General features: G+C 43.0%; 1 protein-coding gene across 1 annotated transcript; it reads right to left on the bottom strand.

Annotated features, from left to right (window-relative positions):
• Positions 1-31,727: 31,727 nt before the first annotated feature.
• Positions 31,728-128,307, bottom strand: TNS3 (tensin 3). The gene is made up of 26 exons (XM_054384690.1): positions 128,143-128,307; positions 125,082-125,132; positions 123,948-124,070; positions 122,439-122,503; positions 122,060-122,143; positions 119,627-119,739; positions 118,476-118,536; positions 118,246-118,321; positions 116,721-116,850; positions 115,250-115,315; positions 112,477-112,581; positions 89,611-90,867; positions 72,901-73,073; positions 72,437-72,554; positions 72,260-72,343; positions 52,094-52,265; positions 48,001-48,644; positions 47,291-47,377; positions 45,083-45,214; positions 42,349-42,444; positions 40,362-40,439; positions 38,576-38,653; positions 34,304-34,472; positions 33,286-33,354; positions 33,110-33,136; positions 31,728-32,178 (listed from the first exon to the last, which is right to left on the bottom strand). Exons 1-26 carry the CDS (start codon positions 128,290-128,292, stop codon positions 32,034-32,036), a joined length of 4,353 nt encoding a protein of 1,450 aa, XP_054240665.1. The 5' UTR covers positions 128,293-128,307; the 3' UTR covers positions 31,728-32,033.
• Between the last annotated feature and the right edge of the window lie 15,872 nt (positions 128,308-144,179).

Below are 144,179 nucleotides of genomic sequence, written 5' to 3'. Positions count from 1 at the left end.
GAAAACAAGGCAACAATAAAACAAGAGTTCAGCATAAAAGCAGCCTGTATGGGATGTGTTGGTAGTAGAGATGTGAATCACCAGCAATAAAAAAACCTCTCTGTGATGCCTATTCTACTTCAGGTCACAGGCAAGGCAGCAGAGAGCTTCACTGTAGAGCTCAGCTGCAAAAATAATTTGCTGAACAATTGGAAAGGAAGAATAAAACTCAACAGCTAAAATGCTTTAATTTCCTAGCATTTGGTAGGGAAACAATATGCATCCCCTCAGTTGAGACTTTTATATCAAGACACTTCATATACTTAGAAAAGAAATGTGATTCATTTTTCACTGGCAACATGGTAGATGGGAAGCCACACAGCAATTTATATTGACTGTATTTTCACTTTTTTTCACATTCAGGTTGGAAAAGACCCTCAGAATCACCAAGTCCAACCCATAACCCTACTGTACAAGGTTCACCCCTGAACCATATCCCCAAGCACCACGTCCAAACGACCTTGAAGCACATCCAGGGTTGGTGACTCAACCACCTCCCTGAGCAGCACATTCCAACCCCTGACCACTCTTGCTGGGAAACTTTTTTTCCTAATGTCCAGTCTAAACCTACCCAGGTGCAGCTTGAAGCCATAGGATGAAAATGATGACCACTATTTATACATTTATTCTCTTCCACTAGTGGTTTTTGGGTTACTATCTTACTGGAGGAACTACAAATTGAAGATGGAAAATGCATTCTTCTCTGCACACAGTCTAAGAAGTTTTCTTCGTGCTTTCCAAAACAGCACAAACTTACTCACAGTTACTTCTAATCACTCAGAATGATTTGGTCATGACTTCACCAGTGCTTCTTGGCACTTGCTGTTTTAATCACTCTAAACAAAGTCATCAGGGTTCTAGCCCAGAGAACATTAGCCTTTATGTGTGCAGCTACTGACCCTTCAGTGTGAGGTCGTCTCAGGCTCATGTATCAAGGAGAAGCCACTGTTGGCCTAGTCTCACCCTCACTTTTGCAACAAGAGATCACTGACTTCTGACTCATTTATCAGCTGCTGAAGATTTGTTTGTTTGTTTTTCTTTTTATTGTACCAAATGTTTCTTAGATGTCTGCAAACTTTGTTTTCATTTTGTTTCTATTTTGTTTGGGTGTTTTGGGGCTGGGTTTTTTGTTTTGTTTTTTTTTTTCTTCTGCAAAAGTGTCTTCCTGCAGAGTTTTCTGAAGCAGTCATCACCTCTTCTTTCTCAGATCTTTGTGTTTTGGGACACTAAAGTCAAGGAGTGACCTATCTACTGACAGATGTAAGATATCATATTATTTGTAGCACAGGGGAAAAATATGCCCAGAACCAGAGATTTCTAAGAAATTCAGTCTCTTATTCCAGGAATAATATTCCTGATGTACACCATTCTGAAGCCATGACCGCTGGGTGCTCTATTTGCTCACATATGCTCACAGCATGGGCAGCAGTTTCACAAGCTATATGTTACTAGATCCAGCCAGCTTGCCCACATACTAAGCTGTATTTTATGGTTTGCATCTAGCATAACCACACCTTGAAGAGCCATTGCCCCACGTTTCTTTCACACCTGAAATCAGTCAGACCTGGGGACAGTTCTCTCACTGTGACATCCTGTTATGCCAATCGGTACTCGCTAGCAAAAGCTGAAGGTATTTCACCAAACTTCTACAAGAGAAAAAAAAAAAAGGTAGTTCATTGACGACAACAACAAAGCAGAAGTAGATTAAAACAATCAGTTATTTGCATGCTTAGTGTTACAAAAACAGTGGGTAAAAACCAGTTCACTAACTCATGAGTCCATAGTATCACCGTGCAAGCCTGATGGATTCACTCAGACTGAGCCCAATCCTAGAGATGAGGAAAGATGGAATATCTTCTCTCTTCTCAGTGATTTCCATTCCTCCCAACTGCACCTTATAGTCTGTACAATGTACCTGTGTTTTCTGAAGGGCTAAATAGTATACTATCAACTCTATCTGTCTTAGGCTGAGCCCTGAAATGAATCATTTCAAACCAATGAGGTTTGCCTACTGTATCTAATAACAAAGACATTTTAATAATACACTGATCTTATTTTCTTGATGTTCTTTTAAAATAAACAAATTGGATTATTTCTTACCTCCACAGTCAGGGAAAAGAAAGCCCAAGAAAGCACTATTTTGCACAGGAAGTTTACAGCAGAGTTTAAAGCTTAAGCCTGGCTTTCTGCCAAGCCACTCTTCTGAGTCTGAAACTCATAGGCATCCTTTCAACTTCCCATTTATAGTGAAAATTATAGTCTATTTACATACTTAGCATTTATAACAACTGAACTTGATCCTAGCCACAATTCTCTCTCCTATTCTGCTGTGACCACACAAACAGGGACAAAATGTTTCTGTTTGATTAAATCACATTAAGGAACACTCGAGCGTAAGTGTTCCTGACTTGCTCCAGTGGACTCTGTCTATGTGTAAAGGTGAAACCACATCTGATCTAATTTGCTTTGCCATTAAAACCCCTCATCTCACCTCTTCTGAAGGAGCAACTCTGGAAAAGCTGACATGATTCTTCTCCTGTCCCACCCATTTATTTACACAGGACCATAGATGATTCGTGCAGTAAATTGTTCTTCGAACACTAACTTAAAACAGCAGCAGCTAGTTCTGTCCACCTACCTGAAGCGTAAGTAGGAAAAAAAAAAAAACTATGGCTTAGTATTTACTGAAGAAAATGTGGCCAAAAAAGGACAAGTGGTTCAAGGCTGGAATTTACCCAGCTAGAGCAAGGCACTTCAGCAGTCACACTGTGTCTGTAGCAACCTGCCTCCAAGAACAGAGAACAGTAAGACCACGTGGCAGTTAAAACTATGCATCACCATGCAGTAGATTGGGAGTACCTCACTGACAAATAGATGAAGATTTCTACTTGTTTGCACTTTCAGAATATCCCCATAAATAAAATCAAACATAACCCTTGGTGTGAAGAAATAGACTCATAGAATGGTAGGGGTCGGAAGGGACCTCTGTACGCCATCGAGTCCCTGCCAAAGCAGGGTCAGTTAGGGCAGGTCACACAAGGGACATGTACAGGTGGGTCTGGAAAGTCTCTAGAGAAGGAAACTCCACAAGCTCTCCAGGCAGCCTGCTCCAGGGCTCCAGCACCCTCACATCCTGGGCTGGATCAAGAGAAGCATAGCCAGCAGGTGGAGGGAGGTGATTCTCCCCATCTGCTCCACTCTGGTGAGACCCCACCTGGAGTACTGCATCCAGTTCTGGAGCCCCTATTACAAGAAGGACCTGGAGGTGCTGGAACATGTCCAGAGAAGGGCCATGAGGATGAGCAGAGGGCTGGAGCACCTCTCCTATGAGGACAGACTGAAAGAGTTGGGGCTGTTCAGTCTGGAGAAGAGAAGGCTCTGAGGGGACCTTATTATGGTCTTTCAATATCTGAAGGGGGCCTACAAGAAAGCTGGGGAGGGACTTTTTAGGATGTCAGGTAGCGATAGGACTAGGGGGAATGGAGCAAAACTAGAAGTGGGTAGATTCAGATTGGATGTTAGGAAGAAGTTTTACACCATGAGGGTGGTGAGACACTGGAACAGGTTGCCCAGGGAGGTGGTGGAAGCCTCACCCCTGGAGGTTTTTAAGGCCACGTTGGATGTGGCTGTGAGCAACCTGCTCTAGTGTGAGGTGTCCCTGCCCATGGCAGGTGGGTTGGAACTGAGTGATCCTTGAGGTTCCTTCCAACCCTAACAATTCTATGAAGAAGTTTTTCCTTATGCTGAAGTGGAACTTTCTGTGTTCCCATTTGTGTCTGTAGTCCCTCATCCTATCACACCACCGAAAAGAGACTGGTCCCTTCTTCTTGACACCCGCCCTTGGGCTATTCATAAACATTCATAATATCTCCTCTTCTCCTCTGTCACTTTCCTCTTTGAAACTGACAGCTTACCTTCTGCACCGTAGGAATGAATTTGAAAGGAAAAGGTGGACCATAAGAAAGCTTTCTGATAACGGGGATAAAAAATCCCTCATTTGCAAATTGCCTTTTCCCTGTAATCAAATTCCACATGAGGGCTGTCATCAGAATAACATGACAGCCAATATCTCACAAGAGAGAACTCTTTGTAAGAGTTTTGCCTAGACTCAAAACTCCAACGTCTCTCATCTACTGCCATCACTTTGATTAGCTGTTTCTTTTCATCTCAGCCTCTGATGCTATCGAAGTCATGGCAGCAGGTAGTAAGAAAGGTAGGGGGGCTTATGAGGAGGGGGTTGTCTGCTTGGTTTTGTTTAAAATATTCTTTGTTGTCGTCAAAACATTTTTATCAGGGTAACTTGTGAGGGAATTGTCTGTTGAAAATCCACTGCTGCTCTCCAAAGCATCTCAAACCACTGAATGCCAGAAAGTGGGGGTGGAATGGCAGGAGTTCAGCTGGCAAAAATATGTGCCATGGAAAAAAAATATTTTCAGTAAAACACTAAGCTTTTTTTTTTTTTCCCCAATTTAATTTGCTTTTTCTTGTATGGAAAAGTAGCCAATGCTATTTTTCATTCTCTGACCCATTTGTAATGTCCTGAAGAACTCTCTTCTCTGTGCTGAACTACACTCTTTGGCACAGTGAAGAAGTTGGTCTCTCGAATATATATCCCCAGTTGAGATTGTTTGTATTATAATAAAAGACTGGGGATGTTTTCAGCCCACATTGGCTCATGTCCAATGGATGTAACAGGAGGAGAAGTGTGGAGGACAGAGTTCTGCACACACATTCAAAGGGCAAGAAGTTTGTTTACACTGAAACACTACAAAGTAACACTGAGAACTAATTCGGGAGTCATTAGCTGCTTGGCTGTGGTGCTGTATGTGGATATTCACAGGCCTTTCACAGACTTCAGGCAAAGAGCTGGCTAGACCTGTTGCTGGTGGCAGGGACCTGTCAGGCCCCTGCCTGTTTTCAAACCCTGACAATAAGAAAAAAATCTCCAGAAATTCAACCAGCAGCTAAGAGATTAAGTTGATATGGCAACCTCCCCCAGTTCAGGACCTAGGCTGTGACAGGGTTGGGTGGCTGTGACTTTGGAGCAGCAAACACTAGTGGAAGCAGGGGTGTGAGGCAGGTTGTGAACAGGAGCAACTTCAAGGCAATGGCTAACATGCTCTTAATTCATACTCTGCCTTTCTGAAGTAACTTCCCAGAAATTAAAGTCCAGATTCCACCTGTGAAAGAACTGAATTTGCTTTGTGCCTCAGCTATGTGGCCAATAAAAAGGGGTAATATTATACTCACTTACTGGGATACTCTAAGGATAATTCCAGCAACGTTTGGGAAAACCACAATAAGTGATGAAGAATCACTGGATAAACCTGGAAGGGACCTCAAGAGGTCATGGAGATCAAGTGAAGTGGTGAGACAGATAATCTTAGTGCAAAGTTACTCAACGACCTCATTTCAGAAGCATACATCTGGGACCCCGAGCTGACAATATGGCAGATAGCTGTCCTCTAAATGCTGACACAGTCATTAAAAGCTTCTCAAAACTCAGATGTGTGTATTGGCTTCTAGTTTCAAACTTGCTTTCTTCAGCTGACAAAAAGTGGAGTGGAACACAGGCTACACTGGCAAGTGGGAAACTCTTCTATTAACATCATAGTCAGCATTAGGAAATCATCCACAGCAAACTTGATTTTTCTTGACCTGTCACAAAAAGAGGGAGAGAGAGGGGGGGTGAGAGGAGAGGCAGGAGAAAGGAGAGAGGAGAGAGGGGAGAGGGGAGAGGGGAGAAGGGAGAAGGGAGAAGGGAGAGGGAGAAGGGAGAAGGGAGAAGGGAGAAGGGAGAAGGGAGAAGGGAGAAGGGAGAAGGGAGAAGGGAGAAGGGAGAAGGGAGAAGGGAGAAGGGAGAAGGGAGAAGGAGAAGGGAGAAGGGAGAAGGGAGAAGGGAGAGGGGAGAGGGGAGAGGGGAGAGTTTTCATCTCAAATGCTGCATGTATGGACTTCTGAAAAGTAAAATATGGCCTTCTTAATTATTTTTTTTAAAGGAAAGAAAAAGAAAACTAAAGAAAAATGCATTAGGAGGAATTAAACCCTCACTTGGAGAAGCCAATGAAACCTTCCTTGAAGCTTAACTTCAATGCAGCTTACTCTGCACCATGAGGGTTTTTTTTCCTGGGCAAAGAAGCTGCATATGAAAAATAGGTGATCTTTTTTGGTAGAAAATTATACTTTATTAAAAAAAAACACTATAAAATATTACGTTCTGAAAAAAAGCCCAATCATTCCCTTTGCCATTATGCCTCAAAAAAAAAGCCTACAGCTAACCTTCAACACAAAACGTGAACCAGTTGTCTAGATCTCACAGTCTGTTATGCTGTCTACAGTTTTTCTCATTTGCTTAGTGCTTTGCACTACCCAGCTCCTTTAAATCTGCTCTCACATACTGTTGGACAATTCTTTTGCAGAGTGCAAAGCCTGGATAACAGGTTCCAAATCCACAGCTCAAATTTACTGGCACCAGAGGCCAGATCCACAGCTCAAATTTACTGGCACCAGAGGCCAAATCCACAAGGATACTCACAAAGGTAATTTTTCAGTGACATCAGATGGAAAAAAAAAAGACAATTAAGTTGTTGATGGTCAGAGCTCACTGAAATAACACTTAGTAAGATGCATTTTTCAATTTGTGCATCACCCAAGCACTTTCAGGCCTGTTTAATTCAAATTCAGTTTCACAGAATTGTTTAGGTTAGAAAATTCCTTTGAGATCATCAAGTGCCAGGCTGAAGGAGGAATCGAGGAGTTTGCATATCAAAGCACTGCTTGTTTGTATTGTTTGTCAGTATGCAGCAAGATACACAAAGCTTCACTTATAATCTGCAGGTTTGGCTGTCAACCAGCTGAGGAACCTTAGCTAGGAACATCCACAACATCTCAGCTCTGTGTTCTGCCAAATATACATTTGAATTATACAAAGCATCAATATGCAAACCAGCTGAAACATCTGAAGAGAGTTCAAAGTGCTCCAAAGGACCCCTATTGCCTTCCATCAGTCTCAGAACCCTGCTGGTTAGAAACATTAAATGCTTGGATTCTTTCTAATGTTTTGTTTCAAAGATTTTTATCTGTTTGACTCACTGACAGTACCTAGTTAGTGCTGTCATCCTCAGTCACAAGGGCCTTAGGCTGAAGAAGAATTGCAAGTCTTTTAACAGCTGTCTTGGGGTTTTCATGGATTTTTGTGTCTAGGCCTGAAGTTTCAAGTCTGCTCTTTGCATGACTTGAAAAGTCTGTCTAGTCAGTCGCCTTTGTTAAACTTCCTTGCTGTGTTCTGTCCTGCACATAACACAGAAGTGTCCCTTGTCACCTCTACTATGTTTTGCTGAATGACATCAGAGGTCATGAATTCAAATACCTGCATTGTTTGGAACTTTTTGAAGACAAAAAATGTCTTCTTCTAAGCCACTTGTTCAAATTCAGAATCTCAGAATCACAGAATCTGTGCTGTTGGAAAAGATCTCCAAGATCGTTGAGTCCAACCACTATCTAGTTCCACCTAAACCACGTCACTCAGGCGCCACATCTCTGTGTCTTTGAAACACCTCCAGGGGTGGGGATTCAACCACCTCCCTGAGAAGCTTGTTTCAGTCTATGAGAATGCTTCCAGTGAAGAAGCTTCTTCTAATCTCTGACCTAAGCCTCCCCTGGTGCAACTTGAGGCCATTTCCTCTCCTTCTATCACTTGTTCCTTGGGAGAAGATACCAGCCCCCATGTGGTGGTTTGAAACTGTCTTTTTAATTTTTCCTTGCAAAGTTCAGAGCAGAGAAAGTGAAAGAATGTAAATAAGTCACTATTGGGTGTAAGAAAGCAAAATACTGATTGTTCTAAACACTTCCATTGGATAGATAGAAATGTTTAAGAACTATTACCCAAAACAAAGTAGGCATTCTGCACATTCTGCGTTCTGCAGTGGGGGCAGTTGCTGGGCTGTCTGGCTGCTGTTTCTTCTTCTCTTCTGGCTGAAGATAACACACTGACCTTGGCAGCTAAGTTAACAACTTTCTGCTTAACTAACTCTGCTTCTCTGTCCAGGGGGGTCTGGGGGGAAGCTCCTGGGAGAGAGAGAGGCCCCTTTGGGAGGGTCCCCTTGGGGGGAAGCAAAGGGAGATCGGTTGTGCTTTTCCATTGATTGTATATATTTGTGAATGTTGTGAATTTTGTATATTTGTACATATTCATTGCATTTCATTGTAGATTTTAGACTTTGCTTGTAAACACAGCTTTTCATTTGCTTCCAGACTGAGCTATCCTGGTTATTGTTGGTGGGGGGGGGTGAATTTCAGCTCACACCGACACACCCCACCTCCCTTTCAGGGAGTTATAGAGAGCCAGAAGGTCTCCCCTCAGCCTCCTTTTCTCCAGGCTAAACACCCTCACTTCCCCCAGCTGCTCCTCACAAGACCTGCTCTCCAGACATTTGCTGTATTTCCTGTCTACTGCCCTTTTCAGAGGTTATTTCATTGTTTATTATTAACTCTAGATCTACAATTTCCTCTTGAACTCACATATTTGGACAGCATGCCAGAGGGGAAGTATGGGTAGTAGTTTATAAGTATGGATAGCAACAGTACAGACAGTAACTTACAAGTTGTCTTAGCTGACATCAGAAGTATCTTCCCTTACTGAGGGCACTTTGCACTCCATAAGCAACCAATTGTAAGCTGCTTTTCTTCTGTTAGTAAGTATTGTCACTAGTATATTGCTATGGTTCATACTTCATCACTAAGTAGCCACACACGCAACCAATTTTTCACAACAGTTTTCTTCCTTGGAGGAAGCTCACTTTTGAAAGACTGTCTTTTCAGTATCTCAGGTTTAGCCAGAAACATGTATCAGAACTGGTTTCTGTCTTTGCTATGCTATATTTAGGTGTTTCTGTCATTGTCCTGCTGACCCTGCTTATAAAACACAACTTCATTCTTTGGTTGCTTACTTTGAAATGCATATATTAGGGAAAAAAAAAAAAGGTAAAACTGACCCGAGCTTCTTCATAAACCCAGTGGAAAGGTGAGTAGCTGAACTCCAGGGATAAAGCAGATAATATTGTGCTGTACACCCTAGGCACTGACCAGCCTGATCAGGACACACTATAAGCAGTAGGTTTTGTGACACAGCTGTATGGATGCACCTGGCTCATAGCTCTAAACAAGCCTCAGTAATGTCTAGCGCATGCAGGCATCTCATGGGGGGTGTAAAAGTGACCCAGCCTTGGATTGCCTTGAGGTCCTGTCTATGCAGAAATGGCCCCTGGGGAGCTGTGTGAATAGCTGTCCATAAGCCACAAACCAAACAGGGCAGTGCTGCAGCGTTCAGAGAACCTGAGCTGAACCTTGAAGTCCCTCAACAAATACCATGCCCTGAGTATCAATCCAAGCCACCACTCAGCTGCCTGAGAAGGTGAGGTCAAGAGAAGCTGGGGGTTTGTTCAGTGTCAGTTTCAGCTGACAGCCCTGTGCATCCAGACAATCACAAACCAGCAAGAGAGAAGGAAAAGGCAGAGCACATCAAACCAAACTCCATTCATGGATGGCATAAAGAATGGTAAGGGGAAACTCCATTACACTGCATCTGACAGGGTATAACCCACCCAGGCATGGCCCTGCCTACAGTCACATATATCAGGGGATGAAAGCCCTAAGATTTGGGTACTGGGAGTCACCTCTCCAGTGCTGCATCTTACCTCTTTGAAAACCCTTCCCCTTCCGTCAGGACATGGGACAAGGACACATTCTTAGGATTAAGAGCCCTTCCCTGGAGCAGCAAGAGAATATTTAGCATGCTGTGAGTTTGTAACCCCAGGTGATTAACTAGCACAACAGTCAATGTTTAGCACACTCTTTAGGTTGCTATACTATATTCTTGATTTTTAAGTTGTTGACATGCATTCTGCCACTGGATCCATGAAAACCTCAGATGATGGCATATTAGAGCTGTGAGTGAAGTTCAGATTGTTGTTTGCTTGAGCCTTGCAGTTAAACCTGTGAGTGAAGCTCAAATAAACTGATTCCTTGAACCCTGCAGTCTAGTTCTGACATAAACAGCAAGAGAAAACAGAGGCAAAGACTTGGAAAAACTTCACCTTGTACTTGGCCTGCTTGGGACTGAGCTGGTACTGGCACAGTATCTCCTTGAGGCTGTGCACAAGCTTATTTCCTGCTCTGGGACATCAGAAGAATGTGTTTAATTTTCATAATTTTTCATATGTCTTTTTAATGAGTTACAGCTGGCTATGCTCAAAACACATAAATCTTTAAATATTGGCACCTCACTAGCTGTAAGCCAATCTGCAATTCACACAGTGCCTTCTATTGACATTTTTCATTGTTGTGTCCAAAACACAGGACCAATTGAAGGGTTTTTTTCCACAACATGCATGCTTGTTTCTCTCAGGCTAACTTAAAATATTAGCAGTGTCTGGGAGTAATAATCCTGAATTTAAGATTTATTTGTAAACAATCAGATGGCAAGCAGATCATTCCCCTTTCCAGTATATTCTCTACTGCCACCGTGATGTGATAAATCTTTCAGAGTATTTATTTATAATAACACAACCAGAAACTATTTTATTATAACACAACCAGAAACTACTTGTATTCAAATACTTAACAAGGAATGTGGCAAAACTTACACTAATGTTACCTCAGAGGAAAAAAAAAAAAAAAAAAAAGTACTTTGCTTTTGTGGTCTTGACCTTGAGAAGTATCAGGAAGTTTGTTGAAATCTGCTGAGCTCTCAGGAGAGCCAGAGCCTGTCTCAGCTCTCTCCTGTGGGGTGTTCTGCCAGCACCAGTCACAAGGTTCCCCTCTGTACACACAGGGCAAGGGTTATCACAGTGAAGTAGACTACACATTTTTTTTCCAAGTTCTCCTTCCCAGAAGCAGGAGTATAAAATAAGGTTCAAGAGAGAATCAGAGAATTTTTTGGGCTGGAAAAGACCTTTATGATCACAGAATCATAGAATCATAGAATCATCTAGGCTGAGAAGGACTTGTAAAAGTCATCTAGTCCAACCCCCCTGAAGTGAGCAAGGACATCCTCAACTAGATCAGGTTGCCCATCAGAGCCCCATCAACCCTCACCTTGAATATCTCCAGGCATGGGGCTTCAACCACCTCTCTGGGCAACCTGTTTGAGTGCTCAGCCACCCTAGTTGTAAAGAACTTTTTCCTAGCATCCCATCTATAATTCAAAATCATTGCCCCTCATCCTATCACTGCAGGCCTTCATAAAGAGTCCCTCTCCAGCCTTCTTGCAGGCCCCCTTCAGGTCTCCCCAGAGTCCTCTCTTCTTCAGGCTGATCACCAGTTGCACAGTATGAAAAGGTCACGTCAGTTAGCAGCACCACTGAACTAATTATTTTAAAGTATCTGTGGATAAGAATGATCCAGAAAAAGATCAAAATTTAAAGATACTTAGATGCCAAAAGATGTAGATATAGGCTCAAGGAATCCTATAGATACACTGAAAAAATATCTTTTTATACTTACATAACACTCCCAATTTGTCCCTGTTTCTCACTTTCTTACTCTTCCTCCTCTCCCCTCCTCATCACACACTTCCAGCCCCTCTGTCTTCATCCCTGTACAGTTGTATGATAAACACAAGACTATTTTTCACACTCTTCGAATCATAGAATGGCCTGGATTGGAAGGGACCTCCAAAGGTCACCTAGTCCAACGCCCCTGCAGTAAGCAGGGGCATCCTCAACTAGATCAGGCTGCCCACAGTTCTTGTCTGTACAAGCCTGGGATGAGATAGGTATCACTGCTTCTGATGGCACAGGAGACACCACTGGGCATTTACCAGGACAAATTAGCAGAGAGTGTAGAGCAAACATTGCAGCTGAGTGCTTTTTCTTGCCTGAGATGAGGTGCATGGGTAGGGTCTTCACGTGCTGGGGCATGGGGCAGAGAGTGCTGTGAGGACAGCTGTGCTGGAAGGGGAAGCATCAGCAGTCACCACAACTGTGACATGCATCCTTTCCCAAGGTTTTCCCACCACCACGACTTTCTAAACCTAGTCTCCTGGCAGAGAATGAACAGTCAGAAATAACCAACTTCTGGATGTTCCCTGGTACAGCTGCCAGCCACTTGTGGCAGCAGCCAGCACTGCCTGGGGCTGCAGGCAGCCCTCAGCACTGCGGTGTAGCTAAGCTGAGTCAGACTCTTCTCAGTGGTGTCCAGTGACAGGACAAGAGGTAGCAGGCACAACACTTGAACACAGGAAGTTCCACCTAAAGATGAAGAGGAACTTCTCTACTTTGAGGATGGCAGAGCACTGGGACAGGCTGCCCAGAGAGACTGTGGAGTCTCCATCTCTAGAGACATTCACAACCCACCTGGATGTGTTCCTGTGTGATTTACTCTGAGTGATCCTGCTCTGGCAGGGAGGATGGTCTAGATGATCTCCAGAGGCCCCTTCCAATTCACTGTCTCTCCCAGTATATCAGAGATTGGAAGGGACCTCAAGAGATCATCAGGTCCAACCCCCCCTGCCAGAGCAGGATCACCCCTTTTATTCTGTGATTCTGTGAGGAGGGACAAGAAAATATGAAGCAATGCAATAGGCTGCCCTGTGCTGCAGAGCCTTGCCTGCAGGGCTGCATCAAAAGAAATGTAGCCAGCAGATTGAGAGGTGATTCTGCCACTTTACTCTGCTCTGGTGAGACCCCACCTGGACTATTGCATCCAGGCCTGGAGCCCTCAATAGAGGAAGGACACTGACTGATGGAGCAGGTCCAGAAGAGGGACAGGAAAATAATCAGGGAGCCTACAGGAAGGCTGGAGAGGGACTATTGGCAAAGGCCTGTAATGACAGGCTGGGGGGCAAGGGCTTCAAACTAGAGAAGAGTAGATTGGATGTTAGGAACAAGTTCTTTACCAGGAGGGTAGCAGAACAGTGGAACAGGATGCCCAGGGAGGTAGTTGAGGCCCCATCTCTGGAAATATTCAAGGTGAGGCTTGACAGGGCTCCGAGCAACCTGAGCTAGTTGAGGATGCCCCTGCTGACTGCAGAGGGGGCTGGACTAGATGACCTTTGGAGGTCCTTTCCAACCCAGACTATGCTATGATTCTATGATTCCATGCATTCACCATGAGGAAAGGGAAGTTCAGTTGAACTCCCTGAACTGCACTCACCTCTAAAGAGGTACTTACACACCAGAATTCATCTTACCACAGCTGCTTTCAAGCAAACTTGGAAGGAGGAGGAGAGTCCTAGCACCACTCTGCATACAGCATCTGGGACACATCATTCTTGCAAAAGCATCATTGTTGCTCTGAAGAAATTATTGCAATGAATTTCTATTATGATGGCAAATATAATGAGCTGCAAGATTGTTAGAGCAGTAGAGAAGATTGGCATTGAAAAAGAATGCAAGAGGAAAAGAAGTGACCTGGTTTTGGGGGGGGGGGGGGGTGTTTGTTTATTTGTATTTGCAGTTATCACAAGGAGTTATCTGCTCTGGTCTCTGCTGAATTCCACCTCCCATGCAATCCTGGGAAGGGCACCATTGGAAGAATGCATTCAGCATCACCAAATGTTCTGGAGCAAATCTGCATACTGGCACCTCTTCAGTGGACCTCAGCCAGTTTAGATTCAGATGAGTATTTGACCCAGTTAAAAGTTTGATTAATACCATAGGCAGTGCTCTTGCCAAAGCACACTTGCACAGAACTATCACTTCTCCAGCAAAACAGCATTTCTGTGGAAAAGGGAGCACAAAACTGAACTTAAGAATCTTAAGAAGTTAGGAGGCATTATACCTTCTGTTTACAAGTAACCAGCAAGACCAACTCTGTTACTTAAAACCAGGAAACATTTGACAATAATTCTAATTGCCATAGACAACACTGACCCAGCTCATACTGATAGATGAAAACTGGTATCCCTCACAATTGCATTCTACTCACTCTTGCATAACTGAAAAAAAAAAAATCTGCTCACAGAAATATTAAAAGTTTCTGTAATGCTTCACTTTAGCACAGAGTTCTTTCCCCTACGTACAAAGGGATGTTCAAGAAAGAAAGGAAGAAGAAAAAAAAAAAAGAGGGGGAAAAAAAAGGTATCTTTTCTGCAATGTTTTATAAAAGAAAATAATTCATTTTCAAAACAGCTTCTTGAATCACAACAAAATCTCCCTATTTAATCATAGAATTGCTTTGGTTGGAAAAGACCTTTAAGATCATTGAGTCCAACCATCAATCTAAGACCACAGCATCACAGGATATTAGGGGTTGGAAGGGACCTCTGGAGACCTTTGAGTCCAACCCCCCTGCCAGAGCAGGGCCATAGAATCTAGCACAGGTCACACAGGACTGCACCCAGATGGGCCTTGAAAGTCTCCAGAGAAGGAGACTCCACAACCTCTCTGGGGAGTGGTAGAGCGACAACATCAGCCAGTTCTGTCGATGCTCTTGGGTCATCTCATCAGGGCTCATGGACTTGTGAGCATTCAGTTTATGTAACTGATCCCTTACCCAGTCTTTACTGACTAGTGGAGAGTCTTCCCTCCTCCAGGCTTTTGTTCCTTCATCCAGGGTCTGGAATTCAAAGAGGAGTTCAGTCTTAGGAGTAAAGACTGAAGCAAAGAATGTATTCAGCAACTCTGCCTTCTCTGCACCCTCAGTTCTCAGGGCTGCCTCCTCATTCAGCAGCAGGCCCACACCTTCCCCTTTCATCCTTTTCCTACTGATATATTTGAAGAAGCTCTTCTTGTTCTCTTTTACTACCATGGCCAGTTATAGTTCTCTGAAGGCTTTGGTCTTCCTTGTTGCCTTCCTACATGCAAAGACAACTTCTCCATAGCTCTCCCAAGTGACAAGTCCCTTCTTCCATGAACTGTAAGTTTCTTTCTTTCATGAGATGTTCTTCAAAAGTTCCTTGATCATCCATGCAGGTCTCCTGGCACATCTGCCTGATTTTTCACTCCAGGAAACACACCTATCTTGGGCTTGGAGGAAGGGGCTTTTAAAAACTGGCCAACTTTCTTGGGCTCCTTTATCCTCCAGAGTCTTAGCCCATGGGATTCCTGCAAGTAGATCTTTGAAGAGTACAAAGTTAGACTTTCTTGGTTTGGTGGTCTGTAGTAGACACCCACAACACTTTCACCTCCCTTTTCCTGTCCCTTAATTCCTACCCACAAGCTTTCAACCTGTTCTACCTCCCCCCCTGGATAGAACTCAATACATTTCAGTTGCTCTCACACATGGAGAGCAACATCACCACAATGGCCATTAAACCATGTCCCAAACTGCCATGTCCCAAACTGCCATGTCCACACATTTCACAGAATCACAGAATATTAGGGGCTGGGAAGGACCCAGCTAAGGAAGAAAAGTGTCTATGCTAGCCACAAGCAGTTTTTTACATTTGTGAATTCCATACATGTTAGAAAGCAGCTCACGATATCAAAATATTTACTCTGACCCACGTTGATGACAACTACAAACACTAGCAGAGAGTAATCCAACCTCAAAAGCCTTTGAGTCTGAGAGAGGATCTTAATGCTATCAATATCTAGAGGGTGGGGGTCAAGAGGATAGGACTGGGCTCTTTTCAGTGGTACCCAGAGATAGGATAAGGGGCAATGGACACAAACTGGAATGCTGGAGATTCCATCTGAACAGAAGGAAAAAATATTTGCTGTGAGAGTGGCAGAGCCCTGGAGCAGGTTGCCCAAAGAGGTTGTGGAGTCTCCTTCTCTGGAGAGATTCCAAGCTCACAGGGACATTGTGATCCTGAGCAACTCACTGCTGTCTACAACTACCTGAGGGGAGGTTGTAGCCAGGTGGGGGTTGGTCTCTTCTCCCAGGCCACCAGCAGCAGAACAAGAGGACACAGTCTCAAGTTGTGCCAGGGGAGGTGTAGGCTGGATGTCAGGAGGAAGTTCTTCACAGAGAGGGTGATTGCCCATGGGAATGGGCTGCCCAGGGAGGTGGTGGAGTCACCATCCCTGGAGATGTTCAAGAGAATACTGGGTGAGGCACTTGGTGCCATGGTCTGGTTGATTGCTTAGGGCTGGGTGATCGGTTGGACTGGATGATCTTGGAGGTCTCTTCCAACCTGGTTGATTCTGTGAACTTGCTGTGGGTGTCCCTGCTTTAGCATGGAAGCTAGAATAGATGATCTCCATAGGCCCCTTCCAACACCTACCAGTCTGTGATTCTGTGAGCAAATGCCAGCTTCTCAATTTCCCACAAATCTCTCCAATTGTCAGGTTTTGGTGCCAACATTGTAAACCCACTGGAAGTGGTAACTGAAAGCAGAAAGAAGTTGTATCCAAGAAGTTGTATCCAACCATATTCAGAGCTTCCAGATGGAAGTGCAGGAAGAGACAGCTCTAATACACGAGAGTTCAAAGAGGGGGTTACAAAAAACTGCTTGCACAACTGGGAGGAGGCATTTCAGCTTCATCATTTCAGCCTCAATGAAAGACCTAAGAATGCCTTCTATTTTTCCCTCATAATCACATTTTATCATTTCTGGATGTTCTCACAGCAAAGAGATAAAGTAAAAAAAAAAAAAAAAAAAAAAAAACCAAACAAAGCAAACAAAAAAGACCCTAAACAAATCATGCCACAAATCCCATAAAGGGACCATTAAAAATGTCTGGCTAGGGAGCTGTGCTTAATAGCAGATTTCACTTCATTTCATCTAATCCTTAGGATCCTTTAGCTTCAGTCCTCCAATCAGTGTTGGAAAAAAAATTATGTTTTTACAGTTTTAACTACACAGGGAACATGCAATTGCATAATTGGCCTCTAAGTGCACAACAGAATACATGTTTTTTTTTTTTCCAGACAGGAAATTTCAGAATGACACTCTGCACAAATGCTTCTAGGAATTAACTGACAAGGGGTTATTTATTAAACAACTGTAAAACTCATTCTGAAATGAACTACAGCCATGTCTTCAAGGAAACAAACCTCTGTATGGTAAGGGTGTGCTGGTGAAGAATCAGATGCAGTCCAGGGCAGAGCTTAGTGATACAGCAGGTGTGGGGTGGAAGGGACCTCTGGAGATCATCCAGTCCAGCCCCCTGCAATCACCCTCAGCTGGTTGTCCAGGATCACAATGTCCAGGTGGATTTTGAATCTCTCCAGACAAGGAGATTCCACTTCTCTGGAAAGGTTGCTCCAGGGCTCCAACACCCACACAGGAAAGCTTTTCCTTGTGTTTAGATGGAACTTACTGGGTTTTAGTTTGTGCCTGTTGCCCCTTGTCCTATCATTGGGTACAACTGAAGAGTCTGGCCCCATCTTCTCGACCTCCATCCTTAAGACGTTGATAAGCATTAAGAAGATCTCCTCTCAGTCTGCTCTTCTCCAGGCCAGACAGCCTCAGGTCTTTCAGACTCATCTCACAGAAGTGCTCCAGTACCTTCATTCTCTTTGTAGCCCAATTCTTTCAGTCTTTCCTTCAATCCCCTAATCATCTTTCTAGCCCTTTACTGTACCTTCTCAAGCAGTTCCTTGTCCCTCTTGAACTGGGAGCCCAGAACTGTAACCAGGACTCCAAATGTGGCCTTACTAATGCAGAGTAGAGGCGCAGGAGAACCTCCCTCCACCTGCTGGTCACACTCTTCTTGACGTACCCCAGGAGTGCACTGAATCCAACAGAGAGCCACAAGGATGATTGGGAGACCTGAGCATCTCCCCTGTGAAGAGAGTCTGAGAGCCCTGGGGCTGTTTAGTCTGGAGAAGAGAAGACTGAGAGGGGATCTGATCAATGTCTATCAATATCTGAGGGTGGGTGTCAAGTGGAGGGGGCCAGGCTCTTTTCAGTGGTTCACACTGATAAGACAAGGAACAATGGGTTCAAACTTGAACAGAGAAGATTTCACCTCAACATGAGGAGAAACTTCTTCACAGTGAGGGTGACAGAGCACTGGAACAGGCTGCCCAGGGGGGTTGTGGAGTCTCCTTCTCTGGAGACTTTCCAAACCCACCTGGATGCATTCCTGTGCAGACTACCCTAAGTGATCCTGCTCTGGCAGGGGGGTTGGTCCTGATGATCTCTGGAGGTCCCTTCCAACTTCTGATATACTGTGAGACTGTGATACTGCGACCTTCTCGCCCATAAAAGCACACTGCTGGCTCATGGGGAACTTGTCCACCATCACTTCCAGGTCCCTCTCCTCAGAGCAACTTTCCAGTTGGTAGCTTCTCACCTGTACTGCTGCAGGGAGTTATTCCTCCCCAGGTGCAGGACCCCACACTTGAGCCTTTCTCTAATTCCTCATATTCCCCTCTGGGAACTTATGGGTTTGACTATGAGCAGCTGGAAGGATGTGCAGTGAGCCAGCAGAGAGGTCACAGCAGGGGTACAGGGATACAGCTCTGCTGAGTTCTTGGTGCCCCCACTCCTGATACTCCCCAACAGGTTTTTAGATCACATTCAGAGCACCACTCTTCATTGCTCACATCCACCAAAATCACCTCCATCATTTCCTGCATTGTAGAAACCAAGTGGTACCATAAATTTAAACACCACAGCTTCAACTTCAGAATAGAACAAAGCTGAATGAATTACACTGATCAAAAGGACCATTTCCACCAAGGACACTGACAGACACCATAAGCCTTGTTTTCTGTGGAACAACAAGTGTGCACATCTCTGTTGAGTTACTCTATGTAACCTTAACTAGCTGAACTGCATCCAGAAAAGTCCAGTTGTCAAGGGTCAGGGCTGGGCCAGCCATTAAGGCAGTGCCAGATGTTCTCTGTGACCCCCTCTGCTTCCCAAAAGGAAGAGGAGGGGAATAAGGGGAGAGATACTGATGGTCCGGGAAAGAAACGAAACCAGCTTTAGTGAAAATGATAACAACAGAATGAAGCAGATACAAATAGAAACAAACCAATACTAACCCCAACCCCTGATGATGATAGTCACTCTCCCCCTCTGATGCTGTGGGCAGGCACTGTGGAAGTCCCAGACTGGACTCAAGCAGCAGATGAGAACCAAGTTCAGCAGCTGGAATCTGAACCTGGATTCAGGAACTCATGGATTGAGATTGAAGGCAGAAGGGACAGAGTCCTCCTTGGACACCAGCCACTGAAAAGAAACCTTGACCCTGGTGATCACTCAGCTTGACCCTGAAGATCACAGAATCACAGAATCAATAAGGTTGGAAAAGACCTCAAGGATCATCAAGTCCAACCTGTCACCCAAGACCTCATGACTACTAAACCATGGCACGAAGTGCCACGTCCAATCCCCTCTTGAACACCTCCAGGGATGGTGACTCCACCACCTCCCTGGGCAGCACATTCCAACATCTAACAACTCTCTCCATGAAGAACTTTCTCCTCACCTCCAGCCTAAACCTCCCCTGGCGCAGCTTGAGACTGTGTCCTCTTGTTCTGGTGCTGGTTGCCTGGGAGAAGAGACCAAACCCCTCCTGGCTACAACCTCCCTTCAGGTAGTTGTAGACAGCAATGAGGTCTCCCCTGAGCCTTCTCTTCTCCAGGCTAAACAGTCCCAGCTCCCTCAGCCTCTCCTCATAGGGCTTGTGCTCAAGGCCTCTCCCCTGCCTCGTTGCCCTTCTCTGGACACGTTCCAGTATCTTGTACTGGTTTGAGGCCAGACAGATCGTCTCTTGCCCCGAGAAGGACAAAAGAATGACATTCACAGAAACAGACTGAAGAGTGATGGAAAGTTTAAATGGAAAAGCAATTGGTGAAACTACAGAAACTACAAAGCATAGTGGCAAGAACAACCCAAAGCATACAGAGTCCCTTACACAACATCCAAAGACCTCACAGCTCTTCCCTTCTCCCCACCTGAGGGTACACCCAAACCCCCAGGGCTCTTTTTTCCCTCCCCACTGCTAGGCTAGTCTCAGGCTGGCCAGGTCTGAGACTGCCCCTCCCTTTCTCCTCCTGGCATTAGGTCTAGACAAGCTTAAGAGGTCTTGAGGTACGCCCCCACTGTTACCTGATAGGGAAGCATCTCCCATGGGAGCAGGGAGGGAAGAAAGAGGAAGAGAATGACTCTGCAGATGGATGGATAGGGGGCAGGATTTATGAGTAGCAACACACTGCTTCATGTGTCCACCTCATCGGGTTGGACACTCAGGACACCAGAGGTGTAGCTGATGTGGCAGTAACAGGAGGCACCCAGCCTACACTGCCACACACCTCAATGTCCTTCTCAAATTGAGGGCCCAGAACTGGACACAGCACTCGAGGTGCAGCCTAACCAGAGCTGAGCACAGGGCACAATGACTTCCCTGCTCCTGCTGGCCACACTATTCCTGATGCAGGCCTGGATGCCATTGGCCTTCTTGGCCTCCTGAGCACACTGCTGGCTCATGTTCAGCTGCTGTCAGTCAGTACCCTGCCTGGCTGCTCTCCATCCACTCTGACCCCAGCCTGTAGCTCTGCATGGGGTTGTTGTGGCCAAAGTGGAGCACCTGGCACTTGGATTTGTTGAATGCCATCCTGTTGGACTCTGCCCACCCGTCCAGCCAGTCAAGGTCCCTTGATGTCCATGGGATGGAATGGAATCCCTTGCTGGTCAGTTTAGGGTCACCTGTCTACCCCAGTCCTCCCAGCAGCTGCAGCCTTTCCCTTGCTGCAGCCCAAGGAGGCACACAAGACATAGCAGCGCCCTGGGTCTGCGCCCAACCCTTGGTGCTAACTCTCCCCATCAGCATTGCCACTGCTAGCAGCAGCCACTGCCTGTGCAGACCTGCCCTGAGCTGCGGCCTGAGTAGAGCCTGAGCTGGGAACTCCCAGCGCTGAGCAGAATCAGCGCTGCTCTGGCTCTCAGCAGGACACCATTGTAAGAGAAGAGTTTCACACTCCCGAGCGGGTCTCAGGCACTGTCCAACCATGCCACCTGCTGGGCAGAAATTTTCAGCTAGGATCCTGGCGAAATTAAAAACGAAATAAAACAAACGAAAACAACAGTGGGGAGAGGGGAAATGTCAACATTAATTTCCCAGCACTGCAGTATGCTTTTCAAAGATATTGCAAAAATAGTCCAAGGTTTTGCTAGAGTCGTCTAGAATTCTCTTTCCGTGTCAGCAAAGCCCTGAATCAGAAGCATTGCCAGTCCACCCACATACCTTACTATGAAATAGGTTGTGGAAGAGCTGGATTTTGATTTAAAGCCCAGCTGCTGGAGCCACGTCTTTACAAAAAACCCAACATATTTCCAGACTTCATACTTAGAGAAGTAGTAACATTCAGAAGATGACTGTTTTTTTCAAGTGTGAATGTGTGATCTTAAGGAAAAAATCAAACACACCACAATAATTGTTCTAAGAAAATATTCCTTTTCTTTTGAAACATTAATAGAGATAGCTATGCATAACACATGTTCTCATGGTATATATTCTTGTTTAGATCCAGTCTTTAACTCTGCCAAGTCTGATATGAAAGCATGTCCCTCAGCACCCCATCTCAGACTCTTTGCAACACCTCTAGGGATGGGGATTCAACCACTTCCCTGGGGAGCCTGTTCCAGTGTTTGAGAGCCCACAGTATGAAAAGGCCACGTCAATTAGCAGCACCACTGAACTAATTATTTGAAAGTATCTGTGGATAAGAATGATCCAGAAAAAGATCAAAATTTAAAGATACTTAGATGCCAAAAGATGTGGATACAGGCTCAAGGAACCCTATAGATACACTGAAAAAATATATTTTTATACTTACATAACACTCCCAATTTGTCCCTGTTTCTCAGTTTCTTATACTTCCTCTTTTCCCCTCCTCATCACACACTTCCAGCCCCTCTGTCTTCATCCCTGTACAGTTGTATGATAAACACAAGACTATTTTTCACACTCTTCGAATCATAGAGTGGTCTGGATGGGAAGGGACCTCCAAAGGTCACCTAGTACAACCCTCTCAGTGTTGGAGAGCCCTTTCAGACTGACACTTTGGGTTTGGAAGGGGTGGCATGGGTGGCAGGGCAGGGTCCTTTTTTGTTGGTGAGTTATGTTACTGTCATGAAACTGTGCAGCTTGCCATGGGACAAGCTGACTGAGCAGCTTCGGGGCCAAGGTCACTCACCATCAGGTAGGTGTTTGTGTTAAATGAAGATCCACCAAGCTGTTGCCAAAGAGCTGAAGGAGGGAGTCTTATGAAGATCAGATAGCCCTGGTTTGGCTGGAACTGGTGAAGTCCAAGTAACAGAAACACCCAACTTGAAAGCAGCTTTTGAGGGCCAAGGTGCCTCAATATGCTAATGAGGAAAGTTAAGTACATGCTAAACAGACATGACTGTGCTTCTCAGCATTCCTCCTAAATCATGCTAGACATCACCTAGAAGGCAAGGGCAGCCTGGCCTCAGCTATAAAACCCATAAAAGGGACATCTCAGGGTGCTGCCTCTGGCATCAAGGAGCGTGTGTGCTGCTGGAACTAGTACCAGGGTCAGCAACCAGGTGCAGAGTGGGTCAGCACCACCACCAGCTGCAGCAGCAGCTGAGACCAGGGGAGAAGAGAGAGACAAGGCCTCTCACTGGGCTGTGCACCTTTTCCTCCACCCAAGACAGGGACACCCTTCTGGGTGAGAACTGCACCTTCAACACATGGCTGAACTTTTGCTGCACTTCTGTTCTCTCAGAACAGCAGCAAAGATTTGCATCTCTGACCGTGCCAGGTGTGATCCAGGATTTATTACCCTGAGAGCACCTTGCAGTCAGTGCCTTTATCACCAGCAGACCCCAAGCTGTTGTGTCTGTCCTGTCACTGTGAACAAAAAAAAATTTGTTTGTTTTAACTTTCTGAGCTGTGTCACACCAAGTCCTTATTGATGCACTGAAAAGTGCAGGCAAAAGTTAATTTTGCCCAATAGTTCCAGCAAGAGCCCTGGGCTCTGCCACAAGCAGACTTCAAGGGTCTTACCCACAACATGACAGCTAGGAAAAATCAACCAGGTTACTGGATAGTGACATGATAGCTGTGGCATTCCAACTACAGGAACTCCTGAAGTGTACCACAACTCAGCAACCAGCTGCATGCTCTATTGTAGGTTCTCCAGCAGATGGAAGTGAAGTTCATCTTTTGGATCATTCAAAGCAAATGGAAGGTCCTCTATGCTGTTCTGACACAGGTGGAGGGGAACAAAAAAGAGATCCTTCCCATCATCATGAGAAATGCTGTGAAGGAGAACATTTTACTTCTGTGAAAATGTGTATAAATGTGAACTGTGAGGTCATCAAAACACTTCAAGTTCTAGTGACAATCATTAGGAGGACCAATAAGGCACTACTTAATCCTGAGAATGCAAAATCTAATCATCTTCTGATTCCTTATTTGCATGTCTCATACACATATAGGAAAAAATAGAATACCTCCTTTATGAGAAAAGGCTGAGGGAGCTGGGTCTCTTCAGCTTGCAGAAGAGAAGACTGAGAAGTGACCTCATTCATGTTTATAAATGCGTGATGGGTGAGTGTCAGGAGGATGGAGCCAGACTCATCTCAGTGATGTCCAATGATAGGACAAGGGGCAACTGGTGCAAGCTGGTGCATAGGAGGTTCCATGTGAACATAAGGAAAAACTTTTTCACTGTGAGGGTGACAGAGCACTGGAACAGGCTGCTCAGAGAGATTCATAATCCACCTGGATGCATTCCTATATGCCCTACTGTGGGTGATCCTACTCTGGCAGGGGGGTTGGACTAGATGACCTTTGGAGGTCCCTTCCAACCCCCAACATTCTGTGATTCTGTGATTTCTGTTGGAAGTGGCCTACATCAATCAGCTGCTAGTCTAGTCCAGCTGCCTAATGACTTCAGGGCTGACCAAAAGCTACAGGATGTTATAAAAGGCATTCTCTAAATGCCTCTTCAACATTGGCAGCTAGGGAGCATTGACCAGTTCTCCATGAAGTCTGTTCCAGTGTTTGACCACCCTCTCAGTACAGAAACGTTTCCTCATACCAGTTCTGAACCTCCACTGTTGTATGTTGCTTTGAGCCACTCCTGTGTGACCCAGCACTTGGTGCCAGGGAGAAGAGATCAGCATCTCCCTCTCTACTTGACCTCCTCAGGAAGCTAGAGTGCAGTGAAGTCACCTCTGAGCCTCCTTCTTTCCAAACTAGATAAGCCCAAAGTCCTTAACTTATCCTCAAAGGACATTCTTTCCAGCCCTTTCTCCAGGAGAAGGACTTTCACGTCTTCTTCTAAATTGTGGGCCCCAGAATTGCTCACAGTACTCAAGGTGAGGCCTTGCTAATGCTAAACAGCAGAATGATCACCTCTTTGAACCAGCTGGTCATGCTGTGTTTGAAGCATCCCAGGATGCAGATAGCCTTCTTGGCTGCCAGGACACACACTGCTGACTGTCAAGCCCCCTTTCTTGCAGAGCTGCTCTCCAGCCACTCCTCCCCTGATTTATATTGGTGACTGGCACTACTCCATCCCAGGTGCAAATTCTGTTCTTGTTGTTTCATCGATGATTGCCCAATGCTGCAATCCATCCAGATCCCTCCACGAGGCCTCTCGTGCCCCGAGAGAGTCAACCCTCCCTCACATGTAGTGCAACACCTCCACCTCACCTGCTCTGCTTATCCCTCCTGAACAGCCTGTAGCCCTTCATCCCAGCACTGCAATCATGGGACTCATTCACAGCCTGGTATCACAGCTCTGGGAACTACCCAGCAGTTCCAGTTCATCCTCCTTCTTTCTCATACAGCACCTGCTAGTGTACCAGCATTTCAGATATGCTCCTGAGCCCCCTGTGCTGCCCCCAGCAACACCACCCTCAAGAAACACCATGTCAACCCTTGCCTTACCAACTGAAATCCTCTTGGTATCTCCTTCCCCAGCACTTCTAGCTTGAAGCTCTCTTGATCAGTCTTGCCACCCTATGCCCAAAGGCACCTTTCCCCCACAGGGATAGGTAGATCCCACCAGGATCCAGCATATCTTGTGTCTTGAAGGCTCTGCTATGGCTTAAAAGCCTCAAGTTTTGGCAGAGGCATCAGTGCTGGAGCCAGATCTTGGTATCCTGGGCTTGACTTATTTCTTCCAAAGTCTTCCCCCAACACTGGGAGGATTGAGGCAAACATTACCTGTGCTCCCCAATTTTTTATTATTTTTCCCAGTGTTCTGAAATGCCTTTTGATTAAGCTCAGACTTTTTGCTGTGACCTCATTAACACCTTTGCGAAAGAGCAGGAATGGACAGTAATTTGAGGGTTTTACTAGGCTCCTCAGTCTTGTGGTGACATCCCTAATTTGGCCCCAGGGAGACAGAAAGCCCCCATGAAGAGAGAGTGCCATCTCCAGATGGGCATTTCTCTTCTGTACAGGAGGAAGTTGTCACTAACCATAACTCACCATTGCTTCTTCTCCACACTGGTCTCAATACAGGTTTTGTTGTGAGGTGTTGGTCTGCTGACCTTGGCAAGACAACTTGTGCAGGTTTCTCCCTGTTCTCATTAGGCACTTCCTCTGCCATTCCCAAGCCATCATATGTGCTCTGTAAGGGTATCTTAGAGGGTAAGGAGGGGATTCTTTCAGCGATTTTTGCTGTGACCTCCTTTCCCCACCTCCTAGTGCCTTATGATGCTGCCTTCCTCTGGCACAAAGCAGGTCCAGAACTTGCTTCTATAGTGGCCACACCAAGTTGACTTGCACACACCACAGGTAGCAGAGTACAGCTCCACTGACCAACCTCCTGCTCAGAGTCAAATACTGCTCAGTCTGCCCACCTCCTCCTGCAGCTCAGCCACCAAGCAGAGCAGTTCAACTCGGTCACACCTCCCGCTGCAACGATTGCAATCATTTCCCTCCTTTGGGAATAGCCCTTCACACATCCCACCCAGAAACCCAGCTGGCCACTTGCTGTCTGTGGGGTGGCATTGGTTCTGCCAGGTGCTAGAAGCTCAGGTGAAGCATCTCTTTCTGCTGGGGGGTCACCATGCTGCTGCCTGCCTGCTCATGCTGCTAGGAAACAGCTCGTCTGGTGCTCGTCAGCTGGTCTGTGTAGGCTCTGTCTAGCCCAGTGAGAGGGCCAGGGGCGAGCTGCTTGGGGAATACCCCCTGTTCAGGAAACCCCTGACTTACCCACCTGTGTCCTGATGGTGTCCTGCCCCTGCTCACTGTTGTGAGGACTCACCAATGCAGAGGCAGAAACCCAGGAAAACAGCTCCCTCAGGCTGCTCAGCCATCCTCTTCCGACGGCTGTGCCACCGGGAGCTGCACCACTGCTCTTGGCCTACATTACAGCTGCCAGGAGGTCAGAGCAGAAGACAGTAAAGCAAAAGAATCAGCACCTCCTCTGCTCAGCTTTTTTGGTTGCAAATATTTGACAGCAGAGCCTGCAGCCAGGACTTGCCCTCTGCAGGTGACCAGAAATCCCAGGGATGGATGGAAACCCAGAGCCACCCCTCTGTAGCTCCTCTGGCACATCCAGCTCCAGGGCATAGCTGACAGCGACGTGATGTGGAAAGTGAAGCCAAGTCCCACTGCACAGTGTAGGCACCCTGTAAACAGCCCCACAGACAATGCTACTGACACACACAGTCTTATCACAGGCCCCGTGGCACTTTGCTTTGTGTTCCCAAAAGCGTCTGGAGTTGGCTAAAGACACCAGAACCCCAGCTATCAGTTTTAAAAATGAGCATGTTTCCAACCCTGAGGAACTCCTGAAGATCTAAAGCCAACATAAAGCAACTTTTGGGACATCCTCCTGATTTCTTGAGGCTTTGTAATTTTCCAGTTCTCAAGGTCAGCATTTTTTTTGTCAGTAATGCAATTGTTTTGTATTTTCCTCAATGGCCTATTTATATTTACTTTCCGCTGTATTTTCCAAAGTATTTTCAATTTTTTTTGCCTGTATTACTGCTATTATGTCAACCTAAACGTAAGGCAAATGAAGTCTTAAGCTACCCAGGCTTTTACTAGAGTAGAAATAAGAAGAAACATTGATGGTATTGGAGGAAAAAAACCCACCAACAACAAAACAACAAAGAGGTTACCTCCCCATATTCTCCCTTTTCACCACAGCCCACTTCCCATATCTCTTTCTGCATGTGTGGATAGTGGCCAAGTTTCTGTAGTGGTTTGAGGGCACAAAGCCTCAAACTCACACACTTCACAAAAATCACAAATGGGGTTGGAAGTGATCTCTGGACATCATCCACTCCACCCTACCTGCTAAAGCAGGGTCACCTGGAGCAGGTTACCTAGGAACACACCCAGGCAGGTTTTGAAAGTCTCCAGAGGAGGCTCCACGACCTCTCCGGGCAGCCTCACAGGAAAGAATTTGTTCATGTTAGGTGGAACCTCCTGGGTTCCACTTTGTGCCCTTTGCCCCTTGTCCAGTCCCATCCTCTCATCTCTGAGAGATGGTCCAGCCCCTTAATATTCTTGTTGCCCTCTGTTGGACTCTGTCCTTAAAGGAAGGCAGCAGTCCTTGCCTGATAATCCCTTCCAGCCACATGCAATGCAAATCCCTTTGCAGTTACTCATCAAGATCTTTGCATTCCCCAGTAGCTCCCATTTGGCCTCTTGGCAGCCTGCCAGACTTGTTAAGTCTCCTGCAAACCTCCTGTTTCTGACCTCATGATCCTGAGAACTTCTCTAGCCATTTGCCCAGTTTCCTCTGTGCACACTGCCTGAGGCAGTTCATGCTTATTGTAACCCTTGTGCTAGGTATCAACAGCAGGAGAAGAGGAAGGGTTTACTCTGCCTATCTGGTGGGCCAAGGCCTCCCTGTTCCAAGTTTTCTAATACAAATAGTCAAGGAAAAAAAAAGATAATTAAAAAAGATCAGAAGGCATCAGCTTGTGCCCCTTCTAACGAGTGTGGCTGTTCACTTCAGGGCCCTTCCAAAGAAATAACTGACAGAGTAAAAAACAAGCCTCTGCACTCTTACAAAGATAAAAACGTAAGGGCTGAGTACTGACTTGATCAGCTCTGCCAAAGGAAGACTGAGGGACACAAGGGGGGGTCAGATCTCTTGCTATAAATACCTCTGGGAAGAAAACAGTTATTCATGCTAAGGGACAATGCTGGCATAAGCACAACTGCATATAAACTAGCTGTGAATACACTTAGGATGCAGACTGAAAGCAGATTTTCAGCTACAGGAGCAAAGAAACCCCTGAGTGGCCTCCAAATAGGAGCACACGTGCAAGAACGGCATCCAAATTTCAGAACAAGAGTTGAAGAGGGGACTGGACTCTGACACAGAAGATCTATTTGACTGCTACATCCTTGTTATCTGTTCCACACTATCGCTCATTCCAATAAAAGATGAATACTTCCAGTCAGTAACTCTTGCATGTTACACCCATGCTTAAGCCTCAGGATGGCCTGTGGTGCTGAATTCCAGCCAAGCACACTGAATACAAGCTTCCTGCCTCTAGAAAAGGCATCACCATGCCATGCCACAGTCTATCAGTCTCAGACATCATCTTGATCAAGCATGCATAAGTCAACCTCCTCTGTGTGACTGACACACAGATTTTGTCCTCAGAGAGCTATTTCAGCCAGGAGTTAGGTTTCTCACCCCATCACTCCGCTCTTGAAGTTTTTTTAACGTAGTCATTGCAGAGGCACAGTTCAGTGGATACAGACATCTCAGAAAGTGGTATCTAGCATTCTTTTTTCATACACTGAAATATGCAATGCAGGCCAAGGGTGCTTTTACACCACTACAACCACAAATGAACTAGGAAACTCCTGGGCTTTAACTAGGCCTGACCCATTAACACTGATCCCTCCGAAGTCCACCCCTTGAATCACTACGACAGACCCCCTGCTTCAGCACCCCAGTTATTCTTACCTCATCTAGGTGGTTTTGCTCACTGGCTGGTGGTCTCCTCTCTGAACAGACTGTCCTGTAACACTGCACCGTGGAATTTCACATTGATAATTTTATTATAATCTGAATTAGAGGCCGTATCTGAAGAGCAGAGAAAATGACTATACAAAGAATTTATAGAACATTCATTTACATACCGGAGATCATTTGATGCTTCTTTACAGTTTCAAGAAGAAGGCAAAAATCTTCACTAGTAGGTCAATCCAAGAAGGAAACATTGAATTTTTAATTATACTGCTGGATACAGGGAAACCATTTAATTAACAACATGGCTTGTAGCATTTTTGTAGTTTAACACTGTATGATTATAGTAGTACATTTACTAAGCAGGTTAATAGGAGTCTGGCTAAATACACGTGTCACCTTGCTGCCCTCAGTTACAAAACTGCATATACACATCTACCAACAACCGTGAAAAGAAAGTGCTGTATTAACTATTTAGTCTCATATTTGCCATGAACATCAGTTTGGTGGGTATCTTTCTACACACTACAAGATGGTACATACTGAACTATTTTGCTTTGGGTGTTTGGTTTTTTTGTTAAAAAGCAAAAGCGTGTGGCAATATAACATCCAGAAGGAATGCACAATAGTAAAACCTCCCTTAGAAACAGGACAACTTCTTTTTTCCCCGCATTTACCAAGTAGAATTGAACTCCCAAGAAACACTGGGAATGTCAGCATCCAATTCCTTATGCCCTTGACTTCAGCAGGCCTTGAGAAAGCACAAGGAATAAATGCAAGGCCCTGAATGGAAATGATAATACATGGGAAAAGAAAAGACTATCTTCAGCCCAAAGGCCAACACTTGGTGTCTAACAAAGAGACACTAAAATTTAAGGATCATCTATAGAAGTGAAAAAATACAGTAAAAACCCCTTCCTCATTTCAATGCTCACATCAGATTTAAATCATCTAACCGAGATTTAAACCTAATTGAAATGTCAGCTGAAGCAATTCAATGGGCTCCAACTGGCTGACTAGATCAGGCAACTTCTAGATTAGGAAACTTCTCCTCTCACATTTCCAAAGGATCAAAGCTCCTAGCAGGAAGAACTGCACTCCTTTTTGGATGGTACTTGAACACCCTTTAAGTAGTATACCTCTGTGTCAGAAGAACAGAATTATTTGGTACAAACCAGAGGCACTTGCCTTCATTGCTTCAACGGTAGCTAGCACACTTTGGATTGCTTCACCCTTCCACACACATCCAATGCCCACTGCTACTAACACACCACTTCCTGGTCCAAATACATTGAACTTCAAATCTTTCTTCTCTCTCCTTTTCTCCCCATCCCCATGACCCCCCTCCCCTTTTTAAAAAGCATAAAGTTGTTTACATAAAATTCAGTGATAAAAAAGTAATTCAGCCTATGGTCATTGAATAAAGTTTCCATGATCCTGGTATGTTAGGAAATAGGAAGAGCTGCTGATAAAAAACAGATAATAGTTTATAATAGACAAATGTAGTTCAAATTGATGAAGCCTTCTTAACATACAGCCCAACTAGAGTTTCCCATTCCATTTAACCATTATTTAATAGAAGTGGATAAAAAGGATTAAATCCTCCAAGTGCCTACAGTTCCTAGTCAATCCAGTGCCTCATTCACTGGCATGCTGAATTCAGCATGTTGTTTTGTTCCTCAGATTATTAACATCATATTGACAGACACACATCAGAAAGAGAGAGGCAAAGAAAACTGTTCAGATCTGTCAAACTGAAACTGCTTTGTTACCATCAACTCTGGTATGGGGGTCTAGTACTGATTGGTTTGGAGCAAGTAGGAATTACACAGCAGTTTACTCGTGAAGGTTTCCACTGTCACTTCCTGCATCAGGGTCCTGTAAAGCTAACTAGTACTTTGTCAGGTGTTAAAAACAACTATGTGTTCAGAAAGGTACAGACATATATGCACAATTGGAAGGGTTGGAGAAATCACCCCATAAATGCCTGCAAGAAATGGGACAGAGTAACAAAGTCAATTCCATTCCCTTTTGATTCCTGTTTGGATCTCCTGATTCAAGGCATAATTAAAAAGACATTATAAATCAAAAATACAGATTAAAAAATAAAACAATTTTAAAAAGCTCCCATAGAAAGGAGGCCAAAAGAATGCACAAATGTAATAGTGTCTTAGGTGGGGGAACAAATGTTACTGGCAAAATAGTATGACAGACAGGAGATGGGAAGCACCTTGTCACTGTAAGACAAAAGCCAAAATATGAGACTACTGTCTGTAACAAGGCACAGGCTACACACACTTTTACTTATGCAAAATAGTGCTCAACCTAGCTTGAGAATATCTGGAAGACATACCAACATCTCAGAACTCCTATAAATAATCTGACACAGGTAAAAATATATAAGTTATAAAATTGTCTTCTTTGCTTTTCCCTCATTTTTTATCTTTCAATTATTAAAATACAGAATCTTCCCTCCTTATTTCTCTGTATAAAACAAAAATGATACAAAAACCCCCAACTACAGGCTAGATTTCCACACAACCTTTTTTTTTTTTGTTCTGCCACCTCTTCCTTATTTTTCAAACTAAACCAGCCCAGCCTTCTAAACACTAAATACAAAGCAATGTCCCTGAAAATTCCACATTGCCACTTCTTTCCTACAAGAAGTCAACTTGCACAAACCTCCTCTTCACATACACCTCCCCCTTTCTCCATTCAGTTCCCAAAAGGAAGAGCAAATAGTCTTCCTCACACCATTATTTTCTTCAGAGCATGTTGGCAAGGCCTATAGCTACCATTGATGCAATTAAGGCAAGCGTCTTTGTGAAGGTTATGCAAAACATTTTCTGCACAAAGAAAGTTGCACAGCCTAGTGAGTAGTTCTGCTCCAATAAATGATGAGAAACAGCACGTGAAAAGACATCAGAAGCCCTTCAGGAGAAAGTTTTCAATTTATGCTTCATTCAGGTGTGGGCTACATGGGTCTGGGTGGCACCCAGCTTCTTTTGTCTTCTGATATAAAGTCAAAGAAATGCTTTGTTAAGTCAGAGGCATCTTCAAGGGAAAGGCTGAACTCTTGCAAACACAATGCAGATGACTGTCCTCTGCTTTCCTTCTTGGGAATGACAAGGTTCAGACGCTGCTGCTGAAAAGGCTTTCTCCCTCTCAAAGTGCTTCCCTTCAGTTACACCACTGAAGAGTGCTGAGACAAGGGTGGAAAGGCATCAGATCTTCTTCTGAGATCCAATCATGACCTTTGATACAAAGTTCACGATAGCGCTGGCGGGTTGCTCCGGATCATGCTCTGCAAAGAGGTGGCACACGTTGTCTGTGGCACTGCCTTGCTTCCTGGCAACGAACCCAAACACTCTGCAAGGACAACAGCAGCACTGTGTCAGAGAACAGACATTGCCTTATTTCATACAGCAAAGAATACACAGCTGAAACCAAAAGCACAGGCCAGACCTCAACTGTGGCACTGCTAAACACAGTAGTCCAGATGCCCCAGCCAACTCAGGAGCTTCCGAGTGGCTCAGTATGGACAGAATCTGGGAAGCAGACCCTTCCTTCTACTCTGTCTGTATTACATCCCATACTGCTCCCTTTCAGAGACATACTGCTGACCCTAGGGACATATTCAATCTGACTGAAAAAAAGGCTTTGAGGGCCACACATCTTAATGGAGAGAGTACTCAAAACAGGACTTAAACCATCTATTTCTGTTTCTTTTAGAAAGTAGTGCCTGATCTCTCTCTGGTTAGGCTTTTTTCTTTTGGTGAAGTGGCACCAAAAGTGACATTTGCCTTCAAAAGAAACCACTTTATAATGCACCAGTTAATGACAGATTTACATCACACACCTGTACTACTACAGAGTATTTACACCCATGTGCCCTGTGGGGGATTTATAAAATTATCAGTCTAAGTGACACAAGTGACACAAGCTATCAGTCCACATTACACAAGCAACCTTGTGTCAGTGTTGCTGTACAAGTGGAACACAAAACTGAGTAGCAAATGGCTCAGTTTTCATTTCTGAAACCTCAGCCAAATCACTGACCTGTAGTCCAAATAAACCAGGCTAGCTCTGGCTCTGCACATCATATAATTAGGCCCTGACTTGAAGAGGTGTGGAAGAAGTAACTCAAGTCTGATTATAGTGAGCAAAGAGACTTTTGCCTCTGAACAGCTGCTTTGCCTTCCATACCTCTGACCAAGGTAATTCAGAACACTAAGAAACAGATCACTGTAATGATACCCTTAAAACATTCAGTTAAGAGATGCAGACAGGTGCCACTTACTTTGCAGAAAGGCCATCTTTCATCCATCTTGTTGTCCATCAAGCAAGCAGTAAAAAAACAAAACCAAAACAAAACAAGGAATGAAGAAATAAAAATGAAATCTACATTAGTTTTGTGTGTTTTCCTTAGATCAACAATACAAACAACATATTAGAAACACTGTTTGTCTTCCTTACTTTCTATCCTGTGGATCCAAAGCACAGAAAATAACAGTGTTGACCGGATAATGTCGCCGAAAAAAGAGTCTGCAAAGGAAGAAATAAAACTACTTTTAGGAATAGTTAAGATGCTTGGACTTTTAAACAACAAACAGTCCTGAAATAGAAATCACAGTTGCTCTAAATTTAATAACAACAATGTATTCTTTTTGCTTTTGAAAGCCACCTGAAATCCATACTTAGAATGGTAATGTTGAGTTTTTGAATCACAAAACCCCCTGGCCCTCAAGCTAAGAAAAAGATCCAGAAGTATGAAATGTGTGTTTCCTAAAAGCTGTCCATTTAGATACACCAATGGAAATGTGACTTCATGGAACTCAAAGAATGTGATACAGTGCAAAAATACAAGCAGTCCTGAGCATTACAGATGAAGGTTTTGCCCTCGATCTGCTCTAAGTGCTTGCAGATCCCATGGCAATTAGTCTGGCACTTTTACTTTTTTAACCTATACTGAATTCCCGTTTTCCCTCTTTTGCTATTTTCAGTTTTCAAATCTAAAGACTTTGTAATAGCTGCAATAGCCATTTCTACAAAGTGATTAGAAATTAACATTTCACAGGCTATTCAAAGCACTATTACAAATACTGGAGAGAGTATCTGCTTAGGCCAGCTCCATTCAGTGATCCTGGTGAAAAGACGCCCTGAAGATTCATTACTTCACCCAATAGGTTGATTTTCAAATGCTGCCAAAGCCATTTCCTTTCCCTTTTTCATATGGGATGACACCTAAAAAAAAGGTGTAATGATAAAGTGACTTTACAGAGGTAAAAGCTGCCTGTGGGAGTAATGTCCACAGCTCAGAACATTCATTCTCCAGTACTGTAGAGAGCTGACAATGTCACCGTCATTCTTCAGACAATCCTGTCACCCTCTGAGACAGAAACTGCAGAAGGCAACTAGAACAATCAAATCAAGAGTAGCCAACACTTGTTAGAAACAAAGTGGAGTATTTCCTTCCCATCCCTCTTATGCTTACTTTCTTTGATTATCAGTCAACGTGATTCCCTGTGCAGACACCTTGAAATGGACAACAGTTGAGACGGGAGAAGGATCTTGCATCAGCGTCATGCTCAAGGCTTTCTGCACTGCCTGGTAGCCCGTGAGGGACTCCATCTCCACTGAATTCAGGTACCAAACGTTACACGCTGTAGTAAGAGAGGGCAAGGACTTTCAGAGGTCATCACCCAACAGCAAGACAACAGCTATCCTCCCAGCAAAACCAAACAAAAGGTACATTTGCCACCTTTGTAAAGCATAGAGGGAAGAATGACAGCAAACCACCGAACTTTCTACCTGTGCCTCACTTGGTCCCACTTTTGCTTGATAGTTTAAGGCTGTAGTTTTGGAGGTGCTAGGCCTTTGTTTTTAATACCTTTATATTTCAGCCAACAACTCTGTTCATCTGTTACCTACAGATCCTGGCATTTAAATAAATACAAGACAGCAGCCGAGAGGCCACTCGTAGCTATTACTGCAGCAATAGCATTCCTGAGGGGGCAGAATTGGGACAGTTTAAGTTCAATTACAGCAGCCAGTAGGAAAATACACATTTTTGAAGCATAGGTTCATGTATTTTACGCTTTCAAATGGTTATTTAAAAAAAAAAAAAAACATTCACTTGGTAGAACAAGACAAGAATGTTTTCACCTCATAAAGAACCAACTTACTGCAAAACTCACTGCTCATTAATTCCATGGTGGTTTCTACGTTTAGCAATTTTAGGGCAAACAAAACTTCCACACTGAGAAGAACTGCTGACTCACATACTTTTAGGTCTATTCTTTACCTCAGCACACACTTGTTTTTAAAAGCCCTAGTCATCTTCTGAAGGTATTAACAATTTCTGAAGCATCTCTATAAAACAGAAGCTCACTGGTTTCTAAGGCAGTTAATTTTTATAACTGGTCTCAAATAAAATCTGCAGTGAGCACTGAAAAAAGAAGCATTCTATAGCAGTACTACAGAACTGTACAGCACTACATGGTAGGAGTGTCATATAACATTATGCAATGTTAACCACTAACTATCATTAGATAGTACTACTAGAATTATTTGTAGAATCATAGAATCATTTTGGTTGGAAAAGACATTTAAGATCCTTGAGTCCAACCAATATCTAATTCTACCAAGTCTGGTGCTAAGCCATCTTCCTCAGCACCACATCTCTATGCCTCTGAATCACATCCAGAGATGGGGATTCAACCACCTCCCTGGGAAGCCTGTTCCAGTGTCTGAGAACCTTTTCAGTGAAGAACATTCTACTAATGCCCAACTTAAACCTCTTCTGGCACAACTTGTGGCCATTTCCTCTCATCCTGTTGCTTGTTACCAGGAAGAAGTGGTGTAAGTTATTTTTAATGGGCTTGCACATTTATTTTTGAAACTGAAAGCCCTTCTTAAGTGTAATCTGCAGCACAAGAAACAACTGCAGCTAAACACTGGTACCAACAGACCTTTTGTTTTGCTTTTTGGCTGGGAATGTGCTCTGTGCAGAAGGCTTAGTCCCTTGACTCTATTAGCGGTAACACATACAAAAACCTGGGAATTATTTGGGATAGAAAATGTTGCCATGAGGAAAGCTAATAAAGCAAGGTGTGTTCCAGAGAAAAGTCACTTCTCTGTGTAGTTTCTAGTCTTCAGCTGTTACTCTCTAAGAAGGAATGGATTTCTGGTCAGTTTCTGAATTTCGATAATTCTGGGACTGGGAATGCTCATTAGGTTTTTCAGACAGCTATTATTAAGCAATCATTCTAGGAATTTTTTTTTTTACTTGTGGAATAGGAGGAGGGTGGGGTAGAGCAATGCAGGGAAGAAGTGCATCTGCTTTGACTAAACTGCAGGTGCTCACACAAGCTCAGACAGTTGGAAGAGCAGCAATTTACACGTTTCAGGTCTGCACCTCAGTGTTGGAACCTCACAACTTGAACGTTGTTATGACTGGAGAGGGACCTCTGAAACAGAATCAGTGGGAAATGATGTATTAAGGCAAAAAATCCCTCTAAGAATCTCTCCCAGCTTATTTAAATATTCAGATTCCAAATCCTTCTTTAAAAACAACCAAGCAGGGATAAAAACAAAGTACTAAGGTTCCACAAATGACCCATGACATGACAGCCTCCATAGGGAGGTACCTGACTCCTGCCCCAACTGAAGTAAACAATTTTTTTTTTCTTTGAAAAGCACTGCCTGAGTGAGGATACACCAACACATGCCCCTTTTGCTGGGTTTTCAAGAGGGGAAGTTCTAAACCAAAATCCATTCTGCTTGCTTTGTTCCCCATTGGCCACAACAAACAGCACCAGTGCTGGCTGCCAGAGAGGCCAGCATGTGCTCACTGCTGGCACAGCCTCGCAAAGGCTTGCAGTTGCCTCAGCCACACATTCCTGCCTGATGACAGCACTCCAAGTGGTACTTCAATTTTTTTAAGTCAAAGCAGATTGCTGCACAAGCAAGGAGCAACATTCTCTCCAGAGATGCTAAGCTTGGCAGCTGCCCTAAAATGGGTGACTGCAATGAGGCACAGCGTTCACAGAAAGGCACGTCTAGCCACGACACTTCTGCTTGTGGCTCCAGGGGTGCCAAAAGAGAGGGGCAGATGTAGCATCTCTCAGGCCCCAACGTGACTAATCAGGGGGACAAATCATGAGAGAATTCACAGCAGCTTGACAACCAAGAACCATGGAAGGGCATGGACAGGATGCCTTGGACATGTGCACTGTACAGGGGAATTACACAGTGGCCAAGTTCTTACTACAGCCAGCTTTGAGACTATGAAGTGGCACTCAGAGCACCATGTCCAGAGTGCTAGAACACCACCACACATTCTCAGACAAGGCTACTCCACCAGTTGTCCTTGGCTCAAGCTGCACACAAAGAAAGCAGACAAGCAATTGGAGAGCAATACAAATGATACCAATGCAGAGCATCTGACTATTTGGAGGCAATTCTGTCAGGATTCTTCTGTCACAGAAATACAGTCATGGTAGAAAAGCTGGGGAGAAAAGCTGCCCAGCAGAAGACGACCTAGGAGTGTTCATTGACAGCCAGATGAAGATGAGTCAGTGTGTGCCCAGGTGGCCAAGAAGGCCAACAGCATCATGGCCTGGATCAGCAATAGTGTGGCCAGCAGAACCAAGGAAGTGATTTTCTTCCCTGGATCAGCACTGGTAAGGCCAGACCTTGAGTAGTGGGTTTAGTTTCAGGTCCCTCACTCCAAGAAGGACATTGAGGTGCTGGAGTGTGTCCAGAGAAGGGCAATGAAGCTGTTGAAGGATCTGGAGAACACATCTGGAGGATGCAGCTGAAGGACCTGGGGTTGTTTAGTCTGGAGAAAAGGCTGAGGGGAGACCTTGCTCTCCTGAAAGCAGGTTGGAGCCAGGTACCTGTTGGTCTACTCTCCCTAGGAACAACAGTGAGAAGAAATGGCCTCAAGTTGCACTGGGAGAGGTTTAGGTTGGATGTGAGAAAAAATTTCTTCTCTGAAAGGGTTCTCAAAGATTGGAACAGGCTCTTCAGGGAGGTGGTGAAATAGCCATCCTTGGAGGTTTTTCAAAGAGGCATAGATGTGGTGCTAAGGGATATGGATTTGCCCCAGACTTGGTAGAGTTAGGTATTGGTTGGACTTGATCATCTTAAAATTCTTTTCCAACCAAAACGATTCTACAAGTCTATGATTTTAAAACAATTTAACTTGCCACAATGGGTGCTGCAGTATGCATGAGAATCCATAAACCAAAACCCAATGCAAAAGACAGTGCACCTCTCTGAACAACACGAGCATCAAGTGAAGCAGAGGGCAATGTTTTAATTGTTTTTCAGACTGATGGGACGGAAAGCATTTGCCAGTGGTGCTGTTGATGCCTATGCTGAGAATTGACCCCTACTGAACACTTTCCTTAGTTCCTGTTTGCCGACTTTATCAACCTCTGCAGCCACAGCTTGAAAATACCTTCTGTAAGTTCATCAGTTATGAAAGCAATGTCACAGGTTAAAAATTGCTGTGCTTCAACCACCCCACATGTGCCTCATATCCTCATGACTGGAAGGCAAACAGTTGTAGAACTTAGGAGCTGGTTGCAGAAAGAAGAAAGAACCTGGTATGTACCCTCATGCTACAGGATATGTACACTTCTACACAGCACTTTGAATTTAAACTGCTCCTTTTCAACATCCTTCAGTCCAGCCTCTCCCACCCTTTCAACATACAACATCTGGCAAAAGTCAAATGCAAGGAAAAAGTTGAACAGACCTGCACCCTGCTTGAGAAGCTCCGCTGCTGAGTTTGCCGCAGTTTGCGGAGAGGTTTCTGCTATCTCCTCCAAGGGATCTGCAAACAGAACACTGTCCATGACTGTCCATGTCTTGCTGAGACTTCATTTGACAGATCAACACACACGGTCAAGCAGGAGTTTAGCATTTGTACTGTACAACTCTTTGCCAAAAACATGAAACAATCTTGTACCTGTAACTAGAATAATCAGTGTGGGGTTTGTGTTGCATCAGGATTTTTAGCCTCCAGTGCTGCTGCAGGGATGCTCAGCCTTTATTTCCTGACAGTGAAAGACCTAACTACATAGCTTATGCTGCAGGGACACACTGCATGTCATGTTAAAACCAACACAAGCAGCTGTGTTCCCTTCATCACAACCTCAACATTTTTTAAACAGCACAATTCAATTATCTCATTTAATTTGCATAATTCACACTAACTTAGGCACAAAGACTTTGTGTTTCTATGAATTTTGATTCTGAAGACGACAGCATAATCCTTCTTTCTTCATACCTGTGTAAAAAAACAAACCTCTGAACTATTCAGACAGCAGTGTACTGAGAGCAGCCAGCCTTCATCTCTCTTAAAAATCAGTGAGAATACTGCCCATCATGTTGTTTCAGTTATATAAATGCATGTAAAAGGAGCTCTCCTCCTGCTGCATTTAACATGATGTTTGCTGTCTTTGAATCATTCAAACAAGAAGAGCAGTAATGTGATGTGTGACACACTTCACATGTTCATCTACCCACATGCTACAAACCCTCCATGTGCTGCACCCAGAGGCATTAACCAAAGAAGATCTTAAAACGCATGATTCATCAGATTCAAAAAGAAACCCAAAATAAAATTTCATTGTGGTATGTTTATTGGGGTCAAGACAAATGTTTCAGATCTGCACCTCTGCCACAACAGAAGGAGCTTTCCATTTTAGGTGAGGAGGATAAGGATAACAAGCCCACCAAGCACACTGGTTTGCCATATAAAGAGATTTCTGGTCACATCCACCAGAACATCTTTTTGTGCTAAAATGGTTTCATTAATGTATTTACATAATTCAAATTGTATGTTTGAACACTGACATATGGCCTTTAACAAAAGTGTAAGGAGTTCAGTAGAAAACCACAGGCATGTTTAAGATTTCAAGAACACATCTGGTGTTAACTTAATTGTGGGAGAGTAAGAGAAGATCGAATTGTAGGGCAGGAACAGCTACATTTTGCTGGTTTCTTAGGGTGGTTTATGAAATCACCATAACCAAAATTAGAATTACAGTTCCATCATGCAACACAGCCTTTTTGACCTTTTACTTAAACTACACTGGGACCTGAGGAAGTTGCTATTTCCTTCCTGGCAGTGTCAGAGCACCTTCTATTCTCTGTTTTCCCTCTATTTTCACCTATTTTCCCTTCCCTAAGGCACTTTTGCCACTCAGACCTGAACGAGTGCTTACATCTAACCATACATGGGCATAATCTCATGTCTGAGAAGTACAATTCTCTTCCTCCACACTAGATTACTGCACAGCTTTCCACGAGGCATCACTATTTATGACTGGAATATCACAGTACTGGTCTGCTCACAACCACAGCTTGGGTAAGAGCCATCAGCAGTACTGAAGAACCATCTTGAATGAAAACACACTTCCTTCCCTGTCAGTTCTTGCTTAGATCTCAACTTGTGACACATTCACCAGCCTTCAGACACTGGCATTTTGAAGGAGCACTTGATTGAGTGTCTCTCTACTGTACTTTAACAAGCATACCTCTGTCTGGGATGAGAAGCTTGCAGGGCAATGCCAGTGGTGTGATGGAATGCTGGTACACCAGAGCTGTCAAACTACCTGTGATCAGAAGAGTAACAAGACATGCACAGTTAAGTTGGTGGACAAGAAGAATGCTTATCAGGTATGCTGACACTCAAGTATTTTATAGACCAAGTGGCCTCCCTGCTGCCCTTTAAAAAAACAAAACCTCTTGGCACTTAAGCCAAGATCTTCTGTTAGCTTTAGGGTATTTTTGTTTCCCAGCACTGTCCCAGTTGGATGTATTCAAACTCACTAATCACAATCGTATGCTCCTCTTCCCTGCTTAAATTCTAAATGGCTTAGCTTTAAATGATGAAAGCACAGAAATGACAAACCCAGTACGGAGGTCAGTGAATTCCTTCAATGTTTTTCAATTCTTCTACATTAAATGTAGTAAAATCTTACAAGTACAGTAAGAGCAGAAGTGGTCAATGCTATGTGATGAGGCAGAGAAAGAGCAAGGAGCTCTGCCTCTTAGCCATCTAATAGTCTCTATACAGCAGTGATGTATGTATCACTTTCTATTAAATTATTCTTTTCTATTCAGTCACTTTTGTGGTTTGGGCTTGGCTTAATTAAAATAATAACACATTATTCATCCTGGGTGTCAGCAAGCCTGACCATACTCTGAGAAGTGAGGACAGTGTAACCATCAGTCTGTACAAAATGCCATCTCTCAATGCTGTTTACTAACAAACACAGAACACTGCAACCAGGCACTTAGACAAAAATCACAGTTCAACCAAACACAGCCTCACTGCTGCTCACAACCCACCCCATGAATGCTCCAGGCATGGGACTGAGTGCCTAGAAACCTGCCTGGCGGAAAGGAGCTGGAAGTGCTGATTGACAGCAGCTGAAGATGAGCCAGCGTGTGCCCAGGTGGCCAGGTCTGGATCAGGAATAGTGTGGCCATCAGGACCAGGACAGGGATTATCCCTCAGCGCTCAGCACTGGTGAGGATGGCACCTCAAATACTGTGTTTAGTTTTGGGGCCCTCACTACAAAAAGGACATTGAAGGATTGACACGTCCACAGAAGGGCAACAAAGCTGATGAAGGGTCTGGTGAGGAGTGACTGAGGGAACTGGGGTTGTTTAGTCTGGAGAAAAAGAGGCTGAGGAAGACCTGCTCACTCTCTATAGCTCCCTGAAAGGAGGTCTCTTCTCCCAAGTAACAAGTGATAGGAGAAGAGGAAATGGCCTCAAGTTACACCAAGGGAGTTTAGTTTGGATATTAGGACAAAATTCTTTCCTGCAAGGGTGGTCAACCATTGGAACAGGCTGCCCAGGGAGGTAGAGTCACTGTTCCTGGAGGTGTTCAAGAAACATGTGGACATGGCACTTTTGGGACAGGGTTTAATGGCTATAGTGGTGTTAGGTTGACCGTTAGACTTGATCATCTTAGAGGTCTTTTCCAATTGAAACAATTCCATGATTCTAAGAAAGCTGGGGAGGGACCATTTACAAGGGTGTGTAGCAACAGGACAAGGGGCAATGCTTTTAAACTAGAGAAGGGCAGACTTAGATTAGTCATTAGGGAGAAATTCTTTACTGTAAGAGTGGTGGAACACTGGAGCAGGTTGCCCAAGGAGGTGGTTGAGGCCCCGTTCACCATGGTGAGACATCCATGGTGAGGCTTGATCACCCCAGAGGTCCTTTCCAACCCAGTGCACCGTGTCATTCAGTAACAGTCATCCAGCTCAGCTGTCTGAGCAGCATTGGTAGTGGTAGACAAGCTTGACCACTTCAAGCCTGGTCTATGCCAGAATGCCCTGCACACATACTTAAGGTATATAACCTATAACCTTAGAATGGGTTCTTACAGAAATCATCAGGACCTGAGCAAAGCATTCTCTCATTTGCACACCATCCAAGTCTACAAAAGAGCTCTGGCAAAAGCAAACTGTTTCTCTTTTCTGCCTCCCTGTGACTCAGAGCACTTACCAAAATACGGTTCGTTCGGGCATCCTTTCAAGCGTACCCCCTTGTGAGTGCACTCAATCAGAAAATGCCTTACAAGTTCATTTGACAAATCTCCAGCTGTGTTGGAAAAGAAAAAGAAAGCTCGTGAAGAAAAGCCACGAACAGACCAACAGGCTCACAAATTAGCAAGTCTTTATGAAGCAGTTTTCCACATTATCACCAAATGTTTTATAGACAGCCTGCAAAGGATACATTAGACCTGCTCTGCCCCAAGGTTACAAGCTGCAGCACAACACCAAATAAGCAAATAGCTCACTACAGGCACAGAGAGAGAAAGAGGTTATAATGACAAAAGACTGGCATTTGGGTGTCCAAAATGTCCAAGTGTGGTCCCAACTACAGATACGAAAAATAATTTGAAAAAAATGAATTCTTTGAAATTTTGATGAACTTAGAGAATCATTTGGGTTGGAAGGGACCTTTAAGAGTCATCTAGCCCACCCCCCTGCAGTCAGCAAGGACACCACCAGCTAGTTAGAATTTTTCTACAAATTAACAGAATTAAAAAGTAAGTTGTTTCAAATTAAAAATTCTAGCAAAACCTAGAAAAAAAAGACATTTGAACGACTTAAAATCTATACTAAAGTGAGAAGTGAAAACCTCACTTCAATAAACTGTAAAGTTTTGGTCCAAAAGCGTTCATCAGAAAATTCCCAGGCAAAACTTGCTTGTTAGAAAAACTTGTATCCATTGTGACAAAGGAGTACAAGTGTGATAAACCACTTCAATTTCTAGTGACAGTTCTGCTGAAAGAACTCTGCCTTCCAGACTAAAACAAGAGAAGACTTAGCTACACAAAGGTCTCTCAATACCAAGTCTCTCTGTGAACTTTAGACTAAAGCTGCAAGCATTTTAAAACTTTAGGTCTTTGTTCCTGAAAGCAAACAATTACATAAAAAAAAAAACAAACTAGTAAAATCTGAGTGTTTCAAGGCAGTTTTTTCTCTCTCAGGAATCTAGGACAAATTGAAGCTGTTAAGTGGGACGTAATGAGGAAGAGGAGATTGTAAGGCCAAGAGGCACATGAAAATTCCCTTGAGATTTGGGATTCTTTTCAATATATACATACACACATATGCACACATATAATTAAGACAACTTCATTACTCCTTGAAAGACTGTTCACAGTACTTCACACTTGCCTAGAAACTGGTTCTCTCTCCAAGTAAATAAAGGGTTACTTCATAGCAGAGAGACAAAGCTACCCAACCATTCAAACTTGAACAAAGGAGCCACAAACACAAAAGCTCCCTTTGACTCAGCCACAGTTCAGGAAACACCACATCAAGGGTTGACTTTCAAGCTAACACAGATGAACACATTAATTTGGACAGCAAAACTGCAAGCAAACACTGCAAAGATCACCTTTTCAAATAGCTTACTCTTCGCCATTATGATCTCATAATAAATTATTAGAAGTGTGTGTGGGATGGAGAAGCCTGGAACAAGAAACAGTGCAGAAGGCTGAACAACAGATTTGTGCCTTCTGGGATGAAACAATGGAAACCAAAACAAGCTACATATCAGAGTGAGAAGAGGAAGAATGCTAAAGTCTCAAGTGAAATTGTCTCTTGCTACTACTTGCCTGTGGTACAACTAACACAAACTGGCTCCTAAAGGCTAGTAGAGTTTAAACTTTCATGTCTTCTGGATTTTGTTGGTCTGATAAAAAAAAGATTAACTAAAAACATCTATAGCCACTCTCCATTCACCTCTCATGTTGCACCACCCTATTGGAGGACAACACGAACCTTGTTTTTATTGCAGCGATGCTGTTGACCTTTTTTGGCAATAAAAAGGATTACAAGGCAAAATTGTATTAGAAATTGTCTCAGGGTACCAGATTAAGCTGAATCATACAGAATTTGTCCAGAGTTATTCTGATAGAGGTGGATCACTAACCTTTCCCCAGGGTAACAATGAAATCTTAAAATAAAACAAACCAACAGCCAGCCAATCTACCAACCCCAGACGAAGCCACACTTCCACAACTACAACATGGAGAATCACTGCTTTCCTGGGATCTCAGCTGCCTATCTCACCAAGTACCATGCACTAATGAGACATAATAAACTTTGTCAAAGGAAAACAGCAGCAATGAAAGCCACCCAACTACCCTCGCAGCAGCAGCACAAATCAAGCTTAGAACACAACAGGAACTGGCAGCTGAGTTTCCATACACTGATTGATGCTTTCCCTATGTTTTTCTCATTTTACCTTTCACAGCTATCAGCCTCAAGTTATACATGGAAGCACTGGAGCTGAGAGATTCTTCTTTTAAGAGCACTTCTTTTAAACAACTATCATTTAATATCTAATGCAGAACTGCCTCAAAACCAAACCTCAGGGTCGAAAGTATTGGACTTTCTGGCCAAGCAAAAGCTGTACACAGTGGTATGTAGGTCCAGCGCAGACTTTTGGTTGCTAGGGAAGACCCTTTACTGAGATGACAATGGTTTTCTCTTTGGTTGATAAGGTACAACACATGCACAGCCACAGTAAACACACATTTCCAAGCTGTGGTGAAACTGTAAATACAAAAGACACCTTACCCAGTCTCCTTTAACAAGGTACCAATTGGAGCCTGTAAATTAAATTGCACTTACTGTAAGAGGGGATAATCCTCCAGATTATTATCCAGTAATAAGGACTTCCTACCATGTAAGGCTTGCAAATGACAGAAAGCATACAGTACCTTTCTTGTTTAACTGCAGCACAGAAGGAGGTGGTGTAGCAACCTTCATGGCCAGCCCATAAGCTCCCCGGAAGGAATGACTGTCTCTAACAATGAATGAGCCAGGCTCCTTGTCCTTGAGAACAGCAATGGCTGCAAAGGATTCCAGGAAGAGAGAGACAAACAGCTACAGAACCATGTACACATCCAAGAAGTGGAGAAGAGCAAACCCATCGTTAACAGGAGACTACAAGAAATAACCATCCTTTACTGTTTCCATACTGTAAGACTGAATACAATCAAGCATATGTGGTGGATCTGAGTGGTAACATCTTGTATCAGTGTGAGCTGGAATCCCCCCACACCATCACACATCTTGTGCAAATTTCACAGGTATTTATTTCAAGAAAAGCCTGAAAATACAGATCCCGACTGATTTTTAAACTGAGAAGAATCTGCAGGGCCCACCAAGATTCATACCATCAGGTGATTCCTGCTTACATTTTGCCAACTTGTTAGAAGCATGACAGAGCACAGCATAGCTCTAATTCCCAGGCTGACTAGACAGCACTGGTTTTCTTTTCCTGTGCAGCTCCAACAGGCAGAGCAGATCCATTTTCATCCACTGACACATTTCTGCCTCCAATTTTAAAGCAACGGAAGGGATGTAAATGAATATTTGCTCTTGACTGTCCAAGCACTAGAATATCTTACATCTGAACTCTGTGATACCTGCTGGAGGAGTGACATGAAGTCCTCCTCACAAGAAACCATTTGCAGGGAAACGGTTCTTGCATGAGTCTGCTGCAGACTTTGAAATCTAGTAGCCCAAAATCTTAAACTCACTTTGAAAAAAGACAAAAGGTTCATCTAGTGATTGACCTTACTTTGATCTTAATAAAATCTTAGTATTTTGGGGTTTTTCTTGTCCCTAAACTTTTAGGAAATACTTGGTTTTGTTTGCATAATTTCTAATTATCAGAAAGCCTTCAAAGAAACACTGGAAAAAACCCAAATTTGACCCTGGAGTCCTTATCTCTCTGTATAGATAAAACATGGAAATTATAAATATGGGGCATGATGCCGTATTTTACAAGGCCTGGGCAATGACTACATAAGAAACACACACTTTTTTTTTCCCCCCCCATAAAAAAAAAAAGTAATAACAAAAAAAAGAGGAGATTGAGGCATAATTTTGTCTCTTAAGTGAGTAAAGCACATATGTATAAATTCTGTAGGACTCATCTGTCAGATGGTGAAGAAAACAACGATTTTCGTAATAACCTGTGATGTGTGGAAAGGAGGAGTGTGAATATATAAATCCCTGCAGTATATAAAGTCAGCACTCAGTACTAACATTTCTAAATCCCTAAGGAAACAGTACTCATTTCTCACAGCAGCTGTCCAGGAAGCACAGGAAAAAGGAACAAGCAATAGAGGTTATAACACTTTTTTTAAAGGAATGGTTTTTAGCAGGGTACTATGCTAAAAGGTTTGGAAGATTTTCTGTTCATTAGTTCAAGCAGGTAGGTTTGAACTGCCTTTATGATCTACCTCCCTTACTGAACTACAATCAATCAGGAAATGTTCTTTGCACATTTAAAGACTCAATTCTCGTTATGGGTGGGGAGATGACAAGGGAAAGGGGACTGGAATGCAAGGAGCAGTAAAACATCATCCAAAGATGAATTAAGGATCTGTTTTCTATGCTCTTTATTCCCCTGAGCTCATATTTACCATTTGAGAACAATCTCAAGCAGACAGACACAGCAATTCGTCATTTGCCAGTAGCTGAAGTCTGTTTTGGTTTAGGAGGAACCAATTTGTCATTTTTCCTTTTTGACAAGCACATTTTTTTAAGGATCCCAATTTGAAATCCTGCCATAATTCACTAAATGCAATTCAGTACAGCTGATAAGGACACAAGGGCCACAAGCTCAGCTGCATCTGCAAAGCACCCAGAGTGTTGCACTGCTCAGCATGGACAAGACGTAACCTTGTGTGCAGATACTGCCACACAGGTACTAAGATTTTGCTTTCTCCATCTCAATACATCTCCATATCAATGCACTACATCTGTTTGGTACTGCACAAAGATGTTGCTCCATGGGAGTGTTATTTTGTGACTTTTAAAGAATAATGTATCACACATCATAAAATTCCTGGCAAATTCACCAACTAGCTTTTGTGCCAAAGGGTAAGCCAGAATATACATCAGGGCTGACATACCTTGTTCCCTTGAAATATCTGGCTTATACCAGAACTTGGATGTGTCCTGGACAAATTTCACAGTCACGTGTTTATCTGTTGTGTTTTCTGTAAAATAAAAGGGGGAGGGTGGAAGCCAAGAAATTTTGTAAATAAAAAAAAAAAAAAAATTTTACTGTTCTTTCCAATTCCTGATCACCTTAATTATTAAAAACCTTCAAGATTACAAAGGACAACATAGACAATCTCTGGACTGGTTTAGAACCAGCAAATATAACACTGTACACCAAGATTCCAAAAGCATTCTTGAAGTTTCACTTTACAAATCCAATAAAATATTAAAGCCCCTTACATTCACAAAGCTGCATTAAATACAAAGCTTCTCAATGGGAACCAGTGAGCACACTGTTCTTGGCACCAGCCTAGAAAGGGGCAGTGGGAAGCCAGCACTTATTAAGAGGAGCTGGACTCCACACTGCTCACTTGTGGTTTGGCAGTTCAAAAGGTAGGCTGCTGCTGGCTGACATCTAGGGAAGCAGAGACAGAATTCTGTTCTCCAAGTAACACATCCAAAGCCAAGGAATTGGTGCCACTTACTGCAACCATGCACGTATTCTTGGCCATTTTCATTGCACTGCCTTTTTTTTCCCCCTCCCCACTTTTATATCCCCTAAATGCTTTCTACCAACACCCATAAATGGAAGGTCTTTTTCGTCTGGTGCAGAGCCTACCTGGCACTGGGGAAATGCTCAACGTTTTTGAGAAATCTGGGAGGACATTTGGGAAAGGGATGCTGATTGTGCTTCCACTGTGGGGGCTGGAGAAGCCACTTGAAGAAGGTGATACAGAGGCAAAGGAACGGTCTCCTTCAGAGGACCGCTTTTTCTCTGGGAGAGGTGGTTGGGCATGTAGATTCCCTCCATGCTGCTGCTGAACCACACTGTTCTGGCTATTGTGTCCAGAGGCCACTGTAAGAAAGTTTTGTGTCAAAGAGCCATTGTCCTCAGCACTTGCCACTGATGAGCTCATTGTTTTAGGACAGATGCCAGTACTGGCTATCAAAGTAGCTTGTTTCTCCTCTCGGGGGGAGCTACTGCTCCTGCTGCCCCCACTGTAGCTCAGGTAGGACCGGGCACTGTTGCTGACAGCAGATTCTTGCTGTGGCTCTACTGGTGGATTCTCCAGGCTGTTCAGGGTGACAACTTGCAGTTCTGGAGTCTGGAAACGAGTCAAGAGAGAGCCATCTTGCACAGCATTTGAAAATTCAGAGGGCAGAAGGTAACCTCCTGGCTGCCTGCTGTTTCCCATTGAAAACTGTAGTGATGAGGAAGCTTTTGGGTTGCTTTCAAGCCAAGGAAGTTCTGGTACGGAAGAGCTGTCAAAAAAAAAAAAAAAAAACAACCACCCCAAGTTGAACATAAAAATAAAACAACAGTCACATCATTCCCTTAAAAAGTCACTATGCAAGTCATGATGAATTGAAAGCAGCAAATTACCTCAGTGAGGGCAACACCTGAGGGTGCTCTGACAATACACTGGACTTGGTGATGCAGCTAGATCACCCACCCTGCTCACTCACTTCTTTAGTGCAGGTCACTACTTTCTGCCTCATCTCACCTTCCAACTAGCCACGCTGACAGGACAGCTTGAGTTTGCACTATAAACCCAGCCATCAAATTAATCACAGCTAAACACTCCTTTACCCTTTTTGAGAGGGTTACTTTTAATATGAACCAATTCAGTGAGGCTGTTCACAGTACTGCTTCACCCAGTGGTCCTGGAGATCTGTACATGGTGAGCTGAAGTGCTCCCTGGAAAGAGCAGAAAGATGAAAGGATTTCTTAAGCTACAGCTGCCATCAAAGGCAGAGGTTTATGTAAGAAAGCTGCCACTGACACAGCTGCTCTTACATGCAGTCTCTTATATTCATTAAAAAAAAAAAAAGCCTAAAGTGGCAGTTGTACACCAGCACACAATAAATGAATAACTATGACAAGAACACAGTTCACAAGACCCAGTTCTTAGACCAGACCTTTTTAATACCATTTGTACATAAAAAAAGACGTAGGCCCAATGATTAATTAATTTAGTGACAGAGTTTTTTTGTTGGATAGAATTAAGCACTTCAACAGTAAACACTCAATTTTTCTACTGGGTAGTAATTCCATCTACTCAAGTAAAGAATAACAAATATCCTTCTACACAAGACAAACTAAGCTTCTGATGGAACCAGCTGATAGAATGTTACCTCGTCTCTTTGCTTGTAAAAGTGAAATGTCCCTTAGACTGTAGCTGGAAACATTACCAGCAATATCAGAGAGACGACACTCATTTTGAGATGAAAAAAAGAGCTGATATAAGATATATATTAAAAAAAAAAAAAACAAAAAAAAACCCACAAAAACCAAAACCAAGAGATTTTTAATTAAATGGGAACTGTGGAAACTGCTACCACTAGATTTGAACAGATCCAAGTGGAAGTGCCATAGAAAAATGGAAGGGAAGCAAACAGAAGAAGGCATTGTTGCAACAGGAAAAAACAACCCACAGCTGTAGTGATCTGCTAGACAACATGAAAAATGTCAGGAAAGATATGCTGAAAGAAGGGAACAGAGTTTTCTACATAAAGTTTGAAGTAGGAAAGTAAACTTGGTAATGATGGCACAGCTGATAAGCTTTCAATTCATATGCACTCCTAATGAAATGTTACATTGTCTCCTCCTCAGAAAATGCTAACATACTTCGTTCAGGCTTATGATTCACATTCATGATTACAAAAAGAAAACATTCTTTCCCAGTCACTGATTGAAAATGGAATCAATTAGGTGGGAAGGTAAATAAAAGATAAATACCAGCATACTTGAAGTGCCCACAGAGAGTCTGACACACCAACAGTATTCCAAATACTTACTGTGAGAAAGGAGGCAATTACCCAAGAACAAGAATAGGATAATTAGCCACGAAGGAATGTTGCTGCATAGAGAAGGAATCCTAATCAGTTGTAGCACACCACCTCATCTAATAAGTAAATATAGGGCACAGCTAATGAGTAGCACTTCATTGTCCTGCTCTTCTGAACCTTGTAACAGTCGGCTGGGTCTCCTCCTTTGTGTTTCTTGCTATTTCTCATTGAATCATTTCAGTTGGAATAGACCATTAAGATCATTGAGTCCAGGGATTCTCCACTCTGCCAAGTCTGTTGCTAAATCACATCCCTTAGCACCACATCCCTGGCATCCTAGGGTGTATTAGAAGGGATGTGGCTAGTAGGTCGAAAGAGGTTCTCCTCCCTCTCTCTACCCTGCACTGGTGAGGCCACATCTGGAATACTGTGTCCAGTTCTGGGCCCCTCAGTTCAAGAAGGACAGGGAATTGCTTGAAAGAGTCCAGCAAAGAGCCACAAAGATGGTAATGGAGTGGAACCTCTCCCTTATGAGGAAAGGCTGAGGGAGCTGGGGCTCTCCAGCTTGGAAAAGAGGAGGCTGAGGGGTGACCTCATTAATGTGTACAAATATGTGAAAGGTGAGTTTTGGCAGGACAGAGCTGGCTCTTCTCAAGACAAGGGGCAATGGGCAAGCTGGAGCATAAGGAAACATAAGGAAAAGCTTTTTCACTGCAGCAGGCTGCCCAGAGAGGTTGTAGAGTCTCCCTCTTTGGAGACATTCAAAACCAGCCTGGCGTGTTCCTGTGTGACCTAATCTTAGTGGTCATGTTCTGGTGGGGTGGTTGGACTAGATGGTATTTCAAGGTTCCTTCCAACCCCTGTTGTGCCATGATTCTGTTTGATTCTGCCTCCTTGGAACACCTTCAAGGTTTGGGTATTCAAAGACCTCCCTGGGGAGCCTATTCCACTGTTTTGAGAGCCTTATTAATCAAGAAGTGTCTTCTAATCTCCAACCTAAATATCCCCTGGGGCAATTTGAGGTCATTTGTTCTGTCACTTGTTACTAGGGTCCGCCCCCAGCCTCCTCTTCTCCAGGTTAAACAACTGCACTTCCCTCAGCTGCTCCTCACCAGACCTGTTCTCAATACCCTTCAACAGCTTCACTGGCCTTCTCTGGACACAGTCCAGCACCTCAGTGTCTTTCTTCTAGTGAGAGGCCCAAAACTGAACCCAGTGATCAAGGTGTGGCCTCACCAGTGCTGCAAACTCCCTGGAACAAGGACTATTTTGTAAATTTATTCTGTACAAGTAACTGTTCAAGCTCTGGTGTAGAACCCTACAATTATGAAATCATAACATCTCGCAGCCTCCTGAAAGGCATTGAAGAAGCATGTAGATGTGGTGCCTCAGGATATAGTTTAGTGGTCATGGTAACTGGGTGACGGTTGGACTCCATACTCTTAAAGGTCTCTTCCAACCTTAATGACTCTATGAGTAGTTGAAAAGCAGTCAGCTGTTCACTACCAAAACCAAATCCTCTGTCACCAGAAATGCAGGAACTGCAGTGAAAAGAGTACTCCCTCTCTCTCATATCCAACTTACTCCATGGGAAATTTCTTGAAATGCTTTTCAGTATACTACTAGAGAAGCTAGTAAGGTGCATAAAGTAAAATATGAATGAATTTGTGCTAGCAAAAAATCAAGTAAATGAGCTATAAATTCCTATTTATTTTTGTATTTCTATTTCTCCACAAAACTAATTGTGCCACTGACAGCTGTGTATGTGGTAAATTCCATCTACTGGACAACAACATCATTAAATGTCATGACCAAACCCAAAAGTCCTAGGATAAATGCTCTTCAATGAAGATTCAAGCAGAGTGTCTAGGCCATAAACTATAGTTAGAAGAACTAAACAACAAAGCAGCATCTTTTCCTACCTTTCTCCCCCTGGGACAGGACTGTTACTTGAAACAGTACACGAAGATGCAAAGCAGCGCTGAAAGGAGGGATCTGTCTGCATGTTGGCCTTCAGCAAAGCAGGGTTAGTGCCCACAGTGCTGTCAGACGTCACCAGAGCATGGCTAATGGCTTCTGTGTAACTTCGAGATTCTGCAGCAAAGGAAACAAAGTAAAAGGCACGTTAAAAAAAAAAAAATCCCTTACATTTTTATGGACTTTGAACTGAAAGAAATGTTTATAAAACCATCTGGTGTTGTCTTAACAGGACTGTAAAAAAGATTTTGTTTGTCTTGAGGAGTAACATGTTGTTTCACAGTATTACGTTGATGGCTGGAAACATCCAGCAGGACAAACAGCAGAGGTAATAAACACTGCAGAACTGCACCACTCATTGTGATGGTTTGAAACTGTCTTTTTAATTTTTCCTTGCAAAGTTCAAAACAGGGAAAGTGAAAGAGTGTAAATAAGTCACTACTGGGTGTAAGAAAGCAAAATACTGATTGTTCTAAACACTTCCATTGGATAGATAGAAATGTTTAAGAACTATTACCCAAAACAAAGTAGGCACTCTGCACATTCTGCGTTCGGCAGTGGGGGCAGTTGCTGGGCTGTCTGGCTGCTGTTTCTTCTTCTCTTCTGGCTGAAGATAACACACACTGACCTTGGCAGCTAAGTTAACAACTTTCTGCTTAACTAACTCTGCTTCTCTGTCCAGGGGGGTCTGGGGGGAAGCTCCTGGGAGAGAGAGAGGCCCCTTTGGGAGGGTCCCCTTGTGGGGAGGCAAAGGGAGATCGGTTGTGCTTTTTCTGTTGATTGTATATATTTGTAAATGTTGTGAATTTTGTATATTTGTATATATTCATTTCATTTCATCGTAGATCGTAGACTCTGCTTGTAAATACAGCCTTCATTTGCTTCCAGACTGGGCTAGCCTGGTTACTTGTTGGTGGGGGGGTGGAATTTCAGCTCACACCGACACACTCATACTTTTGGGTCGGCTCTCCAGGGTACATTCTCTAGCCCAAAAGATGAGAACAGTCCCGTCCCTTCCAAGCAATTTTGCATTCCACAGTCTCCACAGTGTGTCAGTCAGGTATGCCTATACAAGTGTCCTGTGCAACTCCACACACCAGCAGTGTGTGCTTACACAATGAAGTGACAGAAAACTGGAGCACTCATTAAGCCCACCCAGTCAGCTCACTGCTGAATGGGGCAGGGACCTGCTGGAAAGTGGCAACAGAAAACGCTGAGGTACTCAAAATCTTCCTCACCTCAGCCTTTACCAGTAAGTAAGTGTTCAGGAAACTCAGGTCCCCGAGACCACAGGAAAAAAAATGTTTCTTGGCAGCAGAGGACCAAGCAAAGAAACACTTAAACTGAACATACGTGAGCCCAATGGAGCCTGAAAGGTTCCCCAAGAGCTGAGGGAGCTGGCTGATACCACTGCAAGGCCACTCTTGGTGATTTTTAAAAGGTCACAGCAACTGAAGAGTAAGCATCAGTCCTATTTTCAAGAAGGGCATGAAGAATGATGCAGTGAACTGCAGGCTTGGGTAGCCTAACCTCACTCTTAGAGGAGGGGATGGAGCAACTAACCCTGGAAACCATTTCCAATCACATGAAGGAAAAGTCTGTGCCTGAGAGTTGTCAGCATAGATTTACAAACAGGAAATCGTATTATCCACCCTGATAACATTCTCCAGTGAAGTGACTAGCTCAGTGGCTAAGAGAAGTGGATGCTACTTATCTTGACGTCAGTAAGGCTTTTTTCATGATCTCCCACAATAATTTCATAAACAAGCTGACCAAGCATGGGTTAGACAAGCGGACAAGTGAGGTGGACTGAAAGCTGACCGAAGGGCTGGGCCCAGAGGCTTGTGCAAACAAGCTGCAGCAAGTCCACTGGCAGGCAAGTCATTAGCAATATACCCCAGGTGTTGACACTAGGGCCAGCGAAGTCATCCCATCATCAAGTTTGCAGACAACAGGAGAGTGTGAGGAGTGACTGATAAACCAGATGGTTGTGCTGTCATTTAAAAGCAGGGAAAATGGGCCAAAAAGAATCTCACAGAAGTTCAACAAGGGGAAATGCAAACTCCTGCACCCTGGGAAGGAATAATCCCAGGTACCAATACATGCCAACGACCAAGTGGCTGGAAGTCAGCTCTGCAGAGAAAGCTCTGGTGGACATCAAGCAAGCTGATCATGAGCCAGCAAGGCAACCTCATGGCAAAGGCGGTCAGCAGTATCCTGGGCTGCATCAGAAAAAGTGCTGCCAGCCGGTAAAAGGAGATGATCCTTCCTCTCTGGTTAGTACTAGTGAGGCCACATGTGGAGTTCTGTGCTCGTTTTTGGGCTTCCCAGAACAAGAGAGACACAGACGTGCTCGAGCAACTCCAGCAGAAGGCTACAAAGATGCCTGGAGCACTGCTTGGACTGGAGCATCTATCACAGGAACAGAGGCTGAGACAGCTGGAACTGCTCAGCCTGGTGAAAAGAAGGTTCAGGAGAATATTATCACTGTGTATAATAACCTGATGACAGAGAATGAAGATGATTGAGCCAGTCTTCTCTCACATGAGGAGGAAAGGCCAGAGCTGGGGCTGAGGGAGAGTTGGGCAGCACAGAGCAGCATGGGGTTTAGTCACCACTGCAGATCCAAATTTCAGGTGTGACTTCTTTCACATCAAAAGGGAAAAAAAAAAAGTAAAGCAACTATAAGCTTTTCTTTCCTAACAGCTTGCAAATAGCATCAGACCAATTGGCTTCTAAGCTGATTTAAGTCTGAATTAAGTCCAACTTAACTGTAATGGACATAAATATATGGGATATCCTTATGCATTTGGATGAGGAATCATTCAGATGCTCTTACTGGAGAGGTTTATACACTAACAGTTTAAATCCCTTCTTTACAGGTACATTTTAATAACCAGTCAAGCTTTAATGATTAATTTCATTAGTACTATCTAAAGCAACCCAACACCAGTTTACATAATCCCAGGTTCTACAGCACTGTTTTCTGCTACAGAAAAAGCCATCCACTAAGACACTGCAAATGCCTGTGCACTTGAACAGGTTCATACCATACACCTGAACAGTTCCAGTGACCTCAGCCACTGCAGGACTGGAACCCATTAAGATGGCCACATGCAAAACAATCTCTTAGTTACCGTCTCTTGAGTAGACACACTTCAGAAGATTGAGGGAGAAACAAAGGGAGAGGAAAGCTCTGGATCAGTTCCAGGCCTACAAGTTAAGATCACATTAATGCCTCTTTTCCATAAGGAAATCTTTCTAATGAGAAAAGCAGGAAGGTTCTCACTGTTTCCATGAGCGCTACTGAAACAAGTTTAAATAAAGCTCCTTTTCATTTCAATTCATGGCAGAGCCTGGCTCTGCTATGACATGAATGAGGAGGGTACAAGGTACTTGAAAGAAATGCTTCAGATAAGGAAATCTGCCAATCAGTGTCCTGACTGAAAACTACTGGAATTCCTCACATAGCATACATACTGTACAGAGCAAGCATTTAACTGCATGAGGGAAACACTGGAAAACTGTGGCTCTGTCTTTTAATCATATCCATTATTTCAGCTATACTCACACCTGCCAGAAAAGTATCTTTAAGGAAGATGTGTGGTGTGGGAGACTCTATCTGTAACAGATCAGCTATATTACAGTCATTCTCTTGCTGCTGCAAACACAGTCAGGAGAAGCTGGCTGCATAAACCCAGTCTAGGTCATACTCCTACTGAAATCAGTGGTGCTTGTTTACCCAAGTATTGACTGTTTACTCAAGTACTGTAAGGACTGATGTCAACCCTGGAGTAAGCATTTCAATACACAATAAAATATTACTTTGGCTTAACTATTATACAAGAAAAAGCTGATTAGTTGAAGGTGGATTAGCTGAGCTAACGTTGTAAGTCTGAAGACTCTCCAGAAACAAGATTCACCAGGCCAAAAGCAGATGAATTTACTGTTAGAGTCCGAAACAGGACCACAAGGATGATCCAAGGGCTGGAACACCTCTGCTATGAGGATAGGCTGAGGGACCTGGGATTGTTCAGCCTGGAAAAGAGAAGACTCTGGGAGGGGGGACCTTAGAACTGCCTTCCAATACCTGAAGGCTGCAGAGGGACTTTTCATAAGGGTGTCTAGCAACAGGACAAGGAGGAATGGTTTTTATCTGAGGGAGAGTAGGCTTAGACTGGATCTTAGGAAGAAGTTCTTCAGTACGAGGGTGGTGAGACTCTGGAATAGGTTGCCCACTGCAGTTGCGGATGCCCCCTCCCTGCAGGTGTTTGAAGCCAGATTGGATGAGGCCTTGGGCAACCAAGTCTACTTGAGACGAATCCCTGCCCATGGCAGGGGTGTTGGAGTAGATGATCTCTGAGGTCCCCTCCAAGCTAAGCCATTCTAGGATTCTATGACACTGAAAGCAGCATCTGTAAGACAAAATAGCATAAGTACAGCAGATAGCTCTCATCTCTGCACATGAAACTTCAGATGCTTCCCAATTATACAGCAGGTTGAGATGACCCTGCTACCCTATGAGAGAAGTTAACTTCCTCCCTGCAGGCACAGGAATGATGATGGCAAGCTTCAAGCTTGTTTTTCTGCCTCTCTTCTCTGGCTGGGAGTCACTGGATGCCAGTTACCAAGAGCCTGGGGGCAGGAAGGCGAGTGGCACTCCTTCTGAAATAGCTTAAAATCTTCTGGCACTCTAATGTGACCTCACCTTTGTGTATGAGAGTTAATCTTAAAACATTTACACAACAAAGTCCTCTCTTGCTCCCAACCATAAGGGCACTTGCACAGAGAAATGGATCAAGACTTGATTCTTCCCAGTTTCAGGCCCTGGAATGCTGCCATTAGCTTTGGAGTCCCAAAGGCTGTGTAAAGAAAGGACTGCTGGAAAGCTCAGGGATGCAGCATTTATTTTCACCCCCCCATTTGCATAGGTGTAAAATACTAACCCAGAAAGCCACTGGCATGCAGGCATGGAACCTGTAGAAAGAACACCAACTCTCTGCAACTGTAGCCTGGCTAGAAACAAGGCTATCTGAAAGGCACTTCCCATGAAAGCAGATTTGTTTATATTTCAATCAAAACCAAGCTTGCTGAATACTTCAGCTATGTCCTCTCCATTGTCTGAAGCACAGTCCACACATAAGGGTTAGCTGTTAACCCTTTAGCTCACAGAATCATTAACTAAGGACAATCTCAGAGCTTCTACAGGATTTCTGTATATGCATGGTATGAACTCCCCTGGCATCTTTGCTGTAAAGCACTGGTGCCTCTTGCAGGCCCCTACAAAAGCTACACCATTATACTTATGAGAACACTGACAATGTCAAAATTTAGGGCTCTAGTTGAAGAAGAGATGTGACAAAAACAGAATCATTCTTGTTCATGTCTCTTCATGCTCCTGAGTCAGACTTGCATACCCACATTTACCATCACTGATCGTCAACTTTACAGGCAGAAGTGAAGCGAGGATATGGACTCTGCATCATACACTGCTGAAAAGTGACACTGAGGGAGAAAACAAATCCTGTGGTGCCCACATGAAAGGCAGAAAAATACCCAGTTTCCTCTTCTCTCCCACTTGGCAGCAAAGGTTGCAAACTTCTCTCAGTTGTAAGCAGTTGTAAGCTCTAGATCAAGAGCCAAAAGACAGTCACTTCCCTTTCCCAATAGTAAATTTTATTATTTGGTAAGCAAGCTACTCCACCATTCACCTGACTGTCTTGCAGAAGAATGTCTTGCTGGACCTTGTCCTCACCAACAAGGAGGGGCTGGTGAGCAATGTGAAACTTAGAGGGAGCCTTGGCTGCAGTGACCATGAAATGATAGAGTTTAAGACCCTTGAGGCATCAAAGTGAGTGCAAATCAAGCTCACTGCTCTCAACTTCAACAGAGCAGACCTCATCCTCTTCAGGGATCTGCTTGGCAGAGTGTCATGAGAAACACCTGGAGGGAAGTGGTGCCCAAGATAGCTGGCCAATACTAAAGGACATCCCCTCCAAGCCCAAGAGCAGTGCATCTCATGAAGGAAGAACGCAGACTAGAGGACCAGGAGGCCAACATGGATGAACGAGGTGCTCCTGGGCTTACATGGGCACAAAAGGAGAGTCTATAAGCAACAGAAGCAAGTGGCTCCTTCATATATCCATTGGCACTGTAAGGTACTTACGGCATAATCATTTTCCTCTTCACTCCCTCTCCTGCTTTTCCAAAGGCTAAGGCTCCAAAATTAGTGAGAGACTGAGACAATGTTCAAACTTCCTTGCTTTCAGTCAATCTACAGACTGTTGGCTTTAATGAAACTTTGGCCTTTGATACTTGCTATATTCTTCTTTCAACTTCACAAAAATACTGTGAACAGGCAGAACAAGACCTTGCAACAAGACAGGCAGGCATCCAACTCTGCCGGAAAGGATCAGGAGCTGCAGTGGGTATCACGCTGAAAGAGAGTCTTTGCTTTGCCCTCCTCCCAGAAAAGGCATACTGAGCTATAGCAGGGGGAACACAGCCAGAAGATCGAAGAAAGCTGGTTATTACCCCTTCCTATTTCATGTTTGGAAAGATTAACCTGGAATACTAAAGTAAGTTTTAGGGCACTATTTCAGGAAGATGAGAAACTGGAAAGGATCCAGTGGAAGGCTACCAAGATGACATGGTTCACACAATCCATAACAACAGGATGATGGAATGGAGGTTGTTTAGGCTGGAGAAGAAAAGCAACTAGATGGATAATCTAAAAACTACTAGAAGAGGGTCTCTTCTCTACCAGAAGAAACAACAGAGCCACATTCTTCTCAGTAGCAACAGAAAAAAATTGTTTGAGGAAATTCTCACAGGAATTGGATACCCAAAGGCATAGTTCAGCACCAGACTCAGTAGAGTTAGGTAATGGTTGGACTCAATGATTTTAAAGGGCTTTTCCAGCCAAAATTAAACAATTCTATGAAATCAAAAGGAGCTTGCAACAGTGGAATGCAACTCAACAGCAGAAGAGGTTAACCAGGGTTGTGGTGGAACCTCCATTAGGAAGGGTTTTCCTGACTCCAACAAAGCAGGTTCCAATACTTGTGATGGTCCTGTTGTGAGTAACAAGACGAACTATGCATCCCCAGAGGTGCTTCCCAAACATAATTTCTATCTTTCTATGGCAACATTAATTTCCTCATGTAGAATAATTTAACACAATCATTTCCAAACCTTTTCAGTTGCATTATTTAATCACTAAGAAATTTTCTAAGACATCCCGAGAAGGATCTCGGTGGTGTACGTATTACATGTTTGGCTCCCACAGCAAACACAACCATGTGGTGGCTGACAACACAGGAAACAAAGCAGCGAATCTGAAGAGGCAGGAAAGTGTTTCTCAGAGGCATTTATTTGGTGGAAGAAAAGAACACACTCAACAGTTAGAACCCAAACTGCTAGCAATTAAAGTACTGAATGCAGTACTGAATGCTTCTAACTTCCTGCCATTATCTATTGCATGGGTTTAGAAAGCGTTCATCCCGTTTTGGGACCATTTCACACATATTTAGGATTTAAAAAAAACTATTCTTGCCTTATGCTTAGAAAGGGCTTTAAATTGCCCCTGCTGCCCTGTGAGGAAATTCCCTTGGCAAGGCAGCAACTCTCTCCAGCAAGCACTGGCTGAGCAAGGCTGGCACTTTGCCACCTCCACTGGAGACTCTGCCCTGCTGGCAAGATGTATGACAAGAGTGGCTGCACACTGGGACATTTCTGTGCCCCAGCAACTTCTAGCTACTGTAACAGCCCACAGAGGCTCCTGCCAGTAACAAACATAGCCTCTGAAGCTGTGCCAGGGGGCAGCTTATCTCCAGGCAACTCTAGGATCAAGGAAGGAACTGCATTTACTCTCTGCCCCTGGCTGCACAGGGTTAAATATCAAAAGGATGGTTTAGCAGACCTCACTTCCCCCCATTCACAGACCCTGCCCCGAAGATCTTAGAGGCCTGCTTCTTTTCTACTGAGGAAATAGCCATTCCATTGACAGACCCTTACACCCTTTCACAGACACTTGGGAGCATACATTCATTCACAAAACACCAAAATACACCTAACTCCGATTTGGTGAACAACATTTGAAATACAGCATCTCCAAGGCCATAAGACTCTTATCAAGCCTTTCTGAAGGGCTTTCTTACCCTAATTTTATTTTTCCCAAATAGTACCAGAAAAAAAGAAAACCAAACAAAACCCCCACTTCCCTGGGGACTAAAGCAATCAGTTGCACATGTCTTCTCATGTATTTTAAAAGACTTAGCAGATGCTCTGATATTGACTTTAAGCATAGCTTTGCTGTCCTAGGAATGCAAATCAGCTGTGGAGGCATCTCCTCAAGCCATCCGGGTCACAGGCAGACATCAAATGTGACATTTAGTAAAACATTCTTGAGGAGAGAGAGGCAGTCAGTCCATAAGGCATAAACAAGAGCACTACTGTTCTGCTTTTAAGGACAGCAGATCATTCAATGATGAACAAAACCAAACCCAATGAAACAGAATATAATCAACAGCAAATTGTTCCAGTGGCTTTAGAGGCAGGCGATTCCATTCTTATCGCGGTTTACCTCATAATGGAATTTCAGATATTCACACTGCTGGGTAGGATAGTTTTCATCAAACTGAAATAGTTTTAGAGGAGAAAAAAAACACTGGAAATCAGAAGTGCACAAACTGGCACCTTCAAAATGAACAGCAATGCTTTTTCAGGCAGAATGCCCTGGGAGACCAAGAACGTTCCAAGAAAAGAGTCCTGTGCTCTGAAGTTCATTAGCTATTAAAATTGCTTCAAATGTGGAAGGTGCAGGTCCAGGTTGCCTGTGCGCAACTGAAAAATCCAATTTGTGCCCACAGACAGATCCACTCCAAAGTCAGTACAAAGGTGGCAAGGGTGGGGATGGGGGTGGCACACATTGGAGCAAACCCTGAGAAAAGGAAGGGTCTGAGCTTGTGGCTGACTTACTGGTATTCCTGGAAAGCAAGCACCAAGACTCATCAGTGAAATTTTCCATTTCATAGTATGATCTTACTGACTCTTCCTAAGGAAAGGAAAAGGGGGGAGTTTAAACTTCCTCTTTTCCTGTCTTAGTCCAGTTCCCTGGAGCCAGCAAGAACCAGAGAGGTCCAAGCATGCAGTTTTTCCTGTATGAGGAATACTTACCTAGCAAGATTGGAATGGAAGCAATCAAAGTGATGTTCTGACCATCTACTAAAAGTCTCACCTTGGTCCCATTCTTCTGCCAACAGAAAAATTCCAAAATGTGACCCTCTTTTGACCTGTTCGCTCTTCCAGAGTCACTGCCCTCCTGAACAAATGGCTCAACCCAGCTCCCTGCAGCCTTAAAACCAAAAGCAAGAGCTGCTTTTGAGGCTTGAACAGCATACCTGAACTATTTTCATTTTAAAACGAAAAAAGGAACTGATTTTTCAGAAGCTGCTTTTAACAATCAGAAATTAAAACAGGCAAAACCAAACTCAGCCAAGTTTAATTTTAGTGTTGGTCAGTATCACATAAAGGACTGACAAGTGGATTAGGTGTTTTCTTGGTCTGCCCCTTAAAAATTGTGATTCAGTAACTCCCCTTCTAGGGCTGCAGTCCTTAACACAAGCATCTGCTGCTACTGACTTTAGAGAAGAGTTGTTTGCATTAAGGCCCTAGGAATCAGGATGTTTAAAGCATTCTAGTGCATCCTGTCCATCACACCACGCAGAGCTGGCTGCTCTGCTCTAAGCCTGTATTTGGATGGAAAATTCAGTTCTGGAGTAAGAAAGCAGTAATATTTCACATGTACTGGCTGAATGAGCAGAATCACTCTGCATGTGCTACTGCCACAATAGACTGCTTTTCTCATTAAGCAAGAGAATAGAAAAAATAGGAGATATTCCTCATTCAGGAAAGGCTTCTATTTACAAAGCCCGTTTATTTTTCATGCTTTTGAAAGGAAACTGAATGCTGCTCTAATTCCGCGGGGTGGGGGCGGGGAAGAATCAGTCTGGACAAAGTTTTTGCACACAGTCAGCAATTATAGATGTTCCAGGAATAGGGTTATTTTAGAGAAAGAGAGAGAGAAATAACACCCATCAAAACCAATCACAAAACAAAACCAAAAAAACCCTAACAAAAAACAAACGAACCAACCAAATCAAACAAACAAAATAACCCAACACCATACACAAAAAATTGAAGTCTTCCTCAGCAGAAAAACCACCTCACAAAGGTCATGAACCTCTGATCCCTTAGCAATCCAGAAAAAGTTCATACTGACAGAACTCCTGGTCTGCAAAGCTTTTCAGCGTCCCTGCGGACTCCAGACGCTGCTACACAAGGCATAATTCTTCCCCTGCTGCTTCTCCTCAAGAGTTTGCGACCGACCCCGGCACACCCGTATGCTCTTTAAGCCCCCCGGCCTGTACTGCCCGCCCGGCTGCGGCCAACTCCGACACCTCGTCGCCACAGTGGCTGGTTGTATGCCGGTTGCGCTTGCGGGCTGCGCTGCCCGGCTCCCGCCTGACCGCCGCTGCCGCCTGCACCGCCCGCCCCCCGCCCTTCCCGCTGATGCCGCCCTGGGCAGCCGCGCACGCAGGGCCCCGCGGATCGCTCCGGGGAAGGTGGCCAGTGAGACACAAGCCCAACAGAAAATGAGTTTTCAGGCCGAGGGGAATACACACATACAAAAGGAGAGCGAGAGCAGGAATCCAAGCACGTACCTGTGGAAGCCATCACGACAGAGCTCCTTCACGGAGCGCCGCCCAAGCAGAGCCTCCGTCCCGTCCCGCCGAGCCCGTCGCACCGCATGCTGCCCGCGGTCAGGGCAGCCCGGCCGCTGGGCCCGCTGGCACGCCGGGCAGGGGCTTCGGAAAAGCCATTTCCCAGCTCTGACACCATCCGCTCTGCTCTGCGCCTCACAGCTTCACAGCCAAGAGACTCCCGCTGCCTGCCTACGAAGAAGCCCGGGCTGCCGTTCTCGGTGCAGCCGCAGCCCGCTCCAGCCAGGCAGGAAACCATTCCCCGAGCGCTGCCGGGCTCGCTCCTCACCCAGCCCGCCAGTTCCGCGCACCCCTCTCTGCTGACTCCACCTCTCGCGGAGCGCATTCCCGCCCCAGTCCCGGCCCCGCCGCCTCCCGTCCGGCGCATCCTCCGCTCGACTCCGCTCAGCGCCACGAAGCACAGCGGAGACCAGCACCTCACTGCCCTTCTCAGCTTCCCCGCACACCATCCACAGCGGGCTTTGCTCGCCTCGGGGATTTGATTTTGTGCCATGCTGGTTTTGTTGGTTTAGAGCTGTTTTGATTTTAAATCAGCTGCCCAGTTCCCCCAGCAGAGCTCACAGCTTTGTTTCTCTCAGCCGCAGGACACACAGCTGAGAACCAAGAGATGAGTGTTTCTTCATGTGGTCCACGGTCCAGCTGCTCTACAATACCAAACTGGCTCAGCAACTCTGATAAATTTAGCAGTCAGAGCTCTGAACAAAGCCTGACTCACTTCCCAGGGCTCCATCACAAACCACTGTGTCCGACCCTCCGGGGCTGCATCACCATCTCCCCATCATTGTTCAGAGCAGGTTCCATTGATGGGGCAGGAAGAGCAGTGGGAATGCTGCAGCACCACAACAGGCAGCACACTTCCTCCTCAGATTGTTCCTCAGTGTCCCACGGCACCACCTTTTCTGAAAGGATGGCTATAGGAAACTACTTGATATGTACAGAAACAAATGTGACCATTTAAAGCTTTCCTGTGATGAATTACTCAATTGCTTTCCAATTTCTACCGGCAAATCCTTTTGATAGCTTTACAATACACAAATCAGCTTGATGATAGAGGTCAGTATTAGTAAACTAATTAGAATTTTGTTTTCTTCCACAGACCAAAAGGAAAATGAAAGAAAACTTTGTAAGAATATTCACTCACACCATAGCAGGTGCTCCTGTTAATTACATGATGGCTGCACCCAGCAGACACAACTATAGGAAAGACTAGAGTTGTGTAAGCAACAAACAGGCAAAAAATGAGGGACAATCCTTGCCACAGGGGCAGAACAGGTCCTTCATGCATCAGTCCAGAACCACCATCAGTTATTTCAATTAATTTATTATACAACTACACCTTATCTGTGTTTTCAATGCTTCCCAGCAGAGACAAATGCAGTCGAACACAGTCTTCAAAATTCTATAAACAAGAATTATTACAGAAAATTGCTCCCCCCAGAAAGCATTCCTGGCTTTGCTTGAAAAGCACCATAATCACGGGAAACTTTTGGCTTTCTGATTTTCAGGTCTTGGAAACTCTGCCTGTTTAGCTGTTTACACTTGTTCAATCAGAAGTTAACAAGGATAGCAACATTTAACCCCAGAAGGTAACAGTGGTCTGAGATACCCATGAAAGCTGGGTTAAGTAAGAAAAGTATTCATTTCCAAAGTAATATGTAAATGTAATGCAGGTAGAAAACTAGGTAATCAAAATCATTTATACAATTGATTTTATCAAACTCACCCCTCATTTAAGAGGTATTTTTGCATGGAGCTTTCTAACAGATTCAGACTTGGTTATACTCAAGGGCTGTTCATCAAGAAAACCTCTTCAGTGTAATCACTCTTAATAACAAAAGATGAAGACACAAAAAAATCATGTTTTGTCTTTCTGTCACAAGCACAAAGTTTCCACCAGCAGAGATGAGTTCCAGGGAAGAAAAAAAATAAATCTGAAACTCTAAACCAGGAGATACAAAGGGCCAGACTGAAATGCTATTGTATACAAAAGCAGAGAAGCAGGAGTTAGGAAGGGAAGGGGGTTGGTTAGATGTCTCAGGTGATGAACTGGCTGGGTTTAAGTAAGCACAGTTTGTGAGACAATGTCTTCCCAAAAGGAGAAAGAAAGTCTTTTACCCAGCCAGGAGAATTGGTTTCATGGCTGTGGCAGGCATGCCACAGAGGCAAGGATCAGGTCCTCCATCCTCAACAGAGCAAGGCCTGTGTACAGTTCTCCTAGGTAAAATGCACAAGATTCCCAGTTTCATCAGAACCACCACACTGCACAATCTATCCAAAGTAGTAGGGAGCATCAAAGTTTTCTCCAGACTAAGTAGGATTTGCATACCCCCTGGAGACCACAGGGAAAAGTAAAAAGGATGAATCAGATTCTTAAAAGACAAAACTGTGCCAGGAAACTCAGCTTAAATAGGTAGATGCTTTACCCACTGCCTTGATGAGAGTTAAAATAATTCCCCAAGTCAGAGATGGAGTAAGTCCTTGTAAAATACTGTATGGGAAAACACACACAGCCAAGAGCCTGGAAACTCAAGTTGGATGTCAAGGGCAAGGGAATGTTATTGTCTCTCCTGTGAGCTTTATTGTCCTTACACAGATACCTCAATCAATGAGCTCCTTTGCCCATGGATTCATCAGTACATAACTTTCAAGCTGGAGAATTGGTTTACCACTTAACACGGCCATGAAGGTGGAGGAAATCAGCTCTTGGATCCACTAAGCATAAGTCAAACCAGCCCTACTGCCACAAGCAAGAGTGAACAGCCATCCTGGTAGGGCCCTTAAGCACTATATGGTCACACAGTTGTGTCATAAAACAAAAGGCTGTAGGTTCTTTGTTAATTTTTTAGGATCATAGAGCCAACTATGGCTTTTTCCAACATGGGATTGATCACAAATATATAGGAGAGCTTACCCAGAAGTGTCATAAATATATATACACTTTTTTTGCTATCGGGGGAGTTTTCATAGAAGAAGTCTTCAACTCTCATTCAGTAGGAGCTCTTCCCAGCTTTTGAAGAACTATGCTGTACTACTATTTTGCTTCTAAGTTGCTGCATGATTCAGTGTTTACCAATATGGTCAGACCTCTGCCAACAAACAGTGAAAACTAGAAGACCCGAACAAATGACAAATGACTAGGACAGAAGACAACCTATTTAAAAATAAAATACACAAAGAAGAAACTCAATTTTCCTCAGTGGAAGCAAAAGGTGAAACTTAGGGTAAATGTGGTACATAGCCACAACTCTCAAAGTGGGGAATCTGATGCTGAGAAAAAGCTGCAATTTTTAAAACCAAGTAGCCACAGAATAAAGTCAGGTAACCATGAAAAGTCTGCTTTGAAATCAAGACACTGAGGATGAAAGGTCCCTGAGAACACAGCGCCTCAATTAATTTCTACAGTAACTATTGTTGGCATAAACCGCAGGCATTGTTCTTATGAGGTTTGGGTGAGAACTGTAACAGAATGTAAGAGTGATCCATGGACATACAGATATATGATGAAACCAAATGTACCCTTTAGTTGCCTTAAGCTGATTATACTATCTTTATAATGTGAAAAACCACACCTTCTAACTAGAGAAGCCCCCTACCAATAAAAGCCTGTTACCCTCTGAGCATCTGTAATGAAATTAAAAGGAGATGCATCTTTAACATGAAGCAAGAGAGAAACTAAGCAATGGCTGGTGAGTAAGGCACAGATAATACATTTTTTTGTATAAGTATCTGCTGCAGATTTCAATCAGGGAGCCATCTTTGTGGGATCACCACCCAGTGCCCTTTTCTGCACAGAATTAGAATCAAATCTCTCAACTCTGTGTGTTAATTGGGGTTTTTTTGCACACTGGGTAAAGAACCCAGATTTGGAACAACATCACCACACTGCAAGTTCTACCCAAAGTACCATGGTTTTTTGTTGATTTGAGCTTTTCCAGATAAAAAGACTACTCACCTCTCAAAAATGCACATTACCCACATGCACTGCTAACTAGCATGAACAGGTACATGTGGAAACAATCCACATCTGCCAGACTCATTCCATCCTGTACTCCTGTTAAACTGCTGATAAATTTCTGCCAGTGGCATATCTCTTGCCTCTTCAGAACAAGTAAGAATTAGTGGTGGATGACTGATATCTCAGTGTTTTATACCTGTGTAAGATACTATTCCTACGTGCTTCAGTAAGTACATAGAGAGTTATTGGTCAAATGACAGATTTGCGGGGCTGGAAACAACATGGCTTTTTCCCCACAGTAAGCAAGAAACAGAAATCAAACCAAAAGCCTTTCCAAATCAGTATGTGGTTCATTCACTAGCACAACTTTAACAGAGCAGGGTACAGCAGTCCCCAGGTTTTTATGTTCAGGTATGTATATTTGTATTCTTTCCTCCTCTGAATCAATAACATATTAAATTTTTGTATGAGCAGCTAAAAACCTTACAGCATTTGTAAGGTTTTCTGTAGAAACAGGTAATGTGGCTATAAACAAAACCAGTCCACATTTAGCTAACTAAATGGACTGATCCCTAAATCATTTCATTCTTATCTCTATGCCAAAGAATAACGCTTTGGTAAGTTAATCAGTATGCCCTGGAAAGGCACCTCTCATGAAAATTTTAGCCAAACCAAGTGAGGGGGAAAAAAAAGGTCAGTTAGTGCTGATTATCAAACAGTTGTAGACACTTAAAACTGGAAGTATTTTGGGTAATATTGCTCAGTAAAAGCAGGCATAGATCACAAGCATTTGAAACTATTTCGGTTTCAGTTTGATTCTGTAACAACATAACTTCCACCATTCAGACTGATGTGAATGAAGTGAAAGCATTAATCTAGTCAGCACACAGGAGGGAACATTCCTGCCTTTGTTGTGCATTTGGATTACCAGGCTGAACTCACTGACAGCAAGCACAGCTTCTTTCTCCCCAGGCCAGGTAAGAGACAATATTTCCATGTCTGTATTTTAAGGATATATTAAGACCTGTATTATTGTCAGTGGGGCAAAGGCAAGAAGGGCTGTGACAACAGTGTCTTGAAAACACAACAGGTCATCTCCAAACTGCATGCAATAAAAAGTTTGTATAAAGATCAGTTTTGCTGAGCTGAACACGTCATGTAGTAATCCAGGGAGGAAAAAGTGTGACACAGACCGGAGGACATGACAGTGACTTCAGTGTTTACAATGGTGGAGAAGTGGCCTCTGAACATTTATAACTGTGCCTTGCAGCATTCCATATGCTCTTTCTGGAAGACCAGATTAAGTTTACATTAGCAGAATCCAAAGAGGAGAACCAAGCCCTTTCCTATTTGCTCCTGCAGCCTAGGAAGGCTTCATATGCACTGGGAAATGGTGCATTTTATCATAACTAAGAAGCATTAGCTGTTTCGTTTACAAAAATATTGTGGAGAACTCTCTCCTGAGAGATTTATGAAATACTCCTCACCCTACTGGGTGAGGTACCAAAGTCAGCCCATGTTAATGGGGGGAATTTAGGATTGCAATGTCTCTGTCAGATGAAAACAGAATCTGCATGAGAAAAAACATGTAAATACAGCTGTGTCTGGTCTTGAAGACTTCCATGACAGTATGAGCTGGCAATTTGTAGGAAAGATGCAGCTTTGAGTATAGTACCTAGGCAAAACTCCATGGTGGGTCTGAAAAGACAAAGCCTTACACATGCTTGAAGGCTCTGGGATTCCTTGTACCAGCAGCAGTGCCATCGTTCCACCATATACACTGCTTGAACTATGCAGCTTTACTTGGGTTGTTCAGAAAAGATGGAAAAACATGACATCATGTCTTCTCTTTTTCAGTACATGGATAAAATATAACAGACAATCTCCCCTTGTTTTACAGATCCCTGCCTTCTGGTGCACCATAGTGCCTGTTTTCATCTGCAAAGCTCTGTCTGTGCTTTGGCCAGGGATGAAGAAGGGGTACCTCCTCTTCTCCATTGGAAGGGAGGGAGTGACAGGGGTGGCTAGCCAGAGTTCAGTCCTCTGGCAGCGAGCTTGATATGGTTTTGTTACTTCTATGTCAAAGAGACTTCAATTAGCTGTATGTGGCCTGAGACAAGAAAGCCTTTATAAGCTTCAAAATGGCCTACAAATAGTGCTTCTGTTCCTTCCCTGAAGCGTGGGACTCTCCTGCGGGACATAAACTGGCTATTGTGTTACTCAGACAGCTGTATCTGGGCTCTATCTGGAGCCTGCCTTTCCATGGGCCATTTACAAAACTAGCTAATTTACAGACTGCTGAAGTTTGTCTTAAGAAACAAGGTGTCTTTCAAATCAGAACGAACTCCCTGGGTGCAGTATTGCTTGCAAGCTATTCAAAGTGAGGAAAAGTGCAGTGAAATCATGGCAACAAGCAATCACTAGAGCAGCAGCACCGACACAAAAGGACTGCATGCATGACCACAGGCAGAGGGAGCTGAAACTTCCTCTTGTCTGAGAAAGAGCAGGGCTCTGGAAAGGAATCCTGCTCTATCCAGCTGGTGCAGGCAAGACATTTTAAAGAAATGTGTGGGGAGAAGGAAGAGGTAGAGCATCACTAAGGAAAGAGAAACAGATACAGAACACCACTCTCCTGACTTTTCCTTACAAAGTGGTTTCACCTAGAAAGAAAATAGGGCTAAGGCAGCAAGGTTTTGTCAGGCTTCAGTGAAGACAGTGCCCTTCATTTCAGCAAACAGTTTCAGAATCAGAATTAGATGTGTTCAATATAAAAAGTGCACAGTTTACAACAAGAATACTGTATCAAAGAAGAGAGAATTTTGTCATTATGTTTGCATGGATATGGATGTCATTGCAACTCTTGACTACACAATACACAAAACCATATACCATTCCTCTAAAATGCACACTTCTGTACTTTTCTAGACTCACAGTAGTTCTCCTTTGATATGAGAAATGCTAACTATACTCAAGCTTACCTTCTGCAAGGCAGTGGGGAGGAAATAAGATAGTAATACATACAGATAATTGGTAGTTAGAAGTTATAGCATCCTTACTACTAACTTGGAATGCAGATAAGCAGCAAAGCTGAGAAGCAGAACAAAACCATTCTGAATTCAAGGGTGATCTAAACTGAGAGAAAAGACACAGTACCTTAATAGCAGAAATTAAGATGCAAAAGTCCTTGACTCTAGAGGCCTCAAGCTATTGAAAATCTCTGGAGAAATCAGTATGTTTATCAAATTCTAACAGAATTAAAAGCCTGAAAACATTTAAAAGAGCAAAGCTGCAAAGTAATAAAAACTGTGAGGTGTTAGAATTCTTGCAAAGTGCATGCTGTTAGAGTCACCTTTGTCACATGTGCATTAGAGCAGTCTCAAGCACAGGAACAGCTATTTCTGTTCCTTGCAGTTTCTTGGCCTCATTCAACACATAAAACACTTGCTCTGGCCATGAATTAGGGATTGGTAGCAGAAGTAATGAGAAGACATCTGCACTTCTTGTCCAAGTCAGAATACATAAAAGCAAGTAAATAAGGTAAACAGATACTGTAGATACAGACAATACATAAAGTAGAATAATGAACAGACAAGAGAGGAAAGGAAAAACTGAAGTAGGATTCTAATATTGCCTCTAATTATCTCCTCTGTTGGAAATGCCACCCAACTAACATTTCTTAGAGGTGCTCACTAATGGTGTAGTGGATGTTTTTTTAGCTGAGCCACCTCATACACCTTTAACCTCAGTGCCAAAGTATATTGTGTTTGCAGATAAAAGCAAATTAACAGGCAACTGAGCACTTAACCTGTAGCATTCAGCATACCTTGCACACCATTTTTAAACAGGTATTCAAAGGAAAAGTTACTTGCTCTGGGCTACTTTAGAGTAATTCTTTTCAGTGCCTCATTAACTGAGCTCAAAACCAAGCATTTGAGAGATGACAGCATTTGGAATTATGTAGGAGAACCACCAATAAAATAAGAGGAATACACTGAAAGCCTCAAGATTTTCCAGGGCAATTCCTAACTTTGCAACAGTGATAGAAACCATTTAACACCAAAGTGTTCAGCAGATTAACTCAACAAAGCAAGCTGCAATCGATTTGCTGAAGTTGCCCACTGATCGTTTAAGAGCTGAGAGAATACAGAGCAAAGACAAAGCAAGTGAACCATAAGGAGATGTCTTGAACTAGGTAGCAGACTGCTTTATTACTAAAGATAATTGTATTCTCTGTTGATGTTATTTGCTTTTTGTAACTATTAAATGAGGCACATTAAACAAGAAGTTTTGTTTTCCGAAGTTAAAAACACAACACTTGAATTATTATGCCATCAAAATCCACCATCAAATATACTGAAAGCTCTACTATCAAGATCCTGCCTGAAAAGAGTCATTACCTATGCAATAAAACTACTGATACATGTGAATTACCCATCTGAGGATCTTCTAATGCATACAATTTAAATGAGTGTCTGTGATTTTTATTCAGGTTTTAAATCAATAACGTTGGCTTCCTTCTATATACAGCACTTTCTGATGTGTTCACAGGAAACAATATTAATTTTTAAAACTTACTGCTTTTAAAATAATGTCACAGAGAAAGGATGACAGCTGACAATAGCTTTGCTGCTACTTTTAGCAGAAAGGAGTTAAGCTCTCAAAGAGAAATCCTTTACTAAGGAAATTCTTCTCTAAATCACATTAACTCTTTAACCATGTAATTATCTATTACCAACTCCTTTTCCACCTTTCTGCATTTAGAAACTGCATCATGGCAAAAAAAAAAAAACCAAAAAACCAAACCAAACTCCAGAACATTCATTTTTTTGACTAAGGATCTTCTTGACTTGACCACAGCTACTGCCAAGCTTTACTGTCAGCTTCACTTCCCCAGAAAGATGGCAACACAGGTATCACCCCTCTTCCCTCAGATGGAGACAAAATGTACTAGAAGTCACAAGGAACTCAGGTCTCCTGACAGCACTATTTTGGTGTTATCAAGTACCAGCAGAGAGACTGTGGAACACTGAAGACACACAGCCAAGAGCGAGACAGCCTCAAACACTGAACTGCATTTCCTTTTATTGCCATAACACAACTGCCTAGTTGCTCCACACTGATTTTGGACAGTGACCATGAACACAGGACTCCCTGTCAGCAATTAACAGGATTAAGTATTTCTCAGATAATTCCTCATTGTTTACTACTTTTTGGAATGACTAAACCAGTACCACTGCATTCTACTCCTCCAACCTGCACACATCTAGATTAACCAGACACGTGTCCTGTCTACAAAAGAGTAACCACTGTTGTGTTAGTTGCCTTCACAGACAATTCTGTTTCAGATTCTGTAAGAGGTAGGGGTAACTTACCAGGACTGGTTCTGTACAGCTCAGACGGGCTGCTGACCTTTTGGCTGGAAGGAATCCGCTGATGGTACAGTGGAGGTGTTTTCACTAGGAGAGAATGAAAAGCAAACTTCCTCTTCAGTAAAAGCTAAAATGGGGATAGTGCTGTTGAAATAAATAAAAAGACAGACATTTCCTTACCATAGGGTGTCTCTGGTGACAGGGGAAAAGCTGGTGTGGATAGGACAGTTTCATTTCCACTTTTTGCTGGAGAGAAGACTCCCCCATCTATTTCATCGTGGTAACATGCAACAGCCATCTAGGAAGGGCACAAAAACCAAAATGACAGTGTGAAAATTCCCCCTTAAGCCTACAACACAGTAGGGCATTTTTCATCAGATCACAGACTGTTTCCTATAATCTGATCCCCTATTGCAGCAGAGAGATCCTGGAACACTGAAAACATGCAGACACACAGAGAGAACAAGAGCAGGACATCCATAAAAACTGAATTGCATCTCTGAGATAACTACAGTCATTTGTGTTATTGCCACAATGCAACTGCTCAGTTGCTTCACGGGGACCTTGGCTACTGAACATGAACTTGCTACTCCTGTTGGCCATTGCTTCAAGAAATAGGTCTTGACAAATTCTTCATCCTTTACCTCCTTGGTCTTCCCCACAGGAACCGGTGATCCTGGATTTACAGCCTGGTCTGCAGCAGGAGACTTCATCCATCCAAGCCTGTTATACAACGGCTGCCCAGGGACATCATTGTCATACTGCCCAACACTTAACTTTCTGATCCTCCCCTCTGCAGCACCAGCATCTTGCATACCTGGTGCTAAAAACAAAGAGGTAAATTGAGTAATAAACTTTTACTTTTTTTCTCCCCCCCAAATTAGAGCTGTTAAAGCAAACTTCACAGTTCTGCCTGCAGTGATTCCATTCAAGAATGTTCATTAAATAAGTGGTTTCACAGCTGTTTTACAAAACCAGGCATGTAGGGAAAAAACAAAACAAACAAACAAACAAAAAAAAATCAATAAACCAAACAAAACCCCAACCAACCAACCAAGAAAGAAACTAAACAAAACACACACAAACAAACAAAAACCCAAAACAAACAAACAAAACCAACCAAAACCAAACCAAACCAGAAAAAGTTGTAATTAACCTTGCTGAGACAAGAGTTGGAGCCTATCTGCAGTACAGCTGGTTCCGGAGGAGTCAAGCAGCACCTTCCTGCTGATGCTCAATTTTGAAGGGGTGACTACCAGCAGAGCTCGCCAGCAGGGGCCGCTGCGGGCAGCCAAACGGGAACCCTCCCTCCCTAACACATAGCAGCTCTCAGCTGCAAAACCGCTGCTGCTTTCCAGGACTGCAATTCACACACACTCCCCCCGCCTCCCAGGAAAAATAGCTCCTTCTTAGCTTACAGACACCCTGCCCTTATCAACCCAGCTCACTGTGCATCTTCTGTGACACACGTGGCAATCACGCTTCATCACAAACATGAGGCACTAGCTACAGACAGGAGCTGTAACCTTTTGGATTCTGAGGAGCACAAGAGTAAGCCTGAGCCAGCAGAACAAACCAGCATAGTCAAGGGCATAAAGCAGTATTTGCTTCCAAAGTCACTATTAAGAGCATCACTAGGCACAGCTGTATGATTAGCAGGGGCTTTAGACTCAGACATGCGCTCCCACCAACAGACTATTCCTGCAGCAATTGTTTTTTCCAACTTTTCCTTCTCAGAGCAAGCTGACAATGGGGATCTCACAGCAGTCCTTACTGTGTACACAGGACAGTCCAAAAATAACAGTATGTACAGCAATTTTGCAGATACTCCTCTGAGAGCTGTGACTGTCTATGTATGTAAAAAGACTTTTGAGAATCAGCTATTTCTCTTCAAATGACCAAGGATTTCTAAAAGAACTTATTTTCATTGTTTGGTGTCAATTCAGCTCTTAATAGGATTTCCAGCTCTAAGTATGTGTTGATTAAGCACACCCCCTACACACCCTGATAATCATAGAATTGTTAGGGTTGGAAGGGACCTCAAGGATCATCTAGTTACAACTCCCCTGCCATGGGCAGGGACACCTCACACTAGAGCAGGTTGCTCAGGGCCACATCCAGCCTGGCCTTAAACACCTTCAGGGATGGGGCCTCTACCACCTCCCTGGTCAGCTTGGCTCCACTGTCTCACCACCCTCATGGTGAAGAATTTCTTCCTAACTTCCAATCTGAATCTACCCATTTCTAGTTTTGCTCCATTCCCCCTAGTCCTATCACTCCCTAACATCCTAAAAAGTCCCTCACCAGCTATCTTGTAGGCCCCCTTCAGATATGGAAGGCTACAATAAGGTCTCCTAGGAGCCTTCCATAATGGGTACAATCAAGGCATATAGGATATGTGCTTATATTCAGGTCCAGAGAAGAGCAAAAAAACTGGTGAAGGGTCTGGAGAACAGGTCTTATGAGGAGTAGCTGAGGGAACTGGGGATGTTTAGCCTGGAGAAGAGGAGGGTGAGGGAAGACCTCATTGCTCTCTACAGCTCCCACAACCTCCCAGAAGGCTGGAGCCAGGTGGGGGTTGGTCTCTTCTTCCTAGTAACAAATGATAGGATGAGAGGAAATGGCCTCAAGTTGCACCTAGGGTTGGACATTAGAAGAAACTTCTTCACTGGAAGGGTTTTCAACCACTCAAACAGGCTGCCCAGGGCAGGAGTTGAACCCCGACCCCTAGAGGTGTTTCAAAGAGACAGAGATGTGGTGCTGAGGGACATGGTTTAGACCCAGACTTGATAGATTTAGGTAATGGACTTGATGATCTTAAAGGTCTGTTTCTGATTCTATGACTCTGTGGAACCATAGCAGCAGTGGTCCAAAGTGTGTTCATGCTCTAAAGCAGGAGGAGGGCTGAACCAGCCGCTTGGACAGAGGAGGACAGTGGTGTACACCTTCCACACATATTCGTTTCCTAATTGGAAGAAGCTGACAGAAGCCAAGGTATAAAATCCGGGATGCAGCGTAAGTGCCTTCTGCATGACAGACATTTCACCTTGGTTACAGAGCACAACTACAGAGCACCAGTGCACAAATACATTTCTGCACAGAAGGGCAGTTTTTATTCAAGATCAAAACATAGCCATGGATTTCAGCCTAAGGTCCATGGTATTTAAATGACTCTACAGTGCCATACAGATGTATCAACCCAAGTCATTTGCTGGCACATAAATAGATGTATAAATATAATACATCTAGCACATCTGGGAAAAGACATAACTCAGCATCTGGTTTTGTGGCATAACTTTGAAAACTAAAATACTTTTTGAACACCTCACTAGACCTGTTCTCCAGACCCTTCACCAGCTTCATTGCACTTCTTTGCACCTCAATGTCCTTCTTGGAGTGAGGGTCCCAAAACTGAACTCAGGACTTCAAGTGTGGCCTCACTGGTGCCAAGTCCAGGAGGACACTCACTTTCCTAGTCCTGCTGGTCACACTGTTGATGATGCAGGCCAGATGCATTCATACACTCATGTCATTAGCATTCACAAACTTGTCAAACTCGAGGTTTCTCCACCGTCAATATAATTCCCAGAAAGCTGCAAACAGGTACCTCAGGGAAAGGGCATTTTCCTGAAATAGACTGGAAGTGCTTTACATACCAAATTCCCAGCAGGTGTTGGACAACAGAGGGGTGAAGTTGCAATAAAGCTTAGAGCAAATAACTTCAAAATTAAGTAAAGAAGTCAGCAAAAAATTACTTTTACTTAGCTATTAGTTTTGCAAATGCACTTCAGAGTTGCCTCAGTGCAACAGATGTTTAGAGTTATTAATTTAAAAGGCATTCTTTCCAGTGTAAAGTGTCAGGAGCCAAGACTTCCTAGAAGTCACATCCTTCATTTTTGTTCTTGTAGTTGAGCTTAAAGTTTTGGCAGAGCTTCATAAATATCCCCAGGAGCACATATTTATTTCTCTGAAACCATTTTGTATACTCTCGTTTCTCTCTTTTCCCTGGTGATCTACAGAAATAATTTTATTTTCCCCAAAGAACAAATAATAACATTCCAACGGATCAACATCAGAACAGCATCAGGCATTTCTCTTGTCAGAGGATTCTCACCATGATAATGCTACAGCTGACAGAAGCATGGCCAGTCATTAAAGATTAATCTTTGTTTAGTTTCTCTGGTTTCTTTAGCTGCTTGGCTTTCCTGAAGCATTATTAGAACTATTAGAAAGAAAACAACACTAAGCTAAAAACCCATGTCTGCAGTGGCACATCAGTAACAGGGCTCTAGCTGCTGTATCAGCAGTTGTCTCAGCTCAACTTCAAAACCTATTAACTCTTCATGTGTTGCACACGTTTGTATTTCCTAAGTGCATGAGGCAGTAAGTGCTTTTTCTGCAAATTAGGCTAAGGTAATTGTGCATTATGTTATCTCTTTTATATTAAATTCTTTTGATCTCAACTCTTTGTCTCAACCCAGAGGCTTTTTTAGTGTGTGTGTGTCACTTTTCCCCTCAACTTGTGTGCTGGGAGGAAACAAGCAGGTTAAACTGTTAGGGCACATTAACCTCTTACAGGCATCTTGTTGCTCACTTCTCTGTAAGGGGCTTTAAATTGCATTATGACTGTGCATCAAAAGGTGAAAATCACCTTTAAAGAGCTGAATGTTTCTTCAGGCCACTCACCTGCCCTTCTATACCTCTGCAATGTTTCTCTTGCTAAAGAATTCTTTTGCTTTTTAAACAAAAGCAGTGTATTACAGGGGGGGGAAAATTATATAAACCCTACAAATAAACTTTGAGGGGGAGAAAAGAATATGACTCACAGGAGGATAAAAATGCTTTTGAGTCTCTAGATTCATGTTACCTTACAAATAAGTAAAACTGTATTTAGCAGTTATTTGTCCCTTAAATTATCTGCAGTCTCCATAATGCACTGAATAATTATCAAAATAACACTAATTTGTTCTCCTTAGCATTAAAGAATGAATAGAGTAGCTATTCATAGCATAAAGAATAGACTAGAGTAGCTGAACTGGAAGTGACCTACATCAAACTGGACTGGATGAGGCACTTGGTGCCATGGTCTAGTTGATTGATAGGGCTAGGTGATACGTTGGACTGGATGATCTTGGAGGTCTCTTCCAACCTGATTGATTCTGTGATTCTGTGAATCACCCAGTCCAGCTGCCTGACCACTTCAGGGCTGACCAAAAAACCAAAGCATGTTACCAAGGGCATTCTCCAAATACCTCTTCAACCTTGACAGCCATTGGGCATCGACCAGCTCTCCAGGAAGCCTCTTCCAGCATTAGACCACCCTCTCAAAAAAGCAACATTTCTTTATGTCAAGTCCCAACCCCCTTGATGGACACAGCCTAGAGACATTGCCATGTGTTCTGCCACTGAGTACTGGGGAGAAAAGATCAGCAGCTCCCTCTCCACATGCCCTAATCAGGAAACTGAAGAGTGCAGTGAGCATGGCCAGTCGTCAGCTTTCTCTCCCAACTCAACAAACCCAGCAGTCATCTGCTCCCCACTGGACATTCCTGCCAGCCCTTTCACAAGCTTTGTTGCCTTCCTCTGGACCTACTCAAGGACTTTTAACATGGTGGGGCCCAGAACCACACACAATACTCAAGGTGAGGCTGCACCAACACTAAATACAACAAGACAATGATCTCTTAAAGCAGTTTTGTTTGACAATACAGTTTTCAATCAAATGCAGAGAAGTTTAAACAGTTCTGGATGATATCAAGTCACCAGAATTTAACTTCAAATTGGAGCCATTAATTGCAGTATCTAACATCTAATGTAAGACCAAACACATTTTCACTGAGAGCATCTGGAACGTGTAACCAGAGAAGGGCCATGAGAATGATCAGAGGGCTGGAGCACCTCTCTTATGAGGAGAGACTGAAAGAATTGGGGCTGCTCAGTCTGGAGTGGAGAAGGCTCCAAGGTGACCTTCTTGTGACCTTCCAGTATCTGAAGGGGGCCTACAAGAAAGCTGGGGAGGGACTTTTTAGGATATCAGGGAGTGACAGGACTAGAGGGAACGGAACAAAGCTGGAAGTGGGGAGATTCAGGCTGGATGTGAGGAAGAAATTCTTCCCCATGAGAGTGGTGAGAGCCTGGAATGGGTTGTCCAGGGAGGTGGTTGAGGTCCCATCCCTGGAGGTGTTTAAGGCCAGGCTGGATGAGGCTCTGGCCAGCCTGATCTAGTGTGAGGTGTCCTTGCCCAAGGCAGGGGGGTTGGAACTGGCTGATCTTTGTGGTCCCTTCCAACCCTGACTGATTCTATGATTCTATCTTTTGAAAATCAGCAAAGATCTATATCAGCTTCAGTGCCTAATGAAAAAGTGTTCCCTTTTAGCTTTTATTTGTAGTTCTGTAGCTAAATGGGTATCAAAGCTTCTTTATAGACAACCCTTTCAAAATCAAAAGGTGGTATCAAGCTTTGAACCCAATCCTATTAACTGGAATTTCAGATCGGCGTTAACAAGCTTGAAAATCCTATCACGCTGAAAATCTGCAAAGTACGAATTGAGGACACCAAAAGGGGGGGGGGGGGGAAATGATTATTCAGTTTTTAGAAGATAGTAATCTTAAAAGTTCTGTGCTTAAATTAGCCCACAGGTTTGTGCTGGGTTACACCCACCCTGGATGGGGCTGGAAGAACACTGCCCCCCAGGTGGACAAAAGAAACTTAATCCAGGTGGGACTTGGTTCCTTCCCCCACAGGAGTAGGGGTCCCCTGGCTCAAAGGAGGTCTATTCACTCCCCCTTCCTGTCCAGCAAGCCTATAAAAAGGGCAGGCAGCTCGCTGCTGGCTCTCTTTCCTGCCTCGTCCGCTCCAAAGAACGTCGCTGCTGCCGCTGCCGCCCGTGCTGACCACACGGCCGGGGCCTACTTCTTCCAGCTGAATCCACTGGCATCCATGGGAATACAAGGCCATCCAGGCTTGGTTTTGTATATTTTCCCACTTACCCTCATTCCTTACCTTTGTGAACCCTCCCCGTTACTGCTATGTATTTTTTTTTCTTTTTTTAGGTAAAAAATTTACCTCTTCTACTTCCAAACCAATTCCAGACTATTTCTTTTCTGAATTTACTTCTCCTCTCCCCTACCCCTTTTTTTTTTTTTTCCTTTTTTCTCTATACCTTGCCAGGAAAAAAGGGAGGGGGGAGGAATCTCAACCTGTTATCATTTGAGCTTCTAAACTCCAGTCAGAGTTCAAACCAGCACACAGGTTGTAAACCTGGTGAGCTGCTGCGGCATTGAAATACAAAATGTCAGAACTTGTAAAACGAACTTGAACCACTTCCATCGTCAAGACCTGAGGTACAGCAAAGATCATCTTCTCTGGAGAGAGCTTAAGCAAAGTTAACTCTTATGTCACAGAGAGCTTCTCCTTTAGTTAACTGTGTTCATTCCCCAGCAGGCGTTTTGGAACTTTGAATTCATTTTAACACTCTCCCTTTCACAAAGGACAAAAAGTAATATAAAAAATAATAACAATCCAGAAAATCCACATGCAAGCACATACACAAGCCACGTGTGTATGGTTTCAGCAAACCTCACCTGGGCTTAAGGAAAGGAAAACTTACTAGGATGAATGCTTCAGCAATCAACCAACCAACACAATTTTACAGGTAACAACAGACTTTGCAGAGAGACAACTTGGAACCTGTTGCCCTGTAAAAGCATGTCATATACAGAGGAGCATAGGGAGGAACAGATCTACTCAGAACTGGTGAGGACACATCCTCAAATACTGGGTTCAGTTTTGGACTCCTCACTCTAAGAAGCATCTTGAAGTGCTGGAGCATATCTAAGGAAGAGCAACCAAGCTGGTGGAGGGCCTTGAACATAGCCCTTATGAGGAACAGCTGAGGGAACTGGGGTTCTTTAGTCTGGAGAAGAGGAGGCTGAGGGGAGACCTCACTGCCCTCTGTAACTCCCTCAAAGGAGGCTGAAGTCAGGTAGGAGTTGGTCTCTTCTCACATGTAACAAGTGACAGGACAAGAGGAAAAGGCCTCAAGTTGTGTCATGGGAGGTTTAGGTTGGATATTAGGAACAATTGCTTCACAGAAAGGCTTCTCAGGTGTTGGAGCAGGCTGCCCAGGAAGGTGGTGAAGTCACCATCCCTGGAGGAATTTAAAAGAGGCATGGATGTGGTGTTGAGGGATGCTGTTTAGTGGTAGTAGCTTAGCAGTAGAGGTGGGATTGTGAGCTCTAAGCAAACAGCTGATGATCTCAAAAGTCTCTTCCAACCTTGACAGCTCTATGATTCTATGATCAAGCAGATACACTTCAAGTGAGTTTATCATCACAGTTTCAACCTGTGTGAAAAGTCAGTGTGACCTAAAAAAGACTCTACCAGTTCAACCCACAGACTGATATAACTCTGGGCTCTCTTGAGAAAGATAAAGACTCCCACAAGGATGTTTTTTTCAGTGCCCCTTTACAGACCTCAGCAGATTCAGGAAGGCTGAACTAAGGCACTGGGGAGAATTACGTCAGCATTGCAGAAATTCCAGATGCCACTGCCTATGCAGCAGTTGAAAGAGACCTGTGTTAACACTGACTACCCATTACTGTGAACCACGGGGATTCAATCCAACAGGAGGCTTAACAATTCATCCAGGGAAAAAAAAAGTCTCTATGTCAGCTTCTAACAGAGGAGCCTTCAGGGACTGACCCATGTACTAAAAAATGTTACTACAACACTATCCAAATCCAAAATGATTTTTTTTTTCCTCTGGTACCATTTATCTGCTACAAAGTTTAAGTCTGCTGCAGGAGGTATTTATTAAACAATCAACCTTTCAAGGCAGCCTTATGCTTAAATCAAAGCAAATCTATTTTAAGAATTTACCAACCTTTTCCTGTGTGATAGGAACTACAACAGGGTTTGTAGTGTATTGTTAATGAATGCAAATAAGGCAGATGAGGTTTTGGACCAGCTTTGTTCTCCTATCATTTTACAGCTTATTTCAGATGTTCTGGGTTTGCTCTCCCACAGAATATCAGAGAGTGAACAGGAACATCTGGAAGAGTTCAATGCTTTTAAAAATTATTATTTAATGAACTATGCAAAAAGGGTTTTTCCTCTCTCCTTTGTCTGCAGATACACTATAGCATGATTTATGATACTGTAACTTGGACCATCTTCAAAGATATATTTTCAATAGAGGAAAGATCTCTGAAGATGTTCCAGACACTTCTAATCAGATGTTTAGCCACCTTATTTTTTTTTCATTTAGCATACTGGGGGGTTTTGGAGCGAGGGAAGATGGCTTTGTTTAACCTCTATTCTTCAACGAGCTGACCAACTACATTGCCACAAAATGGCTGTGTGAACCCCACCAGATTAGGTGACCTGAGAATATTTTAAGATGATATTTTCAAACAAAATATCTAGTGCATGAAGAAGACTTAGAATTAGCTGAGAGCAACAATATAATTTCAACCCTATGGAAAATAAAGGCATCTCTTCTCATGCTGGCCAATTTGGATAGACATAGAATAGAATCATTTTGGTTGGAAAAGACCTTTAGGATCATCAAGTCCAACCATTACCTAACTATACCAAGGCTGGTGCTAAACCATGTCCCTCAGCACCACATCTCTGCCTTTCTGCAACACTTCCAGCGGGTAGGGATTCAACCACCTCCTTGGTCAGCCTGTTCCAGTGTCTGAGAGCCCTTTCAGTGAAAAAGTTTCTTCTAATGTTCAACCTAAACCTCCCCTGATGCAACTTGAGGCCTTTTCCGATTGTCCTGTCACTTGTCACTAGAGAAAAGAGATGCATCTCTTGGACACATAAATGGGCACAGGCAAATGCTGACTGCACATGTTCATGTGCTTTGCCTTGATTTGATCACTTATTTCTTCAACTGCTTCTAACATTTTTCTGAAGAAGTTATAACATCTTAAGAGTGAAAATTTGGGGGATGGGGACAAAACATGGGTGACAGTAATGGTAGGTTTAACTGAAAAAGTGTCATCTCTATGTAACTCACTTCATGTAAAAGCAAAACATTAGACAATTTTCACTTGCAGTGCACTGATTCACCTTTGATTCTGTGATAAGTGATGCACATGGCACTGATGGAGAAAAGAGCTCTACGTGGTTCATAAAGACACGTTCTGGCAAAAAGAAACTCTGCTTCCACAGAGTCCACCTGCTTCTTCCTAGTCTCACAAACATTGAGCACTTAACCCAAGACATCATTTCAGAAAGAATGTGGAACCCTGCCATGTTAACCTATGTTAAGGGTACATAGACTGCTTTGGGTTGGAAAGAACCTTAGAGACCATCTAGTTCCAACCCCCCTGCCATTGGCAGGGACACTTTTCACTAGACCAGGTTGCTCAAAGCCCCATCCAGCCTGGCCTTCAACACACTTCCAAGGCTTGGAGCCTGCACAGCTTCTCTAGGCAAGCAGTTCCAATACCTCATCACCATCATGGGAAAGAATTTCTTCCTAATGTCTAATCTAAATCTAGCTTCTTCCAGCCTGAAGCCATTGCCCCTTGTCCTGTCACTGCATGCCTTTGCAAAAATGCCTTTTTTATACATGTGTACACAAAAATCAAGGAAGAGTCAGGAAAAGAGACGTAGCTGCCAAGCTATCAATCAGTGCAGAAACATGCAAGCAAAGAGAGGTATGAATGCACCACAATGTCCATCCCAGCTGACAGATATGTTTCTTTAAGCTCATTCTTCCAGCTTTGCAGGACACTGGAAACACACATACGCCTTCTTAAGGCAGACACTTCCTGCAGACTCCTGCAGGAAACCAGATAACCCCACCATGCCTTCGTAATTCAGTCCTCAAGTGAGGCACACACGCAGCGCATCACTTCAGCCCCATTCATCTCCAGTACTCCAGTTTGCTCCAGCTCACTGCATCATTCACCCATTCAGCTTCACTCAGCCAGTCAGGCCTGCTCTGCCAGCTCCCTCCATCACAGGCCACTTCATCCTTTTGACATACTTCTTAGGTCAAGGACTGTGCAAGTCACAGGGTACAGAGCCCTCCCTAAAGCTTGAATGTGTAAGACCAACCATGACGCATCAGCGGACAACTGCTGCTTTGGTTATGGTTATCCTTTATTCATGGCTACTTCCTCATCCTCCTGGCAACCAGCATTTCTTTGTGCTATCAGTTACACCTCCTGTGCTGCAGTAGTTTCAGCAGTTAATTAATTCCCTTGGAGAATCTCCAGCTTATCCCAGTTCTGTGAGTCAACTCCAAGGCAAGGTAAACTACATCCAGCAGGCCTGTGCTGCATTACCACAAACTGACAATGAACCACAACATATTAATATTATTTTAAGGGATTATTTGGCTTCTATGATAACATTTTCTGTCTAGCATAGCACATATTTACACTGCAGGTAAGCTGAGTACCTCAGCTTTGCTTGCATGTGTGTGCATGTGCTGGGGGACAGAGTCAGACTGAACAGATGCTTCAGCTGTGCACGGTGGAAGGAAAGTAATATTAAAGTCTGAGGAGGAAGTTTCCATGGCATCAGCGTTAGCTTGTTCCCACACATGCAGAAACAGACTTTTGACTTTAACCAAGCACCACCAGTTACGTTTTTATTTGATTTTTTTCTTAAAACCGTTTAACACTTGCCATTTATCCCAGGGAGTACAGAGGATATTTCTTGCTATTGATGATTCCTCGTACAGAAGCTTTCATTCTCAGTAGGAGTATGGAGAAAACAGACTTTTCCAGGACCTTTTCACCACAGTGAAACTCCAGAGGATTTGACAGACCTGCATACCCTAAGGCCACTTTCTCTACCACTCCTCACATAGATATTGCATGCCTATGGTATGTGAAGACAAGGGAACTGTCAAGCATGTTCAAAAACTAAAGGAAGATAATATTTCCTTGTCTTTCAATCTTTAGGCTTGCTGCTCCTTTTCCCAACCACAATCAAAATAAACAAATTTTGCTCTTTCAGTTTAATACCTATTTTCTCATACAGCTGAGGCTTAAGAAGTGGTAGGAGATTCTGCAAAGAGTAGGTTATTTTTCCAGTATTCAGTTATCTGCCTAGCAGAGTGCTGTGATACTTGGACTAAACATATGGATTTACTCCTTTGAACTGTTACAGAGTAACTGTTAAAGAACATCTGTGGTTTATGCTCAGAACTATGACCATCACCTGTATTCACCTGAGACATGAAATTATACTGCTTCCATCTGACCATACCAATTCACAAATTCTCCTTGCAGCTGGAAGGCTCCCTTTACATCAGATGATGTACCAAGGGAAAGACATCAGCAGGGCAAGTCCAGAGGTGTAAATAAAAAAATCCTACAGTGTTTGGAAAATTGGTATGTGCTCATAACCTCCTGGTCTCAAGCAGACTGCCACATACGTGTTGTTTTACCTTTGGAACCATGGGCACTTTTGAAGTCAAGCTCTTTCTAGTACACACTGAGGTATACTTGAAAAAGGCAGCACTTCATATAAAAGCAAGCTTTAAAAATTACTATTACTGCACTAAGGCTACCCAAAAGAATACTTCTTTGAAAAAAATCTCTTGTATAATTAAAAGTTATTCCTACCTTACTTCAGTTTTGCATGCTGAAGTACATCCAGAAAATGACAGGTGTACAACCTTGGCCTTGGAGCTAATGCCCTAAAATACTGACTTTACCATTCTCATAGCTCTGCTTCAGAATTAATCATAATTTCCTAATGGTGACACACTGGAACAACTGTTCCTCACAGTGAAGTTCCTCCAGATCAAGTCCTTATCACAGCATAAGCCTGCTCTATCTGTTGTAAAGGTTACTGAAATGGTCACTCTGCTTGCCCCCCACCTCCAGCTGTGTCCTCACCACTCCTTCACATAGCCTCTGGCCCACACTGCAAGTTTAACTCTTCGATCTGACAGAGAACTAACCCAGAAGAAAACCTTCAAACCACTAAACTAACAAACTAATCCAACAAAGGTCACCACTGCAGAGCTTCCAGTTCTGATGCAGATGTTGAATAGGGCAATGCATGTTCAAGATCATGGAGGCAGCCTAAGGTCACCTCTCCTGGGAACAGTCTGCTGCGTTCCAATTGCATTAGACACAAGATAAAACTGCACTGCTCATCACAATGAATATACTCAAAGGGCTCAAAGGGCAAGCAAGGGATTCAATACACATCTAAAATTGTTGCTTATCACTCAAGAGCATGGCATGTGATCATTACACAACAGGAACATCTCGAGACACTACCTGCATTAACCACATTCAGAAATAATTTAACTTTAGAGCATTCAAAGGCACTCAGTTGCTAAAGGGCCTGACTAAATTATCTAAATCCTCACTATTCCTTCTCTCTTCCTGTCTCTTGTACTAGAAGATGCTATCCTCTGAAGCAGCAGCTGTTGGAAATGATGGTGCTGTAGCTTACACCCCCCCAGAAGAGTAAACTAGTAACACCTCTCCACACAACACCAAATGAGCAGCTGGAGGAAACAACCCCATTTATAGTTTTTCTGCTTTAATGAAATTAACTATCAACTCTCTACAAGGACCACCACAAACAGCTGAGAACAGCCTACATAGCTTTATACTAGGACTATGTTAAGAGACTACTAAGGCTAGAAAATGCTAACCAAACCTAACAGCACTGGCAACACAGACTCCTGAAAAACAGAGGGTAAAACGAATAGAAGCTGAGCACAGTTGGCTTTCACTTGGAGGTCCAGAAGGAGTCACTGGAAGCAACTGCCCCAGGGATGGAAACACAGCCCCACCATTTGGACTGATCATGGACTGATCCAGACTGTGCTGGAACAGGGTGGAGCTCCAGAGCACCTGTGGTAAGAAGCATGCTGTGTATCTCATTGTGAGTGAGAATGAGCAGTGACTGATGTATGATGTTAATTGCTGCTAGGCATGACACAGATGGTGTAGAATGAGGGGTGGAGAATGTCATGGGCTGAGTTCAATCTACTGATGTATATTCAATACTATGCTGATGTCATATGTTAACCCAGGAGACTGTCCTTTAAATAAGCAGCCTTTTTGCCAGACAAGGTATGCCTAGTATGCTGAAATAAAACATCACAGACAAGTCCTGATTTGTTAGAGTACAGAACTGCCCACAAAATACTAGATGGCAACTCCTTCTCTAAGTTCTTGATTAAATGAAAAGTGTATTGAGGATCTCATCAATGCTTATAAACACCTGAAGGGAAGGGGCAAAGAAGAAGGAGCCAGGCTCTCTTCCATGGTATCCAGTATCAGGACCAGAGGCCATGAGCACAAAACAGAACACAGGAGGTTGTCTCTGAACATTGTGAAACAACTTGGTTGCTGTAATGGTGACTGAGCAGTGGCACTGTTTGCCCAGAGAGGTGGTTGGAGATAGAAGATATTAAAAGCCATTTGGACATGGTCTTGGGCAACTGCCTTTAGGTAGCCCTGTGGGAGGGAAGATCCAGATATCTTCAGAGGTCCTTTCCAACCTCAGCCACTCTATAATTCTGTGATTTCAGCAGGAATGTGAGGGTTTCTTTGGAGCAGAGATAAGAGTATGGGGAAAAAAAATCCACATCAGAAAGAGCTGCTGTTGAAAGCAATTAGCACTTACATAGCACTTGCAGCAAACAGTGCTCAGCACCCTGCTTTCAGAGGCACACACTTTACATCTAACAAAATCCATCAAAGAGGTTTCCTATTGACTTGAATTGGAAGTGGATTAGGAATCAGGATGCATAAGGTTATGTTTGAAGTTCACTGTTTTGTAAACAACTTATAAGGATGTTGAACAAAGGAAGAAACATTACCCCTCCTTTTCCTTTGCTCAGACTCAGGCAAGGGCATGACAGAAAGTGAAGGAGCTTCCTGACAAGTCTTCCCTTTTTCATACTGTCCCATTGCCCCCTCAAGATTACCCAAGAATCTAAAGGATGTATGTATATTCAAATTTAATTTCAAATTCATCACTATCTTTAAAACAAATCCTCCTCCAGAGTGTGCCCCAAGGACTCCCATTCTCACCATTAGGGCAGGAAGTACACCAGCTTTACCTGACTTTATAAATGAAAGGCAATTGACAGAGACTCCTGTGAGAAAAATTCAAACATCTGTTTTCAGATTCATCTCTTTAAACACAGAACTGTAAAAGGCAGTTTTCTCCCCCCTCACTAGCTTTACTGTATACCAAAGAGAAGAGTCCTCTCCTGTGGGGAGAAAAAAAATCTCATTTTCAGTTTGTCCATCAGCTGATCATTTGGAAAGATCCAAGACAATCACAAAGTAATGAATTTAATCCTGTGAAAGCCACAAAAAGCATAGTGTGGATTCAACTTGAACAAACAGACAAGTGGTTCACATCAAATCCTTGGGCATTTCTGGACTTCTTCAGTCCTCAGTTACCCTACCCAGTTCCACCTTCTCTCCAATCACCATCCTACACATAGGCCTGCACATTAATGCAAACCACACAGCAGCTGAGCACAGTGTATGAGCTGAAGCAGCTCATTTATGTCCAGCAAGGCCACAGCCACGTGTTCTTGCCTGCTGGTTGATGCTGATTCAAATCCTGGAGGCACAAGCAAGTCTTTCATTGCACCAAAAGTGGAGGCAAAGAAGAAGAGGAGGAGGAAGAGGCAAGGAATGGAAGGGGGTACATTCTGCCAGAGGATTTAGACCACACAGAATTTTCAAACATGACAGCAAGACCAGCAACAGCTTACTTGTCACAAAATTTAGCTACATCACTAAGGAAAGGTTTCAGTGAACTTAAGCAGAAACAGACTACTCATCCTTCTGCAAAGCTGTGAGTCCTAGCAGCATTCCTTAGGCAATACAGTCAGCAAGTGTTGCGTATTTAATTCCACCAGTTGATTCTGCAGTGGTATCAGAGCCAGAGGTAACAAGCAAGCACTATGACCTCTGGATTTTTAAGGGAAAAAAGTTTTAGAACAAGTATGTTTTAAAGTACTTTACTAGCAAAGATTAAACTGGGTAGATGACTGGTGGTGAATAGAATTAAACCCAGTTGGTGGCCACTCACTAGTGGTGTTCTCCAGGGCTCAGTACTGTGGCCAGGTCTCTTTAGTATCTTTTTCAATGAGCTGGTTGCAGAGATTGAGTGCACCCACAGTAGGCCTGCAGATGACGCTAAGTTGCAAGACAGTGTTGATCTGCTTGAGGGTAGGAAGGCTTTGCAGAGCAATCTGGACAGGCCGGATTGATGGGATGAGGTCAACTGTATGAGGTTCAACAAGGTCAAGTGCCAGGTCCTGCACTTGGGTCACATCAACCCCGTGGACGCTCCAGGCTTGGGGAAGAGCAGCTGGAAACTTCCCTGCAATGAAAGACCTGGGGGTGCTAGTCAATAGCCAGCTGGATTTAAGCCAGCATGTGCCCAGGTGACCAAGAAGGCCAACAGCATCCTGGCCTGGATCAGCAAAAGTGTGGCCAGTAGGAGCAGGGAAGTGATTGTCCTTCTGGACTCAGCACTGGCGAGGTCACATCTCAAACACTGGATTCAGTTTTGGGGCCCTCACTACAAGAAGGACATTGAGGGACCGAAGCTTGTCCAGACAAGGGCAGCAAAGCTGGTGAAGGATCTGGGGAGCAGGTCTTGTGAGAAGTGGCTGAGGGAAGTGGGGTTGTTCAGTTGAGAGAAGAGGAGACTGAGGGGAGACCTCATTGCTCTCTACAACTTCGTGAAAAGGTGGAGATGTGGTGCTGAGGGACATGGTTTAGCAGCAGGCTTGGTACCATTAGATAATGGTTGGAGTCAATAATCTCAAAGGTCTTTTCCAACCAAAGCGATTCCATGATCTTATGATTACATTATTTATGGAAACACTGCACAGAAATCTAATGTCAGCAGCACTCTGCTGAATTTGAAGATAAAATTGACAGAGCTTTCTCTGCTACTTTAAGTGGAAAGCATAAGAAAAATCATAATAATAAAAAGCATATAATCATAAATCATAAACCATTACACTACAAATGCTTTCTAAAAATGTCTCAGTGTAGCAATTGTAGGAATTCTGTTTCCTTATTACTGGAACTTAACAGCAGCAAAAATCCTTACTTACAAGAGGTAAGAATTTGCTGAACAGCACTTTTTTCTTTTCCCCAAGCAAAAACCGAGTACCTTGCCAAACTCACTTATCTGACATCCGTTTGATTCCCTAACTTCTTGGAGGGTCATGTAAAGAGGGTATCAGAAATAATCCCTTGATAACTATCCTCAAAGTTGTTAAGTCATGACTTGAGGTCCTGCTGTACCATATCAAGAACAGACAAGTGCTAGGAAACACAAACACAGTGTATTCAGAAGGTATTGCACAGCTTACCATGCCGAGAGGGACTCCTATTTGTGACCTCTAATTTTTCATGGAAGCCAGGACTTCTGCCAAGGCCTTCCACATCAACATCAAGTCTGGTGAAGCCATTTACTTGATTTCTGTCCCTGGTGACATTGTTAATGCGGGTTGGGATAGGTTCAAATGTAGGGTCTAACTCCAAGATCAGCCTGTTCAGCTGTTCAATGGACTGATCAATATCCAAAGTTGGAGAAGCTGGCAAGTCTCCTGTGTTCCGTTCCAGATCCAGGCCATTTGTGTCCCTCTGAGGCACTGGCCTTGACTTAAAGCTCTCAGCACTGGCATGTTCTGCAGCTTCAGAACCTGGCACTCCTCCTAGACCCCTCTGCACAGCATCTCTGCTGCTGGAGCCACGTGTTGGGGTGTCTGGGACTCGGGATGGGCTCTGGGCGGTGCCTGAATTCTCCACAGTGCTATGAATGCCAACCCTAATTTCATTCTCTGGGGCAAAACCATATTGGTGAGCAGTGACCATCTGCTGCTGGCGTACCCAGGTCTGAGTAGAGTAGTTACTTGGGCCATAGTCTTGAGGCTGGGGGGGGACAGAAGGATTCCGTTGCAATTGCTGAGTTGACTTTGTCTCAGTGCTTCCAAATGATCTCTCATAGAGGGGATCCACACCAATTCCCAGATCTGGTGCAAAAGCATTGTGATGCTCTTCCCCAATGTTACTTCCAAAGCCATCTGAAAGAAGTGAGTTCTGACTGCTCTTGTGGCAGCTAAAGTTCCCTAGGTGGGCAGAGTGCTGTCCTTCTGAGGAAGACAAAGTCCCGATGCTGTCCACGCTGTGAAGGTCATGATTAGGCATTTCATCATCCAGAATGTCAGTCTCCCTGTCCTTCAGTTTGGTGTCTCCATTCACATGAACTTGAGCTGGTACTACATGGCGAATCCCACTGTACTTCCCTCGAGCATCAGTCATATCCTTGGTGGTGTTGACAGAATCCTCCAGACCAAAGCCACTGAGTAGCTGGTCCAGTTCTGCCTTCTCTTGTGGGCTCAGACCTCTTTTGACTCCTGGCACGAGGCGTTCCTCAGTCTTGTCTGTCCTGATGGACGCTGTTGAGTGTCCTGAATCACTGCTGACTGACAGGGTATGATCACTGTGATCAGGACTACCAGTCATGGGAACACCCTGTGCAACACCAGGGATGCTGCTGTCTGAAGAGCTCTTCTTTCTCACTTTCGCATACAGGCTGCCATCAATGGGACCTTGAGTATGCAGAACTGTGGAGATAAGTAACAGGGAAAAGGAGAGAAAAGGAGAAGGCATTACATAAGGACTTTGACTGGTGGTGTATCACAACAGAAGTACTGCTAATACTGCTGGAATTGTTTCTGCCAAACTAAACTGGCCCTGCTAATGCAGCATCAACCAAAAGCATTATCCTTGGTCCACACATTTCAAATCATACCAGTTTTCTTGGTGGAAATAGAGCATGCTATTCATAGCTCTAGATCAAATACAGTTCTCTCTTTTTATGCCATTTTGAATGCATGTTTGTGGCTCTCCAAACTCTTAATGCCTGTTTGATGAATTACACTCTTACAGTGGTAGCAATCTGAGAGGCAGCAATCATGCATTCCATGAATGGCAAGAACCTTCCAGCAACGTTTGTATGCCTTGAACGTGTATCATGCAATTGCCAGTTCATCCATTTCTACTCGATGATTTAACTACACTACAAAGAATCATTTTCTCCTTTTCTTGGTGGTGCAAGAAAAAACAGGCTTTCAATCACAGCTGCAGTCCTTGGAATGAATGTGTATATGTATGTATGTAAGGTGTCTTCATAACGGCAGACTGAGGAAATTGTAAGACTATGAAATTTCTGTGCAGGTGTGGAAGATCCAGTGTGCACTTCTTGTTTCAATTTTAATAAGCAAGGTCATAATCCCTTAAATACCAGTATATAACTCCTTCCTCACCAGTGATGGAAATAACCTCACTTTATTTCTGATCTCTGAGGTATTTGCCCAACCCAAGTTTGTGAATAATAAGTCATAACAAATAGAAGCTTAAACATGGGGTTAGAATATTTCTAGCCAATGCAACAATGTTGCAGGAAAACACATCTACTAATTTTACTAAGGCTATGTGCTGAGACCATCAAATTCCTGCTTCCAGTTGCACAAGCACAACTTAGCATGTTTCACTGACATCAGCTATTCATGGAAGAGTTGGGTGAGCCATGTTTTAACTTCTTACAGAAGTGGAGGCCTTCACTGAAGTGATTATATTGCTTTTGAGCCCAGAAGCGATACTAGCATGCATGAACTCTGCTGCTTCTTGCTATCTCAAGGTACACATCTTGATTTTTGAAATCTGATATATTGATTTTCTTTCATGCTGCAGCCATCAGCCCACCTTTATTCTTTATTTTCAACGATCAACAAAAAATTGATGCGAAACATACAGCAGAAAGTCAAGAGAATCACAAGGTAGAGACCAAAACCTCAGCCTTAGAATTGTCTCCTATGTATGTATCTCTATGTGTTTTACCATACGTGCAATATTCCAGATATTATATTTTACTGGTAACAGGAATCACAAAATAGGCACTCACCAATAAATAATACAAAATACACAGAAACTGGCTAATTAAAGTAGTCGAAAAACCCTACCTTTTTGCTTCCCGAAAAGACCCCATACAAATGTGAGCAGATTTTTATATACATTCAGGAAGTGAAAAAATCCATTTGAGTTAAAAATATTACTCTGAGAACAATCTCTTCCCCATTACTTCAGTACTACCAACACTGGCAGTGGATAAAACCACAGAACATGAATATAGGGATTTCCCTTTGGAACATTTTAAAAGCTCAAGAGTTTATTTGAATCCAACTTATTTTATCCAAACTGCTTTTTCCTACCTCTGCCTGTCAGGGATTTTTAAAGCTCTCCTTGACATTACATACCACAGAGAAGAAACAAAACCATGGGAAGCACATTCTTCTGATCATTTTTTGGACTTGTTTGTCCAACTCCCACACACATCACACAGGTTAGACCAACCTGAGCTAGACTACAGCTACAGTGCTAAAAATTAACACAAATAATTCTGCTTCTTATCAAAAGGGTTGGGAGTAAATACTTCTACTGTCTGCCAAGCCAAGAAAGTAACGCAAGAGGTTCAACTGTCAAAAGATGCAATGCTCATTTATGAAAACATTTATATTAAGCAGCAGTTTCTGGATAACTTCCTACCTATCATTTGAGAAATGTTTGATAATCAGAAAACTAGACTATTACAATTTAGGAACAGGCAGATTTTTGTCAAAGGTGCTTAAGAGCTTAGTCTACACCTGTGGCAGTTCCAGAACCAAAAGAGCCGTGGATGGCCCTGTGCATTTCAACACTACCACAGGTTTTCAAAACATACTTCAAATGGCATTGTGATCACAAAGCTTCTAATCTAGGAAGCTTTAATGGGCAGTGTCATCCTAGAAAAAGCATTATTGAGAAACTGTACCCACCATGGCAATGAATTCATCCGTTTATAATGGCAAGAAAAGTGGTCTGGTTGGAAAAAGCCTCCATTACAGGACACACTGCCAAGTTTCCATCCGTTCAAACACACACTGGAGGTTAAATGATAGGTTCCATAGATTTTTAGCTAATCATGAAAGGACAGCTTTTTACTTTTTAAGGACTAGGGACTACTACTCCTCTGACTTTAAAAACAGCATGTGCAAAAAAGGCCAAAATACTCCTGGTTTTTTTTAGAACAGGCCAGGGGAAAAAGGCAGCAATTCCCCTTGCTGCAAAACTTCTCGATAGGCAAATTGTTAGAAGTTTGCTGAAGTTTATGATGTGCAAACTGCCATGATGGAAAGAGCTGCTAGGCATGAGGTTGAATGTCTGTGCACAGGTATTTAAAAACAGGCTTCATGAAAAAATATTGCATCTAAGGAAAATACAGCCAACGGACAGTTTCTCAACCTCTTTCATGCTGCAATTTCTCCTAAGCTCTCACTACTGCTAGGACAATGAAGCCCAGTTTTTGCTTCACATGGAATCATTTAATACAGTTACCACAACAAACTGCAAAAATTTAAACCCCAAAACACTGTGATTAACTACCAGGTGATTTTTATATCTTTTGTGCTTAATTTTGAGTTTTAAAAACTAGAAGTGAAAAGAATATAAAGCAGCTTTGTTTTGGACAGTTGTATATCCTGGCACAAAACAGACTTGAAGAGGTTACAGGTCTGAACTGGAACACAGTTAAGTAAATACAGGTCTAGCACAGTTGAACTATTAAGAAATCTTCCCCTGACTTTTCTGTTGCCCCAAACCAAGCACAGTGCTGTAAATCCTTCCAACGTGCTAGACAGCCATAAATACCTCATACCAGATGAAACATTCCAGCATGCAGATTTGGTTTGCCACATAGAGATGCTAAGTACAAAATTCTCAAGTACGAGAAGCAGTGGGAAAAGCCTTTGTGCATTTTTCACTGGTGAGGCTGCACCTTGAGGACTGGGGTCAACTTTGGGGCCCTCACGACAAGAAAGACATTGAGGTGCTGGAGCAACGAAGCTGGTAAAAGGTCTGGAGAAAGGTCTGGTGAGGAGCAACTGACAGAGCTGGGGTTATTCAGCCTGGAGAAAATGGAGAGGCTGAGGGGAGACCTTCTGGTTCTCCCCAACTCCTTGAAAGGAGGCTGGAGCCAGGTGCAGGTTGGTCTCTTCTCCCAATTAAACAGAGACAAGAGGAAATGGCCTCAACTTGCACCAAGGGAGGTTTAGATTGGACATTAGAAGAAACTTTTTCACTGAAAGGTGTTCTCCAAGCAAAATGGTTCCACGATTCTATGATTACTCTCCATCCACCCTCCCTGTACCATCACACAGTGCCATCCAAGCACAGAGACAGGAGTACGGACAGGAAGACAAATAAACTGACAGTGGACTGCTAACCCCAGGGTCTTGCAAAAGCATGCTTTCTAAAGTTCAGAGATAGCTTTGCCCAGTACTTCTTCCAGTAATACAAAATTATCACATTTATTCTGCACATTGCCTGGAATACTTAGCAACCACAAATCATCTGGGGGTTTCCCAACCGTGAACCACACAGCTTCCCTTCTGAAGAAGAGATGCAAGTTCAGCTTACCAGAGCATCTCTACCTAAAATTAGGGCATTTCATTTTGAAAAATAAAAAGAGAAAATGAAACACAAGAAAACTACAATCACTTAAGTGGATTATAAATCTCAAGAATGGGTCATCTCCTCACCTCACGCTTCCACTTAAAACAAACCCAGACTTTTTAGGAAGCTGAGGTTTTTTAAAACCCCATCTGCATAGTATCTCTACAAATGGGGAAATGTGCAAAAATAGCTCCTCAATGAATTTTTAATGGTGTTAAAGAGTTGTCAGCATTGAATATAAATATGAAAACAGCTTTCAGCATAGACTGGAATTTTGGTTGCTTGTGATCTTTGTTTGCTCATTATTTCAGTATGCAAACTGTAACTCCCAGGTCCTTCTTTCCATGGGACTTTGGATTGGACACAACTTCACAATGCTCAGGAGTTTGTTGGGAGTTTGGTTTTGGTGTTCTCTTTTCAAATTCTGAACAATTAACATTTCTTAAGAGACTGCTGCTTTTCATACTGCATTTATATGTAAAAGGCTTGGATTTAAACTAATTCAGGACTCTGAGACGTCTATGAAGTAAACTTAAAGCATATTTTTCTGATAAAATGCAGAAGTTAAATGGCTGTCTTTGAACTCTCAAAAGATCCCATTGGTGGCTAACCTATTTCATTGATTACTACTCAAGCCCCAGTTTTAATCTGGGCTAGTGAATATTTAAGAAGAAATTAAGTTTTATATTTCTCTGAATAGTTAGCATTAACTGGTGTCAACGAAAGGTGTTGGACTGTTTTAGGCAAGTAAATCAGATGAAAGGAAGAAAAATTTTGCTAGGGGAATTTCCCCCTCCCCTACATTGTCATGTAGATGAATGAAAATATCTTTTTTGCAAGCAGTGTTTCAAAAACACTTAAAAGTGTGGATCTCTACTACCCTGAAGAATGGCATCTGTACTCATTAAAAGTCTGACTGATACAGCAATACTACTGGGAACAACAAGAGAGTTTCTGGGACTTCTTATAGGGTTTGGCTCAGGATGGCCCTACAAAACATTTGTTTGGAACAGAGGCAGCAAACTTGAAAAGACTGAAATTTTCACGGCCAAGAGAGGAGAGCTTTCACACATGTACATTCATGCATCTGTCTATGGAAACATCTTATTTTTACAGGGAAACTCAGCAAATCTCATCTGCAGTTTCAGCAGCAACTGTAATTTCCTTCTCTATGGTCCCTGTTAAAAATAGAATCTCTGAAATCTGAGAATCTCCTAAGCTGGCTAGAAGCACTTTGTATAAGCAACTGATGACTGTGAGCTGTCTGGGCTTCCCAGTTACTGTGCTTGCCAATGCACCACACAACCCTGTCAGAACTGAGCACCATGGCAGAAGGGAGGAAGTCTGCTAGCATCAGTGTGAAATAGTTCAGCAGCAGAACACTGGCAGCTAGGTTTTGTGGCATTCAGTGCCTCACCCTTCACCTCAAGGTATGTGGAATGCCAAGGGGTTAAAAAGCCTGAACAGACATGGACATGAGTACTACCTTACTCAGCACCAGCCTAACTGTGTTCACAACCAAGATGATAAGCCAAGGTATACCACTTATTAAGAACTTATTCAAAATGAAGCTAACATCTTGAATATTTTATACACCCTGTAGCTGATAAATATAGATTATGTAGATGTAAACACAGATAAATTTAAATATAGATAATCTAAATTGGAAGTATGTGCCTATAGATAAGAGGAGAACCAACTCAACTAAATGAGTCCTGAGTGAACCATTTAAAGTGAGCACCTGGCTAACCAGAAAAGGCATTTGAGCTGCACAAGAAAAATGTAATCAGTAAAGCACAGGATCTAGATGTTCTGCATAAGTATCCACATCTGAAAGTGTGGTCCACTGCCAAGTTTCAAAAATCCCTAAGGCAATTTCTCGAAGCAGTGGCTTCCCAAACAGAGGTCACACTGCTCTTAAGTTGGATGGTCAGCCTAACAGACACTGCTTTTGATACTTGTGCTAGAACCTGAGGAGTCATATTATGTTATCTGTCAACAAGTGAAGTGAGAAACAAAAACGTTTGAGACTTTTGGTTGTGAACTTAAAGATTAATACAATATTGTTAAGGCTCTACAAGGAAACACCTGCAACAGTAGGCTAAAACAATTTACTTGCAGCAATCTACTTGCTCTAGTAGGCAGCTGTCTTTTTGGAAACCTCAAGCAGCCACCAAAAAAATATCATTCTGCCCTATAAACAGATGAGAAAGAACAAGACTCACAGCTAAACAACAATCCAGCTGCTCCTGAGGAGTGTGGATATTTAATCTTACAGCGCCTGATTACGAATACACAGTGGATGTTGCTCGTGAGACATTTAAATTCTTTTCAAATCTGCACAGCTATAGAAAAGCATTCTTAGATTACTTTTGAGTTCTTTATCTAATTATGGCACTTACATGTAGTTACCCAGTGACAATGAAAAAAAAATTCTGGTGTCTAATGCTGAACAGAATTAGAAACTTAGTTTCACCTCAGACTCGGGTAAGATTTGTCACTGCAAATCTAGTAGAAAGAATACAATTTAGCTGAGGTTCAAGAAAAAAAAAAAAATCAACTCTGCTTAGATTATTTCTCTTTCCTAACTTGAATTAAAAGGAATATTAAATGCTGCATGAGACCAAAAAAAAAAAAATCATAATTTAATTTTTAAATATAGCATTTTTGCCGGGGGGGAATTAAATACATGGTATCACACACTGTTGACAGAGTAAGCATTTACAGAGTGTGTGTATAGATCAGTGTTTTTAATCAAATGCTACACACTGGGCAGCCTAAGATGTGTTTCTGAACCAGAGTAACCCAGAGAATACTTACTCAGAATTTCTTTTAAATGGAAACAACACCCAAAAATCTATCTCGAGGGTTCAATGGTATCATAGCAGAGAACATATAAATAGTCCAAAGAAAGATAAAGCTTAGATTGATATTTATGTGTGTACATACATATAAAATGCATACATGTACACTTTTATATATATATATATATGTGTGTGTGTGTGTGTGCATAAGCTCTCTATATACACCATATATATAAAACTGATTTTTATATGGTTTACTTGTTCAGAAAACCAGGACAAATTAACTAATGAAACACTATAACCCTTCAAAAATGAAAAGTTTTGAAGTTGTTTTTCTCACCTTACAAAACAGCTTCATTTCATATCCGACTTTCTTCCAAATCCTATTTGGAATACCTCTGCACTAGAACTTTCAGACTTCACTTTACTCTGGATCTTCATCTACGTTTTCTCCCAAAATGCAATAACCAATTTCATTGCAAAAGTGAAGCCACGCATATAGGCAGGGGACATTTTTGACTGAAGAAAGTCAGAAAAGATGCTAGCAATGCAAAATTATCTCCTATGCCCCTTGCTGAGCCACAGTGCTGCAGAGGCTTAATGCATTCAATACCTCATCTCACTGCACAACTCAACCCTCACCCTCATTTTTTCCGAGGAAGTAACACATCTGAAATGCAGGAGCTGTCAAAAAACAAGCAAAGTTCATAACGGCAGACACTTAAGTAATGCTGGAATTTAGTTAACCAAACCAAAGGGGCCCACTTTCTTTCAGCCTCACCTCTCTTCCCAGGAGCTGTTCCAACTCCCTGAACTGTCCAGGCTGCCACCTGACAGAACTCCCACACTGAGTCTGAATTACACACATGGCAGTGGCAGGGACTCTCCTATAAACGAAAGCCTCAGTGTATATTTTCACTCCCATACCTAATACACAAAGAGCAACTTATATAAAAATTAGGAGCCGAAATACAAACACCTACTGCATTCAGTGGCTTCCTTCCAAGCCTGTGTTTCCTGGCACTTTCCCTGAAATCTAAATACCCAAAGGCAGCCTTGTGAGTGAAAAAGAGGTTTCAGTCTTTCAGTCCTTTAACTTGTCCCCACAGCTACCCCCTGTCCATTTACCACTTGTGCAAACACCTCTGAACGCCAGGCAGCTATAGGTAAATACACCCATACAGACGGACACACACCACAGCTCCAGCCAGAGCTGTTCTGACCCGTTCCACCTGAACAAAAAGAGGGTTGCAAAGACACAAACCTTTGCACACTGTATCATTGTTCATGTTGCAGCTGGAAACATTACAGGAGAGATGGATTTTTTTTTTTCCCCAACCTCATAAATAAACAATTCTACCTTCAGGCAAACCTGGACAAGTCCAGAGCTGCACTCCTCCAAAGTTAAATCTTTTTATGTGTGCTTGTCTTTTCCTTTTTTCTTACAACAAACACAGGTCCTCATCCCTTCCAAACTTTTTCCTATAAAATCCATAAAGAAATACACGTGGTTTGTACTTCCAGCTCTTGAACCACAACAAAGCTGCTTACCTCTTGACTAGGCACGATCAGGAACCTCCTGCAACAGACAATCATTAGCTCATTTAAATCACCTAATGCTCTCCAAGCAAAACCCTGCACAGAGGAAAGTCACAGACAGGGCAAACACCCCCACTTTGAGACTCAAGAAATGTCCCTGATCCTGCTGTTTCAGCCACAGCTGCTCCTCCTGCTGCTGGAGACAAATGGTCTTGCAAAAGAAGCATGAGACTAGTATCAGCCAGGAAAAGCAAATGAAAATGTAAACAGGAGGGAGGAGCCTGAGGGGACAATCAGGTTCAGTGAAATCTGAACTCCTGAAGCAAAGGAGGAGTGGAAATGTGTTGGCTGAAAAGGGAATTCAGTCTACAAGGTATTTCCTTAGTGTCTTTCTTCCCTCAGTATGCTTCAATACCCAAATGAAGGGAAGTGACTTTCAGCTCCCAGACTGCTGGCTTTTGATGCCTTTTTCCTAAAACAAACAGCCTTGTTCCTCCACACTGAACAATCAGGTCAGAAATTCTTACCCATGACTTCAAGAACTGGAGTTCTCAGGCAAGAAGAGTTTTCTGGGCATCCTGCAGTGGTAACACTTAATTTTCTAAAGCAGCTGCTGCTCTCAAGCTCCCAAACCACAGCAAGCTTTGACTCCTCTGTCTCTGGACTGAATCAGCTCAATCTAGGGTAAGTCAGCCTCCTATAGTAACAGCTGTACCTCACCACATGGCAGCTCACAAACTTTTGCTCTAAACACGATTGCAAATGCACGTGTGCATCACCACCAGCCAGCCACGCCCATACACAACATCCATTTTCTACTTCAGGGACTATCAGGACTTTAATGACTTCTCTGAGGAACAAAGGATAAAAGTGGCTCTTGCAGCCACAAAATACAATCACAGAATTGCTTTGGTTGGAGAAGACCTCTAAGATCATGGAGTCCAACCATCAACCTAACACCACTATGGCCATTAAACCACATCTCAACGTGCCGTGTCCACATGTTTCTTGAATACCTCCAGGGATGGTGACCTCACCACGTCCCTGGGCAGCCTGTTCCAGTGCCTGCAGGAAAGACATTTTTCCTAATATTCAACCTAAACCACCCCTGGCAGGATTTCAGGCCATATCCTCTCATTCTATCACCTGATACTAAGGAGAAGAGACCAACCCCACCTGGCTCCAACCTCCTTTCAGGAGCTGTAGAGAGCAATGGGATCTCCCCTCAGCCTCCTCTTCTCTAGACTGAACAACCCCAGTTCCCCTCAGCCATTCCTTACCAGATGAGTTCTCCAGATCCTTCACCAGCTTTTTCTGCCCTTCTCAGGACCTGTTCCAGCCACTCAATGTCCTTTCTGTAGTGAGGGGCATAAAGCTGAAGCCAATGTTCAAAGTGTGGCCTCACCAGTGCCAAGTACAGGGGCAAACATCTACCTATTCATTGCTTATGAAAGAGTCAGAATTTGTGTTCAAACCTAATTCAGAGAGTACACACTTTTGTGGTCAAGCGTTGCTGTTCTTGCCAGTCAGAAAATGATTGCACAGGAAACCAGTCAGGACTGGGACAAAAGACACAAACCACACAACACAACCTATGCCAGCAATGACTTCTCACAACTACACAACAGAGCATCATGGAACAGACTGAAAGGGGAAAAAAAAGTAACATTTGAAGTCATCTGGGACTGTTCTTCCTCCCTTCACTATTCAAGACATCCAAGTAAATGCTGATGTTCATACACACATTCCATTTTAAAGAACTGTGTTTCCTATATGAAACAGTAGAAGCTAAGCCATTGGGAAGCTGGTTTGCTAAGCTTCTCAAGTCTCTGATCAATGGGAAAATAAGGCTGAAGAGAACAGTAAGTCATGTATCAGAAAACCAAAAAAGTGAACACTCTGAAACCCAACTGAAGGGCTCCTGTTAGGAAAATGCTAACAAAACAAGAGGACCCTAAGGCCCACCTGAGGCCACAGAATTGTCAGGGTTGGAAGGGACCCCAAGGATCATCTAGTTCCAACCTCCCTGCCATGGGCAAGGACACCTCACACTAGACAAGGATGCACAGAGCCACATTTAGCCTGGCCTTAAAAACATGCAGGGATGGGGCTTCCACCACCTGACTCAGACGCAGGACCCTGCACTTAGTCTTGTAGAAAACCTTAAAGTCCTTAAACCTTGAATCATTTGAGAGGCGAAGGAGAGGGCAACCAGGACCCTACAGAACTTGCATGCTGTGCAAATGCTAACCTGTATTTCCCAGCCATTCAAAAGGATCAAAAGTACATTTGTACTTTAATGATTTTGCAAGTGCTCTGGAGTAAGAAAAAACTGCTTCCCAGAGCACAGCTTCTAGATCAAAGCCTGGCTGCTGTCCAGCCAGCACAGAGCACAGGCAGAGCCAGCCAGCAAAGAGTCACCCTTAGAATACTACTGTAACACAGTGTCACACCTCTGCCCACCTGGGATCAAAAGAAAATCGTATTTGTGCTGTGGCCAGAGTACAAAGAATAGACTGCTCCTTTTATTTCTGCAGCTCAACACAGAGAAGCTAGTACCTGTTGTGTCATATTGACTTTGCTTCTGCACACTTCTCAGTGATTTAAACATAGACTCAGAAGTAGCTTGTGCTTGGATAATCCAGCAAAAGAATAACAAAATTACAAAGAAAAACCCAAGAACAGGAAGAACCTAGAGATACAATCTAGCCTGTACCATTTCAGGGACGGCTCAGTGCTGAGGGCTACCTCAAGAACTGACAGATTAAGGCTTTTCCAACCTAAATAATTCTGTAATTATGCCACAGTGTTTCTGCCTGTGCCTAGTAAGAAAAAAAAGATGTGCCCTTTCAGCAGGCAACATGATCATATGCTGACAGACTCCAGGAACAGAGAGAACAGCATAGCAGACCTCTAGCAATGCACCTTTTGCTTTCACAGTTGGAGAGAGGATGTGCACAGTAAGAAGCAGGTCTGGGTTCTGACAAAAAAAGGCTTTCCTCTGCTTATGGGGAGTTCCTTCCTTCTGCTGAATCTGGAAGGAGTTGGAACTAGCTGATCTTCCTCAGCATTCAGATGTTGGCCATGTCTGAAAGCAGAATCTAGAGGAGATATCAATAGGCAGGCAGCCTTGAAGTCAATTCCCCTTACTGCTTAGTAGCCTGTCCCAAGGCTCTCCAACGGTTACGCAAATCTTTGCGAAGTTCTTAAGCCTTAAACAGAAGGTATCACAGCTAAACATTTAACACTCAATCAGTGAAACTGCTGCAGCAGGGGTAGAGATTTCCAGAACAGCTTTCTGGGATCAGTCCATGAATAACAACTGTAATGTCTTTAGCAAAGCTTCCCATGCAACTACCAGGTACCACTAGAAAAAAAACAGCAAAACATTACAGGTGACTGCACTACAGGATGCTACTGTTACCAGTACAGCTAAAATTCTGCTGTTGGACACTGAAACATTATTATCCCATCGTCAGGAGAAATTTATTCAACCACATTTTACCATCAGAAGTGCCTCTGGTTTATAGTACTAGAAGGACACTTACCGAGTGGTATGTTTCAACCTGTACAGACTACTGAATGTAAGAGGTAGCTCTTAAAAAGGAAACGTTGAAATCAAAAGCTGTGGGACTCAGTGGGGCCAGTCTTTCACTCTGTTGTTCTCCAAAGTGAAAAAAAAAACCCAAACAACACAACAAAACACACCAGAACATATATGGCTTGTGTAAGTACTAACTTAACCTCTCCTCAAGCAACCCTGAGGAGAGGGACTTGGGGGTGCTGGTGGACGAGAAGCTCAACATGAGCTGTCAGTGTGCACTTGCAGCCCAGAAAGCCAACCAGAGCCTGGGCTGCATCAAGAGAAGTGTGGCCAGCAGGTCAAGGGAGGTGATTCTCCCCCTCTACTCAGCTCTGGTGAGACCACACCTGGAGTACTGCATCCAGTTCTGGAGCCCCTGTTACACGAGGGATATGGACATGCTGGAAGGTGTCCAGAGAAGGGCCACCAGGATGAGCAGAGGGCTGGAGCTCCTCTCCTATGAGGACAGACTGAAAGAGTTGGGGCTGTTCAGTCTGGAGAAGAGAAGGCTCCAAGGTGACCTTATTGTGACCTTCCAGTATCTGAAGAGGGCTACAAGAAAGCTGGGGAGGGACTTTTTAGGCTATCAGGGAGTGACAGGACTAGGGGGAATGGAATAAAGCTGGAAGTGGAGAGATTCAGGCTGGATGTGAGGAAGAAGTTCTTCCCCATGAGAGTGGTGAGAGCCTGGAATGGGTTGTCCAGGGAGGTGGTTGAGGCTCCATCCCTGGAGGTGTTTAAGGCCAGGCTGGATGAGGCTCTGGCCAGCCTGATGTAGTGTGAGGTGTCCCTGCCCATGGCAGGGGGGTTGGAACTGGATGATCCTTGTGGTCCCTTCCAACCCTGACTGATTCTATGATTCTATGATTCTTAACACCAATTTGGGAACATGCTAGGGCAAAAAGTCTTTCCCTACCTTTCTGTAGCCAGTTTAGTCAGCCCTGGTTTAGAGAATTATGATTCTCTTTAAAGAACTACTATTTGCAGAAGATGCTTGCTGCAGAAAACTTTTCAAAAACAGTTCTCAGTTCTTCAGCAGCTGCTGTAGGTACTCAAGAGCAGAAACTAACAGCTGTGTATCACAAACCAGCATGCCAGATTCCAACAAAATGGACAGTTCCAGGATAACCCCAACAGCAACGCATGTCCAGTTTGCTGAAAGAGCCCTCCTTCAAAAACCACCACCAGTTACAGAATCAAAGCACTTCCATACCTAAACAAAACATTTTGCACAAGCTGTAAGCAGAAAGTCATCAGGCCTTTCTCATTAGCAGAACGTGCTTGCCAATGAGAAGGGTGAACACCACACCACAAAATCATTAGCCTTCTTCTGAAGGGAGTGGTGCAGTGGCTAGCTAAAACCCTGAAGCTAGATCAGGAGGAGAGAAGGTCACTGCAAGGTAATCTAGCCAAAAAAAGGCAAGGTGCTTGATATTAAAGGACTAGTAAAATGTGCACTAATTACAGAGATTTATCAGAGAAGGATTGCTATGGCTTCATGGTGGCCCAAAAACCCAAGAAGCTCCAACTACTTTCCTGCTGCAGTCTGGCTCTTGTAAATCTTGTAATGTGTGGATTATAATGAAGCCCAAGCTCACTCATGCACACGAATGAACACATTTAAGAGACAGCATGACCTCTTATGTCACAGCTAAATTGCACCACGACTGATGATGCCCTCTACCCACATTTTCACTGGTTACTGGACTGAACGCTCACTTTGAAAACAAGATGCACAACTGTATGCTTGCTTGGGCACAGGCACAGGTATGTACTGATACACAGAGAAGGTGGGAAGGAGAAGAGAGAATGCTAGTCACACTCAGGTGACTAGCTTCCTAGTTAGCTTCCTCCAAGTTTCTACTGTCTGAATTCTTCTGTGAAGAGAAGGGTCTTTTGCAAAGCCTTACTATCCTGGTGTGCGTTCAACCAGCACTGAATCTGTTCAGTGCTGTGAGTTTCCAGCTCAGTGCCAGCACTTCCTGCGGCTCTGGGCAGGTTTGCACTGAGAGTGGCTGCTGACAGAAGCGACATCATGAGGAGAGTCAGCACTAAGGGTTGGGCTGCAGACCAGGGGTACTGCCACATCTTGTGTGCCACCTTGGGCTGCAGGAAGGAAAAGGCTGCAGCTGCAGGAAGGAGGGGACAGGACAGGTGACCCTAAACCGTCCAACAAGGGATTCTTTGCCATGGACAGCATCTTTGGGATAAAGCTGAGGGATCACCAGAGTCAAACCTCTTCTCTAATGGCCAGCATCTGCGGAGGACTCTGCTCTGCCTTCAATCCCAATTTCTTTGTTCCTGAATCCAATTACAGAATCCAGCTCCTCAATCCGGTTCCCATCCACCTCTGAGTTCAGCCTGGGACTTCTGCCACAGCATCAACGGTGGTGGAAACTAAGTGCCAACGGGAGGTTGGGTTCAGTAGTGGCTTTGTATCTATTTGTATATATTTTGCTTTACTGTTATTATTTTCATTGAAGCTAGTTGAGTTTCCTTCCCAACCCATCAGTCTCTCCCTCCCTTATTTCCTTTCTCTTCCCTTTGGAAAGGTGGAGGCATTCACAGAGAGCCTTTGTCACTTGTCTAGTGGCCAGCCCAGCCCTGACCCTTAACACTGATAAAAACAGAACTGTACAAGTTATCTGAATGTACTATAAACTACTATAAACATCTAATAAACCACTCACATTTGCCTTTGTGTCCAAAAGCATAATGCAAGCCTGACAAAGGGTTGGTGACTAATTCCTTGGTATAACAACAGCACCTTTACTGAGACAAGACAGGAATCAACAACTGAAGGACATGAAAATGCATTTTTTCAAAAGCAAACAATTTGCCTTGCTATTATCTGCAGTGGTCTTGAAAGTATTTTACATGCAACCTGTACTTCCAACACATCTGTGCACTGTTAAAGACACTGATACTGGGGAGGCATGGAGGTAAGTGTTCCCAAATAACCTTCAGGGAACAAAAGGCAAAGAAGCTACAGGAGAATACACAAGTAGGAGTTGACAAAGAATTGAAGGCAAAGGAATTCAAAAGAAAGAGAAAGGGAAGCACTGGCAGGCAGAGGTAGGAGGCTAAAGGAAAAAAGCAGGGGCTTGGGTAAATGCCTAGGAGTTCTGTTTCTAATCTGTTTTTTGTTGCAGATATAAAACTTTGGATATTTATCTTCAGTATAACCACCCCTCTCTGGCACTTAGTATTTTGGGGGAGGTTTCAGGTTTTATCTGAGATAAATGCAAACTCAGCAGAACTGACAAATGGTTTGTAGCAAAAGCAGTGTGCCAGTGCAGCAAGTAAAATGCACATAATTCCTCACTGCAGACACTGCCTTATCCATGCACACGCCTGGGTAAGAGGAAAAAAATAATCTTTTTCAGTAGAACATGACTGGCTAAGTTCTGGAGCTCTGGTTAGCACTTAAGTAAACACTCCAGTCTTTCAAAAAGTTGTTCAAGTATTCCTTAAGAGATATTCTTTTAAAACGAGCCAAAAAAAGTCCCTTTGAATATCTTTCCAAAGTCTGGCCCCTGACTGCACTTAACTGTTGGCTCCTAACTGACCTATCCAAAATATGCTATTACCTTATTTTTTGGTTAACAAAAAACCAAACAAAAAAACCCAAACCAACCAAACAACAGAAAAAACAGAACAAAAAATTAAAAAAAAAAAGTAGAGATAAGAGCCCAGCACAATCTTGAAATGCTTGCATGAACTTGTATTTAGTCCCTAACATACTGAGCTAAAGCAACATTTAAGTCCCAGTACTGTCACAATCAATGTTAAAGGAGAGAGAATTGCCTACCACTGCACAAATAGAAACAAACCCTTGTACTCCTGTGTTTGTGTTCAATATTACTGACATAAAGATGAAACCATTTTATGTTAATTTCTCTCCAACTCATTGTCAGCATCACAAGAAGACTAATGAGATTTAAATTCTGTGTATGAAAACAAGAACATATAAACCTTCAAGAAAGAGAAGATGTAAGTTTCATCAGAGAAAAAACAACAACAGGTAGACACTCACAGGCATTTCAGATATTCTTTCAAGCTGGCAGCATCTTACTGGGTAAATCTTTCTATGTTTTACAGATATTTGTATTTTCACTGTCAAATCAAAAGAGGGGAAATTGTTGCAGGACATTTTTCATCACTCTCCTCAAACAAATCTCTCTTTGTCTCAAAGAATACTGCTTCCAGCTGGTGACTAAAAGCTGCAATTACCATTCATTCACTACCAATTTATCCTTAGGCTTCACTCACCAGAAATGGCATCAAACCTGCTGTTTTCTTTGGTAGGCATCTGCATTCCAGTTAAGGCACCAAAGCCAAGCCTTTTTGCCTCAGCCCTTGAGTTTTGCAATGCTGAAGAGGCCCTCTGGGAAAACAAGTGTTTAACTACATGAGAGGGCACCTCCCTATTGAATAGCTATTTACTTTGGGCTGAAGAGGAGAAAAAAAAATTTCAATAAAAGTCAAACATCCCATCTAATCACATGGCATGGGTGCATACCAGAATGTTGGTTACTGCATACCTGGAGACACTTCTCAGATGCTTTCCTTTATGAAAAGAAAGAGAGCAGAAGCAAACCAATTTATTTTTGACTAATTAGTGTTGATTACAGTTTTAAAAGTCCTGGAATTTTGTAAGGCAACACTCCTGAGATACAGGAATTTGGATTCAATCAGTCCTACCCTATTCAGCTTGCATTAAAAACATCTTTGTTTCCAAAGCTGTCTTCTTCTCTATTTATCAAACACTGTTAAGCAAGCAAACTCACTTTGCTAGGAAACTGCTAGGTTCTGTTGAGAAAGAGACTTCAAGTTCCTGCCTTGCAAAGCCTTGATGAAAGACTTTCTCTGGTCATTCTGAGTGATCTCTAACGTGCACATGTTCTTTCTTTCCACATTGTAGAGCTGACAGGCAAAAGAGTGCCGAGGGAAGCAGTGGTTGTTCAAGTAAGTGAAATGTCTTAAAATGGAACACAGGATAAGAAACATTCCTGTTACCAGTCCGTTGAACTGAGTCAAACTAAAACAAATCCAACTTCAGCCAACTCTAATCTTTGATGCTTACCAGTTTTCTTTATTAAAACAAAACAATCCTGTGTCTTGACTAACTAAGGACTACACAGACAAATCCCAGCCACACACATCCACAGTCTATTGTCTTTGGACAGGTTTGTTCATTCTCTCTAGAACAATCTTAGGATGCTATCAAAGCACTTAGAATAAATCTGAGATAAAGTAGCCACAGACAATGCAAAAGGGACAGCAGCAGTCATCTTTCCTTCCAGTTAGTCACCTTCTCTATCAAAATGAGTTCCTGCTCTTTTCAAATGCATTTAACTTTAAATGTAGTATCTGATTTTATTTCCAGAATACTTCAGACATTAGCTTTATACCAGGATCTGTAAGTGGGTTCCACAGAAAATAATGTTTCCTATTCAAAAGGAGACTTCTGTTTTCAGCAGGAGGGAAAGTGTTTGTTTTAACAATAGTACTTCTTACAACAATAGTATCTCTTACTTGCTATGCCAAGAAATAATCCTGAAAATTATCATTGAGAAATAAAAAACAAACCTCAGCATGTCAAATCTTTTCCACTTAACTCCTTCCCCTGGTCAGCAGGGAGATTTTTTTTGAAACTAGTTGTCATTTGGTACTTGAGAGAGTAATATCAGTAAGCGTAAATCACATGGAAAGTTTTCCAGAGAGTGGGAAGGGAGGAAGAATTATTTGCTTCTTTCAAATTTTGTTCCCACAGAAAATAATTCATCCTCATAAATGCCATAGTTACAGACAGTAGTTGTTTTAACTGGGTTTTAATGGTAACAATAGATACTAAGCTCACATTAGTTTTCTCTATCACTTTACCTCTAACCATTCCTAGAATATTACATAAAACATCCCAGTCCCCAAATTACTCTGAATATAAAGGAGACATGTATGACTTTAGCAATCAAAAGGAAGACAGACAGTGAAGTGCAGCTAGAAGTATGTGGGCTGCAATATACAAGTTATAAAACGTGAAACAGGATTATCAAGAGGAACTGGGACACATTTCATCTTTTGATGCAAGAGAAGATACAACTCATTGATGGATTAGCAAGAGGAACTTGGACACATTTCATCTTTTGATGCAAGAGAAGATACAACTCATTGATGGATTATCAAGAAGAACTGGGACACATTTCATCTTTTGATGCAAGAGAAGATACAACTCATTGATGGCCAGAGGTGATGTACATCTTTGTGGTCAACTTTCTGTACAGCACCAAATGAGCAATCTTTTGTAAATTCACACACCCATCTATACATCTATATATCTACACTTGTGTAAAGTGTCTGGCCAGCATGACATCCTGTTTGCCAAGTGGGAAAAGTATGGTCTTGAGGAGGGGACCACTCACTGGATAAAGAATAGGCTGGATGGTTCCACTTGGAGTGCAACAGCTCTATGTCCCAATGGAGACCAGTGGTGAGTGATGTCCCTCAAGGGTGGGTATTGGGACCAATGCTGCTTAACACCTCGTCAGAGAGATGGACAGTGGGATTGAGACACCCTCAGCAAGCTTGCAGGTGACACCAAGCTGTGTAGCCTGGTTTACATGCTATAAGGAAGAGATGTCATCCAGAGAGATGTGCAGAGGCTCAAGAGGTGTGCCCAAGCCAACCTCATAAATTTCAACAAGGCCAAGTGCAAGGTCCTGAATTTGGGTCAGGGCAATTCAATCAGAAAACTAAGGGCAACTATCTCAGACTTGTAGAAGGCTGCAGGAAGAGCTTATGACTCTTATGGTTCCAAATCCTATATTCAACTGTATACTTTTAAGTCAGTATAACAGAAGTCTCTTTGCTAATGCACTGCTTGAGGAGGAGGAAATTTAATAGAAATTAAGAATTAGAAACTTAATAAAATCTTCAGTCTATTACAGAGGACAATTACTGCAGTATACAAGAGACACCTCCCAAGGCACCCGAAGAGAAACAATATTTATGAGAAGAAATTCAAATAACCTCTTGCTTTCCAGATGTCAAACTTTCTGAACTGTTAAGAATAAGGCACGAAGAACCAAATCTAGGGAGCAAACTGTCCAAAACCTGCTTATAGCCAACACAATTTACACAACCTTCTTACCATCAAAGGGTTCCAGAGAATTTAAAAGGCAATCACTTCTGTCTGCAGTGCTGTAGCACGCCAACAAACCAAGATACTTTGGGTACATTTTTCTTTTATCATGTCCTTTCATCTTTTGTTCTTTTGGTAATAGGGCCAAATAGGTGTAGCATTTCAAAAGAGACATACTGCTTTCTTGTTCCCTTCTAGCTTTCCATTTTAGAACACTGGGATGGAAATAGCCATTCTACACTCATATACCTACAAAGCAAATCCTGTTCACCTCACAAAGCTCTGCTGTAGCCCTCCTGGCCACCTTGATCTGGAATTTCATAGGCACACGTTTATGAAATTAACAAAAAAGGTGCATTACTGTAATACAGGCATCACATGTCACACTAACAGCTCATATTAGTCCTACTGAAATTCCTGTGGGAAAACAGGTACATGAAACCATGGTGACCAGTTCCTGCATAAGGCTAGGAGTTAAACATAACATGGAGTAGATTTGAAGCAGACTTCCCTGTGTCTTGGACATGTCACCACCGTTATGCAGACTTTCACAGGCACCATCTTCTAACTTTATCTTTTCTGAGGTACAGAAGAGAGTCTGCCTTCAGGATTTAACCAAAAGCTTCAGAATAAGGTTTTTGACTCTGCTAACTTTCTGGGTGTGAAATCAGCATCTCTTAGTATTCTCCCACCTGTGGTGAAAGCTTGGACTCAATACATCTTTTACAAAGTACAAAAGCAGGATGTTGAATCACTATACTAAACCACAAAAGAAGTTTCTCCTGGTGTTTATAAATCCCATGTAAAAAAAAGACCTAAGCAAACTCTGTTTGCCTCAAGCAACAAACTAAATTTACCTTTATGTTGAGTACAGATCTCATCCTTATGAAAAAGAAATCTAGCTGTCCTTTGTGTATGTACTTCAGCCCCTCTCAATCTTTTGCCCAGCCTATGCAGAGAAAAAAGCTGTCTGCAATTCAGTCGTCGAGCATCACAGAATAATACCCTGCCTCCTGAACATTTGCTTAAAACAAGAGTATCTGGATACATTTCATATTCTTGTGGGATATTCTCTAGCTTCAACAGTAGTGATTTCTCTGCAGATGCACAAGAAACTTCTTGATACCGAGGCCAACACATCGTATTTGTGTCTTATTTCTGGTAATTAAAAATGCACCATGCACACAGATTACACCTATGTGCTTATTAAGTGGCATGGATGACTTCTGAAGATCAAGGAAACAAGCTAATTGTGCTTGTGAATGGGATCAAGCCTTCCACAGACAGAAGCAGCACACAGTTCTGTATCTTCCAGCCATGTGCTGCCTACATATTTACCTCTGCTTTCAATTTCCTCTACCTACAAGGCAATGTGGGAGGATAAAAAGTTAATCTGACCAATCTAAGCAATTAAACAATATCTGACATCAATGTATTGCTTGCTGAGGGCTAAGTATATACAAAGAAGGGAGAAAAGGATGGCAGGGGCAGGGAAGGAAGCAAATTATTTGGAAACATCCTATGCAGAAATCATCTTCAGCCAAGATTCAGGCTGAATCATCACATTCTTTCTGATGTTATTCCTTCTAGAAGACATTGCACAGTCTCATCCAACTATAAAACCTCTGATGCTCTACCTGCTCCATGTGACAGTGCCCAATGACTATTTTCCTCTGCTTTTCTGCAGACTGAAGTCTGCTGTGGATTAGGAAATACTCCTTTACAAGCACGATGCAGTGGAACAAAGTCAAGCTCCCAGTATGCCTCTGCCTCTAAAAGTCTCACTACTGCAGTCATTAGATGGTCAATGCTGAATTCAGATTATAGAAATCCATGGAAATGGAGCCTTAAGAGTAGCTAATTCACTCTCATAGCTCCACCTCCCTTTCATGTCATACAGGAGAGCTGTAAAAACAAGAACTTTGGCATCCACTCAATATCTTCTCTCATGTTTTTACTTGCCACAATGTCAGGCTTGCATGTGTACTGAGGTGGGCAGACAACAGATGGGACATTCTGAGTCCATACAGGAAAACTGTATCCATTAAATGCACAACATTCACCTAAGCAAAGCATGAGGAAAACATTTACACTGGAGTCAGAATCTGGGAGCAGCTATGTATCAGCAGATTACAGAAGAAAAAAAAAATCTAAAGAAATAAAGGGGCAATTTGGAAACAGGTAAATTCATCAGGGGAAATACGCAGATCCTCTGCTGTTTGGTTTTTGTCACACCTCCTGCAACACTCCAGATAACATAAGTACTGAAGGCCACAGACTCCCACATGATTTTGTTGTTCTTAATATTCTGTAACAGAATTTCAATTAGAAGCTTTACAACAAAAAACAAACAACAACAACCACCAGACTTTAAGCAAACTTGCAAGTAAAAAAGTAACTTCTATCAGCCAGTTATGTCTTTGCCCAATTCAATGCATTAACAAAAATCTCTCTTAAACAACTTCTCCAGCTTTCTATCCCTCAGAGCCACTAAAGCTAAACAGGCAAGTGTATAGACAGCTACTGAACACATCTGTGAATCGGCATTAGGAGGCAAATGAGCTATCCTGGAGCTCTGGCAAAACCATGAAAGGTCTGAAGTGACCAAAGGACTCACCTTCCCCATCGGGGCTCATGTTTTCATAGGAATCCCAGCGTATCAGTGGGTCTGAGGTATTGTAATCTACTATCACCCCATGGTCATTCTGAAGGTGTTCACATCCTAAAAAAAAAATAAATATCTGTTTGAGCCCCATCTGTAATGAGATACACACACCCATGTAGGTGGCTTTCTGACAGAAGTTCACTGCCCAAACAGCAATATCATGCTCTGAAATGTAAGCAGCAACGACAGGGAAAAAGGGGTATATAAATGAGCCAAAAAACACCAAAGCATCTCCCCTATGAAGAGAGACTGAGAGACCTGAGGCTGTTTAGTCTTGAGAAAAGAAGACTGAGAAGGGATTTTATCAATATCTATAAATACCCTGAGAGGTGGGTGTCAAGTGGAGGGGACCAGGCTCTTTTCGGTGGTGCACAGTAATAAGACAAGGAACAATGGATACAAACATAGAAGATTTCACCTCCACATGAGGAGAAACTTCTTTACAGTGAGGGTGACAGAGCACTGGAACAGGCTGCTCAGGGTTGGTGTCTCCTTCTCTGGAGACTTTCAAAACCCATCTGGATGCATTCTTAGCAGACTACCCTCAGTGATCCTGCTTTTGGCAGGGGGGTTAGACTCAATGATCTCTGGAGGTCCCTTCCAACCTCTAACATTCTGTGATTCTGTGATTACTGAATGTACAGGCAGAGAATTTTATCTTCCTGATTATGAGCTTCTTGATTATGCTGTATCTCTGACAACTTGGATCAGCCCCTAAAGACAACTAACACTAATGATGCTCCAGTACTGAAGGCAAGGCACAATAAACCAAAGAGCTTTTCACAATTACACTACAAGCACAAAGAGAGGGCACTAGAGGAGTGATAAGGCTCTTACAGATTATCTCTTGATACCAGAACAACACAGCAATAATGATGAACAGGAAAACTTGAAACAGCCACTCTGTGTCTCTCCCAGTTCTTCAAAGCTGCCAACTATGGCTTCACTGGGTTAAGAACTGGCTGGATGGCAGGGCTCAGAGTGGTAGTGAATGGAGTTAACCCCAGTTAGTGGCTGGTCACAAGCGGTGTTCCCCAGGGCTCATCACTGGGGACAGGTCTCTTTAACATCTTTATCAGTGATATGGATGATGGGATCAGACTTGATGTGGCCCTGAGCAGCCTCACGTAGTTGGTCATGCCCCTGCTCACTACAGGGGGGTTGGACAAGATGACCTTTGAGGGTCCCTTCCAGTCCAATGCAATCTGTGAATCAAGCACACCCTCAGTAAGTTTGCAGGTGACACTGACCTTGGAGGGCATGTTGACCTGCTTGAGGATAGGAAGGCTCTGCAGAGGGATCTGGATAGGCTAGGTTGAAGGGCCAGGGCCAGCTGTATGAGGCTGAAGAAGGCCAAGTGCCAGGTCCTGCACTTGGGTCACAACAACCCCATGAATGCTCCAGGCCTGGAGCAGAGCGGCTGGAAACTTCCCAGCAGAGAAAAACCTGGGGCTGTTGATTGATAACTGGCTGAACATGAGCCAGCATGGCCAAGAAGACCAACAACATCCTGGCCTGTAGCAGCAACAGTGTGATGAGCAGGACCACAGAAGCAATTGATCTTAGACACATTAGAATTCCAGAGGCATACAGGATCACAGAATCATAGAATGGTTTGGGTTGGAAAGGACCCTAAAGATCATCTAGTTCCAATCCCCCTGCCATGGGCAGGCACACCTTCCACTAGACCAGGCCACCTGCCCTTGAACACCTCCAGGAAGGGGACATCTACATCTTCCCTGGGCAACCTGTTCCAGTGTCTCACCATCCTCATTGTTGAGAATTTCTTCCTAATATCCAGTCTAAATCTCCCCTCCTCAAGATTAAAGCTGTTTCCCCTAATGTTATCACTACAAGCCCTCTCTGGCTTTCCTGTAGGCTCCCTTCAGGTACTGCAAGGCTGTTCTAAGACATCCTTGGAGCCTTCTTTTCTCCAGGCTGAACAGCCTCAACTCTCTCAGCTTGTCCTCATAGTGGAGGTGCTCCAGCCCTTTGATCATCTTTGTGGCCTCTTCTGGATCTATTCCAGCAGTTCTATGTCCTTCTTATGCTGATGGCCTTAGAACTGGAGGTAGTACTGCAGATACTCATGAGAGCAGAGAAGAGGGGGAGAATCACCACCCTCCTCCTGCTGGTCACACTTCTTTTGATGCAGTCTAGGACATGGGTGGCTTCTGGGCCCCAAGCACACATTGCTGGCTCATGTTGAGTTTTTCCACCAACTGACACCCCCAAGACCTTCTCCTTGATACTGTTCTTAAGGAAAATACCCCACAAGCCAGCTTCAGAGCAGAAGCATTTCCAACTAAACCAGAGCTGTGTCTCTCTATGCTAAACTGAAAACAGGCCAAACTGATTATGCACACATAATCAGTCATGACAACATCCAAAACAGGTGATGTGCTAGGCCACTCCTGTCACTTATGCTGGGCCAAGCTACCTATGCTATGCATGTTCTACACAGATAGATTATACTAGTCATCAGCAACTGTCCTGATACAGTTTTAGAACACAACTTGATCACTACTATGCTGAGGTCAATGCAGAGTCTGCATTACATTAATTTAATCCAGTAATTGTATTACATATTTCAACAGCAGAGTTGAATTTCAGGTCTTCTGCAGGAGAAATGGAATAGAAGATGAAAAAAGGGTTTTTAAAAACACATAAACGTTTTATTGTGGTTATTTTTAGATTAAGCATATTTCTTTCTCTGTCCACTCACCTTGAATTTTCTCTGGCGTTCCTGAAAACACTAATTCCACTCTGCCATAATCAGGGAAACGGTCATCTGAGAAGAAAGGACAGAATTTCAGCAAGCTGTCTTCCAGGAAAGCAGTTGCAAGGCACTCAGAAAGGAGGATTCTCTATAGCTACTGTCACATACCCTCACCACTCCTTCTTTCTCACTTGTAGCTTTGCAATTTGCTTCTACAAGAGCCACATTATTTGCCCCATACATTCTCCAGAAAAGATCACAGAAGTGTCAGGTGGAGTTTTGTTTGCTTCCAAGAACAGTCAAAAGTAGAACAGATGTACAGTTCTCAAACCTCTCTCTAGACAGACATGGCTGACTTTAGCTTTTTCTTGGCTTTTTAAAGGAAAACACACCTAGAGGCAAAGTAAAATTTACTACAAAACTGCAATACTTGATCACAAAACTTTTGTTGCAGCCATATGTGCAGGAAAATCTATTTGATCTTGCTTTGTTAGTAACTAGCCAGGTGAGAGAGTTACTATCCTGCATATAAAAATAAAAAATAAAGCTGAGGCAAGAATTTGGAAAACAAAAAGACTGGCTAAACACATTTTCAAATACATCTGAAAACTTTTCCTCCAGTTTTGGATGTTCTGAAGCATGTTAAAAGATCTCCATACTCTAGCAGACTGGGTCACAAACATAGCATCAGGCTTTGTGACTGTTTTCATCAGCCAAGAAAGGGATCAGCTTAGCTCATCTTATTTCCTGTACTGGTGACTAACAGTCAGTACTAACAGTAAACAAATGTCTGTGAGAGGAAGTGATAAGGACTGTGGAGCAGTATCTGAATTATTTTGACAAGTTAACTCATTTGAGGGGCTCTATTCATTAGGGATTTACCTGTGTTACATGCAATGAGCTAGTTTACACAAAGCAGTCTCCCAAAAAACAGAGGGGGGAAAAAAACAAGAGCCCTTTTCAAAACAGGTCCTGAAGATGATCATCATCATATGATCATCATAGGGGACTTGAGCATCTCCCCTATGAAGAGAGACTGAGAGTCCTGTTTAGTCTTGAGAAGACTGAGAGGGGATCTGATCAATGTCTATCAATATCTGAGGGGTGGGTGTCAGGAGGAGGGGGCCAGCCTCTTTTTGGTGGTACACAGTGATAAGACAAGGAACAATGGGTTCAAATTAGAACATAGAAGATTTCACCTCAGCATAAGGAGAAACTTCTTTACAGTGAGGGTGACAGAGCACTGGAACAGGCTCCCCAGGGGGTTGTGGAGTCTCCTTCTCGGGAGGCTTTCAAAAGCCACCTGGATGCATTCCTGTGTGGACTATCCTAAGTGATCCTGCTCTGGCAGGGGGGTTGGAGCTGATGATCTCTGGAGGTCCCTTCCAACCTCTGCTATACTGTGAGACTGTGACCACATGCAGAGGCACACACACGTACCCCCACACACACCCAGCCAGCCGCAGAAGGCAAGTACCTTTGTTGGCATTGTCCAAGTCCTCCTTGCCAAACACCAGGCCGTTTCCTTGAATAGCTCCAGTGTGAAACTGAAGGCGAAAAACCACATCACGAGTAGCGGAGCGGTACTTTTTGTGGTAGCACTTCAGCTAGAAAGAGGGAAAGATGTCAGGAAGTAATTTCTTACAGCCCTGAAGAGCTGCATGTGCATGCCTTAATTCAGTAGAGCGGTGCCGTTTACTGCAGACACCTCCGATGATGTAACACGTGGGGTATGTGTTACTCAATCCAGGCCTGAGGCAAGAGAGTTCTTGATGTATCAAAACAGGAATTTCCATTTTCATCACCATCAGTCACCAATCACTATCACAACATCTGTCAGTATGATGTTGGAACACTGACTAATATCCATCCTTCATGGTACCAAATGAAGGTAAAGCTGAATCCTAGCACACCCTTTTCAACAAGGCTGGAGAATAAGCAGGGGTTTTAGAGGCATGCCTGCAAGCTGATTACATCTATTTTAATACTTTCTTAAAACCCACTCTAGTGCTGACAGGATCTTGATTTACGTTACTGTGGGAGGTTGGTAGTAGTTTTGGCACCTCAGCTAGAACAATACAGAACTCTAAAAAATAACATCAAGCATGAATTCCAGCAGATGAAAGGGAACACAATACACTTAAATACCACCTTCCCTTAGACTAGACCTAGGGATATTTCACCTACTAAGTCTCCAAGTCAACTGTTGTGGCACTCAGCATTCTTACAGACATACACAAAAACGTCAGCGATCTCAGTCACAGCATTGGAATTGTTTTTATATTACCCTGATTTTACCAGGGTCTTTCTCATACTGAGTGCCCCAAAACTGAATCCAGTACTCAAGGTGTGGCCTCACCAGTGCTGAGTCCAGGGGGACAATCACTTCTGTGGTCCTGCTGGTCACACTGCTCCTGACACAGGCCAGAATGCTGTTGGCCTTCTTGGCCAGCATTTAAAATGACAGTGCTGTAATACAGCCACAGTTTCACTTTGCACACAGGGGTTATATGCACTATTATCTAGTCTGTATAAAGTGCTTTCTAAATCTTGCAAGTGCCTGTATAACGAGAAGGCTTTTCTTTGATATCACACACCTTTTAAAGTCCCAAAATAATTAAGAATTAGTTAGGTATTTTCATTATAGCATATACTTTTATGATTGTGCACATTGTCTGCCACATTACAGGGCAAGGCTATTTTAACGCTGAGTTGCAAACACTCCATAAAACAATTTTTAATAAAGAAAATAGCAACAAATGCCCTTTACTGTACTTGGGGATGCTATGAAATGGAAATGGTGAGAGCAGTTGTTTCAGTTCCTAAAAACATTCTAGTCTGAGTTTCATAAGAATTTTGATTCCTGTAGAACTCAACGATGAGGACCAAATTCATTTGTGGTACATTTGCTCAACTTCTTTTTTAGCAAGGACACAAAACTGGTCAGAGACTGTCCACTAAATGGCATGAGACTGGAATTTGATTGCATACCATTAACTTACCATAATATCTCCCTTCAGAAGCTGGGCAGGGTCTATAGCAATGCAGATCCGGCTTTTATTTTCTGATCCTACGCTACTTAACAGGAGAGAAAAGAAAAAAATGAAATTTATAATTTAAAGAAAAGCAAAAAGAAAACAACTTAAAAAAAAAAAGAAAGAAACTATGTAATTCTGCAACTTTGAGAATTAAAACCTGGATTCATACAGAAAGGAAAATGATTATGACTTACTATATTCCAGATGTATAAACTGGTTGCATAGCCTGGTATAACTTCAGAAAAGGCTGACAAGCTGAAAAGAAGTCAACAGAAAAGAATGTTCTGTAATTATTTTTCTTTGAGTGTTACAACTAGGTAGTTTCATGGACATGCAGACTGAGCACTGGCACACGAGTGATACAATGCTGATTGTCAAAATAGTCTTCAAAGCAAAATTGGCTTATGCAGGAAACGTATTTGATTATATTTAATGAAAAAAAAAATCACTTTTCCTGATCTTACAGGATTCTGGTAAGGAAAGAAAGGGGGAACACCTTGCTCCTTATTAAATGTCTATGTGCCTGCCTTCCCACGTTTTCTGCAAGAAAACAAAATTAGTAAGGGAAGAAAAGAATGGCCAAAAAAACCCCCAAAAAATCCACAAAAAAACCAAACCAAAACACACACACAGAAACCCAAAAACCCCAAAAAGTGTTTTCAAACTGAAAGAAAATATATGATCTGCAGTTTTGTTTCAAAACTAGTAAGTCCCTTAGTGTTTTTATTGTAAGAAGCCATACTTTGCCTTCATTGAAATAGTTATTTTGGAAATAAAACCAGAGCGAACAGCAATGACAACAAAGCATTGCAGATTCATGCTGATGACACTTCAAAAGACAAGTGCTATTTAACTCCCATATAATAAAAATAAGATTGATACTGCTTTACTATGAGCTAGCACAGTATATTGGTTTAGCATTTTGATTTTAAAGCCACCTTAAAAGTACAACATATCCAAATGACTTTTCTAAAGAAAATCCAATCTAAAAGCAGAAAAGAGATTCTGTTTATGATTATGATTATATTTATGATTAACATTATGATTATGTCTATTTCCTAAAGGAAGGAATTATTGTGAAACCTGACCAAGTTCTCCACTCTTTTGCAAGGACTGGGATCACAACTAGTCAGATTTTAGGCAGACATGAATAGCATCAACCTTTAATATTTAACAAAGGACAAGAATTTTAATTCACCTGCTGTAATTCTCACTCTTAGTATATTTCTCTTCTTTCTTACTGGGAATATTTGGACTACTCAGATTTCTGCAGGCTTTCTAGAAAGCTCAAAAATGAAGCAACACTTTGAGCCTACACATGGATAGGAAAAGTTAGGTAATTTACCTCTCCCAGCATCAAAGCTAGGGATGCCATGAAGGATAACATAGTGCAGGAAAAGAGGAGTTGCATTCATTTTCACAGATCCAGATAGAAGGCCACTTAAGAACTGCACATATCTAAAAACACAGAAGTTTTCTGAATTAAATAAAAGCAGTGATGCAACTATATCAGATAAATACATTCTGTACATATGAGTATTTCTAGGCACTGGGGAGTGAATAGGATTGTCACATTACACACAGCTCCAAAAAGAATGCTCTTCACAAAATAACGTGAAAACGCATTTTAACCTACCACCTTATTAAATCAGTGGCTGCTACATTGCTAATGTTGAGCTCTTCATTTTAGTTATTTATATCATTACCCTAAATAAGAAAGATACTAGCAAAGACAGAAAAGTCAGTTGTTCTGGTATACGTTTCTAGTTGCAGCTCAAGGTCTTGGTTGGTTTTCACAGCAACGTGACGTGGGTCCCACACCATTTTCAGAGAAGTGTCCTTGTCAGACATCTCAGAATTAAGGCTAATGCAGGCAAATAACATCTTTGTAATGACAACTGATACCACTCAGAGGAAAACTACCATAGCAACATGAAATCATTGTAGTTCTGGTATTTAATAGCTGGTTTGGTCACAAGCTCACAACCCGGTACACCAAGTGAATATCAGTGCAGTGCATGCTAAACAAATTCCTCCTATCTCCTTAAATAACTATGGAAAATTGTTCTCCTTGAGTTTTTCCACCAGCTTTTCTTCCATTGTCCATAACACAACCTTCATTCAACTTCACTCTCAGGCATGAAAAGAAACTCATCTCTTTTCCCCCACTTTAAGCACAGATCTCATTGACTGATCCCTTACTCCATGCTCCTGGTAACACCGCAACTAAAGATATCCTGGCCAACAACAACAGCTTCACTACCCCAGAACCTGTGTAAAACCTGTGGTGGGCTTAAAGCACGTTTCAGTTTATGGACAGCTAGCAAAGCTCACTTTATTTTGAAACACTAAGAAAAGACAGCTTGGCTTTTTGGTTTCCTCCTTCAGTCATTCCGAAAATATTCGGCACATCAAAAGCACAAGTTTACAAATTGCACACGTATGTGACCAGAAAAAGTGCAGTAAAATGTTTTGTTAGCCACCTCTCAGTCTCAACATTTTCTCTCTACCCCTATCAGGTTTTATTCATTCCCAAATCTGACTGAATTTTGGAACCCCTTTCTCAAAGCAATGCATTTAAGAGGCTTATAGAGGCAGCTGCCTTATTTTTGAGAATTGTGTTCAAAGACTTATCCTTAAGGTTTATAAAGCAATTCTTAAATACAGGGGGTATGTAACTGCACTTTTTATTCAGGCAAACTTTCAGCAGCTTATCTGAGAAAAGTATATATTTTGAGTATTCTCAGAATGGATTCAGAATAGATGTGGTCTGGAGTTGCTTTTCTTGCCACTGTTAGAGCATCTAAGCAGCAGAGGGAAAAGGTTAAGTGATATTTTCAGGACTGATGCACTTAATGGCTACAACTTATTTTTTAATGGACCAAACTTAGTGGAGCAGGAGTTTCAAAATCAAAGAATGGGTGTACTTTCAAATGTGGTCATTCTTATATTCACCTGTTTATGTATCAACTGGATTTTAGCATGGGCACCACCAGTTAATTATCCAAGAATGGTGTCAGAGAAAAGGCACATTAAAAAAGTGACTCAGGCCACTAACTTATCAAAATGGGACCAAAAGAGGACTGTAACATTACCAGTAAATATTACAGTTGGGTTTCCTTTGTCTGCAACAGGATTAGCAGTCCCTGCCAGACCAGGCAAAGGTAGGAAAAGACAAGTTCCAGAGGAGAACCATTCTGACAAATGGTCAGAACCTCCTCTGTTCTCCTGGGGAGTGACATTCCCAAGTACCTGTGTGCACATGTGTCTGAAGATTGGAAGGGCAGCTCAAGTTCAGTGCTGCTGAGCAAAGACACTAATTCCATCAGTCAAGACTGCCTCTGAGATTCCCCCTCCTAATCTCCCAGAAGAATCAAGCAAGTGTCCTTGAAGAGGGTAGGAAACTCAGATACCACCATTTACACCAGTTTCACCTCTAGCTTTAGGGCTTGCAAGCAGATCACTTAAGTTAGTTTATTATTATCTTAGAGCAAGCAAGAAATAGATTGTGACATGTCACTTTGTTAACAATGCAGTAAGAACACACACAGGTAACAATGTGATACAAAAGCTTTTATCTGTCAGCTTACATGCAAGAAGTGAAGGAGAGATACAATCAGTCAAGGAATATTAATATAAGATGAAGTGCTGAGAGTTCAGAAAACACTGCAGCATCTTATGGAAAAAGTCTTACCATGGCAAGGGAGGGAGTAAGGGATGGGGGCAGAAGATAACAAGAACATTTCTTACTGGTATGAATTAGAAACAAATTAAATACCTTCTTTGGGATGGCTGCATTAAAGCTGAAACTTTATCATCAAAGAATTTCTTCATAGCAAATCTGTCTAGAGCCTGATCAGCACTGTCAAAACAGAGACACAGATACCTTGTTATTGCAGTTCAGGGTTATCTTGGAAATTCAGCAGGGTAGTGCTTCAAATACGCCAAAATATTTGGAGAGGAAAAGAAGGAAAGGAAGAAAAAGAGAGAAGCACCATCTAACTAGTAGCTCTGGCACTTATACATCAGAAAAGAACGACTTTTCCACCTCTTAACTGACACACAGTAAGCTGACACACATTACTGCAATCAAAAGGCAACTTTTTCTGATGCTTTCTTAATTACAAACACCACAACATGCATTATGCACAACTTACCTCACAGAAACATTGGTGAAGTGCATGTACGACGATATGACCACCCCTATCCTTCCTTTTCCTCCCTGTATGAGGAAAAAGGGAATGATAACTTATTTGATAACTTACAGGATAACTTCATTGGGTGTTATTTTAAGACCCATACTAAACAAAATTTAATGAGAGGGGAATCAGAGAACCCTTTTGCTCATGTATCTCATACTGTTGGGAAGACGGTAACGCTGGGCAGCAGCTTGTCTGTCCATGCAAGCTGGCTAACAAGGGGAATAAAAGCACTAAGTAGGACTTCTATGCACATGCTGGTCAAGTCTTACTGACTGACAGAAATGATGTTTCAAAGTCTTGACCAGTGGTAGAAACAATCTATCAACCATTCTAATTTCGTATTACTTTTTCCAGAGATCATCCACAACAGGCCTAGACAGCTTTTGCAATTTCTGGGCTGGAATGCAGTAAAATACCTGTTTGTGGAAAGCCTGTGAGTTTCCAGCAGGTTTGGGCATTTTTACCTCCCCCTTGCCTGACATGAGTAACAACTACTACTACTGGTTTTCTATGGATAACTTTAAAAAATGTTCAAAATCTTACGAAATAATGAACTTGACATAAGTTCAGTACAGTTTTTTCAAACAGTAATTTTCAGACACTTCAAAACCACTTCAGTCCCTCAGCTGATACAAGTAGCTGTACCTAGCTATGTTTAGGGGGGGTGGTTAAATTTTAAAGTCCTTACTAAAAGGCATTAATTAACAATATGCATTGCCAATTTGTGTGTAAAATACCTATAAATACTTTACCCCTTTTCTTTTGTCCCAGGCCACTCTCCTGACTGTAGCCCTGCAACTAGTAAGAACTCTGTAGTGTTTCACACACTCATGGCATTCTGCCCACAAGGAATTCAGGACTAGGGACCAAACAACCTGACTTGAAGAGCAGTTTTGGTCCCATCATCATCCACACTCTGTTTAGACCAACATCTGCCAGTGATAAAGAGAGAGATTTGCCCTGAGTATCACCAGCACATCTACCAACTCAGTTCCAAATTCATTTTCTCTCTACTTAAGGCTTCTCTTTATTTCTCTTCGTTGTGAACAAGCAAGAAGAAGTAACATTGCACAGTTTTAACTGCTGTAAGGCAGCCAGACTGTCACATATCTGTGATATGTTGCCTGTCCTTAACCTGCAACAAAATCCATGAATGTCACAAACACGAGGAACTTCTAAAGTGTTTGCTGTTGAGTTGGAAGGAGCACTGGCCTTTGAAGGGAACAAACTAACATCACCACATGCTATACCCAGAACCTTAGTTACTATGCAAAACAATATGTACTGAGCATGCATGGCCAGTGGAATTAAGCTGCCTTAAATAAGCTGAAGGTTTGGCACGTGGTTTCCAACACTTAAACCAGACCAAATTTCTTTTCTTTTTTATTTTTTAAACTGAGTGAGAATAAAGGACTGGTTTTGAGAATGAACACACACGTGATGGGGACACACAAGGTCACTCACTCTGCAATGGATCACCACCACATGTTGAGGATCACTGTTCAGCCATGACTCCATAGCCTTGCAGATGGTGCACACCTTATCAAGAGGCGGAGCATGGAGATCAGGCCACCCCACATCCACAATCTGCAGTGAAAGAAGTAATAGTCACAAGAAGCCACCTTGACCCTAATCCTACATCTTAAAATATGCCTTCAAACAACAGTGATGGTGAAGAGTCTCCACATTTTTTCGAACCCCAGATAATGTCACAAGTGCCTTGATGTAACAGAAACACATTTAACAAGCCTCTAAAGGAGAAGGATATTGCTTGCATTTGTGTAATATGCTAGTACTTTCATAAAAACAAACAAAAAACTCCCCCCACAACCCACCAACCACTCACAAATGATAACATTTCTGAAGATCCTGATTTCTTAAAGAGGTTTTTTTCCTTATGTTTACATGGAACATCCTGTGTTCCAATTTGTGTCCATCATCCATGTCCTGTCACTGGACACCACTAAGAAAAGTTGGACTCCATCTTCCTCAACTATTGATCAGCATTAATGAGATCCCTCCTCAGTTTTCTCTATTCCAGGCTTAACAATCCCAGCTCTCTCAGCCTTTCCTCATTAGGTAAATGTTCCAGTCCCCCAGTCAGCTTAGTGGCTCTCCACTGGACTCTGTCCAGTAGTCCCCCTTCTCTCTTGAACTGGAGAGCCCAGAGCTGGACCCACTACTCCAGATGAGGCCCCACCAGGGCAGAGTAGAGGAGCAGAACAACATCCCTCAACCTGTTGGCCACACTCTTTTTCATGCACCCCAGGATGCCACTGGCCTTCAGCCTGTACAGTATATAACCCCTAGCATCCTGTGACTGCACAAAGAAAGGACACCAGGAGTAAAACTTCTGTCACTCAACATGCATTTTTAGTAGTCCCAATGGGTTTCAGATGCTGCCTTCAAAGTCTTACAGGAATGACTGCAAAGTACAGCCCAAGAGAACTTGGGGAAAAACACAAAAGGATGCATGTGAAGGCTGTTTACCATCTTCCAAAAGCTGTCCTACTCTTTATATCAAGCTCCCATAGCTTATCAGGTCATTTAAGTGGTATTTAACACTAAAAAGAGGTAATGACAGAGGACAACCAATACCTTTGGGTTGAGCTTGGCGAGGTCATATCTCTTTTCAGAGAGATTTAACACCTGTTCAGAAAGAAAGAAAAAAATATCAACCATTATAACTTCACCATTTCTGTAGTCAGCAGCTGCGTTTGAAACATGTTGTAACTGTGACTGAACAGGAATGAAACAAGAAGTGTCTCATACTAATGATCCACAGAAATTTCTGCAGTTTTCCAGCACTTTTAGTATTTGCAAAGCCGTTTAGTGGAGAATTATAATTCTCAGTACAGAATTCTTAAAATCAGTGTTAAAGTTATGTTAAGAGATTAATTACTTGAAGTTCTCCATGGGGGGTGGGGGGGAAGTGCTATTTGCTGAGAACTTTCTTCATTTGTCTTTATTGTTGTATTTCACAGAATGTTAGGGGCTGGAAGGGATCTGGAGAGATCATCTAGTCCAACCCCCCTGCCAAAGCAGGATCACCTCTACCAGGTCACACAGGACCTCATCCAGGAGGGTCTTGAATATCTCCAGAGATATGCAAGAGGAATTTAAAATTCTTGTGTGTCAGGATATGGCCCTGTTCCTGATGGGTATTTGCCACTACTGGATCAAATGCCAAACTCAGACACTGTTGTACCCCAGACCATGTCAAGATACAGAGATCAAATCAAGATACTCCAGGAGTCCTATCAGTATGGAATAGAGACCAGAATGTACAGGAACCAACATTTCAGATAAAAAAACCAAAACAAGAGGTCTCTGAAGAGAAGGCTATGTTACAAATAGATGACAGTGGAAGATTGACTGCATCTTTGCTAGCCCCTTTTTGGCATATGCTAGTTCTATTTACTTATACTTGGGGAAAAGAAAAAGGAGCATTAGGCTTTAATACTATGAAATGTACATAATTTTGTCCTAAATTTTAGGATGTCAGCTGAATAATAAAAATGAAGTAAGATAAAACAAGTGTGCAAAAAGAAATCCTTCCTCCTTACACACAGCAGAGAGGAAACATTCCTCCCATTCCCTCCCATACAATTTAATCCTAAACTGGGAAATAAGTGTACTATTAAGACAATACTAATTTGCTCACTCTGCTGAATGTTCAGCATTGCCACAGAACAAAAGCAAGTTTCAGCTGGTGAAGAGACCTTTAGGAAGTTACTGAAGCATATTAGATTTGTTATGCTCCTTAATCAGATGACCAGAAATACAAAATCTCATGCACAAGAAGAGAAACAAATATAACACAGGTGGCAATTTTGGACACAACTGATTGAGGAACAATTCACCAGCCTACAGCCTATTCCATTAAGGAGAAGAGATAGGGAGAACAGGCATTCAAAACCCTTCTACCAGGTGGGACACAGAATTCTTAGAGAATGACATGCCCTAGGGTTTAGATGCACGAGCCAGAAAACAGCACAGGAGATGCACAGTTCGGATCATCATCCAGGAAACATTCTGCACACAGAGCTCATTACAGATTTGCTTACAACTTATTTTCCTGTAGAAAATTAAACAGCAGGAAAAAACACATATAAATCAAGTTAAGGAGAAAGAACTGGGCAGAACACACAGGCAGCAAGCCTACTATGATATGTTGTTTCACAATACATGGTAGAGAGTGCCAAGACACGATGGTGAGAGACCATCACATACCCAGCTGAGGACCCAGATGTGGCTGGCTGCTAGAAAAAGAGAATGCACTCCACAGTACAGGGTGTGCATCTTTGAAAAACATGATTTGGAGAATGGAAGTGGTTAGTGCAATTATTCTACAGCATTTGATTATGTGCCATCACAACAGAGACTGAAGCGTCACCAGCAGAAAAGTGCTTCTAATACCCATCCTTTGCCAACAGCTTCAAACACCACTGAAAACCTCACTGTTGCTTGCTAAGATGTAAAGCTGGACCAAAGAGGCTTTGGATGACTGACTTTTGGTTTATAATGATATATGTGGACCTACAAGTGGTCTTCCTGCAGGACAGACGATGATGTCTCTGTCATGGTAGGGCCATGTCACCAGACAGGCCTTAAGATGTCTAGACAGGGTCCCTTTCTCTCCCCTCCTTCCTGCAGAAAAACAGGGCTATGCAGGAAAAAGAATAAAGGGGACAGGACTCCTGCCTGTCTGGTAAACAAGCTGTTTATCTGGGGTGAGAGCACGTAAGCTGACCACTGCTCCCCAGAAACAAGGTCTGCCTTCTGCCTTTTATGGTTATAGCCTGGCAGAACGCTTTTCCATTGGGCAGCCAGCATTAGCTTCAGTGCCCCATTGGACCAATCCATCTCTGGCAATTTGTATACATACAAGCGACTTGGTAGTCACTTTTGCCTTGCCTTGCTTCAAACCTTGCTTCAAGCCTACTTGGACCCGTCTCGCAGAAGCTGCCTCCAGTTGCCCTGCCCTGCTTCGAGTGTCCGGTCCAGAGCCTGGGACAGAGCCACAAGCCATACACATGCAAGCCGGAGAAGCCACGAGCCTAGAAGCCAGATCCACCTAGCTTGCTTCCCCTTGCCACCAGAATCATGCCATGCCTCAGTTTACCCAGGAACCAAGCAAGCACCCGTCACAAAGAGCGTCGTTAACTGCCTGCTGTCCGCTGAAGCCAGACCAGCCTGGGACCGCGTGGGAAACTCTCCTTGCCGGCAGTCTGCCGTGCTGCGCCTTACGAGAGCGCCCCAAAGCTAGCATAACAGCAGCAGCATCCCTGTGTGGGTAAAACCAGCTGCGAGGAATTAATTCATTGCCCTTTGGATTTAAAGGTTCTTATTGAGCCTCCCCCCGCTGTAATCCAGCACTATCTGCTCTCGGGGACCTTATCTTTCCAAGTTGTTGCCTCCTAATTTGCACAGAACTGTTTGCATTTGCCCTGAGACTGCATATGCCCATTGTAAATATATATTCCAACCGTACAATGATCCTATGCAACGAGTTTTGACATACTTTATTAATAAAGAGTTAATATATTTTATTAATATCCATTTGCCGTATTGTTTATTATTGTCGTGAGGGTAATTAATTAACAATATTCCCCCCCTCGACCACAACAGTCTCACAAAAGACTGATCCTACACATACCAAGTAATTATCCCCATGTTTGGATTTGAGCATTCGGGTTACATCTTGAAGATTGTGGAGGTAAGTTTCCTCAGAACAGCTAGCAGGGAAGGAGACAGCGATGATCCGCTCTGTGATGTAGGTGAGGTCAAGCTCATAGCCTTCCTCCATAATGTGATCAAAGTCTGCACTTCTGTGAAGACATGAGATGTGGCAGGTCAGAGCAAAGCAGCCAAGAACAAACACAGCATATTAACATGAAGAAACTGCAAGTTGGACTCATACAGTCAAGCATCTCAGGTTTCCAGTATTTTCATTACAAATACAACTTATTAAATCCCTGCAGAGATCAAATTATTCAGCTCAGTCCACAAAAGGAGTCAGCTAAACATCAGAGTTCTTCACATCAAAACCATAGTGAAAAAAAAATCCTGCAACCAACAATGCAGAAAAGCAGCAAAAGTAATCCAAGCAACTTTGACAAACACCAGTGCAACAAATCTGGGAGTTAAATAGGGAAAAAAATTAGGTATTTATGTCTGTACAGATCTCTTTTTCTGCAGAATTCTCCAAGTGCTTTACCAATTGGTAGATTCATCTATAAAAGTACAGATAGATACTATCTTGAAATCAGCTCCAAGTAATGCTGAAGTGACTCCAAAACCGTTCCCCAAACTGCAGCAGACAGCAATGTAATGGAATTCCATTTACAGGTTAGTGTAGAGATACTCTTCACTTTTTTTCCAGCTTGAGAGCACAACCAGGGACCCGACCTTGTCCCTGGATGATCAGAAGCAAGCTCAGCACAAATGCCCAGCTTCTTCTTAGACAGAGACCATAAAAATAGTCCTAGCAAAGGACTGAACTCGCAGACATCACCACCACAAATACCAACCCTTGAGCCAGCCACAGCATTATGCACACTGCTACCCAACATATGAAAGGAATACTTGCCGTGATCCTTTGTCACAACTGAAAGAGGAATTCTTTGAAGTATTGCTGGAATTCTGGAACAAAGAAAACAGAGCAGTCAATCTGGTACCTTTCTTACTGCTGCTGATGTCAATGCTGCTGCTTTTTTTCTTCATTTATTATGTCCACAGTGTGGGGGGAAAATTAAAAAAGGAAAAAAAAAAGACAATATGACAGAGATCATTGTCTTATATTCTGACTGCAAACACTGTGGTTACGTCCAGGTTATGCCCAACTCCTTATACAGGCTTATTACTACATATTGCAACTCAATACTGCCAGGTAAGGACTGGTTGGGGTTTGTGCTCTTCTTAGTAACTACATCAAGATGAGAGAAAACATTCAGTGGACACTTGAGAAGATGGAGCTTGAATTGCTCTACAAATGTGCAAAAGTCAGTTCCTCACAAGTGATTCTCCTATGACAATACAGAAAAATGTATTCAGTTTATTCCAGCATCAAGAGTCCTTCGGGAGTCTGAATGTAAGCCTGAGCTGCAATGGCTTTGATTTATGAGAATTCAGAGCGTCTTTTTTGCAGCTCCATTTGCTCAGTAACTATACATTAAAAAATGTCAAGTGACCCGCCTTGAGACAGCCAGAACAATCCTATCAATACAGACTGGGGGATGAGGTGATAGAAGGCAGCCCTGTAGAAATGGAAAAGGACTGGGGGGTGACGATGGATGAGAAGTTGGACATGAGCAGACAGTGTGAGCTTGCAGCACAGAGGGCCAATCACATCCTGGGCTGCATCAAAAGATGCATTGCCAGCAGATCCAGAGAAGTGACTCTGCCACTTTGCTCTGGTGAGACCTCACCTGGAGTACTGTGTGCAGGTCTGCAGCCCTCAATATAGGAAGGACATGGACCTGATGGAGAGGGTCCAGAGGAGAGCCACAAAAATGATCAAGGGGTTGGAGCACACATCTGGTACAAGGACAGGCTCAGGGATCTGGGGTGGTTCAGCCTCGAGAGGAGGCTCTGGGGAGACCTAAGAGCAGCCTTCCAGTACCTAAAGAGGACATACAGGAAGGACAGGGAGAGATTGTTTACAAAGGCCTGAGGTGACAGGACAAGGGACGATGGCTTCAAACTAGAGAAAGGCAGATTTAGATTGGATATCAGCAGAAGGTTCTTCACTATGAGAGTGGTGGAACACTGGAACAGGTTGCCCAGGGAGGTGGTTGAGACCCCTTCCCTGGAGATAGTCAAGGTGAGGCTCGATAAGGCTCTGGGCAGCCTGATCTATTCGAGGATGTCCTGGCTGACTGCAGAGCGGTTGGACTGGATGACCTTTGGAGGTCCCTTCCGGCCTGGACCTTTCTATGATTGTATGATTCTACCCCAAACAATCACACACAGAAGTTATCACTACAGAAACACAAGCAAAGAGCCAACCAAAGGGTCAGACAAACTTAGTTGCAGTTGTTGCATGAAAGCCAGCAGGGGGAAGCAATTGCTTCTCAAAAGCCAGCTGTACTCTCCAGCCATAGAATGACACTAATCAGCAAATTCACTGCATCCAAGGTATGGATTTCTTTTCCAAGGTTGAGTTGACTCTACCCGTGATGTTCAATATCATGCTGCCCTCATGGCAGCTTCAAAATGAAAGTGCTGGCTGGAGCAAAGTATCGTGGGGCTTGAAGTTCAGATTGGATCAGGAGAGGGTTTCTGTCCTGGTTGCTGCTCTCAGTTTTCAGATTTGGGGGGTTTTCTTTTCCACTCAGCTGGCTGTGGGTCAGGGGATAGGGAGGTCACTGGCTTCTGCTGCTGCTTCTGCATTTTGCTGGACTCTTCTGCAAACAGGCTAAGGTAATTGTCCCTTGGATCATTTCCAGTAAAATTCTTTATCTCCACTCTATTGCAACATGGAGTTTTAGGGGGATTTTGTGTTACTTTCCTTCCCATCTGTGTGGGGAGGGAGGGGGGCTTGTGAGAGCAGGCTGTGTTAACCCAGGATACCAATGAAAATTCAAGACATGCCAATTTCCTTTGACATCCTCCTTACTGCTTCCATCTTCTTTACCATCTTTAGCATCTGTACCTAGTCTAGAGCATGCTGCAGAGCTTGCTGTGCCAAACTTTCTCAAAACTGCATCCTAGAGTCCAGAGACCCCAGGCATGATTCAGAAGCTAAGAACCAGGCTCATGTTAAATTTCAAATGCTAGAAGGTGAATTTCTCAGCACATATTGCTGCCAACAGAAGTGTAGGAAATGGGCAAGACAGCAATTAAAGCTTTTGAGATCACTCCTGTTGATTCACCTTCCTCTGCCACCAAAGAAGGTGAACCTGCTTATGGATCACCTGCTTCTGCTGTCCCAGGCAGCAGGCAGCATCTCATAACTTTGCAATCTCATTTCCAGTCTCTCCACAGCCTCACATCAAAAACATGACAAGGTATAGTACAGGACATTTCATACAGCATCTCATGCAGACACCTTCTGCACTAGTCCAAAAAAAGGAGTAAGAAAGAACCTCTCTGCTAAGCCCACATTCCCTTGTCTATGAAGAATGGCTGCTTCTCAAGGCAAGAAATGGGGGCAATCAAGAAAAAAAATCAAGCCTTTAAAAAAAAACAACAACTCTTTTTTGTCTCTCTCAGCAAGTTGATCATCTTCAGCCTTTCCAATAAAAATTAATAAGGGAGCATGGGTTACAGCTAGTAGTCTTATACACTTCATAGGCTAAAATCCTTTGCAGTAAAGCTTCGGACACCAGGAAGATCAGAGCAGGGACAGAGGGTGAGAGGAAATCAGCTCTCCCCCAGAGAGACTCATTCCCATTTTGCCAGTACACTTATTTACTATCATTCATATGACAGCTCTGAGAAAAAAAAAAAATAAAATCCAGTATGTAAACTGCTAGTTTCCAATACCAAATTAAAACTACTCATGTGAGCCACACATGGTCTTAGAAATACCAGGTGGGACAATTACTTTCCCCTTTTGAGACTAGAATCAAAGGCAGGCTAAGGAAGTCAAATGAAAAATCATTCAGTAGCCTTTCCCAAGGCCCCGTTCCTGGCACTGAACTATAATCTGCTCAAAAGAAATCTCAGTAGAACATAGGAGCTACTGGTTTCAAGCCTGCACTGTTTTAAGCAGCTGAGACATCTGCACATCAACTCTATGGTCCTCAGAGGACTATGGAAAACTCTCAGATCCAGGATCTGACAGGCATTCACACAGCTCATCTATTTCTCTCCTCCTTGACCAGGGGCATTGGCAAGTGTAAAGATCGATGAGTAGGAACTACAACTATCTGAGATGTGACTCAATGAGTTATCTGTGATGGAAGAGTATCAGGACACCTTTTGAATTAATGACATTTGTGCCTATTTTTTAACCTTGATAAGAGGCATCAGAAAACTTGATTGGCTGTCATGAAATGACATACATTTTACTCAGCTTTGAATTAGCTCATGAAACATTCTTCCACGTGATTGTTCCCTATCCACCAACCACAAACAAGAATGTGGATAGAGTGACCCATCAGCAGAAGACCTGAATGCATTTTAAGCAAGTTTGTGATAGTATTTTCATTCCCCCAAGCAATGCCCAGGAATCAGAACAAATTCTCTCAGCTATTCTAAGGCAGAGTGTAACAGTTCTATACGCTCCTGGGCACTGCAGAAACGACAGGACAATGAACTACACTGATCCTTGGACTGCTCCTCCATGAGCATTCCTTCTGACACAGTAGTTGCTTTTCAAACCTACAGGGAAACACATGTTTGGATGTCTTGGATGAGAACCAAAATTTGCATAATCTTTTGGCCTCTGGCTTTAGAATGATTCCAAATGTGGAAAGCAAAGATTCATGCCTTGTGAATACAAGTATCTCTACGTTACTGTCTATCTATTCCTGCAGTAAATATTTAAATATTTTTTAATTTTATTTTTTTTTAGTTGACTCTCTGCAAAAGAGATTTATCACTATTTGCACTGCAAAAAGCTGTATGTTTGGCTGTACATTTTATTTCTGTTCTGTATGCTGTGTTCTGTGAAAGTAACAATCTGTTCCCCTGTCTAATGCAACAGCACGAGTCCAGACAGATGTGCCCTTTGCAAGCAGCAGCATCTCCAGAAGTTGTAAATTCCCAGCTGGCTGTCTCACTGCAAAATACCACCCTGACTAAACTGCTGGCAAAGCTGCTCCCACAATTCTTCCTCATAACACTTCAGCCAGGACAAGCTCTCCTAGGCAACTGTAGGGCTTGTAATCCAGCTCATCTTTATCAAGTTTGTAGGACACTCAGATATGGAGTTCCATCTACCAAACTGCCACAGCAACAAAGAACTAACCAGGGCAGGAAGATAATCTTCCAACTCATTCACATTCAGAAAAACAGCTCTGCTCACAGTCTAAAAGATCCTGGTACAGCTAGCTCTTCTACCCATCCTTTTCTCTTAAAAAAATTGAAATTCGTGACAGAGAAAGGCATATCACACAAAATTTTTACTACTAATGGCTCTTTTTAGGAGAGAGCACTGAATGCAGATAAAATGCATATCCAAGTGAGAATGAGTCAAGATTGTTGCTATACTTCACACACAATTTTATGTATATCCATATTCACATTTGTAAAAGCATAACGTTTGTGAAGCCTTAGTTCTACAGCGTGTCAAGACTAGAGTTCACAGGGAGGGAGAATGAAATCCCACAACCAAAGAAGAGTCAGGTTGAAGCACTCTCTTCCAACTTAGTTAAACCAAAAGGAGAACAAGTGTGGCACAAATTTAGAAGGAAGAGAAGGCAGAAGACAAGGAATGCAGCCCCACTTAGCACTACCCAGGCAGGTTGTGCTACAGCCATGGGGGACACAACCAGAGCTGCTGAATCCTCATCCAGGCAGTGGCTGCACCCAGCCCCACTCTTTGCAGACAGCACTTTCTTAAGGACCCCTTGGATTTGCAGCTTTACACCTCCCCCCCTTTCCAAAAAGGAAATGCAGTGTTCCTACCACTGCATTTCAGTTGGGAATTTCATTCTGTCTGCCCTGCTCCTCATCCAGGCCTCTACTTCTGGGATATACTGGTCCATGGAGAGTAACCACAAAGAATTGCAGATACCAGGCTAATGGTCAAATAATAACCAATGCAAAACAGGACAAAAGGCACAGCTGAAAAAGCAGGGCTTGACATTAAGGCTGCCTTCAAAATGGCTGAGCAGGAGCTACTACATCTACAGGAAAAAAAAAAAAACAGAACACAGAACCTTGGTTTGTGTCACAAGCAACCAATACAAACAGAAAGCCCTCTGAAGTATTCACATGCAACATAATGAAGCTAAAAACTTCCAACAAGAGAAAATGTTCTGCAATTATTTTCCTCACAATGTATCTCATTATTTTGCTTCACATTCGTTACACGAGAAGCAGCTGTCAAAACCAATCATTCATATGCAGAGCACTGCGAAGATTGCTCTGTTCTGATTTTTTTCTGTTAGTTTGTCATTAAGGAAGAGTGAAAGGAGAAACACTCTCATCACCAGACATTTTAGAGGGCTTCAATGTCAAATATATTCCAGCAACTCAAAAATAATTACAATTTTACAGTGTGGATAGTAGCATGGATCCAACCACAGAGACAACCTCATTTGCACAAAAAATGTATTGCCACCCCAACTAAACAAATTCTACTACTGAAACAAATGCAACCCCTGGAAGGTCTCCTGCCTGTATGGGAGTCAGCCATCAGAGAGAGCACACAGAGTGGCACCAGCAAAAGGCTGCAGCACTGAACCACAACAACATAAAAATAGAGTGTAGCCTAAGACTAGCACAGTGAAATAGATGCTCATTCACAGAATCAGAGAATTGTTTGGGTTGGAAAAGACCTTTAAGATCAAGTCCATACATTCTCTAACTCTACAAGGCTGCTGCTAAAACGTGTCCCCAGCACCACGTGTCTGCCTCTTTGAAACACACCCAGGGATGGGGCTTCAACCACCTCCCTGGGGAGCCTGTTCCAGTCTTTGAGAACCCTTTCAGTGAAGAAGGTTCTACTAATATCCAACATAAACCTCCCCTACTGCAACTTGAGGTCATTCCCCCTCATCCTATTGCTTGTTACTGAGAGACTAAAGAGACTGACCCTCACCTTGTTACAGTCTCCTCTCAGGGAGTTATATTTATTGCAGTAGAGCTGCTCTTGAACTGAACACTGAATTATTAAACACCACATGCATCTCTTGCAAGTCTTTCCCTCTGCCCCTTTTGAAACATCAACTTTTCAGCAGTGAATCAAGTATCTGCACTACAGTTGTCTGCTAACAGATAATTAACTACAGGCCTCTCCCATGTTTTATTTAGAAATCAAAGAAACTTGGCATCTCTGATAAAGGGCGACTGCAAAGGACATCAGGAAGTCTTTTCTTCTTTGTTTATCTAACTTATTTCACAGAAACTGTCCTAGAAATGTACTCCTAAGTGCTATCAGTATGGAGATGTGCAATATATTTGCAAAACTTTCTGCATTTCTCAGAAGATTGGTTTGTATTGCACTTCAAAGAATGTATTTCTTACTACTTGTACCAGTAGTACTACAGCAACAATGATAATAAAGTGTTGGGAAAGAGCATTTCATTTGTTTTGTAAACAACATGGTGCAACATCTTGAACAAATAAAGGCTAAAAGATCATTGACCACACTACAGGAATTTATATTCTTCCTGATTAAAAAAAAAAAAAATTAAAAATAACAAAATTCTCTTCATTTTCTTAACTCCCCTGAATACAGTTGATGGGGATTTTAGTATTTCTCTTTATTTCTTCCCTGCTTAACTTATAAATAAGGGACAAAGAGTTCATTTCATTATTCCTGGATAGATACAGGGCAAGTGGGGAACCAACATCAATTATCCCAACTAAGGGCTAATTTCACACAGTACAGAAACTGAAATGTGTGCTTTAAAAATGGCTAGCAACAAACTCTTTGTGAAGAAGGAATAAAAATAAGCAGCAAGAAAGAGGAAAACAAATCAGGCCAAGTAAAGGAAAAATAAACACAGAAAATTGAATTACTCACAGTTCTGGTTACATGGTTTTTAATGGTCTCGGAGTTATTAGCCTGTAAAAGAAGAATTAATAAAAGTGACTTTACTTTTCCAGATAGGTTAACTATGCTCTAAGAAATCCCCTCCTAAAGTATGCACATAACAAATAAATCATTCAGAAGTACACATGCTTAGCAGCATTAATTACTAAGCTATCTTTCAAACAGGTACGGAAAACAAACTGATTTTTCATCCTCATCCTGTGTATTCAGGTCTTGCAAGCCAGCACTCAGTGACTGAGGGGGTTCATTCCAAGTTAAAAGACAGATGGAGATAGGTGCTGCTAATCATGCATTCCCTGTTGCATTTTTCCCCAATTTCTTTCTCTTTTTTTCTTTTTTCTTCATAGAAAAAGACACTCATGTGGGTATAAAGTGAACTTGCAAGGATTTTCTGTAAGCTCTGTGTAAAATCTCTGTTCCAGGCTTTAAATCATGCTAAGTTTTACCTGTAGAGGTTTCAAATAAACCTTTTAAAATAAATGAGTCAACCCACTACCATGACAATCTAACTTGCATGACCCAAGGCACAGCCTTCTATCAGTACATGCTTTTTTATCAATGACTACCATCAGTGTGAGATCAAGGTCAAGTCATGGGGAAGCACAGTGGTAACACTGGGGGAAAAAAAAAAAACCCTCAAGGTTTGCTAAAGACTAAAGAGAAGACAACTTAATGATTAATGACTTTACCATTTGTAATTCCAATGGGGAGAATAGCAGTTACTTCACCATGAAAAACACTCAAAATGACAAAACTAAGCAACACTAAACTAAGGCAGTGTGCTCTGTTAAAAGATACTGCACCAAACATCCATGCTCCCCAACACACAAGTTTGCAGAGAGCCCATTGTGAACAGAGCAATACCTAATGTTCAACTGCATACAAATGTTGCTTCAACAGACAACAGTCTGTGCAAAATTTAACAAGGTTTTGTTCAGAAGACATTAAAGCTCCATTGCCCCAGGATCCAGCACTGCTGTAGCAACAGCACTAGCACTGCAGCAAACACCCCTCTGATCATTACCCTAAGGAGTGCAAAATCATTTCTCAATCTAGAAAATCTTGCATGCAAATTTTACACAGGACAGGAATCACTGAAATGATTTGTGGTTAGAAAGCTCCCCGACAAAGACCTTGGGCTGTTGATCCACAGCCAGCTGAAAATGAGTCAGGGTATGCCAGCATGGCCAAGAAAGCCAACAGCATCCTGGCCTGGATCAGCAATAGTGTGGCCAGCAGGAGCAGGGAAGTGATCATGTCTCTGTAGTCATCACAGGTTGAGGCCAGACCTTAAGTACTAGGGGCCCTCACTACAAGAAGGACATTGAGGGGCTGCAGCAGGTCCACAGAAGGACAACAAAGCAGGTAAAGGGTCTGGAGACCACTAGCTGGGGGACTTGGGGTTGTTTAGTCTGAAAAAGAAGGAGGCTGAGGGGAGGCCTCATTGCCTTCTACAACTCCCTGAAAAGAGGCTGGAGTGAGGTGGAGGTTGGTCTCTTCTCCCTAATAACAAGATACAGGATGAGAGGAAATGGCCTCAAGTTGCACCAAGGCTGGGCATAAAGAAAAAAACTCTTTACTGAAAGGGTTCTCAAGCTCTGGAACAGGCTTCCCAGGGAAGAGGTGGAGTGACCATTCCTGCCTGTGTTTCAAAGAGGCAGGGATGTTGTGCTAAGGGACTTGGTTTAGCACCAGACTTGGTAGAATTAGATAATGGTCGGACTCTATGATCTTAAAGGTCTTATCCAACCAAAATGATTCTATGATTTTATGAAATATATTCACCAGTGAAATATACACACCTCTGGGGAAAAAAAAAAAAAGGCAAGAGTTAAAATAGCACTCATCAACACTTTGCAAGAGTTTAGGATGCAGAGTGCAACACATGTGCAGGTCAAACATTATTTATCTTGCATATTTAAAGAACAAACTAAAAGGGGCAGAAAAAGAAGACACAATAAAACATCTCCAGAATTTTCACTGGTACAATACCACACACAGACTGCAGGTCAGGTAAGACAGTAAGTGGTATTGAAACTTACTTTCATGGCGAGCACACTCAAAGCAGGGAAAACGTTTCAGGAAAGTGCTTTCTGAGCTAACAACCAGGCCATCTTACAATGGCACAGACAGAAAAAATGGAAGTCCAGCTCTTCCTGCTGAATCACCCTGCTGGCCATAATTGGATTCTCTATGCAGTAACTTACAGCTTGGGAAATATTGAAAACCAAAAGCTAAAGCAGCACATCCAGAAGCAGGAACACAACTTCTGCCTGAGCTAAGAATATCAGCCTCTGCCCAAGACAGATTCTGGGTACTCCAGCGTAGTCAGGTGGCCACACAACTCCACCATGCAGACATCAGTAGTGGTACAACTGAACATTTAACTCCAAGGGCCACTTTGGGACAAATGCTTTGACCTAGATGCAGCTTCAGAACAGTCAGCTCTGTTTTTCAGTTTGCCACTCAAGTTCAGATACACTCCAGGGGCAAATCTCAACTGGAAACACAGCTCTAGATTTGTGGAGTGCAGGTTACAGTAGCAGCACTTGGCTTCATTCAATCAGCCCACACCACTATCAGAGCATTCCTCGGCACCAACCATAAGCTGCCTTGATGTGGCTCACAGTTAACCCCTGAACACAGGCTTTGAGGTGGTTTGACTTTTTGCTCTTCACCAAAAAGGTCATGTGCAGGCTGCCCTCAGCACCTACCCTTCCAGGAGAGCGATTTGTGTTACTGCATGTAAAATGGAATCATAGAATTACAAACTTGTTTTGGCTGGAAAAGACCTTTAAGATCATCAAGTCCAACCATTCTCTAACTCTACCAAGTCTGAGGCTAAACCATGTCCCTCAGCACAACAGTTCTGCATCTCTGAAACACCTCCAGGGGTGGGGATCCAACCACCTCCCTGGGCAGCCTGTTCCAGAGTTTGAGAACCCTTTCAGTGAAAAAGGTTCTTTTAATTTCCAACCTAAACCTCTGCCTGGTGCAACTTGAGGCCATTTCCTCTGGTCCTACCATTACTTGGGAGAAGAGACCAGCATCCACCTGGCTCCAACCTCATCTCAGGGAGTTGTCGAGAGCAATGAGGTCTCCCCTCTGCCTTCTCCAGACTGAACAACCCCAGTTCCCCTTCACCAGCTTTGATGCCCTTCTCTGGGCCCACTGCAGCCCTTCAATGTCCTTGTAGGCAGGGTCCCAAAACAGAACCTAGTACTCAAGGTCTGGCCTCAGCAGCGATGAGTCCAGGAGGATAATCACTTCCCTGCTCCTGCTGGCCACACTATTGCTCATCCAGGCCAGGGTGCTGTTGGCCTTCTTGGCCACTACTGCTGATACAGGCCAGGATGCTGGTGGCTTTCTTGGCTACCTGGGCACATGCTGGCTCATATTCAGCCTGCTGTCAACCAGCACCCTCAGGTCCTTTTTCTCCAGGCAATTTTCCAGCCACTCTACCCCAAGTCTGGAGTGTTCATGGGGTTGTTGTGATCCTCTTCTAGATCCAAGTGCAGGACCTGCCACATGGCCTTGTTGAACCTCATACAATTAACCTTGTCCTAGCCAGGTCTCTTTGCAGAGCCTTCCTACCCTCAAGCACATCAACACAGCCACCCAATTTAGTGTCATCTGCAGACTTGCTGAGGGTGCACTCAATTGCATCCTCCAGATCATTTATAAAGATATTAAAGAGAACTGAGCCCTGTGGAACACCACTTGTGACTGGCCACCAACCAGATTTATCTCCATTCACCACCACCCTTTGGGCCCATCTAGACAGTTATTAACTCAGTCAAGCCTCTACCCACCCAAGGCATGAGCAGCTAGTTTCTCCAGGAGGATGCTGTGAGAGACAGTGTCAAAGGCTACACCCAAAGTCTAGTTTAATGAAGCTGGTAAAAAGGAAAGGATGAAAAAGGACAGCTCAAAATTCAGTAAAGAAAAAAAAAACTGAACAGCAAGAAAGAGCTAACTTTAAGAATGAAAAAAAAAAAAAACTTTCAAGGCACCTTTGCTTCTTCATCAGTTCAGGAAACTGTACGAACCAGAAGCAAAGGAACATAAAGGTTCCTCCAAAGGCCATGTATTTTTTTCACCTGGATGTGTGGGCACTATGCTTCTGGATGGTGACAAAGCAGGAACTGAACAGGCAGACAGAAAACTGCCTTGGATAGTCCCACCTTTTGCAAACAACCCAGAGCCCAGCACATCCCTGTCTCGATGTGCTTCCCTGCAGGCATACACACAGCAAGCAGCTCCAGCCTGCAGCCCTCCCTGGCACAACTGCTTTGGCAAGACTGAGGAGAGGTCATAGCATGGTATGTGTCTCACAGGTCCTGTGAGCAAAGTTTGGAGGTAGCAAATAGGAAAAAAGTAGGTCCCTGTAAATAACAGTTGGGTATTTTCCTGGCTTTCCATAAGGTTTCCATGCTTGAAAGAAAAAGGAAACCCCAGAAACAAAGTAGCCATAAGTCATAGAAATGTCTTACAAACCAAACCTACTTGATGCAATTTTCCAGCAAAGCTTTTGACTGATTTAAGCTGGAAATCAAAATCGTAGCTGACAGAGCAAAATCGTTGCTAATTCTGCTTAGTCACTGTCCCCATTCTCCAGGGTATTTGGAGGCCATAGCTGATCAATTCAAGTTAACACTCTCACATCTTCTAGTGGGGCCCCACCCCAAATTAAATTGGAGAATGCATTGGAGAATCTACATGTTGAGGCCTTGCCAGTGGCAGGTACAGTAACTTCAGATTTCTCCAAAAGCCCTCTCCTGCCAGGCTCCCATTGCAACCAGATGGCCTGTGCTGCAGGGGAACAGCTGCCTGCCTCCCATGTTCTTCTGAGAAGAGGCATTTCACTAGCAAAGGCACACAGAAGGAGAAAAATACATACTGTCATATCTACTGATCTTTCTCATCTGGGGAAGGTTGCATTCACCATGGAAGAAATAAACGATAGGGGTTTTAACTAAAAAAAGACTAATTTTCTTTTGGGCACTGTTTATAGAGTACTAAAGCTTTCTTCCAATTTTCTGTTCTCTTCCTCTCTTTCCCTATATATACTGGGAGGGTTGTTTTTCTCTGTATCAAAATACATTTTCATAAAAATTCACTTTTAGTTTTAGAAAACACTGGCACGTGAAGGTATGTGTTAACTACCACAGACTGCAAGTTAAAACGAGATATGCAGTTAGGATGAGGCCTTTGAGACTCCACTACTCATTTCTTCAGCAATTTTTCCAAGGTATTCTCCCATTCCTTTATAAAAAGCCAAACAACAAACTGACACACAGATGTACAAAAAAACCCAACCCCTGCCTCATTTCTCCCACAATTAACTGTATTCTGCTCCCCTCCTCTTCTGAGATAGGTCAGAGCACAGTTGACTCCCTGTTCTAAATCAGGTTTTTGGTTTGTTAGGAGGAGCCTGCATGAGAAAGTCTGACTTTTTTTGCTTCAAAAGCAGAAAAGAAGCTTGCACCCTTAAGGAAAGCAGAGTTAAGTAAAATGAAAAAAAAGCAGAACTGCTGCCACCTCTCCCCAGTTTCTTCCAAAAATATTAAGCATCCACCCAAGACTTGGCACAACAGCTAAACAAAACTCCTGTGTGAAGAAATGTAGCAATAAAACATAAGTAATGAATAAATGTCTATTTAATCTTTCCAATTGTAACAGCTGGTTATGAAATGCAATGCTTAAATGGCTGCAGTACAGGTATGCAGAATTCCTTGGTAACCAGTTGGGAGGAAAAAAAAAAAAAGAATTTTTTTTTTTTTTTTTAAAGGAGGGGAAAAAAGAAGAAAGGTTATAAAGGTTAAATCCAAAATTTTCCTGGTAAAGATCACTACTTAACCATGCCTTAAAACTGACAAGTCACGCAGTGATAAGGACCATTCAATCAATCAAATAATGCTCAGGGGTTCAGGCCTTCATGCCACATTTCATTACCACAAGACATTTGGCAGGATATGTGAATGGCCTCTGAGGAATTAAGTTTTCATTTCCTTCATTCTTTTCAAAGATACACTATCATGAAGAAAGGGAGGGGGGGGAAGAGTGGAGACAAACTTACTGCCCTCTTGAAACATCTTAAGCTGTCCTAGAATACTTGCTGGGAACTAAAAATTACCTCTAAAATAATATCCTCATATTGACCTTCCTTTTCTTATTATCTTTTCTAAAGTAACAGATGAAGTGAAAAGTATGTGGAACTTCAAGGTGTGGCCTAAACTTTCTCATATTTTTGCAGCACTACAGAAAAAGATGAGTGTACATGTAAATCATTTCTTTTAATTGAAATATTGATTTTAACAAATAAATCAACTGAGTAATTGTCAGTCCTTCAAAATAAGATCCAACCACTCCAGAAGAGGCTGTTTAAACAGATATGTGATCTCTGATTGTTATCAAATTTTAGGAGTATTGTCATACAGGCTAAGTCAGCTCATGTGTTCGTTTTATTTTGGGTTTTTTTTTAAAAAAAAGAAGACCATCAACCAAACAGTGACTACAGCACTTTGTAAACACTTTTTTTTTTCTGTTTTAAAAATCTCTGGGTCATGCTCTATATTTGTGCAATGAAAATCCACTGCAACAAACAACCCACTGCCTCTTCAGGAACTAAAATTAAGTGCACCAGAATAGGTCATCTTTGCTAAACATTTGACTTGAATTAAGAGAGCTGGACTAAGGTCAACCCCTCTCTCCTGTAAGAGGAATGCGCTTGACAACATAAAGTAAGTAGTTTTAGAACACTTCACAGCAGCTGGTTTATATTTTATCACCTGAAACTCCTAACAGCTGCATTGGGTTGATATATAGAGGCTTCAAGATGCATGGCTCATAAGAAGTGGGAAGAAAGGGCCTCTCTGGAAACAGACATCCAAGCTGAAAATAATCAATAAACCTCACATTCCAAAGAAAAAGAGCATCTGTGAGTTTTATCAGGCTTCAACAGTCTTCCAACAAATACGCCTCTGGGAGTTTAACTACAGTTCTTGCTCTAAGCCACATTAAGGAGAGCAAAACAGCATTGCAAGGCAGCCATTGCATTGGCTAAATATCTGAAATGTCTGTAGCACTAATTTAGAGCAGGGGTGTGCATTGATTGATTGAGAATTAAAAGGTTGGAATTCTTTGGCTGGAACAAATGGGGATAAATCCAGGATTCAGCAGCAAACTGAGATGCAAAAAGGTTTTGATTAGCTTGAATAGAGTACTGCCCTCCTTAGTATTGAAAGATCTCAAATGCTTATTCTTGACATTCTCAGAATTTTACACTCAAAATAGTTGTAAAAATAAACAGTTTCCAGCTAATATTGTCACAGATTATCCTACTTCAGAACAACAGAATTCTTCAATAAACATATAAAATTTATCTGTGCATAGGGCAGACTCCAAATCTAAACGTGTCACCACAAATTCAGGCTGAGTGGAGAACAGACAGAGGCCAAGTCCTGAGGAGGAGGACTTGGGGTGATGAGAAGCCCAATGTGAGCCAGCAAAGTGCTCAGTCTAGAGCCAGTTGTGTGGGTAGCAGGTTGTGGGAGGGGATTCTGCCCCTCTGCTCCACTCTTCTGAGACCTCACCTGAACCACTGTCCAAGAAGGACATGGAATTGTTAGAGCAGGTCTAGAGGAGGACACAAAGATGATCAGAGGGCTGCAGCACCTCCCCCTCTGGGGAAAGGCTGAGAAGAGTTCAGACAGGCTGAGAAGAGTTCAGACAGGCTGATTTCAGCCTGGAGCAGAAAAGGCTCCAAGAAGACCACAGAGCAGCCTTACAGGATTTGAAGGGGGCTACAAGAGAGCTGGGAAGGGACTTCTTATAAAGGCATGGAGTGACAGCACAAGGGGTAATGGCTTCAAACTGGAAGAAGCTGGATTTAGATTAGACATGAGGTAAAAGTTCTTCTCCACAAGGGTAGTTAGTGAAGCACTGGAGCAGGTTGCCCAGAGAAGCTGTGGAGGTTCCTAGCCTGAGAATTTTTGAAATCTAGGTTGGATGGGGCCTTGAGC

Source organism: Indicator indicator, chromosome 11 (genome assembly GCF_027791375.1).
Source record: "Indicator indicator isolate 239-I01 chromosome 11, UM_Iind_1.1, whole genome shotgun sequence".
NCBI classification, from domain to species: Eukaryota; Metazoa; Chordata; class Aves; order Piciformes; family Indicatoridae; genus Indicator; species Indicator indicator.
The sequence above is the reverse complement of the archived record's forward strand: the minus strand, read 5'-3'. Positions and strand labels throughout refer to the sequence as shown.

Coding starts and splice junctions, on each gene's coding strand:
- TNS3 (XM_054384690.1), bottom strand. CDS start 128,292: ATGGAGGAAGGCTATGAGCTTGACCTCACCTACATCACAGAGCGGATC. Junction 116,851..118,245: donor TTCTGAAGGGAGATATTATG/GTAAGTTAATGG, acceptor CCCTCTTTCTAG/CTGAAGTGCTACCACAAAAA. Junction 33,137..33,285: donor TTGGATCCACAGGATAGAAA/GTAAGGAAGACA, acceptor ATGGACAACAAG/ATGGATGAAAGATGGCCTTT.